Below are 144179 nucleotides of genomic sequence, written 5' to 3'. Positions count from 1 at the left end.
GGAAGATACACAGAGTATATTTGAGGAGTTGGAACCCTAGGAACTTTGCACATCTCAGCAGGAAAGAGCTGATATCTTTAAAGATGGGGCTTTTGAAGGGTTAATCTTTTGCAACTAAAACCCCATCTCGCTCTGATTAATGGTTTTTGTCTAGCAATTGTTGAGCTTCCAATTTTTCACACATCAGCTAGGGAAAAAAAGACATTTTTATGAACATATGAAATAAAAGCATTCTTTGCAGCTTAGACTATACTAGTTATAAGGTTTTGTATGTATATCTCTGCCCATCCCAAGTCTCTTTGAATTGGCACTATTATTTCCTTTCTACTTCCCTTGTTAATGAACTTTTAAACTTTTGACACACACCTAACTTTGATTTGTCTAAGAAATTTTACCTAACAGAATTTTATAAAGTTTAGAGTTGAAAATCAGAGGCAGAAGGAAATCTGAGAATCCTGGGGAAACTCAGCAACCTTAGCTGGGCACACTAAGGCATTTCTGCCCTCTCAGGAAGCAGACACAGACTTTGATTTCTGGAGTCCAGGTGGGCGGCAAGCTCCAAGGCTCTTCATGTTCCTCTGGCCTAATGTCCACCACTCCCACCTGGGACAATATTTACAAGGAAAAACTCACCCTGCCGTTTTTGTAAAAGGCCCATGAGCCTTTTTTCATATTTCCCTACCCCTCTCTTCACTTAGCCAACTTTTAAGCAGCTTTTAAAATTGAATTCAGACGTTCAAACTATCTAGGAGACTTCTCTGACCATCATCACCTTAGGAGGGTTTAAATACCCTCCCATGTGCTTCCACCGTTTATTATAATTCTGTGTTTATGCGTCTCCTTCCTGGGCTAAGCCAGTGGCCTTGGAGGGCAGAGACTGGACGCCGTTTATTTTTGAACCCTCAGCACTTCACACAGAGCCTGGTGCGAGGCAGGTGCTCAGTGTTTGCTGAAAAACGAATGAATGAAAGGAGTCAATGATCTTCGATCTCTTCCCATTCACTTGGAAATAGAAACAGGTGGAATGCAGGGCCCTCATTCCTGGGAGAAACCCTTTCTCACCTAGGCAAAGGATCCCTAGTGCTGGATGTAAGGGATACGTCGTGCAGGTAAAGGCAGTGCTGGACTGTCTTTTTCAAGATGTATCAATCAATACAGAGTTGCCCTGTAAACCCTAACCACCACTTCTAAAATGTTTAACAGGAAGGATGGGGGCACAGGTCAAAGCTACACTGTTTACTCCGTTTAATCAGAAATTGCCTTTGTTCCAATCACGTGCAGAGAAATTATTTGCTCAGGAACTATTAGTCCTTTCATGGATGTGTATTTAAACACCTCTTTAAATCTCCCAAGGCTTGCAGACTCCAAGGTTAGACATCAAAATACCAAACATCGATATAGAGGCCAAAGAAGGTGTTTGTGAGTCAATGCTTCCTTGACTATTTTGTGTTGTCCTCGTCCCACTGGAGTCTGCCAAGTAAGGTGACACCCTTTTCCAGGCAAAAGGAAAGCAAGCGGTAATGAACTTTGCAGTCAATTTTGCAGGGTGTCCTCAGTGAGAGAGGGCAGCTTGCCTCCTCCCTAGCTACAAACAAGGGTGCAGGTCGGGGAGTACAGTAGGCTGGCACACAGGGCTCGATATTCTGAACGTGTAAACAAGGGGTGCGCCTAACAGGCAAAGGAAGAAACAGGCCTGGGACTTGCGTGCAGTGCCCTGCAAGTGAAGTGCAGCTGGGAGATGCCACAGCTTAAGCAGCAAGGCAGAGAACACCTCTAACTCTTTCACTTGGGGTGGGGGGAGGCGTTTTAATCAGGTCTACTAGGAGTCCTAGTCTTTCGGTCGTCCTACATATATAGGTAAGGCATGCTCCTGTGTCCTAGCACTGCAGAGTGGGCACTAACGCTCTCCTCCGAGGGCCACTGATAGTCAAGCCTTTAACCCGGGCTCTCCCTCAACATCCTCGCCCAGCCCGGCCTCTGCGCCCCCGCCTGGCCAGCCTGCTTCCCCTCCACGCTAGGTGAGCCCAGGCTGCACCCTGGAGATCTAGGCCCGGGGCTGCCAGCGATGTGGGTTTGGGGTCGGTTTTACTTTACCCTCCTTACTTCCAAATAGGTCTGCTTTTCGCTTTGGGACCTCTGTTGGGGAAAGAAGGTTCTGGGCGCGCCACGGGCGGAGGAGGCCGAGCCGTGCGGCTGCGCAGCGCGCTCGGCCTTGATCGGCGCGCGGCCGCCGCTGCTGCTGCGCGTGCTGTAGAGGCGCGGGGCCACGCCCTCGGGGGGCGGCGCGCGCGGGAACTCCTTGAGCGAGCGGCTCAGCGGCTTGGCCTTGCCGTGCGCATGCGCCGCCGCCTCTAGCTTGTAGGCGCTGCTGCTGCCCGCCGGAGACGTCGCGCTCTTGGGCAGGGGCTGCAGCGGGTGCTCGGGCCGTTCGGCCTCCACGGCGAAGCTGACGGGCCGCAGGAAGCAGATGTCCAGGCTGGACTCGGAAGAGGCGGGCGAGCAGTTCTCGAAGAGGGCCGGCGCCTGGAAGGGCTCCTCGTCGTAGGGCGCGGGCAGCGCGAAGATCTCGCCGCCGTACTCGAACTCGTCGTAGGCCGCGGGCACGTAGCCGCGGGCGTCGGGCAGGAGTTCGGCCGGGGCGCGCAGGGAGCGCTCCACGTTGCCCAGCTGCTCGGCCGGAGAGGGCTCGAAGTCCATCTCCGGGATGGCCTGCAGGGGCCCAGCGAGCGCCTTCACGTCCTGCTCGGCGGCACAGAACTGCCCCGGCGCCAGGAGGCTCTCAGGCCTCTCGTGCTTTCTGCCCTCTATCTCCCAGTCACTAGGCTTTCCGGGCTGCATGCTCTCAAGCAAGCTTTGCTGTTGTTGGCTTTTCTTCACTGGGGGCATCAAATGTCTTTAAAGGGGAAAGAGAATACAAAACAAGTGTGCTTACGGTTTGTTAGTGCACGCCTCTCACCGAGCTGCGCAAGGCCGGGACCAACACACTGCCTGCCGGATACCGCTTAGGTGCACACTGCCGACTCCCTCCTCTCCGTCCCTCCCAGCCGCCTACGTGTGTTACCTACCAAGCGCCACAGGCTTCTCAGATTAAGGAGTCCCCACGAGCCCTGGTACCCCAAGTGGGAGAGTGAAAATGACCATCCGTGAAGGGGATGCCGGAAGTACCCGTCTGCGCCCAGAGGCACTGCGCAGAGATGGCTGGTAGGGCCAAGGATGCTCATCATTCCCCATGTGGAATCTCCGACCTTTCCCACCACTTGTCAAGGCCCCAAGGCACCTCTTTTCTCTCTTCTCTCCCTTTCTTGCCCTAGCAGAGTCATGTAAAATCATGGAAACAACTCGTGGATCTTAATGCTTAAGAATTAATTCCCAGATGAAGTAAGTGGAGTACAATCTTGATTACCGTTGAATCTGAATGTTGGTGTGGGGTTTAGTGTCCATTTTACTTTTCTGTATGTTTGAAATTTTCATAATAAACTAAAAATTCCTTGTGGCTATAAAGCATGCTATATAAGTCGTCTCAAACTTCCACCCAAAAAAACATTACTGAAATGAAAAGGCTGTCACTTTGAATATGCCCAATTTCATGGAGGGTTTTTTTGTTCAATCATGGATAAAGAATAACATTGGGTGCTTGGATAGACTACCCATCAGATTGGATGTGGTTTGCCAGTTCTGCTGGAATTAATTGCCAGACAGATGTGAGTGGACTACTACACACTGACCCAAACTGGTTGTGCTAGTTTATTCATACTTAGTTCTACCACAAAAATGCATAAAGAATGCAGTTGTAAATGCTAACACTGAGTATCTTTCTCTGGTGGTCTTAAGATGAAAATGAGGTCTCACATTGACAGAGGTGAAAAAAATAGTAAAATGAAATATTGACTTGAATTCTCTTTTAACTTGGAAGACTCTTGTTGGGTTTTTTCTGGTTATGTTTCTAGCACAGAGGTGCAACGGCAGCCATCTTCTTCAGTCTGGATATAATCTCTAGAGATTTCTTTTTTGGCTGTATTTGTCTCACTTCAAAGTAGAGAGTTCTGTCCACTGTTTAAGAGCTGAAGCGATCCACAAACTAAAATTCCACTTCCTGTCTCCCACTCCCCACTCAGGAAAGGTATTTTTTTCTGTAAGGAGTTCTCTCCTTATAGGACTTACAGGATTTTCTCTATAGTAAGAAAATCATCCTGGGCTCTATTTATAGAAAAGTGAATGTCTCATAGGTTTTCAGAATGATTATAAAATTTCTCCCTTCTGCCTCCACATTTGCACTTCCATCTCTCACCAACAAATGTTCTCAATTTTAAGAGATAAGGGCAGAAAGCAAACAGGATTTATTTTGTGTTATTGATCAGTTGCTCCTTCCAGTGACTGTAATTAGCATTCTAAAAACTGTAGGGATTAAACATTGAAGTAATCTCAACTGCCTACCTCTCACTTCATTGTAGTTTTAGAAAAGTAGCTTCTTGCATGATTTCTAAATTTTCCTTAAGATAATAAAACCCAAAGCAGAAATTATAGTCTAAGGAACTAGTTTCATGAGAATTGACTATATTTGGTAAATTGGAGGTTTGGAATTTTGAGTTTTGGTGTCCCTTATTCTTCCAGAAGTCCCAGTTTCAAAGGTGGCCAAGTTGACATCCTTCAGAGGTAAAATGAGTTCCAGATATGTAAATAGCCTAATCCTTACCCTATAGATCATCAAGAAGTTGGCTGAATGAGCACCCAGCTTAGTGTGCGAGAGGGTTGTGTGCAGCGACTTTAAAAGACTGTCAAATCCATCCACTGCCCAGAACAGCTTTCAGAGAAGCTGTCATAAGTGAAGAACAGAGATCATGAAGTCCCTTTCAGAAGAAGCTTCAAGGAGAATTGGGAAGGGCTAAACAACCTTCTTTCTGTATCACCTCTGACCTATTTCTCATCCTCAGAGCCCAGACTTTCCTCTGACCCCTGACTGGGAAACCTTTTCTCCACTACATCTTTTGTAGACATTAAGTGGGTTCCCACCTTTCTGAGGGGTTGTAAAATGCCTTCCTGTCATCTTACAGCACTCCTTTCCACTCTGTCATTGTCCAAACCCAGAGAGACTCATGCTGTAGGTGGAAGGGGGTTATGTGTGATAAAATTGTTGCGAGTAACCTCCAGCCTCTAGGCCTTCTCTTTAACATAAGTACCGTCCTCTGGGATCCAAGCTTTGGGTCAGCTGCTTGCCTGCCACATATGGGCCTGATGGGGCAAGAGGGAGGAAGGAGTCCTGTAAGTCATACTCCTAATACAGGCTGGCCTGCTATCCCCACACAGACCACCTGGGAGGCGAGGGCATTGTCATTAACTTTTCCACAGCAACAGGTGCTTACGTGACAGCAGGGCCAGAACTGGGAGCAGGAGAGTAGGGTTGCAGCATCTCTTCGGAGTGGATCCCACTGTCACGGACAGCCTCGGGGCCTGCAGTGGGAGAAGCATCTTGCCCGGCATTTGCACACTGGGAAGCCAGCCCTTTGTACAGCTTCGCCATGGATGACCTAATGGAATGGAGGTAATTATTCTCAGGGTCTACAATGGGAAATCAGCTCTCTGAATACACACATTATACCAAGAAAGGCAGACTATTTCTCAGATGAAGCTCAGCTGTGAAGTTCTTGGTCTCTCCAGGGCTCTCTACAAACCAGGTTGCTTACATAATAAGAGTGCAAGCTGGATGCTGGGTAGGAGTAGGGATGCTGATTAATTGGCTGAATTGAGTTGGGGGTAAGGGGAGTATAAGGAGAAGTCATCCATTAGAGGAGCCCTGGCTTGGGACATAGCATGTTTCACTGGTGTAAAGCACGCACAGAAATGATTCTGTTCTCCTCATTGGTTTGGGATGAGGTTGAAGGAATTCCAGGTTATTAGGAAGCTTTGTTATGAGTTGCTTCTGTTCCCTCATAAGCCCAGATTTTCCTTAATCAGTCCTTCCTGTTTCCTCTTAGTGTGAAATCCTTTCAACCACCACCCCCTCCCTTATTTGTTTTATTTTTATCCATAGCACTTAAACCATCTAACTTATTTATTAACTGGCTACCCAGATCTAGAAAGTAAGCTCCACGTGGCAAAGATTTTTGTCTGTTTTGTTCTTTGCAGTATATTCAGTTTGCCGAACAGTGCCTGATATTCAATACGTGCTCAGTAAATATTTCTTGAATTAATGAAAGAAATCACATTCTGGCCTTTAAACTGCAACTTTAAACCTGGCAAGTTCAGTGAAACAGCTATTTTTGAGGTGGTTAGCAACATGAGATAATAGAAGGTCTGCAGAAGCATTAGAGTAAAAGTGCTCATTTTCTAAATTAATTTCCACCAGGTAGTAAGTACCTCCCTCCTGTAGCCAACCTGGTCACCTCTCTTCCCTCCCCTGCTCTCTCTTCTCTTCCGCCTCCATCACTGCATTTCAGCCGCTTTACATTCAGTGTGGTTACTTGTGACAGACACGCACATTGACCGTCTGTATCCCTGTTCTCAGAAACCTTTGATCAACCCTCTAGACTGCACCATCAGAACCTTACTTCTTGAGTTTTTTCCGTTTCTGAATAAGCAAATCCTCATTGCACTGAAACAGCAGGGTGTAGTGTGAGATAAATACTCGCAGGCGTTGAACACACACAAGAAGTAGGTAATAGTCAGGGTGTTCCTGCTCTGTGAACTTCAGGACGTTCTGGATGGAGGAAAAAAGGAAGCAGCATTGCATAGTTAGAATGAAAAGTTGTTTCGTCTCTTCTGTACCTTGCCTTGATCTGTCGTGAGAGTTTGGTAGCCATTTAATCAAAATGATGCAAATGGCCAATTTAATTACAAACTGAAAAGTCAAACTTGCTGTTCTCTTTGTCCATCACACCAAGGGAAAATAATAGTCACTATTGCTCCTGTTCGAGTTGAATTTGAACATAATTCCATCTGAAAAATTAGAAGGATCTACTAATTAGATCTCTGAAGTAATGGAGCCATTCTAACAATTACTGTCTATAGGCAATGCCTTGTAACCCAAAGGAGTCAGACCAATGGTGAGAAGGTCAGGCATCAAGGCTGGAAGTGAGGGGATGTTTATGATCAAGCCCGGCCTAGTGGCCCCTCCTGTTACATTGCCTGCTGTGCTATAGTGGAATGTGCATGCTGGTTGGATTTGGGAAAGCTAACAGTTATTGAGCGCTTCCTATTGCCAAGCACTAAGTCCTTTACATTATTTTCTCATTTAATTTTTACCATAACCCAGTTAGATATATGCCATTGTTACTCCAATTAACAAATAAGGAAATCAAGGCACAGTGAAGTTAAGTAATCTTCACTGGGTCACACATCTAGTGTGTAGCAGAGTCAGGATTTGAACTCAAGTCAGACAGCAGAATCTGGGCTCTTATTTACTTACTTACAACCTGCTTGCAAGACCTGGGTTTCAGGCCTATATTTTTTCACTGACCAGGTGTCTTAACTTGGGCAAGTTACTTCTTTGGGTCGCCATTTCCTTATCTTAAAAAATGTTAATAATGCTACCTATTTCATGGGATTGTTGAAAAGATTAAATTAGATAATTACTGTGAGAGAATGATTTTAAGATCTAAAGCCACATACAATTGAAAGTCTTTTTAATATTAATACTGGGCTACTTCTACCTGAGACAAATCCCAAGCATTTCTGAGATGCTTTCACTGAATTACTTAAGAAGATCAGTCAGCAATTAAACCAGAGCAGGTGGGTGGTGGGAAGAAGAGGGGCTGGTAGGGGTGTTGATGAGTCTCTTTCTCAATTCTACTGCCTCCAAGATTCTACAAACCCTGCGGGAAAATGGTGTGAAGAAGTCAGCTCATCAGCTTCTCCATGCTTCTCCTGTGACACAAGACATAAGCACAATGTATTGTAGACTCTTGGACGCAAGCCAAAAGGAAGTAGTAGTCAGGGGTGCATTTAGATGGCTGTAGAACCAAGGTGGAAGGGACTGAATAGGTATCCAGGGTCTGGCAGGAGCTGCCATAGAAAGATCCTGGATCAGCATAGGTGTGAATTGCCGGTCAATGAAGGTAGAACTTCATTTTTGGCGTCACGAGCCAAATATTTTTAGAGAATGAGATTTTAGCTCATACCACAAGGTGGAGATGGGGTGAGCATAACAATCTAAATCATTTAAACACTTCTTAGAAATATTAATGATTCCTTGACCCTTCACAGTGTCTTTCATTGGAAGCCAAAAACACCTGTTTAGCATGAAAATCAGTTTAGTGGCTTGGCCAGCCATACCTACCTGCAGATGGATCAGATACTCAGGGATGCGCTGAACTATGTGAAAAAACAGTGTATAGATGTCAGACTTAATCTCTTCATCACCCTGAATGAAAGAAAGTTGGAGTCAGTCTTCAGCGTCCCCCCAGCTCTGGCTGTCAAACCCCAGAGTCAGTTCCCCCAGAGTAAGAAGGGTTTACTCTCTTCTCTGAAGAGAATTTTCTTCATCTAGAGTGTCAGGCAGCATTGATCTATTGGGGGACATGCTCAAGGAGACACCTCGTCTCTAACAGGGAGCATGTCATATACTTGTTTAGAATCCACCCAAGTTTCCCAACGACTCCCTCCTCTTCCCCACCCTCCGACACCATCTTAGCACAGTGGGCATTCAGTAGATTATATATGAGTTGACTAAGTTCATTACGGTTCTTCAGCCAGTAATCTTTACAGTGGTTTACGAATAGGCACTAAGGGTGGATTGGAGCCTCATGAGAAAGGGGAAGGGAGTATGATTAGAAACTGGTCAGCTGGCCTGGCAGCAGGAAACATGCTGGACTTTTTCCATGTCCCTTCCCCGCCTTTCCCTTACTCAAATATTTGCTGAGTGCTAACACGTGGTTGGTATTGTACTGGGTTGGGAGCAGTAGGGGGTTGAAGTAGAAAGTTAATGGAGCCTCTCACCTCTTGTGAAACTTGATTAACTCCTAGCTTTAGAGCTCCTGATATGGTTCTTTTCTACTGACCTAAAATAACTAGAATTGTCTTATATTTACTTATTGAGCACCTAATATATCACTGCAGAAGCGATACTTAAAGCAACATGACTAAAGCCATTTTATAATCTTATAAACTGACAGATACAGGATAACATGAGTTTAATATTCAGTTCATATTGTCTGAGCCTGTAAAGCCCCAAACCCCTCAAGGCTGCAAAGCTGCAGTCTGAAGATCTCTGCTTAGAATAGCTGTTTACTTTGTCTGTATTTCCAATGGAATGGAACAGAGGGTCAGTAAGGAAGAGCAAAGACCAAAGCAATGGCACTGATCCTTGAGCGGGCTCCTTTAACCCCAGGGAGGAATGTCAGTGGCTCTGTTCAAGCCGTTCCCCAGCCTGGAGAACAAGCTCAGCGTGCACGTGCTGTAGTTTCTGGGTAGATGAGCAACATCATATAGTTACACATGTAACCAAAGGACAGTGCACACATACCTCCTTCAGAACAACCACGTGAACCAAAGAGATGCATTCTGGCAGGTCCCTCAGGTAAGCAACATAATAATCCAAAAAATTATTCTTGAAAACAAGCAGAAAAAGGCATGGTAAGAACCTGGAGACAGGAATGATAGCAACTAATATGTTTACAGAGTCATGCATATTAAATGGAGTACTTTGCAGAGATGATTTTAATCATTCATTTAATGTGTGTAGTAAATTTTTTTTAATTCACCTTAAAAATCTTTGGTTTTAAGGAAAATATTCCTGTGGATTTGGAAAACAAAACTCAGTATCCCTGCTTTAACGAGAAAGTGAAATGATAAACCAAACTGGAGGGAAGGGGCCATGTAAGTTGAAAAATATTTTTAAAAGCTGTTCAGTGATAAAAATGTATATTTTGTTTTTTAATTACTTTCATTAGTGATGAAATGCTTCAATCATCTACATCTAAATGAGGAACTTTGTCAAACTCACCTCATAGTTTCTAGACCAGGGATTCTCAACTTTTTCCACTAATTGCATATTCACCTATGGAATATCCCCTCAGGAAAACAGTTCTCACCTTTCAAAGTTATACTCCCATAGATATAACAATTTTCAGCTCAAGAAAGCATACTGAATACAAATGAGTAAAAGTGATATTAGAGGGATAGTATTACATCCACTCTATACAAGTAAATAATTTGTAAATTTTGTATTATTAATCACAGCTGAGAATCATCGATATGCAGAGGTTAACTGCAGGCAAAATCTGGCTTGCAGACCAGTTTTAATTAGCCCACACAATATTTTTAAAATAAGAAAATTTCGTACAAAATTCTGGATTTCCAGCTTCTCTTAAAATATCAGAAGTTCTGGTAACTCTAGTCCTTTTTTCCTGCATAACAACTGGATAAAGCTGAGTAGCTATTCTTTGTTGAAAGCATATGTGCTCCACTTACGCTCACTTCCCCACAGTCCACACTGTTTTACATTCAGCTCACTTCTCCTCACTAATGTCATTGTCTGGCCCTATAGGCATTTGAGTTTGCAACTTGTGGCCTAAATCATACTTTCTTTGAAGAACATTATAGAGATTTCAAACCTTTCTCCACGGAAGTGAAAACAAAAAACATTCCAGACAAATAGCTGCCCATCACATTTTAAAAAATCTCTAGGATATGAAATTGTGCGTGAAAGTATATACATATATACAGACTCTCATATATTTATGTTATATGTATGTATGGATATATATGTGCGTGTATATATACTTATACACAAATACACACACATACATACACATACACGTACATATTCAATGGGGGCAGTTATAGTACAGTGGAAAGTGATGATCTGGAAGTTAAAAGACTTGGGTTCTAGCCACAGATCTACAAATATCTAGATAGCTGGGTGATTTCAGCCAAGGCTTTTAATTTCTCTGAACTTTATTTCATTATCTGTAGAATGAGGGTTAGACTAGATCTCAGGAGTTCCTCTAACTCTGAAATTCACTGGTTCTAGATTCTCTATTAAGAGAAACAGACAGGGGCTTCCCTGGTGGCGCAGTGGTTGAGAGTCCGCCTGCTGATGCAGGGGACACGGGTTCGTGCCCCGGTCCAGGAAGATCCCACATGCCGCGGAGCGGCTGGGCCCGTGAGCCATGGCCGCTGAGCCTGCGCGTCCGGAGCCGCAAAAAAAAAAAAAAAAAAAAAAAAAAAAAAAAAAAAAAAAAAGAGAGAAACAGACAAGGGAGACACAGACACATATAATTCAAGTTTATAAAGGATTAAGAAAAAAACTTACCTCATCATTTGTTAACTTAAGGAATAAATCTCCAAGGACCCCTTGGCGTGGCCACTTCAAGACCCTTTCCTGCAGAGCGTGAAGCAAATCCAGGTGCTGCTGGACAAGGTACCGTAAAGAGCCAGGGAAGAGGCTTGGAACAGAATAGACACACAAACCAGGTGTAGAGAAGAAAAGGCTCTACAAGAATACATGGAGCAGGTCCCATTTTCCCAGCCATTCAAAATATGTTGAGTCACAGGTCTGCCTTTAGTATTCAAAAAAAAGTCTGTCATCGTCAACCTCACAGCAGATATCCTCAGACTATAGAAAGACCCTTTTACTGATGGCTCCTATACGAATGTATTGAACTAGTAAAGGGCACATCACTTGAATGGCCTTTTTAAAGCTTAACTGGTACACTCTTATTTATGTGACAGTGGAAATTTTAAGGGAAATCTTTTTCAACGTTTTAAGGTTATTCCCACTTGATGTGCAAATTGTCTCTTCTAATTAATGTTGCAGATGGGGACACTAAGGTGGCACTGGGTCATTCTTAGCTACTGGTTAGGAGACTGTACTTAGGTAAGGAGGAATTTTGTTTAAAGCTGGCAACTGAAAGCTCAGAGGATGAGGGCATAAAAGTGTTCCTTTTCCCCTTTCCTTCAGTTTCTAAGAAGAATCTGGGCAAGGATGGAGTCTTGCCGGGGGAGGCTACAAACTAGGCCTGGCCTGCTACTCCCAGGAGTTTTGCTGAGCCCCCTTCCTTCTCTCACATCCCCCCAGCCATCTCAGGGTGCCTCATTTTTTTTCAGAGGAAATGAAGGAAAGAAGAGAGAAGTTAGAGGAGGATGGGGGGAGAGGAAAGACAAAGAGAATCATAGGAGGAAGAAGAAGGGGGATTGGATGGAGAAGGGAGGGAGCAGAGGCCTGTAGGAGCGAGGAAGGAAGAAACAGAAAGAGTGAAGTCTTACTGGGCTACAGCAAGGATTTCAGCTCCAGCTTGGTAACTTAGGGAGATTGAAAATAGGTTACCCGGTGCTTTTAAGACCACAGGGTTTTGGGGAGGGTTTGTTTGGTTGGTTGGTTTTTTGTTTGTTTTTTCTTTAGGTAAGAAGTAGATTTATTAATATCCTTTGTAAAGAGGTTGCAGGAAAATTGGGGTGCAAGAGAATGGTCATGTCCCAGGTCTCGGGCGGGTCCCTGGGACAGGCTGCCAAGTAAGCATCCTTAGCTTCGCGCAGCAAAGAATTCAAGGGCTAGCCGTAGTAAAGTGAAAACAGAGATACACATTCCATAGGCAGAATGCAGTCCGTCTCAAAAGGGGAGAGCGGCCAAGACCACAAGTTTAACAAAGAAGAAAGTGATGGCCTGCTTGTTGCTGAGAACCAAACTTATTTGGATATTTCCCCAGAGTCTACTGAGAGTAAATTAGTGGACAGTTGGGGGTGCTTTGCCAACAGCAAACAAGCAGACCTTTGCTGAGAACAGAAGGAAGGATGCCAGTTTTGAAAGGAGGTGTTTTCAACCCATCTCCAGGCAAAGGAGACTCCCCGTGATCGTAGCTCAGAGAAGACACACAAATGCTGGAATGGGATACCCAGCCTCCTGTGAAAAGATACAAGGATTCCTTCCACCCCCATCTGACCAGCCCCTGTGCCTCCACACACGCAGAGCCAGCTGATCCATAAGTGTGGGAGGAGAGGCCTGTGCTAGGCTGGTGCAGTGGGCTCAGAAGATCTAAGTAATCCCTGTCCAGACCAAAGGAAATTTGTAGGAGTGGCTGGGAGACAGTCTTGACTGGGAGAAGACCGTAAATCTGATGAGGAAAGCACAACTGATCAAACTGAAAGAGTGAAAACACTGCACCAGCAAAAGATCTAGATGTGAAAGATTTCTCCCCACCCAGAGGCTGACAGTGACTTTGGGTAATATTCCTGGTGTGACACTGAGAGATGTTAGGGCACCGTGGTGAGATAGTGACTTTGTGATGGGTTTGTCACTGTAGGTTATATAATCGTCTTGGGTTATCTCTTTTCTTTTTCTCTCCTTCCTTCCTTTCCTGTCCTGTCCTGTCCTTTCTTTTTCTTTCCTTTCTAGAAAGCTGCCTTCTGCTACACTGTGACCAGTGTACTTGCAGAGTTGACAGCTGGTAACTTGGTTGGAATCCAGATGTCTCCTGGACTGTCCACTGGGCTAACAGAGTAAGGTTTCAGGATGAGGGTCAGAAAAGGCTAAGGCTCCCATCAAGCATCATGGAAGCATGTAAGTTACATGAAGAGCAATGGTTTACAGTGGGTTCTGTACCAAATATTGAAAACAGGCTTTAAATTTTTTTTTAATTTAATAAGGTTAATATTTGAAATCAGGGAAGAGTGTGGACGAGGTAAGCCAGGAAGTGGAGAGCAGAGGGAGAAAGAAGCAAGAAGCATAGACACACTTAATCTATTTCACTATTTTGCCTGGAGCCAGACCTGACTCCCAGAAGCAAGTTTTTCATTAAGACAAAAGTATTACGTGCTCAACTTATTTTCTCTTCCTTACCAGGGGTGAGATTATGGCAACATGAGTAGTTTATTCTTTCTAAAGCCTTCAAAGTAATTTCGGCTCCCGCAATACAGTACTCAAGCAATGAGAAGAATAAACTAAAAGCAATCAATGAAAATCCAGTTATAGTTTCAAATTAATAACTTAGCTCTTAAGTCAAAACAGCTCCTGAGCTTCAGCTGCAAGGTGAGGCATCGATAATTAAAATATGTGCCACCTGGTGGTGATCTGAAGCACACAGCTCGCTGAGCTCTTGGTAGATGTGGCCCTGGAGTTTAGCTTCTAAGGCTAACTGGCAATCCTGTGGGGCTGACTTTGTCCCTCCTGATAAGGGGTCAGACAGGACTGTTTGAGCCTGAGGTTGTGGCTCTGTGTGCGTGAATCATACCGGAAAAAAGCCAAGAGCTCCAACTTCTGTGATCCTCCTACAAATGGACAGCAGCCTGCACATCCCCCTCAGGCTTCAGCAGGCAGCCTTTGCCCCTGTAGCGTCAGGCCCTTTTAGCCAGGGGCAGGGCTGGCTTGAAACAGCCTGAGGAGACTCCTGAGTGCTTCACGTTTTTTCTGCGGAAAACCTGAAGTTTTATTTATAGGCTTGAGAAGACGTGGCAACCTCAGGTTTGAGTGTCAGGTATGTAGTTGTAGTGGGTGTTGTTTTCCACCCCCAGGTGACTTTTCAGTGAGGGTAGAAGATGCAGAAGGTCTTGCATGTTGTGATGGGAAAAATAGTAAATGTTAATAACTTAATTTTCATCTTGCATGGGAGGAACAATGCCAGTAGGGAAGAGGAACAATCTCATTCTGTTTTGTATTTCATTCAGCTGGTCTATTTAAATAAAGTACAGCTGGAGGCTTCAGAAAGCTTAAAAAAAAAGAAACATAGTGAGTTAAAGGAGGAGGATGAAGATCTAACCCCAGGTAGGAGAAGGGCAACATCGCAACCTCAGAACCGGAGATTAGCACTAAGAATCCTAAATTGAAGCTTTTCTCTTCTTGGGCTATGAAAACAAAAAAGAGGTTGCTTAGCCGATAACTAACATGAATAGCATTATCATGGATACGAGAAATAGCCATTTTCTTACTTTCATTGAGGATGCATGTTAATTTTTTTAATCTCAGGATTTTGGGGAAAGGCCCACTTCTTCCTCAGTAATGGGTCATGAGAAGTAGAAGTGAGGGCAAATAGAAAAGAGCTTCTGTGAGCTAAGAATATATCCCTACCTGACAAGTCAGCTGAGATCTGAAGTAAGAACTTATGGGCGGTTAGAGAGAAGCATAAGTTGTGAAATAGGAAGAGACAAGGTCGGCTTCTGGCTGAGGCACTTGGCATATTGCTGTTAGTCAAGGTGGTATCTTTGCAATCACATGGTCCTGAGGGAAGCAGTGTGGTGTCGGAAGAGCAGGAGACACAGGGTCAGACGGGCCTGGGCTTCAGTTCTGGCACCTGTTGGTTTTGTGGCTTTAAACCCTAGACCTGAGTTTCTTCATCTATAAGGTAGGATTCACAGGGTTCTTGTGAAGATTTCATGAAGTTAATATAAATGAAGTGCCAAGCATGGGGCCTGGTTACTGTATTCCAGAGCAAACAATCCTCTCTCTCTCCTTGCTCCATCCCCACATTTTCAGAGACTGGAAAGAGATGCTGCTGGCTTAGAATCTTAGATGTGGAGGCAAAGCCCATCAAAAGGTATACTGGGTTTTACATTGGTTTTAATGTAAACTGAGCAAGTCTTTGGCAACAGCAAGGTAGCTAGAGGCCGGAGAGACTTCTCGGAGGGCTGAAGGGGCAATCTGGGAGGGTAGGACAAGCTCGATTGGGGTGAAGGAGGGGGAATCAAGTGGCCGGAAGGGAAAGGAAGGACCAGCAAGAATCTAGGTGGCCGCTGAGAGAAAGTAAAACCCAATCCAGAGCCTCTCTTGTTCACAGCTTTAAGTGTCACATTACCCTTTCTGCTCCTTGCTGCTTTCTGTTTTGTTTACTCATAATTCTTTATTTTAACAATGAATATTCCTTTTTTTAAAGAAATTTGTTCCTTTTTATTTATTTTTTATATTTTGGCCACACCGTGCAGCATGTGGGGAACCTTAGTTCCCCAACTAGGGATCGAATCCGCGCCCCCTGCATTGGAAGCACGGAGTCTTAACCACTGGACCGCCAGGGAAGTCCCAGTGAAACAATTCTTGAAAATTGTTAAGCCACTGGTGGATTTGTCAGGGAATATTTTCTTACCTCAATCACCCAGATAGGGGGAGCATTGCGTTTTGGTGACTGGGTGTACTGCTGGCAGCTGCAAAGCCAAGTAAGATTGGGGGGTAGGGGGAGGTGATAAGAATCAGGAAAACATAGTTAGGGCATCCCACAGTTTATGGCCACCAGTGTATAATACCCGACAGAATGCTTAAAGTCGCGATGCTGTATTTGTCTCCAGTGGTCTATCACCCAGACTTTTCATTTATTTAGATTGGCCTTTTCCTCAGCTGATCTGGATTATTACATCTTTATTACATTAGTCCTTTCCCACCAAATCATAGTTTCTCTTTCCTGCTTTCTCTCAACAGAGAGGCAAGCAGAGCAAATCTGAAGTTTGGAAACAGATATAGATGGAGGAGTGTTGTACCCTTGGGGCTAGCAAGCTGTTGTAACCCATCACAGGCCCTCTGGAAGCACTGCGCCACAACACAGGTGCACACACACAAGACTCACACATCATCCAGAATCACGTGAACAAATAATGAGAAAGGTCCAAGTTCATAGCTATATCAGCCCTGTATCGTTTATCTAATGGCCACTTCAAACCTCCATTGCATCCATTCCCTGTACTTTCATAAGTGATTCCAGGGGGCCTTCCAGGATCCCAGTGGAACATGCAGATGGCAACAGACAGGAATGCCTCCCTCACTGTAGCATTTATTCCTCTTTTAGGTTCTTAAACAGACAGGCCAGGGACACCGAAAGCCCCAGAGACTACACTCATTTTCGTATCTGCTCAGAATCTAAATTTGAGACTTGCCAAGGGTTACCTGCTGTCACTGATATTCTCTTTTCAAAGACTATTTCTGGAACTCTTTACAGGTCCCAGAATTCCCAAAGTGGAAACAATAAACAACTTACCTTAAATTTTAATCTGAAAAGCAAAGGCAATGAATACAGGGATACCTTCTCTCTTTGGAATTCCTCTTTCCATCTGACCCCTGGAATGTTGCCTTGATCTTCAGGATCAGAGAGATGTTAATGACATATTTTCTTTCTGATTCAAGCAGTTCCAAAGCCACAGTCTGTCTTTTAGCTTTAAAAACAAACCAAGGAGGGAATTTTAGTTAACCACTCTTCCCTGAAACATCATTAAATGTTAGAAAGCAATCGAGAGATATTGAAAGCAATATAAAGAGAAACCAACAAGTTTTTGGAAGATGTAAAACAGAATGGATGCATGTTTATTAATTCAGCAGAGTAAAGGGCACAAAAGCCTTTACTTTGGTGTTTTCATCTGAGGATGGGAAATCGGCTGAGAAGCAGAAAGGCTCAAGGATTGGAGGCACCAAGGCACCACAGAACGTACAAATAAGGGGCAGTGCTGTAAACAGAAATAGTCCACATAAAGTGCAATTGGTCCTCCAGCTCCCCATCTCCATGCCAGATGGCTTCCTCATTTCCACCCGATGGGAAATGAGAACAATTAAACTAGAGAAGCCTGAGTCTCTGGTATCTGAGCTAACATTAGACATAGTAGAGGGCAGAGTTGAGATGCTTAAATGAAAACAAAGGGACTCAGAGAAGGCTTGCATAGGGAACAGTCAGACTCCTCTCAGCCTCTTGCGTTGCAGGTCCCAGAATGCCAGCAGCCAGACTTACACTGTCCAGGCAGGAGAGGGGAGAACCTTCCACTGGAGAAACTGAACTGCCCAAGTGAAAAAGATCTACAAACACTGACATAAAGAGGTCACCTATCAAAAAGGTAATTTGCCACCTGTTTAGCAGATAATGAAGCCCACTTATTGATAAGCTTAACCAACACAGAATTTTCAGGTTTTTTTAAATTTAGGGCCTTTTTCTTGGATATAAATAATTAGCTAAGAATCCTCAGACATTTAATCAATCTTACATCATAAAAGAAAGAGAAGGAAAAAGTATATACACATATTTTTAAAAGGAGGAGGGGGACTTCCCTGGTGGTCCAACGGTTAAGACTCTGTGCTCCCAATTCCTGGGGCCCGGGTTTGATCCCTGGTCAGGGAACTAGCTCCCGCATGCCACAACTAAGAGCCCACGTGCCGCAACTAAAGATCACGCATGCCACAACTAAAAAATCTCGCCAGCCACAACAAAGATCCCATGTGCTGCAACTAAGAGCTGGAACAGCCAAATAACAACAAAAAAAATTTTTTAAAGGGACTTCCCTGGTGGTGCAGTGGTTAAGAATCTGCCTGCCAGTGCAGGGGACACGTGTCCAATCCCTGGTCTGGGAAGATCCCACGTGCTATGGAGCAACTAAGTCTGTGCACTGCAACTACTGAACCTGCGTTCTAGAGCCCTTGAGCCACAACTACTGAGCCCACGTGCCACAACTACTGCAGCCCTCGCACCTAGAGCTGGTGCTCCACAACAAGAGAAGCCACCGCAATGAGAAGCCTGTGCACCGCAAAGAAGAGTAGCCCCCGCTCACCACAACCAGAGAAAGCCCATGTGCAGCAACGAAGACCCAATGCAACTAAGAATAAATAATAAATAAATAAATGTGTGCTTTAAAAAAAAAAAAGGAGGAACCGTGAATAAACAGAGACAATGCAGGAAACAAAAGAAACCTTTTTAAAAAAAAATCTTATGGTTAATATCCTCAAAGAGTTACCAAAAAAGTTCTAGCCATTTAATAATGACATTACCCTATTTTTTAGAAAAGAACAATCCAAAAAAAGAAGAAACTTTTTGGCATTTTTTAAAAACAGATAAAAGAGTAGAAGATAAATTCAAGGAAATCTGTCCACCCACCTCTGCTCTCCTCCCACCCAAGAAAGAGACATACTGAAAAAGATGGTAACAGAGAAAATCAATCTAGGAGATCCAGCATCAAATTAGTAGAAGTTTCAGAGGAAAGAAAGAAAATGAATGAGAAGATATTATCAAATTAAGAATAGAAAGAAAAAAAAAATACCAGGACATGTATTTCCAGAAGAAAGGGCCCATTGCACTCAGTATAATTAATGAAAAAGACTCATATCATTGTAAGGTGTACCACATCACTGTGAAACTTTAGCACACCAAAGATAAAGAGAAGATCCTAAAAGTTACCAGAGAGAAAAATCAGGTAACGTGCAAAGGACTGGGGATTAGAATGGTATTCAACTTTTCATTAGCAACATTAGAAGTTAGAAGACAATGGAACAATTGCTTCAAAATGGTAATGGAAGATGATTTTATATTCAGCTAAATAAACTATCAACGAATTACATGGACGCTACCAGACTTTGTGTTCCATCAAAAAAGGAGTAAACCAAGGAACCAAGAAGGATATGCAAAAAACTCCACAAAACCCCAAATAGGAATCTAACATAGGAGAAATTTGAAGGAAATTCCCAGGAAGACTGAGAAGTCACAGGAGCGCAGCAGTGCAATGAGCCAGCGTGGAGTAGGATGACAGAGGTCTCTAGGGCAAACGTTTTTGTAAAAAAATGTAAATGATAGATTTCCTGTTACACTGCTAAGAAAAATTAAAGAAGACCTGTATAAAAGGAGATATATACCACGTTCCTCAACTGGAACATAAGTACTGCCAAGAGGTCAATTCTCTACTAATCGGAATAAAAAGAATATAGAGTCTAGAATTAGACCCACCCGTATATGATCACTTGACTTTCCCTATTCAGTTCAATGTGGAAAGGAAGGTATTTTCAATAAATGGAGCTGAAGCAGCTGAATAGCCATATGGGAAAAAAATGAACCTACACTCGCACCACACGTCAAAATTTATTCAAGATAAGTCACAGACCTAAATGTGAAAGCTAAACTGTAAAGAGTTTATAAGAAAACATACTAGAATATCTTTGTAACCTTAGAATAGGCAAAAAATTTCTTGGAAAGACGCATAAGTCACAAGCTATTTTAAAAGTTTAATATTGATAAATTGAACGTCATTAAAATTAAAAACATCTGTTATCGAAAGACTTGAGAAAGGGAAAAGGTAAGCCAGAGAATGGTCTCAACATGTCTGTCTGACAGAGAACTCATATTCAAAATATATTAAGAAATCCTACTAATAGGGAATAAAAAGATAACCCAGTTTAAAAGTTGGATAAAGGACTTAAATAGTACTTCATAAAAGAAATTATACAAATAGCCAATAAGCATATGAAAAGATGCTCAACATCATTAGTCCCCAGGTAAGTGCAAGTTAAAATTACAATATGGGGACTTCCCTGGTGGCGCAGTGGTTAAGAATCCACCTGCTAATACAGGGGACGTGGTTTCGAGCCCTGGTCTGGGAAGATCCCACATGCCACGGAGCAACTAAGCTCATGTGCCACAACTACTAAGCCTGCGCTCTAGAGCCCACGAGCCACAACTACTGAGCCCGCATGCTTCAACTACTGAAGCCTGCGCACCTAGAGCCCGTGCTTGGCAACAAGAGAAGCCACCGCAATGAGAAGCCTGCGCACCGCAACGAAGAGTAGCCCCCGCTCACCACAACCAGAGAAAGCCCATGTGCAGCAATTAAGAGTCAGTGCAGCCAAAAGAAACTACAATATGATACCAGGACACGTCCACAAGCATGGTTCAAATTTAAAGGCTGGTCATAGTGAATATTGAGAAGGATGTGAAGCAACTGGAACTTTCATTCATTGCTGCTAAGAGTATAAAATGTTCCAACCATTTTGGTAAACTGCTTGACAATTCCTTTTAAACTTAAACATAATCCTATTCTATAATCTAGATATTCTACTCCTGTGTATACATCCAAGAGAAATGAGGGCATACACTAAAAAAAAAAAAACCTGTACAGGAATATTCATGGCAGCTTGCTTTATAATAGCCCTAAACTGGAAACAATCCATATGTCCAGTATCAGGAGAATGGAAAAATTATGGTAAATTTATTCAATATGATTAATAAAGAGGAATAAACTATTGAATGAATTACACACAACACATTATGTTGAGAGAAAGAGGCCAGACACAAGGCTATATATTGTAATATTCCATTTATATGGAGTCAAGAACAGACACAACTAATTTATGGTGACAGAAGTCAGAGTAGTTGTTCTGTGGGTGGATATTGCCTGGAAAGGTGCATGTGAGAACATTCTGGTGGTAATATTTCTATTATTAGAAATATTAATATATTTATTATACAGGTCTGTATATCATGACCTGGGTAGTGATCACAAGGGGGACAGTGAGCTTAAGCTTAAGCTTTGTGAATTTTACTCTATGTAAATTAACCACCGATAAAGTACTGATAGAAAAATAGAAGCATGAACTCTTTTTAAAACATGGAAGCAAGCATCAGAAAAAACTGTCAAAAGAATTTAAAGTGGTTGTTATTGGTCTTCATAATAAACCTTTTAGTATTATTTAATTTTTCATGTATTTTATAATAACAAAAAATTTTTAATTACCTCCCACAAAACAGAGGGATATGCCATTGTCTGACATATATCAATAGTAAGTGCTCAGTGATGATTTATGATTTGAAGGAAAGGAAAGAGGGAAAAAAGGAGGAAGGGAGAACAGACCTTATTGCAGTGTTTGGTGTTTTGGTGGTGGACTCCTGATACAAGATTTGTATATTGAACATTCCCTATCACTGAATAAATAGATCACAAAATTCTGCCCTCTTCTCCACTAACCTTATGCCATTTTTACAAAGCACTACATTACTAAATGTCATGGATACCCAGAATCAAGGTGGTGGTCCCAGTTGGCCAAGTGACCTCAGGTGAGTCCCTTCACCTCCAAAGACTTTAGTTTGTTCATCTCAAAAGTAAACCAGAGGCTGGCTGGTCTCATAGGTCCACCGCATCTAAATTGCCCCTTGGGGGCTTCCCTGGTGGCGCAGTGGTTGAGAGTCCACCTGCCGATGCAGGGGACGTGGGTTCGTGCCCCAGTCAGGGAAGATCCCACATGCCGCGGAGCGGCTAGGCCCGTGAGCCATGGCCACTGGGCCTGCGTGTCCCAAGCCTGTGCTCCGCAACGGGAGAGGCCACAACAGTGAGAGACCCGCGTACCGCAAAAAAATATATATAATAAAAAATAAATTGCCCCTTGGGACTTACCAGCTAAAGAGGTTTCACATAAAATGTTTTCCAAGGAGCTGTGTCTGCCCTGGCCAGCTTCCTTGAGTTTATCTGGGTGGTCTTTCGTGACATATTCTTCACCCCATTCTTTACTATCCTTTGGCTGCCTCCACACACCAGGTGGAAGATGGCCCTTGTGTTGGATATCAGCCGAGAGGCAAGTCTTAAGGTTTTCTTCTGCTTCTGGAGTTGTTGGGTTCATTCCTGAAAAATGACATCTGCCATCAAGTTCTGATCGTTTAAAGATTATATTTGTTACGAACTCTTAAATATTATGCCTCTGCTTGGGTACAAGTATCCCTTGAGGATTAAATATATCAATTAAGGATTAAAAGCCTCCACAGTTGCAAAGCATCACCTTTCTCTGTTTGTGGTCTATGTTCTCACTCTTTGTACACAGTCTCTACTGAATAAGGACTTTTAAAAAATAAATTTATAAAATAATGTAACTAACTTATAATAGTATGTATTGACTCCTCATACCTGCTGCCTCTCAGGTGAGCACACCAGGGAAGAAAATACAGAAAGAGGAGGAAGAAGGGTGCCAAACACAATGCCTTATTTTGGAATTTGTCTTTCTTGGCCCTAACGATGGTAAGTTTCCCAAAGGCAGGAGGAAGGGAGGGAGGGAAGATGAAATAATTTATAAAATTCTGGTGAATTATCACTTAAATAAACAACTTTTAAATTACATAAACTATAAGGTATGTGGTCCACAGAACACTTATGTCATGCTACCTACACCTGTGAGTTCTCAGCAAGTGTAAATTCATTGGTAACTAAAATGAGCCCGAAGGAACCAAGAATACTGGTTTTGTCTTAAACTTCTCTGCCCCTTCTCTCTCTTTGGGTTTCACTGAGTCACCAACCTAGTCCAGCACACGTCTTGGAATCTTAGTAACCATAGTGCTTTACCTCGCTTGGGTTCTTTCATGCCTGGTTTGGGACTTAGGGAGTAGAAACAGGGAAGGTAGAAGAAGGGAAAGGGGGGAATTGCTAGAAGAAAAGAGAACTCAGAGAAGAGCCACTCACCAGGACCTATCATGCCCTTCACATTGCTATCTCCTACATGCATGGATCTGGCCTCTTGAGCTGCAGAAGAAGGAAAGCTTTCAGTCAGTATTCATTTCACTATCGTAGACTGGCACCTGCTATGAGCTAGGGACTGGGATAGACTCACAGAGCTTACCTTTGACTGGGGGAGCCAGAGCAGTTAAAAAAGAAAAAAGAGAATTACAATATAGTATGACAAGTACTATTTTCCCATTTGTAAAAAGATATAATAAGTGATACTTAACTCATAGATAACCCTAAGAATTAAATCAGATAACATTTCTAAACTGTACACAGCAAGAGTTAATTATTGTGTAACTACGATGATGAGGATGGTGATGCTGAGCAGAGCCAGAACGATGCTTTTAAAATGTAAGGCAGACCCTGTCAAGCCTCTGCCTAGCCCTCCAACAGCTTCCCATTTCAGTGTGAAGGCCAACGATCTTAGATTGATCTTAAGGCCCTGGAATACCTGCCCCCCTCCCCTGCCTGATATTTTTCTTTCTTTTTAAAAAAAACAAACCCACATCTCCTATTGTCTCCCTGTTCATTCTGCTTTAGCCCCACTGGTCTTCTTGCTATTGCTTGGGCACATCAGTTATGTTCCTACCAGGACCTTGGGGCTGTTCCCTTCCCTCTACCCAATATCCATAAACTAACTTTCTCACTTCCTTCAGGTCTTTACCTGGCACCCTCTGTAAAATTACACCTCTGTTTCCTTATTTGTCATCACATCTAACATGCTACGTATTTTATTTGTCTTTTTCATTGTCTGCTTCCTTCAGAACAAGAACTCCAAGAGGGAAGGACTTTTTGTTGTTTTGTTCATTATGAAGTCCCACCACCTAAATCAGCGCCTGGGGTGGATGGATGGATAGAAGGAAGGGTAGTGGGACAGCTACACCTTGACTGCAACCTCATGAGAGACCTTGAGCCAGAGGCACCCAGCTAAGCTGTGCACAGATTCCTAACTCAGAAAAACTGACATAATGAATGTTTGCTATTTTAAGTTACTGAATTTGGAGTCAGTAGATAACAATGGCACCATTTTGTAATTAACAGTGGGTAAGCCAACCCTTTCTAAAAGTTTGGTCCTTTGACCCTGAGTTTTAACATAACCTACCACCAATCGTATCCAGAATGTCTTACTACAGCACATTATCCCCAAATTTCTGTAGTAACTCAGTAGAATAAACTATATTATATAAGCCATACCCATATAACAAGTAAGAAAGGAGAATTTGCCACCAAACAGCGAGTTTAAATCCACCTGGGCACTTTGCAAATATAACTTTTAATCTTTTATCTTGTGAACGTGGTCAGCTGCCCCAGGCTTGACATTGATCTGACCTCTACCTTCCAAGTCCATTCTATATTCTTCCCTAACAAGATCATCCTTTTATGTCATGCTGTCTATGACACGGAGCAAAGAAAGTAGGACGACCTGTGATGAACCCACTCCCCAGATGGATCAAATGAGTTTTCCCAGGCTGTACCTATTGAGTCTCTAAAATAAACTACTCAAATGGGTAAAAACTAAAAATAAAAAAGCAAATCTGTACTTTGAAGTTAATACCTATTAAAAGCCCCTTGATTAGGAGTTTGAAATTCAGTTATCCAAAGCACATTTATTGTCTTTGAATATATGCACCACATTGTTTCTTAAGCCATAAGGGTAGGAAACCACCTGTGCTGCCCTTGAGGAGCTTACAATTGATCTAGAAGTCACTGAGCCTCTTTTGGAGACTTTCAACATGAGACCAGAATAAGAGGAAAATTCATCCAATGTTAATATCTACATTCATGCTCCTTCGTATAAGGTGCTTGCTAGACATTGTTGAGGATACAAAGATGTAGCAAACATGTAATCGAACATGGTTAACAACATCGCTTGGAAAGCCAGTCTCTTCAGTACTGCCACATGCAATTATTTTCTAACATCTGTCCCATCATCCCAGATCAGGGATGTGCCTGTGGCTGTTTCAGCCCACAAACAACACCAGATCAGTTTTCCAGACAAAGGGGAGTACAGAGTTAGATTGTTGCTGACATCACTGCCTGCCAGTTAGAGCAGATATGAATTTCTCATATCCGTGAAAACTTGGCTGAAAAAAAAAAGGAGAACACACAATTTTATGTCTATGCAGAGAGACAAGGATTGAAAATAATGTAGAAAAGAAAACAATTTATTAGAGTGAATAATTTAAAAAATTTTTTCTCCTATGGCTGGTATAGTATTATTGTGCAGTAAGTTATTTCCAATCCATTTGAAACTTAGAATACCCAGATTAGTATTTTCCCCCAAGAGAAAATCTTTTAAAATTGGGCAGACTCTCCCCATCTCTTAGATCCCCTGGATTCTTCTACATTCCAGTTACAAAAGGAAAAATTCTGAGCAATACACCATTTTCCTCTAATAAGGATGGATGATGTAAGCCTATTCTCAACGTTACTTAAGCCCTAGGAGCCAAGGAAGAACTACTTGGCTAATTCAGTATGATGTGTGAACTGTACCTTTTTCATAGGCCTGAGAAGGCAAAAGGTTTGTAAAGTCTTCACTTGGAAGAACAGGTTCAGGGATGTTGATGGAACGGAAAGGACTTCCTTGTGCTTGAGCAGGTCCGGCCTGTGAGCCATGTTCTTCTTTTTGAGTTTTCCTAAGGAAGGAAAACAAAGGCTCTTAATACATGATGGGGGAAGAAGAGAGCAAGTTCAGAATAGGTCAAGAAAACTTCTGAACCCTATAAAATTGCTGTTTTTATAAATTAAAAACAGTTAAATACTAGCAGTTCGCATGACTCATTACCAAAGCTGGAGAAAAAAAAATCAAACATCTACAAATCACCTTCTAATTGTCATATCCATATTCATATTTTTCTGTTACTGGCTTCCCTGTGGTCAAGCTCTTCACAGAGTTTACAGTGGTGTCAGTTTGCTTGGGATGATGTACATTCTCTTCACAAACCAACACAAAGGTAGCAGGAAGGAGCAGGTCCTCAACTGAAAACAATGAACCGTTCTCCAGGGTCACACAAATATTATTTCTATTTTAAATCTGATAATATTAAAACATATAACAATGAAGATTATGTCTATTTATTGGTGAAGCTTTACTTGGTTCAACCTGGTTGAGATATTGTTTAACATAAATTTATTTTCAATGGTCAAAGTCAAATAATAGTATTAGAGAAATTTCAGAAAACTAATAAAGAAAGAAAATCACTGGTGACCCCACTATCTTAACACAGTCGTCATTTAAATATATCTTTCTAGTTGTTATTTTACATGTTTTTACGGTTGACATTAAATTCTACATGGCACTTTACATCCTTTTCATTTAACTTCCTATTGTATTAAGTGCGTTTTCTATTACCATTCATTTGTAGTATTAACCAACTTTTATGCTGCCTAGCCTCCATCACATGCTGGCCCATGGAGCCCAGTGGCCAGCTGTACACCAAGAGTGGGGAAGGTGTTCCTGGTGCCTTTGTACAAGCCGCTGCTTACGGGTTTGCCTTTGGTCAATTTTTTGGTCAGACACTCACTTGGCTTTAACTTTTCGAGATTCTCTTCGCTTCTCCTGTTGAAGCTGTTCAATTTTCTGTTGCATTTCTTCTTGTTTGGAAGTGATGGCCTGGATCATTGACATGGCATTGCTCAGCTCTTCCTAAAAAATAAGAATTGATATGTATTTAACCTGGAATATGAAGTATATCTAGTACACAGTAAGCTTTTAATACATACTTGTTGAGTCAATGAATGAGAGATAACAATTTTACTTCTATTGTAGCTTCTAATTTTAACACAGAGATCCAAGAAAGTAAAAACATGATATAGATATTTTTCCATGAAAATTAGTGAATGGGTCAGAGGAATACTCTTGTATTTGGTTGCTAGGCAAAAAGGCAAGTTTTCTACTTCTGTTACTAAGACCAGGGATCTCTCTTGAGCAGGGAAATAGAAGAGGGGCCCACCTTAAAATAGTTCAATGAATTCTTCATCTCAGTAACTTTTTCTTCCATGGAACATCTGCAGCTCTTAACCTTCTCTTCCAAAGCATATTCTCCATGTTGAATTCTTGACAGTTCTTGCATTGCTTCTGTGAAGCCAGTTTTGAGTTCAGAGGCTAGAGCCTGCAACTAAATAATACACAAAGAGTGAATTCAGTTTGCTATAAATGGTATCACTGACACCTCGGACGTTTCTCTTGTCTGAGAAATCAGGCTCTTGAACATGTGCAGAACTCATTTACTAGAAGACTAAAGTTTGGACAACTTAAGGAAACCTTGGCCCCATTCATCTAGGAAAAAGAGGATCTTCTCTATATCACACGTGCTGAAGTTTGATAGTGACAAGAAAGCAAGCAATTTTAATTCAGTTGACAAGTGCTTCTGCAAGCTGCTATTTATTCTCACACTTTTGATTAAAAAGAGATTTACTTGAAAAGCAACATATGCGTGTGAAAGACAGTGTTGATCTGTAACTCTTCAAATTCCATGAAAGAAGGGATGTTGAAGAAATTCAGATATTTTTTCCTTAAAAAATGAAATGATAAAAAGAGTAATAATTAAGCATATCTGAATATTTCTTTGAAAGGGAATAAGTTGTTTTTTTTTTTTTTTAAATATTCTTCGATGATATCATGGAAAAGGAGATAATGGTATTTCCAGTGGCAGGAAATAGCTACAACAGTAGAAGTTCAGCACATTGATAGTGATGTGAATCGTCTTCAGCCATCAAGCCCAGTTGTGTAGGAATGCACACTGGATTTTTATTGTCAACTTCCAACCATGAAAAGGGTGTCAATTTTGGAGTCAGATAGGGTATAAATCCTAGCATTCTCCTACAAGTACTAAAACCTCAGCCAAGTTGGTCAACCTCTTTGTAGCAGTTTCCTCATTCATAAAATAGCTGTGATAACATTTCACTAGGCTGTCTTGAGAATTAAATGAGTAAATGTAGGTAAGGTACCTGCCACAGCATATGCTTGATACATAAAATGTGTTCAAGAAATTTTAATTCTTTTCCCCCTTTAAGTAGCAAATCAGAAAGTTAAGCACAAACAGAAATGTAGAGAAACTGGAGCACTTCTAAAGTTCAGTTTTATTTATTTATTTTTGCGGTACGCGGGCCTCTCACTGTTGTGGCCTCTCCCGTTGCGGAACACAGGCTCCGGACGCGCAGGCTCAGCGGCCATGGCTCACAGGGCCCAGCTGATCCGCGGCATGTGGGATCTTCCCAGACCGGGGCGTGAACCCGTGTCCCCTGCATCGGCAGGCAGACTCTCAACCACTGCGCCACCAGGGAAGCCCCAGTTTTATTTATTGAATAAATGAAAAAAGCATTTTCAACAGACAGAAAGTTAAGATAATAATAACAATAAGATAATAATAACATTACTTTCATGATATTTATGATCTTACACTCTGCTAAGCAGAGGAATGCTTAGCTCCAGATTGCTTTTTACAACAGAACTTTTTAGAAGGTTTATTCTACAATTAAAAGTATCCACCAAGTATGCTTATTTTAAAGGGATGGAAATTAAAGTCCAGGTACCTTAACAAAATTTCTTCAAATGTGTATATCTAAACACTTTTAGAACCTGATTATCCAAATGGTTCCAACTTGCAGTGGCATCTCCAATTATAAAAAGACTTACTCTCCTACACCGTATTTTCAAAATATAGGGTCTTGTGGCTCACTGTGCTTCACAAAGTTTTCTTTCGAGGGCTAGGAGGAGGGGGAAATATGAGGAACCAAAGAGGTCATTCTGAGGGAAAAAGCACGCCCTGTCAAGTGTTTGGAGCTGAAAGATTGGGAAACAACGTGAGCAATCTGTTTTTCATTCCAGTCATTTTTAATTTTAATTAATCTCTGTGATGGATTTCGGCATATGTCCTAATTCAGTTGTCATGATGGATTAAGTCACCAGTTCAACTACATCTGATCTGGTCATTTTCATTATATAAATTCATCTTCTGTGAGCAAAATGAAATCGATGGCCATATAAAATCAAAGCAAAACCTAGGCAAGTTTTAAAATTGAAGGAAGGAAGCCTGACATTCATTCACATTTCCTGCTTGAAAAAAAAAAAAGGGAACCACTTTCCAACAGAAATAGGTTTCATTTTCACTGCTCCCTTAGGTGGATGTGTAGAGTTTTCCCCAGGAGGCAAAAGGAAGCAGCAGGGCCCTGGGGAAAGGATTTTCCTCACCTGTAGAACCCCAGTTCTCAAAAAATTAAGAATTATCCATACATTTCACTAACAGCCAGGTTGTATAGTATAGGGACTTTGGGAATTCTGAAACCACTTAGAGCTATGAGCCCATTTCCTTTCCATGTATTACTTTGAGCTCCCTAGATACCTGCCACTGAAGTAACACTACTGCTTTATAAACAGCTTCACAACCACTGATCAGCCAGGGAGCGGATGCCGTAGGGAATACAATCACACACCTGAGACAACAGGTCATTTTTAAGGTGCTTGGGACTCTTAAAATCTTTAGCTGCTACAGACTGGTTTTCTGGTACCAACTTGCCATTCATTTGTGAATAAAAAAATACTCTGAAGACATGGACTTGTCTTTTTTCTGCTCTCTCTGCAGCTTTCTTATTTGACAGCCCGCAGCCCACCCCCAGGATTAGAAATGGGTGTCTACCTTGTTCTCCAGCGAGTTGAACACGTTCCTCATCTCGTTGATTTTTTCATGAAGCTGCTCTAGAGAGGTTATGATCCCTCCATCCTGCCGCTGGAGGCGGGCTCCCACTGGAGGCAGGTGCAGGGAAGACTTGTACTTCGAAGCCTACGGTCCACAGAGGGCATCTTAGGCTCAAATAAATAGGGGAGGGGAGTCCGAATTCTTCCTATTTCATGCTCTTAATTTCTGTCTCTCAATTTCTTTTACTTTCTTGGCTTCTTAACTCTTCTCAAGATGAATTTTAGTCAATGTCTTCCCATTTTTTTTTCCACCAAAGATCCCTCAAACTAAATTTTCATAAATTATGTAAGTTGTTCCAACTTGTTTTTTACACAGACTTCTCTCTCCTTCCTTTCTGTCCCATTATTAAGGTCAGAAGGCTGCTATGAAGCAAATTCAGGGACTGGGCCTGTGCCTTGAGAACTCTGCAAAGTCATAAATGTCAAGATTTGAGAAATCTCCACAAGATATGCCAAATTCCTGCAACACCTGTCTAAAGGCTCTACAGGAGCAAAAGCCCAGGTATTTTGAAGTAGCACATGATGGCAAGGATGGCAAGGTAACTGCTTTGGCTTCCCCCTAAACTGCGGCTGCTACAGAAGGAAGAGGTTCTTTCTGCCAGCTGCCACTTCCTAATTGTAGGCCTCTGTTAATCCAATGCAACAAACTAATCCATTGCAATTAACTTGCAACAAATTAATCCATTGCAGTGATTTAAAACACAAAGTAGGTGAGTCATTTGATCAGTCAAGAGTAAATTTCCCAAATCTACTCGTCGACACTCCCTGCAGAGGTTGATCCTTAAAGTCATTCTCACAGGGCACTATTGAGGCGGCTGTGAAGCCCATTGGGCTGGAAATTTATCTTATCCATCCTTGGATGCACCACAGGTCTAGCGGAGTTAACCTCTCTGGAGTTAGGAGGACATTCCTCAATGCTAAAAAGAGACTGAGGCTCAAACAGGGCTTACAAATCCTAGAAAATGTTCAGTGGCAGTTTTGATGATGAAACCTATTACTGCAGGACTGGTTCCCATAGTTTTTCAGTTAGAGTTTCTTTGGGTATATAACTCATTTTCTTAAATTATTTTCATTACAGAGAAAAATAAAGAAGAAAAAAGAGAGTCACCCCAAATCTCATTAATATAACCATTAACATTTTGGCATATTTCCTTGTAATTTGTGCTGTGAATATAAATGGAGATATTTATATTGTTGAAATCACACTAAAGATATATTTTGATTCTGCCCTCCCCTTTTTTTTCTTTTGGCTAACATTCTTATAAGCCCTTTCCCTTAGCCTTCAAAGTTTTATCTAAGTAGGTGTTTTTAATGGCTATATAATATTCCATCCTACAGATGCGCCAGAGTTTACCTACCCATTCACCCTTGTTGGAAATTTTTGTTGTTTGTAATTTTTTTTTTTTTTTTGCGGTACGTGGTCCTCTCACTGTTGTGGCCTCTCCCGTTGCGGAGCACAGGCTCCGGTTGCGCAGGCTTAGCGGCCATGGCTCACAGGCCCAGCCGCTCCGCGGCATGTGGGGTCTTCCCAGACCGGGGCACGAACCCATGCCCCCTGCATCGGCAGGCGGACTCTCAACCACTGCGCCACCAGGGAAGCCCTGTTTGTAATTTTTCAATATAAAATAATGCATTGGAATAGAATGCTTTTTATTTTTTTAATTATTTTTTTAATTTTTAACTTATTTATTTTTTTTGCGGTACGTGGGCCTCTCACTGTTGTGGCCTCTCCTGTTGCGGAGCACAGGCTCCGGACGCACAGGCTCAGCAGCCATGGCTCATGGGCCCAGCCACTCCGCGGCATGTGGGATCTTCCCAGACCGGGGCACGAACCCATGTCCCTTGCATCGGCAGGCGGACTCTCAACCACTGAGCCACCAGGGAAGCCCCTAGAATGCTTTTTATTTAAAGATTTGTATGTATTTCAGGTTATTTCCTTAGGATAAATTCCTAAATATGAAATTACTGTGAGTCAAAGGATGTTAGGTTGTATTGACCCAAAGGGCAATCTACTGTATTAGAAGGAGACAACATATTTAATTAATTAATAATTATACAAAATCTATTTGACCAGAGGGTTTGAAAAGTTATAACAATATGGTTGTATATTCTTAGAAACATGCTGTATGATGTGCAATGTCCTAAATTAGCGTATTCGGAGAAACATGTCTCAGACAAGATGTATGAAACATAGGTAGTATAATTGGTGGAAGCTGAAGAGTCTACACTGCTAAGGCTACAAGCGAGGCAAAAACACAGCTGGAGTTCAAATCATTAGTGTGAGGGTTGAGCTAGAAGAAAATAGTGCAGTTGCCACATCTGTTGCCTTAATTGGGGACACCCGACGCCCACTTCTTATGTTAATGGAATCATAATTTTAGAATACATATTCAAAATGAAGTAATCAAGGCTGAAGCAAGACAGTGTGACTCTGGAGAAGATATTGGGGTGGACTTTGAGAGGGCCATGTGCAGTGGACCAAGGACAGGAAGGAAAGGGGACAGACTTGCATTCAAATAAAAGGAAGTATACTAAGCTAAGGAGCAGTCAGCGTGTCCCCACTGATTCACCTGGTCCACAGTAATTCTACCTGGAATGAACTGGGAGATGGTAGTACTCATTCTCCTGTTCCCTTCTGTGACCCGATTTAGGTCATGGTACCTTACTGTCACCAAGGAGGTCACGTCCATTGAACGAACAGGGAACCAATTTGGGGTACAAACATTTTAACACTTTTTCTGCATTTTAACTATTAATTTTCATAAAAGGTTCCACCAATTTACACACACACTCATCAGATATAAATACTATTAATTACTGTATTTTTTAATTTGCTAATTAGGTAGTCAAAAACTAATACTCCTTGTTTTAATCATTGTTTCTTTGAGCTTCAACCTTTTCTTCCATGTATTAGCCATCTGTAATCTTACTTTGGGAAATTACGTTCTTTGCCCGTATTCTACCGGGGTTTCAGAAGTTTCCTTTTTATTAATTCTATAAACTATTTATACATCATTAAACCTCTGTAATATTTTGGTAGGAATTTTTCCAATTTTGTTATTTGTCTCTGAATTTGTTGAAAATATTTTTACATTGGGAACATTTTTAATTGTGATGTGATGAACGCTCTAACCTTTCCCTTGTGATTTCGTCCAGTGCTTTTTTACTTAAAAAGACATTTCACATCCAGAGACAAAATAAATATTCACTAATTCTAAACTTTTATGGTTTTTAAAAATATTTAATCCTTTCATCCACTTTTGAGTTTATTTTGATTAGAGTATGAATTGAGAATCACTTCTTTCTTTTGCAAAGAACCAGACAATTTTCCAAATACCATTTGGCACCAGCCTACAGGACTGCATCAGACCTCTTGGCTCAAAGCGATATATACATCTCACGATATTCATTCATTCATTCAACTAATATTTATTGAATATGTGTTGTGTTCCAGGCACTATATTTTATTCTGAGAGTTCCACAGAGAGCAAAATGTACTAATCCCTGCCCTTGGAGCTTACATTCTAGAGAAGGAGACAGACAGTTAAAAAATAAATAAGCAAGTTAATATTTACTATAATGTCAGGTAGGGGTGGGGGAGTCTATTGAGAAAATAAAATAAGGAGATAGAAAATGACTGAAACGTCGTATGTTGCTTCAACTTTCGATGTCACAGGTTTTTTTTTTTTTTAATATTTATTTATTTTGGCTGCGCCGGGTCTTAGTTGCGGCATGCTAACTTCTTCGTTGCAGCATGCATGTGGGATCTAGTTCCCTGATCAGGGATCGAACCCAGGCCTCCCACATTGGGAGCGCAGTCTTACCCACTGGGCCACCAGGAATTCCCGACACTTCAACTTTCATATTTTGCTCTCCCTTTTTAGTATAGATTGTATCTATTATAGTTAATTTCTCCCTGCATCCCTCCTTCCTCTTCCTCTTCTTCTTTCTTTACTTCTCCACCTTCATCTTCTTTTGGTTAAATGTTGCTTGGAGTAAACAGACTGGGGCTTAGGAGACATTCTTTTAAAACAAGGATGGGGTTGTAATCACAGCATCACAGAGGTCATATAGGCCAACTTCACTTCTACTGCTTCACTTGTTCCTCTGTGAACAGATGTACTTGGATTTGTGATGCAATAAGAGAATGAGGCCACCCCCACTGCAGCTATATTTAGCCAACATTCAGGGAGTGACCTACATTAAATCTATAATAGACTTTAAATCATACCTGAGTTTAAAGAGATAGTCACACTCATTCAAATGCCATACAAAGGTCAGATGTTAACAGAGGGGAGGTGGGCGGGGAAGGCTTTTGGAGGTCTTGGACAAGTAAAGCATCAAATCAGCACTGAGTGAAGACTCACTCTGGTTTCCAGACCTTTGTTCAGGCTAGTCCCTCTGCCTGAAATACCCTCCCACATATCCACTTACCAATGATCAACTCGTCCTTAAATGCCTGCTCCAAATCCTTCAGTCAATATTAATTCATCCCTTGTCCATATTCCATAGAATTTTATCAATACCTCTGTTATAATTCTTCCAACAGCCTACCTTGTATGAGCTATTTATTGTATGGACACTTAAAAATCAATGAGAATGTCTGTTTCATCTCCCGTTAAGCCAAGCAGAAGACTTTGCACATAGTAACTGCTCAATAAATATGCATTAAATTGAAATGAAGCTGTTTCCTTTGCCCCTTCTCATTGCTGGTCTGGTTCTAGGAGCAACATGTTAAAATGTTTTCATAATCTTGTGCTGGCTTGCCCTAGTTGGGTCCACAGCAATGATCTCTTGCATGATATTTTTGGGAACTAGTTGTTAGTTTCACTTTACTGTTACTTAAACTCAACAAATCTAAATTACATTTCCCCCAAGCTACCTGCTCCTCTGGATTCCTGTATCTCTATTTGGGAGACCACTCTTTTTCCTAGTTACCAGGGCTTAAAACCTTAGAGCCAACTTTGAAATCACCTTTTCTCCCAACCCCCATCAAGCCCTGTCAATTCTTTCTTCCTTCTCATGTATTCCAGATAACAATGTCTTAAGTCTAGAGAGGAGCATGGGTTTCCCTAACCCAAGCTACTTTTACATTACAAATTATGTCAGAATAATCTCTATGATTTTTAAGGACAGAAATTTACTTTAAATCACATGCGGAAGATAGAAGCCAAAGAAATGCTATGTAGAGAGCCAACAGCCCAATGTGACCCTTGTTGCAAACATATTACATAAAATTTTGCAGAACATTTATCTCCCTTGTAAATCAAATTATTCCCATTGTTTAAAAAGAGATTAAAATTTTTTCTATTATCGTATTTGAACACTTGCAATATTAACCCCCTTTTATTTTCAGTTCTCCCTGCTAAAATAAGAAACTAAGAAAAATAGATCTCTCACTCCTGACTGAAATGTTATCACACAGTGTAATGGCCAGGTTGATGGAGGCAACAGGAAGAAAAGCAGCATTGATGTGGGAGTGGTGGTGCTGTAATTTATAAACTGGATAGGTTGTCCTTCAGTCATCAGTTTTCTCAAAAGTACAATGTGAATGGTACTCTCGTCCCTGCCTATCCCACAACCTTAAGTGAACAAATACAATGATATATGTAGAAGCTTTTATGAGTGCTAAAAAAATTTATACGTAAAGGACAGTCATCACTGTGACACATAGGAGAGCTCAAAACAATCTGTGTCTTTACCTGGTAAATCTGTGTGGAAGGATTATTCATCGGCTTATGTTCATTCTCTCCTGTAGGGAGAAAGAGCTTTGTTTAATCAACACAATTCATTCTGTCCCTATTCTCTTCAGACACATGCAGGGAATAAGGGGACTTATAGGATCCTAAATCCGTGCCTGCATGACAGGAAGCCAATGATTCAACCAGAACAGAAGATAAATTGGTGTAGGTGATTTTATATTACATCCTAATGACCAAACCATATCTACCTGATGTAACTCTTATAGTAGAAAACCATGCTCTACCGTGGTGGGGAAGTTTCTCAATCAAACTGAATGACGAGTAATCATTAAATAGTCAGGAGGGAATGCCCATGAAGGGTCTTTCTCTTATTTTGGGGGCTGACTGAGGTTTACTTGAGGGGAAGTCAGGAAAGCATCTATTCAGTCCACAGTCAGGAAGGCATCTATTCAGTTGTCACTTTATTGTTCTCAGGAGGCCTCTATAAAATATCCCTTACTTCTCCTGCCTCTGATCCTTGCTAAACTTCTGAACTTTGCCCTTCTGTCACTGCCCAGATCAGCTAAGGGAACCTTGCCATCCTCCTGGACAAGAGGGTTGATAGAAGGGAATTGTCAATGCAAAGGATCTGGGAATGATGCAGGCAGAAAGAAGACAATACTGTCAATACCAGAGACTGTGAAACACAGGTCAAACACAAAGGAAGTAGTAGGTTATAAATACCATTTATACCTAGGGAGGAAAAAAGGTTGGCCTAGAATGTACCTTTTGGAATCACATTGGTTGGCTCTGAAGATGAGGCAATCCGTGTAAAACATGCAGCCCACATGAAGCCCTTTACTCATCCACTTAGCTACATCTCCTTTGTATGAATTGTATGAATCGAATCACATTGTATGAATCAAGCAGTTTATAGATGAAACCCCTGGTTGCAAATATTTGGTTGTATGAATGTGTATATTGTTCTCCTAAGACATGCGGGTATAGGGAACCCTTCCTTAGAGGAACCAGCCTTGGTATGTTAAGTTCATAAATAATACGTAACCTCAGCCCAGAATTTATACACACTGAGGTCTGTCCCTATAAAATCCAGATGGTTTGAGATTACCAAAATTCCCCACACAAGCTTGAGTAAAGATTACTTAGCCCATTTTATGCTATGTCCCAACAGCCTGGTATAATGTCAAGAACCAGAACTTGGGAACAGAGACCAGGCTCCCAAATCAAACGTTGATAGGTTGTGGTTTGTAGCCTGACTTCTCTATGACTGTTTCTTCACCTGTCTATTGGAGATGATAATAGAACCTACTTTTATATGGTTGATTCTATATGGTAAAGATTAAAAGAGAAAGCCCTATGTTTCTAGGCCAGCCTAGGAGGTGTTGGATGTCTGTTAGTTGAATATGTATCTCGGCCTTATTCAGCAGGTCGTTCTGAGGCAGTCCTAAAGTTATTGCTAAGAAAAGTAACATAACTACTCAAATTGTATGTATACATGTCGCATTTCCTGTTTCCCCAGCACCAAGTCTATGCTCTTCGTGGTCATTCTACTATGATAAGGAAATGAGAATAGTCAGGTTAACATATTATCATGTTTTGAGACAAGGGCAAGACAAGCCCACAACCTACATTTCTTAAATCCTGAACCTTAAAGCAAGACATAGGAGAAATCTAACCTTGCTTTGTTTTGGTTTTTTCCATGGTGCCTGTTACTTCTCTCCTCCAGCTTATTCTTCAACATTGCATCTTCATTGTCCCTGGATCAGGCCATCCCCTCTTCCCCGGACCTGTCAGTTGAAATCAAGAGTAAGGGAACAGGTGAAGTGACTGGATTTACTTTATGTGTTAACTTTAAAAAACTGAAATGAACACAGCTATTAGAAGCAACGGGCGTTGTGCGCAGTTTCAGAAGAGTGAAAATATTGTTGAGTAAATATTTAGCTTAAAACCCAAAGGTAGGGCTTCCCTGGTGGTGCAGTGGTTAAGAATCCACCTGCCCATGCAGGGGACATGGGCTCGAGCCGTGGTCTGGGAAGATCCCACATACCGCAGAGCAACTAAGCCCATGCGCCACAACTACTAAGCCTGTGCTCTAGAGCCCACGAGCCACAACACCCACGTGCCACAACTACTAGAGCCTATGCTCCGCAACAAGAGAAGCCCCCACAATGAGAAGCCTGAGCGTAGCAGCGAAGACCCAACGCAGCCAAAAATAAACAAACAAAGCAAATAAATAAATAAATTTATATTTAAAAAACTCAAGGGTAAATATCTTGTCGACAAGTATGAAATTCATTACTTAAAATTATGGTAGTTTTTAAGATACTATTTTGGGGATCAAATAAATTAATTTAAACCCATTGATTTTATTAGCAGGGTATAGTTTAAGGAAATTAACTTGAGCAGGCATAAAGGCTAATATATCTGTTTCTATTTAATTAAATAGTAAGTTCCTTGATGGCCTTATCCCCACTTTCTGCATCTGGTAGACTTTTTTACACCAGGAGATGCTTGTCAAATGTAGCCTGGCTGCTGTGACCATTAGACATGAAACGGCCGGTTCAGAATGAAATCTAACAAGCAAAAATAGTGTTGTGGACATTGTCCCTCTTTTTATCCATCTAGAATTTCCAATGATTGGGGAATTCCCCAACCTTATGAGGCTTGATCGGAGGCCTCCCATTATATAGAGGCTGAAAGTGCCAGGTTCTCCTAGCCTCCCTTGCAGCTAAGGTATGATGGGCACATGGTACCACTTTGATACACCCACCCCAACTGGCCGTTGCAGAAGAATTTCCTAAGGCAGATATACTTGATATACTTTCTACTTTCTTAGAAATAGAAAGAATTCTTAAGACAGCAGCAGCAGCAGCAGCAGCAAGGAGGGTGGTGGTGACCATGATCTGGTACAGACAGCTTAGGTAACTCAAGCTGCTGCTGTTCTTGGTCCTTTCCTCACCAGAACAGCTGTACTACATGATTTGGGGCACTGCTGTTGGCCGCATATCCCAAACTTGGTTCTCCAGTCTCCTAGCGATTCTATGAGCTGCCCATATCCTTTCAACAAATTCCTTTGCTGCATAAATTAGCCAGAGCTATTTTTTACTGCTTTGCGACTAAGAAAACTAATTGAAACAATAAAAATATATTAACACTATCCAAGATTGAGAAGACACAAGTTAAGACTTTGCTCATTGCTCTAGAAAAGACAAATCTAATCCACAGTGATAAAATGCAGATCAGTAGTTGCCTAGAGCAAGAGGTGGGAGTTTAACTGGGAAAAGGCACAGTGAACTTTTTAGAGTGATAAAAATATTCTGTTGCTTAATTGTGGTAGTGGTTATACAGATGCATAAATTTGTCAAAACTCATCAAAATGTATATTTTGACTGGGTGCATTTTATCCTGTATAATTTATACCTCAAAGTAGAATTGGTGTTTCATTCATATATTGAGGTCTGTGAAGCAAAATGATAAATTGACAGTCTGGAAGGTTCACATGGATGAAAACCTGGTCAATAGCTACACAGTTATAAATGAGGGATCTAAAGGAAGGCCCAAAGTGAAGGCCATATGCCATTTGGAATCTTGTACATTTTTCATGTGAGCATGGAAGTTATGTCAAGGTAAGGCATCTTCCCTAGCTATCTGAATCTCTTTCATAGCTTATATAAACATTACTAAGATGAAATGTTTCTGCTCCTTAGCAATTGATTTGATATTTAATGAATTCCATGATGAATATAATTAAATCACAGAATGTTAGAGCCAAAAAGGCACTGAGAAAACTATTTGATCCATCTTCTTCATTTATAGGAGAAGCAACTGAGGCCTGGAGAGGAGAAGAGAAGTGACCTGCTCAAAGCCACACAGCTTTGAAAATAATTGTTAGAAGTGATTTCTGTTACTATTTGGGGGAAAAAATCTTGAAATATGTGAAGCCATATTTTAATGGGATTTTATGGATAATTAATTCCAGCAGATTTATTGATCTAATCTACAACTAATTAAAAACAAACCCCAAAACCTCCATCTATCTGAGATAAAATGTAAATTTTTGCATTTTCAGAGGTAAGACATCATCAAGCTCACAAATGTACAAATAGTTGCTGATTTCAAGAAGTAATCAAAGGTATGTGGTTACTAGAAAATAAATTTTATTTTATTTATTTAATTACGAAAGCAACCAAACCACATTGTAAAAAAATTTTAAAATAAAGAGGGACAAAACCAACTATAATGCCTCTACTTAATGACCACAGTCATTTGATTGTATTGCCAGTCAATCATTTTGCTCTTGAATGTTTTACCTGATTGTTAATGGAGCCTACCTATAATTTTTTATCTACTTTTCCACCTACAGTATAACATAAGCATGTTACTTTCTTTTACAAATTGGACCATTATTATTCATGTTGTTTTTATTGTGGTCATTTGGGTAGAGGGCACGAGTGTTCCTCCTTAGTCCCAGTCAGTGTTAACAATCTGCTGGAATTCTTCCATCCCTTTCTCCATCCTCATAGAACCACATTCAAACATATATACAGAATATACATATATGGGGTGGAGCTGTCATTGTAGTTCATACTGTACCTCTCTGCATCATCTCTCTCACTTAATACATCGTAGCAATCTTTCCAAGTTAGTTGGTATAGATCTAAAAATCACTTTTAATGGCTGCATAATATCCATGGTAGGAATGACCTGTGTTAATCATTCCTGTATGGATGGGCATTCCCCTTATTTCCATTATTTTGTCACTGAAACAATGCTGCGACAAACATCTTGGTACATAGAGGCATACATATTGGTGCTTTTATGTATGTAGGGGTTTAATAGATATGACTAGGTTGCTTTCCAAAAAGACTATCTTCTCATTTCCTCCAAGAATACTGCATGAGTACCTTTTCTCCTGCATCCCAGCCAATAGTGGATGTTAATGCTTTTTAGTTCTTGCTAGTCAGATGGATGACAAGTGATACTTCATCTTACTTTTACTAATTTCTAGTGCTATTAAGCATATCTACATATACTTACTGGACATTTAGATTTACTCTTTTGTGATTATCTATTCCTTTGCTTTGCATATTTTTCTATAGGGTCATCTGCCTTTTCCTTATCAATTAATGAGGGCTTTTATATAATATAGATTAAATATTTATTTGTCACGTGAGTTATGAATATCCCATCTATCTTTTTGTCTTTTGACTCTGTGGACACTTTTGCTATTGACACATTTTTTAAATTTATGAAGTCAAATAAATTTTTTCCTTAATTGCTTCTTGGTTTCTTGAGTTGGTTTTAAAAGCTCTCCTCAGCCCCAGAGTTTTATATATACATTTTTCCTAAATTTTCTTCTAAGGTTTTTATTATTGTTAAGTATTTAATTCATCTGGAATTTGTTTTTATATACGGGGTGAGAGAGTGTTCACTTTCCTTATTTTCCAGATAGCTAGCCACTTGTAGCTACATCAGTTATTACATAAATCATCATTTTCCTCCATGGAATTGAAATACCATTTCTCATATACACTGAGATCTATTATTTTTCTATGGACTCTCTATTCCATCCTGATCTATCTAACTATTCCTATTCCAAAATCACAAATTATATGGCTCTTCAGTATTTTAAAAATATTTGATGAGGCAAGTCATCTATTATTCTTTTTATAATTTGCTTTCCCTGACATTTATTTTTCCATATGAATAAATGTACTACATGATGATTTTACCCATTACAAAAAAATGTTGAAATTTTCATTGGAATTGCATAGGTTTATATATTAATGTGGGAGAATTGGCATTTTTCTTACATCAAATCTTGTCATCCAAGAGCAATATAGTTCTCATTTGTCTGAATCTTGTTTTACGTTTTTCAATCAGATTTTTGTTTTCTCTTAAAGTTCTTGTACTTTTATTGTTAAATTTATTCTTAAATAATTTATAATTTTTATTGCTACTGTGAATGGCATTTTTTCCATTTCCAATTCTCTGTTGCTGGTTTTCGTATTCTCTCTCTCTCTCTTTTTTTTTTTTTTTTTTTTTTTTTTTTTGCGGTATGTGGGCCTCTCACTGTTGTGGCCTCTCCCGTTGCGGAGCACAGGCTCCGGATGTGCAGGCTCTGGACGCGCAGGCTCAGGGGCCATGACTCATGGGCTCAGCCGCTCTGCGGCATGTGGGATCTTCCCGGACTGGGGCACGAACCCGTGTCCCCTGCATCGGCAGGCGGACTCTCAACCACTGCGCCACCAGGGAAGCCCTCTCTCTCTTTTTTTAAAATATTTACTTTATACGTAGCCACATTACTAAATTGTTTTATTAATTATGGAAGATTTTTAAAATAAGTATTTCTAGGTGACTTTTATCCTTATTTTCAAATTTTATACTGGTTATTTCATTGTTGTATTTTATTATATTTGCTAGAGCTTCTAGAATAATGTTTACTAATAATAGTGACAGTGGATATCATTATCCATCTTCTTATTTTAATGTAAATGGCTTTAAAGTCACTTAGAATTATATTTATTTTCTACCTTTGGTAAATATATCATATTTAAGTAATTTCTCTTTAGTCTTATTTTACTAAAATTCCTTATTAGGAATTTATCAGTCCTTTTAGCAGCTATTGATAGAATTGCCTTTTTCTCCTTTAATTTATTATTATAATGAATTATACCGATTCCCTGATGTTGAATCATCCTTACATTCCTGGGATATTTGCTTGGTCATAGGATATAGTTTTGTTGATACTCCGCTGGATTCTATTTGTTAATATTTAGACATTTTTGCATCTATATTCATGAGTGATTTTGATCTGTGGAGGATTTATTGCTTTTTTGTTTTTTATTCTATGGGGGGGGCAGAATTAATGTTATCCTAACTTCTTAAAGTGAATCAAAGAGTTTTTAAATCTTTTTCTATAATCTAGAAATTCTAAAATTAAATTGCAATTATCTGTTCATTGAAAGAGAGTAGAGCGTAGCTATGAAAACATTTTGTCTTAGTGCCTTTTTAAAAAAATATATCCTCTAGAGACTGTCATACAGAGTGAAGTAAGTCAGAAAGAGAAAAACAAATATCGTATATTAAAGCATATATGTGGAACCTAGAAAAATGGTACAGATGAACCAGTTTGCAGGGCAGAAATTGAGACACAGAGGTAGAGAACAAACATACGGACAGCAAGGGGGGAAAGTGGTGGGGGTTGGGGGTGGGGGGTGGGATGAATTGGGCAATTGGGATTGACATGTATACACTGATGTGTATAAAATGGATGACTAATAAGAACCTGCTGTATAAAAAATAAGTAAAATAAAATTCAAAAAAAGTAGATCCTTAAACCCTATTCAATTTCTTCAAAAGTAATTGGTCTTTTCGACTTTTTAACTTAATTTTATAATTTATATTTCCCTAGGACATAATTTCCTTAAGTTTGTCAACAAATCTGTTGATAGAGAATAAGCGTCTAACTTTTATTGAACAGCTGCTATGTGCCAAGCACTATGCTTCATGTTTTATTTATATTGTCACCTCTAACTGAATCCTCATATTGGTCCTGTTTAGTTTGGATCATTATCTTCATTTTTTTTTTTTTTTGTGGTACACCGGCCTCTCACTGTTGTGGCCTCTCCCATTGCGGAGCACAGGCTCTGGACGCGCAGGCTCAGCGGCCATGGCTCACGGGCCCAGCCTCTCCGCGGTATGTGGGATCTTCCCGGACCAGGGCTCGAACCCGTGTCCCCTGCATCGGCAGGCGGACTCTCAACCACTGTGCCACCAGGGAAGCCCTACCTTCATTTTTTAGATGAGCATATTGAGGCTTGGGAAAATGAGGTAATGACGTACCCAGGATCACAGATAAGAAATGGCAGAGGGAGACAAAATTGGAACTCAGGTCTCTGTGATTTCAAAACTGGTGGATTCAACTCCAAATTTCTCCAAATAGTTTCACAATCATTATATTTAATTACTGAAAAATACTCGTTTGAGAAATTATATCATTGTTTTCTTTCCCTCTCCCCATTATTGAATATTAGGCTCATTCTCTATTTTTCATTATAATTAATGAATATAAAAAAGAATATAGCTTTTTTTCCCCTTATTTAAGACCTTTTTTAGGCTAAGTTTACAGAAGAGAATTACTAGTTTGAAGAGGCTGATCATATTATTGAGTAATATATTTTGAAAAGAACACCTTAAAAGGGAAAATAACAGGATTACATGAACAAGTACTATGACTTTTTCTGGAAAGAGCTATACTACATTATGCAATTCCCTTTGAGATCTTACTTGTAGTCTGCTTTATTGCCTATGGGCATCCCTCACTCTCTGGGCCCAGTAATTCTTTACTCTGCCCTTCATAGTCCTTGAATCACTGCCTGCCTTTGAATAAATCAAATACTGCCACGTTCTTCTCACCAAGTTATCACGCTTCTACTCCTCCCCAGCCTTCCTCCTTTCTTTCCATCTCTATAGTAGCAATTCTAGCCTCTAATAACATCCATTTGGGCCTTGGCAGACTCTTGAAAAAATACTGGTAAGTTTTTAGAAAAAGCCTGTTTGTCTCTAAACCATGTCTGATCATTATATAGAGCAATGATTTTTAGTCTGTTCTTTGAAGCCTTCAGGTTTTTTTTGAGCCTGCCTTGGGAGAGAGAGAAAGCCACCAAGCTGGTGGAGTCTTGGGCACCCCTTCCCATCCCCTTCAACCAGAGTCTCTCTGTTCTCATCTAATTCACATACTATAGCTTTGGGGAAGAATTTTCTTTTAAAATGGGTTCCTGATGTTTTAAAAAGGCTCTAAAATGATCACAATAGAGAAATAAGAATGTTGAAACATTAACCTAAAAAGTTATAGCCAGATTTTTATGAAATTCAAGTAATAAAATTAGTAATATTAATAAAGTTAATAGAAGCCTAAGAATACTGAAAAATCTCCTGAACCTCCCCCAGACTGACCTAGAATGTATACTCCACACACAAAAGCAGGCATAAGACCACAAAAACTTAGGATTGTCTATTACTTTCCAATTACTGCTGTGACAGAAAAGGAAAGTTTGGCACTTTGGGGAATTGAAATTAATTGAAAACAGACTTGAGTTAATTTCCATTCCAGTGTCCTTTATTGAATGGGTCTTTAGTGCACATTTCTAATTTAGTAGAATGAGAACTTTCTGTGTTAGGGGGAGGGTGATGAGGAAATATTTTCCCCTGAACTAAAATAATTTATCAGGACAAATCTTGCAAATGGTTTCAAAGAGGAAAGTCTACATGATCTTTGTGATATAGAAAAGTACTTTGAAAAAATTTATGAAAGGGGTTGTTTGTTTTTTCCATACAGCCTAAAAGCAACATATGTTTCATGAAATGATATATTTCATGACCTTGCTTGTACCTACATCATAGTTTCCAAAGCACCCTCCCATACATTATCTCACCTGGTGATTGTAGCAATGCTGTGCAGTGGGCAGCACACTTTACCATCCATTTTATACAAAGGGAAACAGTAGCTCTGAACAATTAAGGAAGTAGCTCCAAGTAGAACCATTATTCTATTAGCTTCTATCTTTAAATAAACCTCTTCATGTCACAGGATTCCAAAGCACTAATATCAAAAGCCACTTTTACTGTCATTATAAACATATCAGTTCCTATGTGTGGTCTGATAGCTATTTGAAAAAACAGATTGAATAAATTGTAAAATGAGGAAAGTTTTGACAAGTCTAATGACATATAAGGAGATTGAGAGAAAGAAAGAATACGAAGTAGAACAAAAAAATAGGATGTAACCACTGATTCAGAGGCTATGAAATATTGTTATTAAAATTCTATGTGCATTTTATTGCCAATAACTTTTAAAGTGAAATGAAATGGACAATTGTTTAGGAAAACATAGGCTGTTGAAGTTTGTTTTAAAAACTATAAAGTCAATTACAACTCTCTATAGAAGATATTGAAAGGGGGAGGTCAAATATCTACCACCAAATAAGAAATAACCCAGGATAATATAACAGGAGATTTCTATAAATAACAGTGACTGTGTTATTTAATCCATACCCCAAAATAAGATATATATGTCACTAAATCCATTCTATGAGGTTCTGATACCAAATCTACTCTAGGATAGCCTAAATAAATATACAAATATTCTAAACAAAAATACAACACTATGATCAGTGGTTTGTTCTAGGTTATAAAAAGGTCTTGATGCTTAGAAATCTATTAATATAATTCATTAATCAATATAATGCAAAAAACAAAACAAAAACAAAAGCAAAGAGCACAGTGTGACCCTGAGAAGCAAAATGATGAGATAAGACAAATTTCACAATACGTAAGTATATATGCAGGTGTTTAAAATGAGGATGCCTCAGTGATAATGTAACTTTTTATACCCACTTCCCCCAAATATATATAATAAAATCATCCTTGAATACATAGCAATTTATGATGGCAAAGGCAATAAATTAAAGAATTAAAATAGGGATCTCACCAGATGACTCAAACAATAAATAGTCTAATTTTGAAAATACTTCTTGGTCCTCAAGTCAGCCTCTTACTTGACCTTTTCTCAAATATAAGTGTTGCTAGAAACAGGATGGCCCCTGCCACTGAATCAGGTCACAAGGCCATTGTCACATCCTTGGTTAACTGCCTGAATGCTAGTTCCCTTACCAGACTGTAAGCAGAGGGTGTGTTGTATTCATCTTTGTATCCCCTGCTCCTTGCCCCATTCTGAGCTTGTGCTCAACAAATGTTTATGGAAGTGAGTTGAATTCTCATCTAATAGCCTACAGAGAAACGTGATTTTACCATGCATGCTTCACATAAGCAAAAAATAATCAGTGGTAAATACAGAAAGAGTTTAGCCTAGAGGTGATTTTTGTTAGAAAAAAAATTGTTTTATTTTATCAAGCAAAGTTTCACTAGCAGAAATATATCCCCCGTGCCTGCCATTGGGCTTGACAAACCAAGAGAGAATAAATAGGATTTCCTAACAAATGGTCCAGCACCAAAACTGTAACTGATACTCCATGGTTGCCAGCAACCTCAAAGTGCCCAGAGCCAATGAGAAGAGGGGCAAAACACAGAGAGTGGGCGATTCTGTAGTTCATAAAGCACATAGAGGTTCTTTACATCTGAATATGGAATAGCAAAGGTCCTCTCACGTCCACTCCACAGGCACGTCAATTTTTTTGTTTTGTCTACCAAATATCAGTCAAGATATTTGCTTGAGTTGCTATGTGTCAACTCAATCAGAAAAAAAAAAAAAGAAAAAGGAATGCCAGCATGCTATTACACATACAAAAAAATCCAATGGCCAGAGATAATTATTTTAAGTTTAAGAATGCCTCATTTAAAACATCAAAACTTATCAAAAGTTTCAGACCGTATTACTTCCAGAAGCTCTTCTGACTCATTAAGTGGCACACATAAAGGTGTTAGAACTTGATTTTGCAAGCTGGATACTTCAGGGGCTATGGGTCTGGTGAGGAAGATGTGCACTATCTCTTTCCTTATCCTGGTTTGACTCACTTTAATTTCAATCTTTTAAACAGGTTCTCTCCCTGGATTATCTGAGTAGAAGTTAAGAGCCTCCCGGCACTCTGTTCAAGAGGCAGAGGGCACAGTGTTACCTGAATACAAGGTAAATACCTACTTCAAAAGAAAATTGACTGTTGCTGTATTTTCACTAGGTCAGTCCTGCTTGGAAGAGAGGGAAGACAATGAAGCACAAGAGAGGCTCTTGGGAGAATTTTGCAGGGAAGGAGCCCTGAGTCCCAGAGAAAGCTCCCTCCAGCCCTAGGGGAGACCCTAATTTTCAGAGGGTAAACCCTTAACTAGTCCTCAGGAAGTATTCTTACGGCTGAAGCACAGGCAGTGGCAGGACTCACAAGATCTGAATCACATAGCTGAGTTAGTAGTACTTTGTGAAATAGAGCATCAGTTACCACTAACAGCCTATTTTAGGTGAGAGGGGAAACAAGGTTACTGCTGACACTCCTGGGAGCATAATTTTCATAGTTCAGATGAAATGACATCCAGTTTGGATCTGCCTTTAGCACTTTTAGAACTGCTAAAAAGGAAACTAGAGTAAAATACAATCTTCATTAATGGCTAATTTCTCACCACCTCCCAGTGAACTCCAGGGCTTGGAAATCATAGACAAATCCTGCAAATCTATGACCTCAGTTAGAATAGCCCACAGCCCGTGCATCGTTTACAAGGGTCAGCAATGTTCTCTTGAAACTACAGCATTCTCCCTGCAGAACTAGTCCCCCCACAGGCCTTACGTATTCCTCCCTGAGGATCTCCCTGAGGAGTCCCCACAGTTCCCCTGCCTAAAACCCTCTGCCCTCTGCCAACCCAAGTCCTGCTCACCCTTCAAAGGGCAGATCATGACTCATACCCTTCATAAGCCTTGACTTGGCCATTCTCCTCAACTGTCATCTGTCTTCACTAGGGCAAGGATCATCTAATAACCCATTATTATTAGAGTCAAACAGCGTAGTAACCTAAATATAAGAAATATTCAACATTTTTACTGATTGATAACAAATGTAAATTCATCAATTGTTTGATAATTTCTTTTTTAATTTATCCCATTTCATACATGTCCTCCTTAGAGCTAAGCTATACTGAATCCAATCAATGGGTAATTTCGTACCACATCTGGTAAGTTTGGCACAAGGATAAAAGGCCTAGGGAATTCCCTGGCAGGCCAGTGGTTAGGACTCTGTGCTCTCACTGCTGAGGGTGCGGGTTCAATCCCTGGTCAGGGAACTAAGATTCTGCAAGCCGCTCAGCAGCACGGGCGAAAAAGAAAAGAAAAGGCCTAAAAACATTCCATAAAAAGACCAGAACACATTGGGCACACTGGGTCTGGTTTTGCTAAGAAGCTATATTCTGATTCCTAAATCTCATATTGCACTATTTCAATTTCCTTTTTGGAAAAAGTTTGGACAGGAATAAGGAAATAAAATATAGAAAGAAGTACTCCATCCTTCTGCCTCCAAACTGAATTACGTACTTCTCCCATCCCAGATAGTTGGATGGCAATCCTGTTCTTCAGAACCTTTAAAAATATGTATGGAAAGACACTGAACAACCTCACTTGAAATCTATCTAGGGCTACTTAAATGTACTATAGCAAATCATTCCCTGTGTAGATCATGCCCATTTCAACTTGTTCAGATATCATTTGAAAACGGCTCCCTTAACTGAAGGCAAGCTGGTCTAACAGGGCACACACATGCTGCCCCACATCATTTCTTGCCTTTGTTGCTATGTACTTAGTGCTCTTGTTAGGCCATCCATTTTGCTTTCTGATGATGCAATCTGTGAACATTTTCCTCAGGCTTCCTACCATAGAACTATGTAAAAATGTTCCCTAAAGAGTCAGGAAGGTAGTGCACCTCATGACTAGCAGTATTGGGGAAAGGAAGGAATACTGGACTGAGATCCAACCCTGACTTCTCACTCACTGTGGGGCTGTGGGAAAGCCAGGCACCCTCTCCAGGCTTCCATTTCCTCATATCTAGTATGCGGAGTCTCTCAAAGTCCTTGCAGCTCTGAAATGCTGAGGCTAAAACCCTAGCAGGGCATCTCCAAATATTACTCGGCAATATGGTGATATGGCAACCAATGGCTTTCCTTCCCAGCCCTCAGTCCAGAGCCTTCTATAACTGTCCCTTTGTTCAATTTAAAAAACAAAAACCAGGAACTTCCCTGGTGGTCCAGTGGCTAAGACTCTGAGCTCCCAATGCGGGGGGCCTGGGTTCGATCCCTGGTCAGGGAACTAGATCCCACATGCCGCAACTAAGAGTTCTCATGCCTCAACTAAAGATCCCGCATGTCACAACTAAGACCTGGCACAGCCAAAATAAATAAATAAATGTTAAAAAAAATAAAAGACCCACTGCACCCCAAACCAAAATTATGCTAAACAGTTCACAATTTCCTAATCCCTATTTCTTCTGCTATGTCATTTTAGCTATCTTATTAGTATTTAGGTCTTTATTTTGAGAGAAGGAAACAAAACTGTCTGTTCTTCTGATCTTTTTCTTCTGCTAAATGAATATCCCTTGTTGGACTTATATTTCTTTCCAATGAAGATTTTCTGTTTTTTTAAACATCTTTATTTTAGTATAATTGCTTTACAATGGTATGTTAGTTTCTGCTTTATAACAAAGTGAATCAGCTATACATATACATATATCCCCTTATCTCCTCCCTCTTGCGCCTCCCTCCCACCCTCCCTATCCCACCCCTCTAGGTGGTCACAGAGCACTGAGCTGATCTCACTGTGCTATGTGGCTGCTTCCCACTAGCTATCGATTTTACATTTGGTAGTGTATATATGTCCATGCCACTCTCTCACTCCAATGAAGATTTTCACTTGGCTGTTCCATGGTCACCTCAAATTCAACCTGTTTAAATCACATCGGTCACCTTCACCCTATCCAGGTACCCCCTTCAGATTTCATTTCCCAGGCTCTGTCACTAACACCACTATTGACCCAGACTTAAGACCTTGGAATGATTTTCCTCTCATCCTATGAGCCACCATTAGTGAAATCCTGAGTCTTCCTTTATATGGTTTCTTACATTTTCTCCTTCCTTTTTTTTTTAAAATTTATTTATTAAAAAAAATTCTTTTTGGTTGCATTGGGTCTTCATTGCTGCTCACAGGCTTTCTCTAGTTGCATCTAGCGGGGGCTACTCTTCGTTGTGGTGCACAGGCTTCTCGTTGTGGTGGCTTCTTTTGTTGCGGAGCACAGGCTCTAGAGCGCAGGCTCAGTAGGTGTGGCGCACGGGCTTAGTTGCTCTGCAGCATGTGGGATCTTCCTGGACCAGGGATCAAACCCGTGTCCCCTACATTGGCAGGCGGATTCTTAACCACTGCGCCACCAGGGAAGTCCCTCTCCTTCCTTTTCATTGTCACTTCTTTGGTTCAACCTGACTGCTTTGTTCCTAAACATCTATAGGAACATTCTAATTAGTTTATCAACACTCTATGCTGCTACAGAACTAGATTATTTTCCTTTAAATATCACTTTTATCATCTTTTGCCCTTGTTCATGCTCTTGAATAGCTCTCTCCTTATTAAAATATACAACAAACCTCAAGGTCCTCCACAATGTCCCTGACCTTCCTCTCCAACCTTGTTTGTGATATTTAGGAGGTATTCCAGCCCCCTAACTCTTATTCACCACTTGCGTTCCTACCTTATCTCTCCCCTTCCCTGCAGCCTAGTCTGCCCTCCTCATCCTACTCCAATTGTCAAATCCTTACTCACTCCCCAAAGTCTAACTCAGGTTCCATCCCTCTCTGGGACTTTTACCTTCAGTCCAATAGGAAATTATCCCTGTCGTGGAATATCTGTAGAAGTCAATTGGAACCAAAACCATGATCTTCTGCTGTATGTATCTTATGTTATAGTCTGATTTTCTAAATAGACTTCTTGAGAAAAGAGGCTATTTTTTCCAACTCCTCGTATTCTTGGTGCCTGTTTTATATTCTTACATAGAATAGAAGCTCAATAAAAATGTGTTGACTGAGATGATAAACCTGCTAAACATTGTCAATAATAACTATGTAGCACATAATCCTCCCCTAATTAATTAGGTGTTAATTCCTTACTAATAATTACTTGTTAAGTGTTCTCTTACCTAACAATCTGGCAATCAACAGTTGTGGACGCAGAGACAAAGGGAGAAAGAATTTGGCTGTAGGCAATCCAGGCCGGGAGAGTAGAACATAGGGGTTTAATGCTCTATTTCAGTCCTAAAGGGCATTTTCAGAGTGACAAGGTCTAAAATAAGATGATCTGCGATGGCTTACCCTTTGTTATATATATTAGATTCTAATGTTTTGGATTTAGAGACAAAGTCAATCCTTTTCTTCTCCACCTATTTTGTAACGCACCTTAGAAACCTCACTGCCTGGGGTTTGCCCACTTCTTTTCTCTTAACGCTCAGGGACCTGCCTTTGGCCTGTAACATCTACCACTCATCTTCTTGGGGATCCATGCTCCTAGTCTCCAAAACAAATATGAGAGAGGCAGTAAATGAGCCTGTAGACGCAAGATCTAGGAATCCAGGAAAAACAAAAACGTAACCACACCCACACCTTTGAAAGCAGTATTTTCAGCCTGCTCCTTGAATCTTTAACTCCTTCCCACACATTCCTAAACTTGGGTCCTTCCTCTAGCCTGTGGCTTGTGAAGCTGAGGAGAGAAATACTCTAAATCTGGATGCAGAGTTTACATGCAAATCAAAACCCTGCTTCTTAAAATCCTGTAAATTCAGTTTTCATAGCCTTTTGAATTTACTGTTAATAGCCATAATCCCCATTGGCAAAAATTATATAAATAAGTAGATTCTGTACATTTGAAAAGTCATTAAAATGTTAATATAGAATATTTAGAATCACAGAAGCAAGAAAAGCTCATTTATGAAAATCCTGGGACCCACAGGATGTGAGGGGAAAAAGCGAGGTTGAAACTCAAACTCTTACGCACCTTCACCAGGGCCCATTTTGCTCCTATCTCTTAACAACTTTAAAGTTTTGTCAAATTTACAATATCCCACAATCATACATTAAGGACAAAAAAAGTTCTAAGGCTCCTGGTCTCTTTAAATGTCACCTCATTAAAAGGGCCTTCCCTGACCACACACGTAAGAGCAGGACTCAGCTTTCACTGCCTGTCTCCTTTCCATTGCTTCAGTTTTCCCTACAGCATTTTCTACCAAATGACAATGGTCTGTTTATCTGTTTATTGATCATCTTGGCCCATCATCTCCACTTCATGAGGGCTTGGATGTTTTTATTCACTCTGCATTCCCCGAGGTCTGAAAGAGGGTCTCACACACAGAATAGACCCCAAATAAATAGGTATGAAGTAAATGAATGAAACAATATCAGTATCATGGTTTAGAAAGACCAAACCAAACCACACCTAACCAGAACAACTTGCAATATAAACTAAGGATTCTGCATATGTGGTAAAAAGGATCAGAGCTGAAAGATGACACAGAGATCAGCCAGCCAGACCCTGTCACTTCAAAATAAAGAAAATGAGGTCCATGGTTAAGTGACTTGACATAAAGTCATAAGCTCTTGTTTTGACAGAAATAATAAAATGGTTCACTACAGAGTTCCAATTTCTTGTACAAATATGGTAATTATGGAATTTGATAATACTATTTTAATCTCAGTGAGGTGGGCCTCATAAATAAGTGGAATAAAAAGGCTGTCAGGTCAGGCCCTTTGCCCAAATAAACCAACCTCACTGTCACCAACACTATGACTTTATTCCTTTGGATCTTGAGAGGTTTTTTTAAAACAGACTTTACTTACTCTGTTGTCAGCTAACACTTTAACTAGTTGAGAGCCACACGGAGAGCCAAGCTAGGTAGGGGGTGGGAATGGGGAATCTGAGCTTTGAAGTATGGAGCGTCTAGACTCCAGTCCTAGCTGTATTATTTAAATAGTTGATTGACCCTGGGAAAGTTACTTAATCTCTCTGAGAGTCTGATTAGCTCAGTCTGTGGTATGATTATATGTCTCTGGTAGTGATTATTACTATCCTTTGCAGTTTTGCCTAGCACAAAGCTGGAAGCTCTAGCCTAAGATCGATAGAGGTGACAGAAAAAGCAAACTTTGGATCCTCCCGAGGAGTCTAGATTCAACGGTCTTTAAAGGTAGGAACCACGTGTTAAGCTTTGTCTGTGGTCTCGAGCACTTAGCTCACAGGTAAGCACTGTGCAGGTGCTGGTTACCACTTCAGGAGCCAGAATCCAGAGCTTGCATCCAAGGCAGCAGCCTCAGCCCAGCTGTGGAGAGGGAGGGAGCCCCCCCCCCCACCCCCAGCAATCAATTGCTTGGCAATCTCGGGCCTGAAAATGGGGCTAGAGATAGATTAAGGAGCTGTGCATGCACCTATCTTTCAGAGGTGCTGAAAGGGCCTGGAAATGTGAGAGGGAGAAAACCATACTTATCAGGAATTCTCTCAAGGAAAGTATCTTGTGTGATCGAAAGGAATGCTTCGATAAGCATCTTGAGGGTGTGTATGTATGTGTGTGTGTTTGGGGTGGGTGATGGGACACCCTAGATGCAGGCTTGAATAGCAACAAATGGTTGCCAGAAAGCCTTCTTAGAAGCGTGAGTCTGGTTTCCTTGTAGGATTTTTCTTTTGCCGAGTGGTGCAGCCAGTGTGAGGCCAGAGTTGAGCCGCTCTTGATCCTGCACAGGAGACTGAGTACTGCCCTTGGGAGTCCTCCTTTTCCGCTCTACCTCCGTGGAGGAATCAGCCTCTTTTCTACTCAAATGTTGAATAATGAAAGAAAATCTGTTTGAATGAGTGTCAGATTTTAAGCCTGCCTCATGTCTCTTGATCAAGCTCTGACTATGGGACCTTAATTTTATGCCTGAGTGTGGCTCCCGATATATCCCTGTAGCCACTTAGACATTAGTTGATATGATTTTGCTACTTGTAACAGCTAATGACTGGACTGGCTGAACTTACTTGATTTGTTTCTCTGTTTCATAGTATTTCAAATAAAACTTCATAGCAGTTAGTATATATGATACAGACGTGTAGATAGATAATCACAGTTCATGCATTTCATCAAATCCTTGCCTGTGTACCTTTGTTCCTTCCATCCTCTATGCCTCAAATATCTTTCCCTACCTAATGACTATTTCTTATCTGTCAAGGCTCAATTTAAGCCCCTCCTTCTCTATGAAGCCTGCCCTGGTCCTCCAAGTCATCATTAGTTGATCCCTCTTCTACTACATTCTCATACCATATTATTAGTGTCTCTCTCTGTTGGGATTTATAGGCAACAGGCCCTGTCTGTGTCCCGCACGACACTGTAAGCTGCACCAGGACAGGGACTATTCATATTCATATCCATTGCACCTGGTGAGCATCTGGTTCTTATCGAACTAGACTGCTAGACTTTAAGCCTCAGGATAAACATAGATTATCTCTTTATAATAGCAATTTTACTCAATGGTAAGCAATTTTAAAAAGTATTATATATTTTATCTTATTTTATTTTTTAAATTAATTTATTTTATTTATTTTTGGCTGTGTTGGGTCTTCGTTGCTGCACACGGGCTTTCTCTAGTTACGGCAAGTGGGGGCTACTCTTTGTTGCGGTCCACAGGCTTCTCATCGCGGTGGCTTCTCTTGTTGCGGAGCACGGGCTCTAGGCATGCGGGCTTCAGTAGTTGTGGCTCACAGGCTCTAGAGCGCAGGCTCAGTAGTTGTGGCGCATGGGCTTAGTTGCTCCGCGGCATGTGGGATCTTCCCGGACTAGGGCTCGAACCCGTGTCCCCTGCATTGGCAGGTGGATTCCTAACCAGTGCGCCACCAGGGAAGCCCAGTATTATATATTTTAAATATTCAGATAGTTCATAGAGAGGCATGCAAAATTAGCTTGAGTTTTAAAGGTAAATACATTTATATCATTTGTTCACATTCCTCTGATATGAAAAGTTTGAGAACTTTTTGTGGTGGGCACTCAACATAAATTTGAGTTGAATTTATTTAAATTCCAGAGGATGTTTATAGTTAATGATTTCTTTCCCTAAAGAAAACAATACGGAGAGGCTGGTAAAAGGGTACAAACTCTCAGTTATAAGAAGAATAAGGTCTGAGGATCTAATGTATAGCATGGTGATTATAGTTGTTAAGATTGAATTGTAAATATAATTGAAATTTGCTAAAAGAGTAGAACTTAAATGTCCCCACCAAAAAAGGGGGGGGGGGCGAATCCTTTCACAATGAATACATATATCAAATCATCACATTGCACACTTTAAATATCTTATAACTTTATTTGTCGATTATACCTCAATAAATCTGGGGAAAAAAGAAAACAACATGGAATCTTATTTATTTTTATTAATAGCAAGGAGATGCATTTTTTAAAAAATAATGAGCTAGAAAGGCAAGCTGGAAAAATCAATGCTGTATCACCTAAACTGTAAATTTTTTGTTAACAAAAGTTCACTATCTATACATGTAGACTGAGAAATCTTTCAGAGCACTACCCTTCGGCAAAGACCAAATGCTTCTTGTATTTTAAAAAGTTCTTATGATACATCATACACACAAAATAGCATATATAATATATGTACAAGTTTAGTCTTCACAGCCTTTGTAGCATCTGATAAGTAAAATTTTTATTGAACAATAAATATTTGTCAAGGGAAATATCTTTGAGACTTTATAGTCTTACCTCATTTATGAAGTCACTGCCAAGAAGTAGGAGGTGAGACTAATATTGCATTTTTAGGTAGGTATATCAGGTGAAGTACAGACAAATAGCAATGAACTAGCTATGACATTATTTGTAAGCCTGGCTTTATACCACATTACTTTAAAACAAAATTAGAAAAATAACTATAAAAGCAATACATGCTCAGTGTAAACAACTTGATAACGTTACCCGTTTTACCCTTTCTCTTTTCCTACTCTTTGCAAAGTCAATAGGAAACCAAATGGTCCATCAGTAGTTACTGTAGGACAGTGGAAGGCAAGATGGTGTGGCAGACCAGGAGTGATACAGACACCCCAAGGGACTGACACTAGCATGACTGTGCCTGGGACTCACTGCAGTGAGGGGGCAGATGTACTGCCCAAATTTTGAGTTTTATCTTACAAATACAGTCTCAGAGCTTCAGTCTCCCAATCTCCTTTGTGAAAGCAGTGACCTTCCACTCAATTCCATTTGATTTTAGCAACGTATCTTTTTAATAGCATATTATTTCATCAATGATCCCCCAACAAATCTGAATCAAATGGTCTTATCTCCTTTTTGTATCTTATTCTATCATCCACATTAGTATTCCCATGATCATTTATTTAGTCATGCATTAATTGTAGACTTCTTACCTACCAATGAAAATCTTGATCAAAATCCTTCAGTGACTCCTAAAGTTCAAACATCCTAACACAATGGACAAAACCCTTCATGATCTGGCCTCTACCTAGCTCTGCAAACTCTTTAGTCACTTTCATATACATACTGGGCTCCTAACACAAAGACAGTCTTGTGGGTCCCTGCCCTTTCTAGCCTCTAGGATTTATAAATGTTGTTTCCTCAGTGGACATCCTTCCCCTACCCTGGGCTAGCTGTCAAACTCCTTGTGTTCTTCAAGATTTCTGTGCAAGTATCACTCTTCCCTTTCTTGACATATCTCAGTAAAGTCCTTGCTTTTCTGTGCTGCCATAGCATCTTGTCCACACGTCTATTATAGCATTTATGTTAAATTACTAATTTAAAAATCTTACTTCTACAAGATCAGGGGTCCGTATACTCTCAGAGTATCCATGAATCCCCTGAATTATAGCCAGAATTTTATACAGATTTATTTTCTTCTGGGGAGAAGGTTCAGAGCTCACATCAGAGTCTCAAAAGAGTCCATATTTACTCTCTCAAAACCAAATTAAGAACCACTGCACTAGATTATGAGTCCCTAGGAAAGGAAGAGTGAATTCTGTTCTTTGAGTCTCGATAGTTAGATGCCTAATGTTAGCTGAATGAGCTTTTCAGTTATTATTTAAAGATAGATATTTATACTAGTACAGATATATGGTAAATCCAACCTCCTCTATTCATTGATGTTTTTAAGTAGGCAGGACGTGTGACGTAATGAAAAGCATATTGGACAAAAGGAAAGATATGGAAGGGTTTATACCAAACTACTAACAGTGGTTATGCTTGAAAAGAGGGATGGGGTAGGGGAGGGATGGGCTTAAACATTTTACTTACACTCTTCTGTCTTGAACAAGTGTTTGTTTTATAATGTGTACTTTTTAGATTTGAAATTTAAAAATATTGCTTTGAACTATGGGACTTTTCTCTTAAGTGCATTAAACATCTAGCTTCAAATTCCAGCTCTGTGACTTATTTAGTTTTGTGAGCCTGGAACCTTACTTAATCTTCATAAACCTACTTCAACTGTAAAACGAGGTTAAGACTTACCAATCACACATAGTTATTACGTCGCAAAGCCTAGTATAAGTAGGAACTCAGTAAATATTAGTTGAATGTAAAGTAAATGTTTTCATTCTTAAGGTTTTTTTGCAACCCCCAAAGACATCTAAAATAGAACTCAAAACATGGTCATTATTGTCTCAATACTGTGAGTAAACATAAATGCGGTAAAAGTTTGATGTAACATGGCTGGTTTATTAGGTGGCTATTAGCTCTGACTACTAACTAATGAAGGAATCCCACAGTATGTCCATTTGCTTTTGTTTTTAAACAAAGAAGGGTTACAAAATTCTTCAAAACAATTTGTAATATTTGTACTTGAAGAATGAAGTACAGTTATAAAGCAGAAACGAACACACCATTGTAAAGCAATTATACTCCAATAAAGATGTTAAAAAAAAAAGAATCAAGTACAAGTACTGGTTTAAACTAAGTAAAGTACAAGTACATTGTTTTAAAGTAGGCTCTCAGTTTATGTATTCTTACTAGTAATAAGTTCTTTGCAATTTTCACTCACCTCATGGCCTGTTTCCACCTGTAGACATCACACCATGTTTTGTGAAGCTTTCCTGATTTCTTTAGAGGTTCTATAAAAAATAAAATGCCATTGATAATGACAGGTACTTTGTAATGTATACCATCCTTTTTTTCCTATAATTTCATAACTAAAAGTTTTTATTATATATGCAATTGATTGTTTAAAATTTCTAATAGTTAAAATACATAATGTAAAATGTAAAAGTTCTTGTTTCTCTTAGTCTTTTAGTTTTTAAGTCACTTGGTGCTGAGTAGGCACAATGATTTGTATCTTTGGGGTGACTAATAAAAATAAATTCTTATGTATTTAGAAGCATAGCTGGAATACTCTAACGTGGCTTAGGGGGCTTTGCTGAATCAGAAGAATTCAAAGCAGTTCATCTGACCTGAAAATAATGAAAGCCAAAAATCTAGAGGTTTTCCTAAGTATCCCACATTAAATGAAATCACCTACATCAAGTGACAAGTGAAGTAGGTTTATAAGAGGTTTTTCTGTAGGGGCTAATTGAGATGATTCACAATCAAAAGTAAGTACAAATCCTTTTGGAGAACACTCTATGAATTATATGGTTTTGTGAGCAGTACAGCGGTTTCCAAGCCAGCTGTGTGTTTTATTTATTTTTTCATTATCTGAAGCCTCTTGGGCAGTTTGGCCAAGTCTCTGAATCTCTGGGCTTTCAGTTTCTTGATCTGTACAATAGGCACAGTAGTAATAATAGGCACCTCACAGTGCAGAAGTGAGGATTAAGGGAGATGCAAGCTGAGGGTCAGGGGCCAGGATGCAGGAGTGGACAGTGGGGGGACCAACGGCTTGCTCAGTCACCTTTGTCATTTTGTCACGTCCCTGTCCTTTATCCTAAGTGAATCTGTGTTTATTCCCAGCTTGGCTTGCTCTTTTTTTCCCCTTAACTTTACAGAAAATGTGTCTTAAAACATTCTTTTTTGTGCAAATGCTGTTCTTTGTCCTAAAGGAATATGAGAATCAATGGATGGCCTTACTGGCTCTGTCAGTCACTGCCAGTTACCACCCAATATCCATTTTCCCTGTTCCTTATAGTAACCCAGTTAAAAAACTATATTCCCCCTTCTCCTTCACAGGTAGGTGTAACCATGGAGATAGATTCTACCCACGAGTTACAAGTAGAAATAGTGTGAGTGACTTTTGGGAAGTTGCCTTAAAAGAGGAAACACATCTTTTTCTTCCCTTTCCTCCTTCCTGCTGGCTGAACACCAGTGAGATATGTGGAGTCCTAGCAACCTTCTTAGACCAAGAGGTGAGACAGCAAGGATGGCAGAAGAGCAAGGTAGAAGGAACCTTGGTCTCTCACACCAAGGAACTGCTTGAATAGCTCTAGATTGCCTATGGACTTTTTTTTTTTTTTTAATGTAAGAGAGAAATAACCTTCTAGCTTATGTAAGCCACTATTATTTTGGTTTTTCCAACATATACAAATGAGCCCAACCTTAATGATATGCTGGTCCTCTAGGAAGTTGTCTCGAACCAAGAACCATTTTTAATTCTTAGAAGTGTTCTTACACTTCCTTTGATCCTATGTGTGCTTTCTACATATCAACAGTAGATTTTCTACTCTTCAAAAGCCTCTAGTGTAGCCCTCCAGTCTTTGTTTTTACCTTTTCTCTCTTGCATCACCCATATTTTAGATATTATACACTCATTTGAGCTCCTCAGATAGGAACTTGGAAAATGGGGCCACTTTATTGGGGAAGAAAGAGGGTATTTTGGCTAAAATTAAGTTTTTAGTTTTTTTGTGGATTATAGGAAAAGCAGAGTTCATTTGAACTCAGCACATTTATTAAGCACATACTATGTAAAAGGCATTGTGCCGGGTCCTGGGAGGAAATATAAAGATGACGTTGTTCTGGCTTCTAGGAGCTTACGGTCTAGAGTAGGAAAGATGAGACACACAAATAACTACAGCATATGATGGATTGAGAAAAAATGCAATAAGAAAAGTATAAAGTGCCTAAAACTTTCAGAGGAGAAAAGATGAGTTCCACTTGTGGGGATTAGAGAAAATGTCATGAAGAAGATAGGATTTGAGCTGGGCTTTGAACAGTATGTAGAAATGGTAAAAAACAAAAACAAAAAACAAAGGTGGGGTGGGGAGCTCAGCAAAGGATCAGAGGTAGACAGTTACAATGCATCAGTGGATTTAGGGATCCCAGGCAGCATCAAGGATAGAGTAGAAGGTAAAGCTAGACAGGTGGATTAGAGACAGATAAAGGGTGGTGAATATCTTCTTGGGAGCCTGCTCTGAAGTGGAGAGAATAAGGAGTCACTGAAAGATTTTAAGCAAGGGAATAACCAGACCACATGTCTTCAGTCAGAAGATGACTCTTGTGACTGTAGAGGAAAGACCAGCTGCAGAGAGGCTGGGAGTGGGCACCTTTAATAATCCATGTAAAATGTAATGATGGCCTGAATTAGGGAAGCGACCGTTAGAAAGGAAAGGAGGGCACAGATAGAAGCAATATTTCAAAGGTTACTACATGAGCTAAATGTATGCTTTGCCCAGGAAAAAGAGTCAGACTGTAATTCCCTGATCCGGAAGTAGAAAATCTATCCATAAAAGAATTTTTAAAATTACTCTACAGTTACATAAACTGGAAAACTAAAAGGAGGCTGAATATGCTGTAATAATGGATTTATTTGTTCTACAATTTTAGCAGAGCCTTAACATTTATTTTCCCGAGACATCAATTGGGGGTACACTGACTGACTCTGCTAGGAGATGGGGAAAGAATATTGAAAAGCATCTCAGGAAAGAAAGGCAACCATCACTTCTATCCCATTGTTCATCCTTTGCTCAGGTGTTATGGTAAATAGCAGGTGGCAGGGTATTTTACAAGGTAACGTTCTTTCTCTTCTCCTTAGTTATCCCTTTACCCACCCTTATGCACCATCTCTACTCACCCTTCCCCCTCACACACACTCCATAAGGAATCCAGTGAAAATTTAAGAGAAGGAGGTGGCTTTCTAAAGAGCATAAGAAGTTTCTAATATTTGCCTCTTCATCGCTCACTAAAACCATGCCAGCATAGCCCCCTGCAAAATGGAAAGGGCTGGCATAGACTCATATAAGGGCATTGTGTTCTCAAATAGCTTTCAGATAAATAACACCCCCTCCCCCAAATCCTAAATAGCTACTTCCTCATTCTCAGGGGATACATTCTAGAGATTTCCCCCAATGGACAAATTTGAGCATCTAATCAGCTGCCACTTTGTCTTTTTATTTTTCTGATTACTGAGGAAGATTTAAATAGGTGTTAATACCTAATAATCTCTCTTTTCTCAATAAGGGCAGGAGCTGACAACAAAATAATCATGAACCTACGAATCAGAATAGTGTCTTGTGTAATATTTTGCAAGTTATGGTTTAGTTCATGTTATGTGGGGCACTGAGAGCAATACATGAAATAAAATAATGAGGATTTTTTTCTTCCGTGATTCCCAAGGTGATTCCTGGCACTCTTGAAAGCAGAAGTGATTAATCAAGTCACTGGAGACAAACAGCAGAAATGTGATTGTCAAAACTATGGATATCGGTTAAGCTGTGTTTCACTCATGTAAGTTGCGTGTGTGTGTGTGTGTGTGTGTGTGTGTGTGTGTGTGTGTGTGTTGGGAGCTGGTCAGTGGGAGAATCAGCATCTTCGACATTGTCTCTGAGAGAAGATTAGCAGGAATTATTAATTTTAAAAAGTCTTACATTTAATAAAAACTCAAAAGCTAAGAAAAATATTGAGCAACTTATACTCCAGTCCTAAAATTCAAAATCAAATTCCTTAACCTGGGGTCCACAGTCAGGCCATCTGTAAATCTCCTGAAATGATATGCAAAATTTGGTGTGATTTTACATTTTTTTGCAGAGAGGGTGGGCTGGTTTCTAAAAATTCTTAGAGTGACCCTTGACCCTCAAAAAGGTGAGCTCCAGTCATTAAAGAAAAGCAGAGGGAGGAAGAGGGAGAGAGAGAAAGAGAGGAAAGAGGGGAATAAAGAGAATCCAGGAGTCTCATCAACTCTGTCGCCAATCAAATCAATCAAATGTATGTGAAATTTGTACGAGGCACTTATCTATTAACCTTTATATTTATATTAAAAATTAACAACAGTATGATCGTCTTCCTTTCAAAAGCCTCTGAGGTTTCAAGCTGGTTTAGATTGCATTTCAGAGCCCATGATATTAGCAAAAACATAGATATTAATTAAATTCATGGAAACTAGAAGAAACGTGTGTCAAAAAAGTTATTTCTTTAGTATGAACTTCTGATTGTTTATGCTAAATCCTTCAGAAGTGCCTTTAGTTAAATGGCTATACCATTTGCAACAAATATAATTTTATATTAAAAGGAGCTATAAAAAGGACAAAAGGGTTATACAAAGGCAACTTTCTATATTTTTCAGAATACTATTGTTTCAGCATATAAAATACTAATTATAGTGGATTCCTATTCTCAAGAATAGAAAGCTTTCAAGTGAAACCTAATTCTTCTCATCATGCTCCCAAAACCCCTGCAAAGGATTTAGATTTCTCACTAATGTTCCTATGTAACTAATTAGCACATATTTTTCTGTACAGAATCCTCTATCCCTTTTCTGTGTTACAAAAGTCATAAATTAACCTCCCTCCATTCCTAATCTTTTCCATTCTTTATTCTTAATCCCGAAGAGACATACACATATTGGGTTTATCTGCCATGTAAAACAAGCATTCAGTCATCCTTTCTTTAAGATTACTCTCAAATTTTAATTCAGATTCAACTAAATATGTAAATAGGCAAAACTCTTCAGGCTAAATGTTTCATTAGTTAACAACCTTTAAAGACAGATTATGACATCATACAAAAATTAAGCAAGAAAATGAGTGAATATTTAACAAATTGTTTTAACTTTGAATAAAAAGTAATTTCTTTAAATGACTTCCTTAAATAAAAGTTAGCATATTTTGAATCTAAGTTAGTAAGGATTTATGGGATTTCTTCTCTTATGAAAATATTTGCCCTCTCAATGCCTCTCAAAGTACATAAGAGCACATACTTACCCCATGTTGCTTGCTGTGGTTATATCATCCTCAGATCAAGGCTTATCTGGATTCTGAATTAACTTAAATGTTATAAAAAGAAGCAGTAGAGGTTTGACTTCCCCGGAAACGAGACTGTCATATGCTAACTAGGCTTTTAAATGAGGAAAACTAGTGTCTCTTCTAATTATATAAGCTCCAGGTCAAATTCTAGCATCAACTAATCAAATAACTGAACTGCATTTAGTTTCAAGGAGTAAAAGAAAGAAAACTGTTTAAGAGGAATGACTTTAGTATCTTAGAAAACTGGAGACTTGAGCATTGAAAAGTTACTTATATATCAATAAAAGTTAAATAGTTTAAAAGCAAAGTATATATCTTGCTACCTTAAAAAATTTGAAGAAAAATATTGGGGAAAATTTAGTTTTCAGTAAAGCAGATATTTCTATATTTTCCAGAAGTTTTGAATTTGCATTATATGTCCTGGTCTCTGAAAACATCCTCTCACCTTACCTTAACTTGCCCAGTATTTATCTCCTTATAAATTCCAGTACAATAAAAGTATTTAATTCTAAAGCCATACCAGTTAATGCTAAGCAACATATCCAAAATGTCTAATTGTTAAAATGTATCTTTGAACACTTATAAATAGGGTCTTTTGAAATTAAATACAAAGTTATTATCATGAGAAGCTATAAAAAATACCATTTTAATTTCAACATTTTAAAAGACATCTCAACCCAAATTTATAGTAGTACAACAAAAAATAAAAAAGGATTTAGCAATGATATATTGAGAAATACAAATTTTCACAAGATTTTGAGGGAAGAAATATTATATAATATGGAAGTTATCTATTACATGCACCATCTTGCAGGGGGTCAGTTTTGGAGAAATAGTTTCAGTAAAAACACTAAGGTCTTTATTGTAATTTTAATATGTAGCTGTCATGTACTGCTTTGGTAATTTCAAAATTATGTTATCTAAAAGGTAAAGAAGGTTTTTAGGCATAGAATATATGAGCGCACACTGATCTACTTTTTAAAAATTGAGGTATAACTCACCTATGTCAGAGAGAAATTTTCCTCTACCCTTCTAGATTCTTCTGGCTGGTCTAAGAATTACAATGAATTTGACATGAGACAGATTAACAGGAGAAAATCAAACAAAAGTTTAATAATGTGGGAGGGAATCAGGAAAACTGAACAGCTCACTAAAATGGCCAAAGCCCTCTCTTAAAAACCATATCAGCTAAAGACAAAAGAGGATGTTGAGGGTAGTGGTTTGGGACTTCAAAGGAGGGCAGTTCAAGTGGAGATGGAAACGCAAATGCAAACGCTTGGTAAACAACTGTTTGTTGGGCCCTGCAGAGGCAATGCTACAGAGTGGACTCTGATCTCTAGGCCCTGCTCAGCTTCCCCCGCCACACCTAGCCTAAATTGTTTGCAGATACCTCTATTCTGGGAAGAGGTCCTTTATCAAAACTCTTTAGGCAGCTCAGGGCAGAGGTAAAAAGAAAGACTTCAGGAGTCTTCTGTTTCTTAAAAATAATCTCCCTAAATTAATCCTCATGCCAGAGAGACACATTTTGGGGTGGCAAATTTTGCTCCCCTACTCATAACATACATAAAATTTGCCCTTTTAATATGAACAATGCAGTGGTTTTTCATGTTCACAAGTTGTGCAACCACTAATTCTAGAACGTTTGCATCACCCCAAAGAGAAGCCCCATGCCTCTGAACTCCTCCTCCCTGGCAACCACTAATCTACTTCCTGCCTCTATGGATTTGCCTATTCTGGACATTTCACATAAAATGCCGTATAATATGTAGCCTTTTGTGACTGGCTTCTTTCACTTAGTACAATGTTTTCAAGGTTGATTTATGTTAGAGCATGTGTCAATACTTCATTCCTTTTTATGGCTGAATAACATTCCATTGTACAGATATATCACATTTTATTTATCCATTCATCAGTCGATGGACATCTGGGTTTTCAGTATTGGGCTGGTATGAATAGTGCTGTTCTAAACATTTGTATACAAGTCAATTTTCTTGGGTGCATACTTAGGAATTGCTGGGACATATGGTAATTATATGTCAATTTTTTTTCTTTAAAGATTTATTTATTCATTTTATATTTTATTATTGCTGCGTTGGGTCTTTGTTGCTGCACACGGGCTTTCTCTGGTTGCGGTGAGCAGGGGCTACTCTTCATTGCAGCGTGTGGGCTTCACATCGTGGTGGCTTCTCTTGTTGCAGAGCATGGGCTCTCGGCACGCAGGCTTCAGTAGTTGTGGCACGCAGGCTTCAGTAGTTGTGGCTCACGGGCTGTAGAGCGCAGGCTCAGTAGTTGTGGTGCCCGGGCTTTGTTGCTCCGCGGCATGTGGGATCTTCCCGGACCAGGGCTTGAACCTGTGTCCGCTGCATTGGCAGGCGGATTCTTAACCACTGCGCCACCAGGGAAGTCCTATGTCAACTTTTTGAGAAACTGTTTTCCTCAGCGGCTGTACCATTTTTCATTCCCACCAGAAATATTTGGGGTTTCCAATTTCTCCACATCCTTGCCAATCTCTGTTATTATGTCTTTTTAAATATAGCCATCCTAGAGATTGGGAAGTGGTATTTTTTTTTAATATTTATTTATTTGGTTGTGCCAGGTCTTAGTTGTGGCAGGCAGGCTCCTTAGTTGTGGCACATGGGCTCCTTAGTTGTGGGAGGCAGGCTCCTTTGTTGTGCCATGTGAACTCTTAGTTGCAGCATGCACATGGGATCTAGTTCTCTGACCAGGGATCGAACCCAAGCCCCCTGCATTTGGAGCACGGAGTCTTAACCACTACGCCACCAGGGAAGTCCTGGGAAGTGGTATCTTATTGTGGGTTTAATTCGTATTTCCCTAAAGAGTAATAATGTTGAACATCTTTCGTTTGCTTATCAGACATTTGTATATCTTCTCTGAAGAAATGTCTATGCAAATCCTTTGTCCATATTTAAACTGGGTTGTCTTTTTATTTATATATATTTATATATGAGTTCTGTATACTGAAAACTAAACCTTTACCAGATATATGATTTGCAAATGTTTTCTCCTATTCTGTGGATTGTTCTTTCATTTTCTTGATAGTTTCCTTTAACACACAGATATACTCTTTTTTTTTTTTTTTTTTTTTTTCAGTATGCGGGCCTCTCACTGTGTGGCCTCTCCCGTTGAGGAGCACAGGCTCCGGATGAGCAGGCTCAGCGGCCGTGGTTCACGGGCCTAGCCACTCCACGGCATGTGGGATCTTCCCGGACCGGGGCACGAACCCGTGTCCCCTGCATCGGCAGGCGGACTCTCAACCACTGCGCCACCAGGGAAGCCCTACTTTTTATATATATATATACATTTATTTTATTTTTGGCTGTGTTGGGTCTTCATTGCTGCGCGTGGGCTTTCTCTAGTTGCAGCAAGCGGGGGCTACTCTTCGTTGCGGTGCGCGGGCTTCTCATCGCAGTGGCTTCTCTTGCTGCGGAGCACGGGCTCTAGGCGCGCGGGCTTCAGTAGTTGTGGCTCACGGGCTCTAGAGCGCAGGCTCAGTAGTTGGGGTGCACGAGCTTAGCTGCTCCGCGGCATGTGGGATTTTCCCAGACCAGGGCTCAAACCCTTGTTCCTTGCGTTGGCAGGTGGATTCTTAACCACGGCACCACTAGGGAAGCCCAGATACACTTTTTAAAGATGACAAAACTCAGGCACAGGATTGGAAATTGACTTTGTCAAGATCTGCATAGTTTTTCTTAAAATGAGCAAACTCTCTATTGAATCACATTAATTTCTTTTCTTTCTTTTTTTTTCCCCCCCTTTTTTGGCCACACCGTGTGGCATTCAGGATCTTAGTTCCCGGACCAGGTATTGAACCTGTGCCCCCTGCAGTGGAAGCACGGAGTCTTAACCACTGGACCACCAGGGCAGTCCCTACATAATTTATTTTAAACTAATTATAAGATGATCAAAAGAAAGTTCAAAAAAGCATAAAGGAGTGATGGTTTTATTGGCAAAATTACAATATATAGGTAGTGTATGAAGTTACTGCAGATGACATTTAGTTGTTTTCCTTACAACTAAAAGCTGCAATTACCACATTAAAACTTCAATGCAGAATATCTACATGTGGAGCTTTAGCCTCAGGCCTGGAGCAGCTGTGAAATGAAAGTTACCACACCATTCTAGTCCGTGGATATCAGTATATTGTCCTTCACCTTCCACCCTGTAATAGTAAAAAATAAGTGTGTTCATTAACCAAGACCCAAAATTTACAGTCCAGATATGATTGTCCAGTATATTATATACTATGTCTGAAGAATTATATCTTTCCATTATCAAGTTTTGTTCTAAAACCTGACATCCTGCTTTCACATCCTACAAACAAAAAAAGAAATTACTATTCCAAACAAAAATTGTCATTATACAAATTTTGGTGTCTAAGATTTTAGGATTACATATGCTTAGTTTAGACCAAAACAGTCAAAAAAGTTTATATTGGTTATCTGGCTTAATTAGTTCATTCATTTATTCAACCAATGTTTATTGACCTTCAACTATGTTTGAGGTGCTATGCTCTATGCTGGTGTTTTCTGGACTCTTCAGAGTGGTGAAAATGCACTTCACATAACCAAACAGACCTTTATCCCATGGGTTAGAGTTTTCTCCCTTTATTAACATCAGTGGGAAAAGTTTACATGTTGTCATCACAGACTTGGCATCAGAATAGGTGAACACTTTCTACCCTCCTCAATATGTATCAACCACTTCATGGCAATTAGGTTGCATTTTCAATTCTGGAAATAATAAAGGGGTAGTTATAAATGAACCATGAACTTCTAGATGACACGGCATGGTATTTGGTGTGAGGATTAAGCTTGGGAAGATACATGGTGGAGGGTAGGGGTAGGGATTTGGAGGAAGGTGGTCAAAAGGTACAAACTTCCAGTTACAAGATAAATAAAGTACTAGGGATGTGATGTACAACATGATAAATATATTAACACTGCTGTATGTTATATGTAAAAGTTGTTAAGAGAGAAAATCCTTAGTTCTCATCACAAGGAAAAATATTTTTTTCTTTTATTTTGTGTCATTGTGAGATGATGAATGTTCACTAAATTTACTGTGGTAATCACTTCATGATGTATGTAAGTCGAATCATTATGCTGTATACCTTGAATTTATACAGCAGTGTATGCCAATTATATCTCAAACTGGAAGAAAAAATAAAATTTAAAACTAAAAACAAAAGTTTATCAAGATATTTCAAGTGAAAATAATTTTTGGCCTAAATATTGTCAATAATTGCAACAAGCTTTCCATTTCCAATATGACTGCAAAAAGTTCTATAGGAACAGAAGTCAAGAGGAAATAAATGAAAAGTCTAATAGATTATCACCAAGAATGATATTTTCTTTTGGAGGCTCATGATGGCCTTAGCCTCTCTTATAACATTTTTTTCCCCAACATAGAACCCAAATTTTCCAAAATATATTATAAATATATTTTAACTAAATACATTACAAAAGAAATTTAGCATCAACTAAGTTTTTAAGCGAATGTGCCTGAAAAGACTCTTTTAGAACTACAATGACATTTTATTTTAAACTTACCTATTTTCATTGAAATTTCCAGTGTACTTTGCCCCAGTTGGGAATGTATAAGTCCCCAGTCCATGAAACATATTGTCCTTAAAGTTTCCTTCATATACTGCTCCTGAAAAATGCTCAAGTCTTCCAAAACCATTCATCTGTTTGTAACAAAGGAAATTACCTCAGTAACTAATCTTCAGTTCCCTAGAACATTTCAAAAATGTACACATGTCTATCATCTACTTTGTTATTATTTAATCTATCATTGTATCATCCTTTATTTTCACAAAAATAAGATAACATTTTATCACAGTCCTTTGTATGTATCTTTCTGTGAAGCTCACCAAGTCAATGTTTCTGATCTGGGGCACTTGAACATTTTGGGGGTCCATGATGATAATAACAGGAGTCCTCAAGATACCTTGACTATATCAAAAAGCTTAAAGGACAATCAGTTTAGTTAGCCCAGAAATGGCACAAAGAAGTTGTTAAGAACAAAAATTTGTATTCAGGCAGACCTGAGAACACATTTTTGTTTCATCACTTACTAGCTGGGCAAGAAATCTGAGCCTGATTTCCCTCAATTGTAAAATAGGAACATTAATGGTATCTGACTCATGAGGCTGCTATGAGGATTCAATGAGAAAACTATGTAATGAGTTCACTTTGCTCAATGAATAGGAAATAAGAAAGATGATAATGATGATAATTAGCTCTCTGCATGAGTTTAATACTATTCTTATGTTCATATATGTTAAATATAATCATTTTTTATTTTTATTGCATGGTCTACTCATATGTGTTTTTTGATTAATGGTGAAATGCCTGGAATCATTTAACCAATAGAGTTACTTATCCACTATCAATGCTCAAAACAACAATAATACCTTGTCATCTTTCCAGCTTCCTGTGTAGACAATCCCATTAGGAGTGGTATGAATACCTATGCCATTTCTCTCAAATATTCCAGAAGATGTTCTTGTACAATCCCCATCTAAACAAGAGAGAAATACTGAGGATTATAAAAGGGAACCCTGTTTGACTAGATAATAAAATATTTATGCTCAGGCTTAATCAGAACTGCATCCCCTATGGGTCTCTTTGGCTTCCTAGCACTGAAACTGATGAGACCAGAGATGAGGAGCTCTGTGGACCGAGGTCTTGTAATCATTGACGCTCAAGGGCCCAGAAGATTGACATATGGCTATGGCCCTCCCATAGCTTTCCAAGGCACACTGTCTATACTTAACATTGGAGTTTAGATTTAAAATCTGTTCCTCCATTAGTACTTCTATGTTATTTTATTTAATGGAGTTAATATCTCAGTAGTAGTTTTATAAAGTGTAACAGTCTCAGTTTTGTACCCTTAATCTACTTAATTTTAGTCTGTATAGAAAAAAGTAATTGAAATGTATGCTTACCATACTTGTCTCCATTCGGAAATATAAAGTTTATCTTAAATACTTCTGGAGCTGTTTTAAAAGATTTCAGAAAAGTCACATAAGCTTAAATATTTTTACATCATAAGACCTATAACATATTTGCTTTAAGAGCTAACCAAATAGACTCACGTCATATGATCACAAGCATATCATGATTACTTGGCATTTCCATAGTCTAGTGTAGGGTCCTGGGGAAATAAATGATTTTGTCTAGATGATCAGTTTTTACTTGTTTATTATAACAGCTTTATTAATATATAATTCACATACCACCAAAGTTACCCTTTAAAAGTATACAAAATTCATTTTTTAGCATACTCAGAGTTGTGTAACTGTCACCACAATCTAATTTTTCAATATTTTAATCACCCCCAAAAGAAATCCTGTACATATTAGCAGTTACTCTCCATTACCCTAAAACTCACCCAACCCCTGGTATCCACTAATCTACTCTCTGTCTCTATGTACTGGTGTATTCTAGATAGTTCATAGAAATGGAATCATACAATATGTGGTCCTTTGTGATTAGCTTCTTTTACTTAGCTTCAAGGTTCATCCATGCTGTAGCATGTATCAGTATTTCACCACTTTTCATTGCCGAATAGTCCATGCTACAAAAATAACACATTTTGTTTATCTATTCATCAGTTGATGGCCAGTTGGGTTGTTTCCAGTTTTGGCTGTTATGAATAATGCTATGAACATTCATGTATAATTTTTTGTGTGGACATATATTTTTATTTCTCTTGGGTATATGATCTATTGATTGTCCCACAGAGGTAAGGTAGTGAGCACTCTCTGCTTTGGCAGTGGAAGGAAATAGAAAATAAAGAAAGATAGTAAGTGAGAAGGGATGGGGGAGGGAGTGGGGTCCAAACAGAATGATATTGGAATGGAGACCAGGTGAAAAAGGGACAAAGACAACCGCAGGCCTAGGGGGTGGAGGAGGGGTGGAATTGATGCCTCAGGGCCCTGGGACATTTAGTGGACTAAAACGTTAGAAACTAATTTTTGCCAATACTGAAGAAAACGTATGTGAAGATAAGTAAACTATAACTTCTAGGACAATAGTCTACTAGAATGGTACTCAAAGTGTGGCCATCCATTAGAATCATCTGGGATGCTTTACAAGTTCCTACGCCCTTCCACACTGCTGAATCAGAATCTCTGTGGATGGGACAAGAGAACTGATCTTTTTAATTGAAAAATTAATGAGTGCCAGTTGAGAAAGGCTGGAAGCTCATCCCCTCTGAGGAAACAGAGTTAATAACACAATAGGCAGAAGACTTAAACATCATCAGAGAGAAAGGGAGGGTATAGCAGCCTTGAGACAGGAGCAGCTGCTTATGAAAAAATAATTAGCAATCTAGGAAATGAATAATGTAATTGTTGAAATAAACCTCTTTAGAAGGGCTGAATAGCAGAATGAATACCGTTGAAAAGTAAATTAGTGAACTGGAACACAAGGTTGAAAATTTTTCCCAGAAAGAGGCGTAAAGGAAAACAGATATCACCTGACAAGGCCTTTCATATCTCCCCTCACCCCCAGACTCCTCCAGGAGCCCCCAGGAGGTCTACCCCTAATGTAGTACTTAGGGCCCTATTAAAATAACGCTTTTGTGCCAGAATCCCTTCTCACACTCCACTTCTCTGGGTCAGGATCACAGATTAGTTAAATCTCTTTTCCCACCCTCGTGTCCAGCTCAGTGCTTAGCACTTACTGGTAGGAACTGAAAGTTTAGTGAATGAGTGGCACTTGGGAAGCAATCGTTAAAGGCTTACTAAGCAGAGCACTAAACGTGATCACACAAGAAACCGAAGTATTTCAATTGCCCTTAAATGGTTCCACGTCCGAAACTTTGGAGCTAGAGGGAGGGAACCTAAGAGATCGAGACTGACAACAGAGAGGAAACTGAAACCAGAGACGTTGGCACTTCCCTAAGGTGTCACAACAGCGAATCGATGGCCGAATGAGAGCTAGAATCCAGGTCTCCAGATTCCCACAGCACGGGTTCTCCGCGCCCCCATCCCACCACGCTCAGGAAATATGTCACACCTGTACGGGAGTTGCCAGGGGCCGAGCTCCGGCTCAGTGCGAGCTCTACTTAAAGGGGCGTTGGGAGGATGGGACACTCACTTGACACAGGGGTGCTGGGGAGATTTTCTGGACTCTGCGATTCCCCCTTGGCCGCCAGCTCTGTGGCCTGGAGGGAAGGAAACAGTAGCTCAGCGCAGACTGCGACTTGGTTGCTAGGGCGACCAGGCACCTCTCACCCGGAAGCGAATAGGCAAAGGCCCGAGGTTGAGCGAATCAGAAGGCGCCAGGGCTGGGCCGCTGCAGCTGGGCCGCTGCGGAGCTGCTCCAGGTGAGATCCCGGTGGGCGCCGCGTCCTAACAGACGCCACGGGAAGCAGCGCTGCGAGCCCGGGGCGGCCTCCCTTGCCGCGTATGAGGGATGTATTTCCGTGTGCGTGGTCTGCGCGTCGCCCCAGTAGTCAGTGTGCGGACCCTTCTACCAACTCCCTCTCCCGGAGTGGTCAGGGTCTGAGGCGCCTCCCGGCCCGGTGGGATACAGCCTTTCTGGCAGGGGCCGGTGAGTCTGGGGCATTAGGATCCCAGGCCCTGAGACCGGGCCTGGCGGGGGTCGGCAGCTGAGGCTGTCCACGCTCAGGCTGGAGGCGGGGGGAGCTGAATTCAGGCTCGGAGCAGGATAAAGGGTGGGATTGGAGGGGCTCAGGTTTCGTTTCCTGTCTCTGTCTCCATCTCCACTGGGTGGCTATTTGGGGAGAGGATTTGCTGCGATGTATGCTGGAAGAAAGGTACCAGGTCTGGGTATCTGCAAGGAGCTGGATATATGGGATGAGTCAGAGATTTGCCTGGGAGGGGAATGGTTTGTGGTCAGTTTTCAGCGCCCAGCTTGGTGATTCTGTTCCTGGGAGCCAAACTTGGATGTTAAACAAAGGATACTCTTCCAGCCAAACTTAGGTTCCTGTGTCCACGGTGAACAAAGATTGTTGGAATCTTCCCAGATTTTGGCGTCTTGTGGGCCTACCTGGCCGGGAAGAAACTGCCATTCCCAGGGCTAGCTAATTAACAATTAACCTGTGAGCGCGCCTTTCATATGCAAAACAACCAGTCCTGCATCCACTTCCAACCACCTCCTTTGCCTAACCGCCAAGCTAGTAGTTCCCCTGCCCTAAATCAGTCTGGGGCCAGGTACCCTATGCCTCAGCGTCTGTGGGAATTGCTCAAACGAGCCAATCCTAAACTGATTACCCTGCCCTGCCTCGCCTTTCCCGTGGAAAACCCAAGAAAGGCTACAGCCTATGCCTTACTCTTGTTCCTTTCTGCCTCCTCCTGACACTGGTGCTTCCCCCTGTGGCCCACCGTGGCATGGCATGCCTCTCCTTTCTAGGGGAGTTGTAAGTAACATTAAACTTTTCTTTCAGTGATATTGATCTCTCTGTTGTCAGCACTCAGTCACCTTTACAAAATTAAGACCCAGGCATAAATCAAGGGGGGGGGGCTTGGCTTTGTTTTGTTTTTCATTTTATTTATTTTATTTAGCTGCGTCGGGTCTTAGTTTGTGGCACGCGGGATATTCATTGCAGTGCGCCGGGGTCAGTAGTTGTGGCACGTGGGCTTAGTTGCCCCGTGGCATGTGGGATCTTAGTTCCCTGATCAGGGATCGAACCCGCGTGCCCTGCACTGGAAGGTGGATTCTTAATCACTGGACCACCAGGGAAGTCCCAACACTAAGTTTTGAATTGAAGATACAAAGTACATGTTTGGGGGGTAAGAGGGAAATATGGGGGAAAGAATTTCATCTTTGGAGTTGAATGGATTGTTTCAAACCCTGGCTCCAGACTTTGCTTCTATAGTTGGTGACATTAGGCAAGTCATGTAATTTATCTGTTCTCTAGTTTCCTCTGCTATAAAATATAGAAAATGATATTTAACTTATAGGAGTTTTAGAGAAGTAAATGAAAAATCTTACCTTTCCCCTCAATGCAGACTTGTATTTCCAACTATTAATACCTTCTACATATCTCCATTTGAATATCTAGAAGACATCTCAAATGTAACATTCATTCTGAACTTGTGACACTCCCCATATCTTTTCCTCCCCACTATTCCCATTTTGATCACATGGCTGAGCACAGGACCCCTATTCACCTAGTTAATCTAGGCCCTAAAATCTTAAAGTAATTCTAGACACTTCTTTCTCATTCCTTGCATATAATTGATCTACTGTTAAAATACATTGAGAATCTATGGCCACTTTTCAGCTCCACTTGCTCCCACCCTAGTCCATCTCACTGTGGTTTTTTTGTTTGTTTTGTTTTGTTTTTTATCTCCAGACCTGAACAACTGCAGTAGTTTCTAACTGGCCTCCTGGTTCTCCTCACCTCCCTAAAGACTTTTTATTCTTCACAAAACAGCTAGAGTAATTTTTTTTCTAGATAATTTTAATCTGAATGTTTAAAAAAATTTTATTTTTCTATTGGAGTATATTTGATTGACAAATATACTTGATGTTGTGTTAGTTTCAGGTGTACAGCAAAGTGATTCAGTTATATATATATATATATGCATGTATCTATTCTTTTTCAAATTCTTTTCCCATTTAGGTTATTATAGAATATTGAGCAAAGTTCTCTGTGCTATACAGTAAGTCCTTGTTGGTTTCCTATTTTATCTTATTTTATTTTTTAAAGATTTTATTGATACGGACCATTTTTAAAGTCTTTATTGAATTTGTTACAATATCGCTTCTGTTTTATGTTTTGGTTTTTTGGCTGCAAGGCATGTGAGATCTTAGCTCCCCAACCAGGGATTGAACCCACACCCCCTGCATTGGAAGGTGAAGTCTCAACCACTGGACCGCCGGGGAAGTCCCTGGTTATCTATTTTAAATAGAGCAGTGTGTATATGTCAATCCCAAGCTCCCAGTCTATCCCTCCCCCGCACCCTTCCCTCCTGGTAACCGTAAGTTTGTTCTCTAAGTCTGCGATGTTCTCTAAGTCTGTGAGTCTGTTTCTGTTTTGTAAATAAGTTCATTTGTATCTTTTTCTTTTAAGATTCCGCATATAAGCCATATCATATATTTGTCTTTCTCTGTCTGACTTACTTCACTTAGTATGATAATCTCCAGGTCCATCCATGTTGCTGCAAATGGCATTATTTCATTCTTTCTTTCTTTATTTTTAAATATTTATTTATTTATTTATTTTGCTGCGCCGGGTCTTAGTTGTAGCACATGGGATCTTCGTTGCAGCATGTGGGATCTTTAGTTGCGGCACGTGGGATCTTTAGCTGTGACATGTGGGCTCTTAGTTGCAGAATGCAGGATGTAGTTCCCTGACCAGGGATCGAACTCGGGCCTCCTGTGTTAGGAGCACGGAGTCTTAACCACTGGACCACCAGGGGAGTCCCCTACATTATTTCATTCTTTTTAATGGCTGAGTAATATTCCATTATATATGTGTACCACATCTTCTTTATCCATTCATCTGTCGATAGACATTTAGGTTGCTTTCATGTCTTGGCTATTGTAAACAGTGCTGCAGTGAACATTGGGGTGCGTGTATCCTTTCTAACCATGTTTTTCTATGGATATATGCCCAGGAGTGGGATTGTGGGATCATATGGTAGCTCTATTTTTAGTTTTTTAAGGAACCTCCATGCTGTTCTCCATGGTGGCTCTACCAATTTACATTCCCACCAACAGTGTAGGAGGGTTCCCTTTTTAGAGTAATTGTTTTAAAACCTAAGTCAGTCGTACCAAGCTTTTGCTTCTGCTCTCTAGTGACTTTCTGTTATATTTAGAATAAAATTCAAAGTTCTTCCCAGGACCTACATGGCCGTCTACTTTCTGACCTCATCTCGTTTGCTCACTATATTGCAGACCCACCAGACTCCTTACTCTTCATCCGGCCCAGTGCACTGAAGATGTTCTGGACTTGGCCCCTTTTCACCTACTATTGCTTCTGCTTATAATGTACTTTTCACAAATATTTCATGACTCATTTTCTGAATGATCAAGTGTCTGCTCAATATGACCTCAGAAAGATGACCACTCTAACTCAACTGCTCTATCTAAAATAGCACTCTCAGAGTTTTGTATTTTCTTCATAGCACTTAACTGATATTATGTATTTAGTTATCGTCTGTCTTACTCTGTAGAAGATAAGCTTCATGAGGCAGGAATTTTTGTTGTCTTTGCTGTTATATCCCTAGGACTTGGCACGTAATAAGTGCTTAATAAATATTTGTGGAATGAATAAATAAATGAATGAATCTCCATTCTCACATCAGTCGTTTATTCAACCTTCAGCCATTCTTCAAATACATATTGAATTTCTTCTATATGTCAGACATTGTGTTAGAGGTACATTGGTAATCAAAATAGACATAATCCTTGCCCTCAGAGAGCTTTTGGGGAGGGAAGATAAACATAAAAGAAACAATAAATATGAATAATTATGAAGGATTTTGAAGAAAGGACTATCAAGAGACCTAGTTTAATTTCTACATGTTTGTGAAGTTTCCAGATATTTCCCTGCTTTTGATTTCAGATTTCATTCCACTATGGTTGCAAAACATACTTTGTATCATTTCTGTCTTTTAAAATTTATTGAGGTTTTTTTTTTAGAGCCTAACATATAGTCTGTCCTGGAAAAGTTTCCTTATACACATAAGGAAAATGTATATTTTTGTTGGGTAGAGTGTTCTATAGATGTCTCTTAGGTCTAGTTGGTTTATACTGTGTTTCAAGTCTTCTATTTCTTTATTGATCTTCTGTCTACAGTAAGTCCCCTACATACGAACCTTCAAGTTGTGAAGTTTCAAAGATGTGAACATGTGTTTGCATGTCCGATCACATAAGTTAGCTCATGTGTCTGGCGAACATCGTCACGTGTGCATCCTCTACAAGTAGTTGTGCTTTTGTGTACTTTACAGTACAGTACTGTATAGAGTACAGTAGTACAGTATCTTTATTTCAAGCCCAGGATGTCCAGAAGCAAGCGTAAAAGCAGCAGTATATAGCGAATGGGGTTAGTTGGGTACCTAGGCTAACTTTGTTGGACTTAGGAACAAATTGGACTTACGAATGAGCTCTCAGAACAGAACTCGTTCGTATGTAGGGGACTTACAGTAGTTGTTCTTTACCATTGTTGAAAGTGGGTATTGAAGTTTCCTACTGTTATGCATTGTCTATTTCTCTGTCCATTTCTTTTTTTTATTTTTTGGCTGCACTGGGTCTTCGTTGCTGCATGCAGGCTTTCTCTAGTCGCAGTGAGCAGGGGTTACTCTTCATTGCAGTGCATGGGCTTCTCATTGCGGTGGCTTCCCTTGGGCTCTAGGTGCACGGGCTTCAGTACTTGCAGCATGCAGGCCCTAGAGCTTGCGGGCTTCAGTAGTTGCTGTGCATGGGCTCAGTAGTTGTGCCGCGTGGGCTCTAGGGCACACGGGCTTCAATAGTTGTGGCATGGAGGCTCAGTAGTTGTGGTGCACGGGCTTAGTTGCTCCATCGCCTGTGGGATCTTCCTAGGCCAGGGCTCAAACCTGTGTCCCCTGCATTGGCAGGTGGATTCTTACCCACTGCACCACCATGGAAGTCCTCTCTGTTTATTTCTGTCAATTGTTGCTTTATGTATTCTGGTGCTGTGTTATTAGGTGCAATGTATTTGTAATTGTTAATATCTTCCTCATGGATTAACTCTCTTATCATTATGAAATGTTCTTTATCTCTAAGAACTTTTTTTTTTTTTTTTTTTTTTTTGCGGTACGCGGGCCTCTCACTGTTGTGGCCTCTCTCGTTGCGGAGCACAGGCTCTGGACGCGCAGGCTCAACGGCCATGGCTCACAGGCCCAGCCGCTCCATGGCATGTGGGATCTTCCCGGACCGGGGCACGAACCCGTGTCCCCTGCATTGGCAGGCGGACTCTCAACCACTGCGCCACCAGGGAAGCCCTCTAACAACATTTTTTGCTTTAAAGTCTATTTCGTCTGATATTAGTATAGTCACTCCAACTTTCTTGTGGTTGCTGTTTGCATGATTTGTCTTTTTCCATCCTTTTACTTTTCATTTATTTGTATCTTTGAATTTAAAGTGATAGCATATAGTTGATTCTTGTTTTTATACAGTCTGATAATTTATCTTTTGATTGAATTGTTCAATCCATTCACGTTTAATGTTATTGGTATAGTGGAATTTACATTTACCCTTCTACTTTTTGTTGTCTATATGTCTCTTGTCTATTTTGTTTCTCTGTTCCTACTTTACTGCTTTCTTTTGTATTATCATTAAATGAACATTTTATAATTAAGTATTTTAATTTCTTTAATGATTTTTTTCACGATATTTTTTTGAGTTTTTGTTTTGTTTTTTAGTGACTGCCCAAAGGTTTATCTTGTACATCTTGACATATCAGAATCAGCTTCACATTTATACTAGCTCAATTTTAGTAGTGTATTGAAATGTTACTCTCATACAGCTGTATTCCTTTCCCCTCCTTTTTGCAGTATTATTGTTATACATATTACATCTATTAATATTACAAATGCAACTGTACATTCTTTTTTTTTTTAATTGAAATGTAGTTGATTTAAAATGTTGTGTTAGTTTCAGGTGTACAGCAAAGTGATTTAGTTATACGTGTGTGTGTGTGTGTATTTATATTCTTTTTTAGATTCTTTTCCATTATAGGTTATTATAAGATACTGAGTATTGTTCCCTGTGCTATACAATAGGTCCTTATTGCTTATCTATTTTATATATAGTAGTGTGTATATTTTAATCCAACACTCCTAATTTACCCCTCCCCCTTTCCCTCTTTGGTAACCATAAGTTTATTTTTTATTTATTTTTTTTTTGCGGTATGCGGGCCTCTCACTGTTGTGGCCTCTCCCGTTGCGGAGCACAAGCTCCGGACGCGCAGGCTCAGCGGCCATGGCTCATGGGTCCAGCCGCTCCACGGCATGTGGGATCTTCCCGGACCGGGACACGAACCCATGTCCCTTGCATCGGCAGGTGGACTCTCAACCACTGTGCCACCAGGGAAGCCCCATAAGTTTATTTTTTATGTCTGTGAGTCCATTTCTGTTTTGTAAATAAGTTCATTTGTATCATTTTTTTTTTAGATTCCTTATAAAGCAATATCGTATGATACTTGTCTTTCTCTGTCTGACTTACTTCACTTAGTATGATAATCTCTAGGTCCATCCATGTTGTTGCTAATGGCATTATTTCATTCTTTTTTATGGCTGAGTAATATTCCATTGTGTATATATTACCACGTCTTCTTTATCCAATCATCTGTCAGTGGACACTTAGGTTGCTTCCCCAGCTGTACATTGTTACAGTTATTACTTTACCATCTGTAATCATTTTCTTAACCCAATACAACTATGCTCCCACTGATCTGCTTTGTTCATTATTGGCAAATATATTACATTTCTGTACATCACAGGTCCGATATTACATTATGTACATATTATTTTATACAATTGCTTTTTAAATTGGTTATGTGAAGAAAGGAGAAAAATATACATTTACACTGTTTTGTTGGTTTTGAGGGGAGGGGGTTTCTGTGTTTTGGGTTTTTTTTGTAATTACACAATTACCTTTATTGGTGCTCCTTTTTTTGTGTGTGGATTCAAATTATCTAGGGTCACTTGCTTTAGCTTGAAGAACTTCCTTTAGTATATTTTTGTAACTCAGGTCTGCTGTCGACAAATTCTCTGCTTTTATCTGAGAAACTTTTAATTTCACCTTCATTCTTGAAAGATAGCTTTTCTGGATATAGGATTATTGGTTGACAGTTCTTTTCTTTAAGTCCTTTGAATGTATTATGTCACTGCCTTCTGGCCTCCATCGTTTCTGCCAGAAAGTCAACTGTTAATCTTACTGGGTTTATATCTGGAAGTGTCAAGTTGTTTTTCTCTAAATGCTTTCAGGATTTCTCCTTGTCTTTAACTTTCAGCATTTTTACATACTGTGTCTGTTTAGGGATCTATGGGTGTATCCTACTTGGACTCCTTAGAGCTTCCTGGCTGTGTAGGTTATTGTCTTTCAATAAATTTGAGAAGTCTTCTGCTGTTATTTCTTTTAATATTTTTTCTGCTCTTTTCTCTTTCTCTCTCCCCCCTATCCTTCTGGTGCTCCTATTATGCATAATACTAACTTTGGACTTAGTTTGGGTATAGTTAGTTTGGCTTAGTTTGGGCTTAGTTTGTTCTTTTTTCTGGTTCCTTGAGGTGTAAATTTAGATTGTTTATTTGAGATCTTTTCTTTTCCGTAATGTAGGCATTTATTGCTCTAAACTGTCCCTCTTAGAACTCCTTTTGCTGCATCCCATAAGTTTGGTATGTTGTGTTTTCCACTTCAATTGTTAAAGATATTTTAAAATTTCCCTCTTGATTTGTCTTTGACCCATTGGTTATTCAGGATCATGTTATTAATGTCCACATATTTATGAGTTTTCAGTTTTCCTTCTGTTATTGATTTCTAGTTTCATACCATTGTGGTTAGAAAAGATGCTTGATCTGATTTCAGTCTTCTTAAGTTTGTCAAGACTTATTTTTATAGCCTAAGATATGATCGTCCTGGAGAATATTCCATGTGCATTTGAGAAGAAAATGTAGTCTCCTGCTTTGAATGGAATGTTCTGTGTATGTCTGTTAGATCCATTTGGCTTAAATTATAGTTCAAGTCCAATATTTCTTTACTGATTTTTCTTTCTGGATGATCTGACCATTGTTGAAAGTGTGGTATTAAAGTCCCTTATTATTTTTGTGTTGCTGTCTATTTCTCTCTTCAATTATGTTAATATTTGCTTTATATACTTAGGTGCGCTGATGTTGGGAGCATAAATACTTACAATTGTTAGATTCCCTTGATGAATTGACCCCTTTATCTTTATATGATGATCTTCTTTGTCTCTTGTTACAGTATTTGACTTAAAGGCTATTTTGTCTAAGTATAGCTACACCTCTTGTCTTTTTTTTTTTTTTTGCGGTACGCAGGCCTCTCACTGCTGTGGTCCCTCCTGCTGCGGAGCACAGGCTCCGGACGTGCAGGCTCAGTGGCCATGGCTCACGGGCCCAGCTGCTCCACGGCACGTGGGATCCTCCCGGACCAGGGCACGAACCCGCGTCCCCTGCATCGGCAGGCAGACGCTCAACCACTGCACCACCAGGGAAGCCCCCCTGCTGTCTTTTGGTTTCCATGTGCATTTACTGTCTTTTACATACCTTCAGTTTCAGTCTATGTGTGTCTTTAAAGCTGAAGTGATTCTGTTGTAGGCAGCATGTAGTTGAGTCTTTTTTTTTTTAACTTTTTAATATTTATTTTTGGCTGCATTGGGTCTTTGTTGCTGCATGCAGGCTTTCTCAAGTTGCGGTGAGCGGGGTCTACTCTTCGTTGTGGTGTGTTGGCTTCTCATAGCAGTGGCTTCTCTTGTCGCGTAGCACAGGCTCTAGACACAAGGTCTTCAGTAGTTGTAGTATACGGGCTCAGTAGTTGTAGCTTGCGGGCTCTAGAGCACAGACTCAGTAGTTGTGGCACATGGGCTTAGTTGTTCCGCAGCACATGGAATCTTCCCAGACCAGGGCTCGAACCTGTGTCCCCTGCATCGGCAGGTGGATTCTTAACCACTGCGCCACCAGGGAAGTCCCGAGTGTTGTTTTTTTATCTATTCGGCTGCTCTGTGTATTTTGATAGGAGAATTTAGTCCATTTACATTTGAAGTAATTATTGATAGGTAAGGGCTTACTATTGCCATTTTGATTGTTGTTTCCTGGGTGTTTTATAGATCCTTTGTTTCTTTCTTTCTCTCTTGCTGTCTTCCTTTGTGATTTGATGATTTTCTGTAGTGGTATGCTTTGATTCCTTCCTCATTATCATTTATGTATCTACTATAGATTTTTGCTGCGTAATTTGTTTTGTTTTGTTTTGTATTTTTGCTTTTTACCATGAGACTGACATAAAACATCTTTTAGTTGTAACATTCTATTTTAAGCTGATAACGTCTTAACTTTGATCGCATACAAAACTCTACAGTTTTACTTCCCCCAGGCAAAGTCTCTGAGCTAGGACTGTGTTTCTGCAAGTGTATATGTAAATATACATTTTACTTATCAAATTATGTATTAAATACATGAAAATATCTCTTCTCAACTAGAGTTTTTTAAACCCTATGCAAGACCTAACCAGATCAGAATGTAGCATTGGACCCTACACACCCTATGTATGATTTGAAACTTCTCCATGTGTTTCTGATGCACATCCTGGTTAAGAAATCTGTGTCAGAGAAGCTCACTAAATATTAATCCTGAGGGGGATATGCTTGTAAATCTTTTGTGAAGCAGTTTATCCATGCTTGTCCTAAACTGGCCCTTTTAAAGTATGCGTTTTCCTTTTTTTCTTTAAAATAGGCTCTTTCCATAACTTGACAAACAAAGGATTATTATACTTGTCTGATTTTTATAATGTCTGCATTACTTTTTTCTCTTGCAGGTGAAAATGAGTTCTTCAGTAAGAAGAAAAGGCAAGCCAGGGAAAGGAGGTGGAAAGGGGTCTTCCAGAGGAGGAAGAGGAGGCAGAAGTCATGCTAGTAAATCTCATGGGGGTGGCAGCGGTGGCGGTGGCATTGGTGGCAATAGAAAGGCCTCAAGTAGAATTTGGGATGATGGCGATGACTTTTGTATCTTCAGTGAATCAAGGCGTTCATCCAGGTCATTATACTCTTTGAATATTCAAATGTGAAAACAGTATCAATTCCTGATCTAACAGATGACTAAGACAAAGGGGGAAAATGTCAAGTAATTCTGGCCAAGTTATCTTCCTCTTGTTTTAAAGCCCCTTCTTTGTAACCTTTTCTAAAGGCATGATGGCAAATAACACCTTTTGTTAGGCCGGGGATGGGGGTGGTGCTTTGAAATCTGAAGTTAACTTTAACTTCCACATGACACTGTGAATTGAGTATAATATTGTTATTGTAATCAGTATTACTAGGAAAGTAAATATTGGAAATGGTGAAGGTGATGAAAATTATTTTAAGTATTTCTTAGGCATTGTAGTTTGAAGGTCTCCAAATGAGATCTGGCTATACTTCATCTGTCTAGTTGATGAATTATCTATTTTCCAACCAGATCAACCAAATAGGCAGTTAGATTCGAGAGACTATACTGTATAGGATGTTATAGGCCATTATAAGGATTTTGTTTGTTTTTGTTAAAAGTCATGTTCATTGAAGTGTAATTTACGTTCAGTAAAACTCAACCTAAAATTTGACAAATGCAATCATTGCCATAAACAGCTCTTCAAAACTCCCACATGCCCTTTGCAACACACTCCTCCCTGATCCTTAGGAATCCATTGATCTGTTTTCTGTCAAAGGGGTCGATATAATCATTAAAATTATTTATTATAGAAAAAATCGTAAGCACATAAAACCAAGTTTTTAAAAGGATACTTTGGAATATATAATCTTTGGAATAGTTTAAAGAATGGGATTTTAAAATAACCTTTGAAAATTAAAGCACAGTTGAGAAAGTTGTCTTAGGATAGTTGTAGAATAGCTAGTCTAGTTATTGTGTCAAGCTTCAGGCTGGGGCCGGTCAGTAGAAAAACTATTTTAAATAATGGAATTGAATTCTACAGACATTCTCAATGGGGCAGACATACGTTCTCACAGGTATTTGGCACCTCAAAAGTTCACCCCTGCTACCACCAGGAAAGGTCAAGGAAAGCAAAAACATCTGTTCTGTATATATCAGTCATCACATGTTCAAATACACCTTATCTACCTGAAGTGCTTCTTTCAAGCGCCACAATTCTGTCTTTCAAGCACCAGCTGTGAGGTTTGTCAGCATCTTGAACTGGACTGAGCCAAGTCACGTGCCATGGCCAAAAAGGCCATTATAAGGACTTTGGCTTTGCTTTGAGTAAAATGGGAAGCCATTGAAGGGTTTGAGGCAAGTGTGTGACATCAATCACTCTAGCCAGAGTTACTGCTATTCAGTATATCCCTTCATGTGAATTAGAAAATGGTGCCCCTTTCTTTGGGCAGTTATAGCTCCAGGATGGATGTCTTGGCAAGCAGAGCATAGAGACTAGATTTTAGCTTTTGCTGTCCCCTCCTTCCCTACTTTAGGACACTTTGCATAGTGTGTAGTCTGTGCACCCATATTCAGTGGCCCTGCCTCAGTGTGCTCTGTGGAGAAGAGACTACAGGGGGACATGGGTTGGAAGCAGGAAGACCAGTTAGAAGGTACACTCCAAGTGGCAATTTCATAGGCAATTTAATATATAAGTCTGGAGTTCAAGAATAAGATCTAGGCTAGAGAAGTAAATGTATGAGTCCTCTAGGAATAAATGTGCTTTAAGGCTATGGGACTGGATGAGATAGGATATAGAGAAGAGGTCTGAACTTTGAGCCCTGGGGCACTCTAGGCTTTAGAACTGAGAGAGATTAGGAAAATGTGACAAAGTAGATTGAGGAGTTGCCAGTGAAGTAGGAGGAAAACTAAGCTTATTTCTGGAAGTCAAGGAATGAAGGTGTTTTCAAGGGAAGTATCCAATCAGCTTGGATAGGATACTTAAAGGGAATACGCACGTTGTATAAAAAATGCTTCTAATAGGTCAAGAAAAATGTGTTCCGGGAGTTCCCTGGTGGTCCAGTGATTAGGACTTTCACTGCTGTGGCCCCAGGTTCAATCCCTGGTCGGGAACTAAGATGCCACAAGCTGCGTGACACAGCCAATATAAAGAAAAAAGAAAAATGTGTTCTGACAATTATCCCCTGGATTTGGCAATGTGGATAGCATGGGTAACCTTGATGAGAGCTGTTTGGTTTAGTATACTTAGTGTGGAGAAAACCCTATTGGAGTGTGTTTCAGAGAGAAGAGGAAAGAAAGTGGTGACAAAGACAATGATTTAGATAACCCTTTGAGGGAGTTTTTCTCTAAAGGGCAGGGGAGGGAGGAGAGATAGGATAATAGCTTGAGAGGGATATGCAGTCAAAGGGAAGATTTTTTTTTTAAGATGGTAGATGTTATATAGCATGTCTGTAAGCTGATGGAAATGATCCAAAGGAGAATGAAGAACTGATGATCTGATGATGCAGAAGGGGGGATAAGTGCTGGAATGATTTCCTTGAGGAGGTTAAGGAGATTGTGTATACAGTATACAGAGGGACTGACTTTAGGATCGAGGATGGTTCATCCTTAGGAACTGGAAGGAAGGCAAAGTATAGGGGTTTACAAATAAGAGGTAGATGAGATAGGAGCATATGGAAGTTCTCCCCCTACCCACCCACCCACCCCCCTTTTTTTTTCTTTTTCTTTTTCTAATCATGAGGAAACAATCAGACAAGTCCAAATAGTGAGAATTCTACAAGACAGCTAGCCTAAGTGCTTCAAAAAAGTCACTGCCAGGAAATAGGTGGGGGAACTATTCTAAATTAAAGGAGTTTGAAAAACAGCTAACTAAATGTCATTTTAAACTAGATACTCATTAAGAAAATCTGTAGAAGACATGATTGAAGCAGTTAGGAACTTTGAATATGGATTATATATTAGATGATATCAATATAAGATATCTTGTGAGTGATTGTATTGTGGTTATATAAAAGTATGTGGTTATATAAGTATTGTGGTTATATAAAAGTATTGTGGTTATATAAAAGTATGTCTCTGTTCTTAGGAAATAACATGCTGAAGTATTTAAGAGTGGATGTGATGCCTGCAACTTACATTCAGATGGTTCAGCAGAGCTGCATGTACATATATGAGGGAGCATATATATATATATGCATCTGTGTGTGTGTAGAGAGAGAAATAAGAGAAGGGCATAAATGTGTGTGTGCATTTAAGTATGGCAATTGTTAACAATTGGTGAATCTTGGTAAATGGTGTTAATTTCTGTAGATTAAAAATTTTTTGAAACCAAAAGGGGTAATGATGAATTTGGGCTAACGTTTCTTTTCAGAGGTTGCAACTAAGTGGTTAAAAACCAGTCTATTCTATTTTCTCCTTTGGTACCCAGTTTTGCGAGTGTAAGTGTGTGGTTCTTTTCAAAGTCTCAATAATATGTTGGATTTTCAATGCAGAGAAAGTTTCTGCCATTTCCCTAGATTTGTGAAAATTTATAATGAAACATGCCAAGTGAAAAAAAGAAATTTAGTGAGTAAAGTTAAACTTTAGAGCTGATTATTGTTTTAAATATTAAAAAGTATCCTTAAAAAAAAATCTAAATTCCCAAAATGAAAGATTGGTGAAATAAATTCTATATGTATGTGTAACCATTTAAAAGTTAAGTTGTAGGAAAATATTTAATTTGGGGGAAATGACAGTTTTATTTTGATAAGGAAATAAAGCAAATTATAAAAGATTATATGTGCTGTACAATTTTATAAAAAATGTATGTGAAAAAGAATGATGTGATTTAAGATGACTTCTGTTTTCTTCTTGGTTCTCTACTTTTCTACAGTGAACATGTATTATTATGATTTTTGTAATCAGGAAATAATAATTTAGGTAAATATTTCAAAAATAGGGCTAGGGCTTCCCTGGTGGCGCAGTGGTTGAGAGTCCGCCTGCCGATGCAGGGGACATGGGTTCATGCCCCAGTCCGGGAGGATCCCACATGCCGCGGAGCGGCTAGGCCCGTGAGCCATGGCCGCTGAGCCTGCGCGTCCGGAGCCTGTGCTCCTCAACGGGAGAGGCCACAGCAGTGAGAGGCCCGCGTACCGCAAAAAAAAAAAAAAAAAAATAGTGCCTAATATTCACAAGATAGGACTCTCAGTTGTTTTCAGATCAAGTACCTCAAATAGAATGAAATATGTACTCTTTGTATGTAGCACATTTCTTTTGAACATCCACTAGTGCAGAAGGAGTCACCATAACATTACTTTCTCCAGAGGACTCTTGAGTTAGTGAAGCCAGATTTAATGATGAAGCATCGAATCAGGTTTTTCTCCAGCAGTTTCAATATAATGAAATCTGGTAAATACTGTAGAAAATAGAGAATCTCTTCACATTCATTGTCATCTTTTGTAGGGTATTTGACAGTCCAGTCATGTTATATATATTTGGGGACCCTGAGGAGAGTGTAAAAGTTCTGCTCACGGATAAATGTGTAATTTTGTTCTTGTGTCCTTTGCAGACCTAGTAACAGTAGCGTGAGAAAAGGGGACGCACACCCCAAATGGAAGCCTGAAGCCAAAGCGCCCCTTCAGACTCTACATATGACTTCTGAGAATCAAGAGAAAGTGAAAGCTCTTCTCCGAGACCTGCAAGAACAGGATGCAGATGCTGGATCTGAGTAAATTATTTTATTTCAGTCAATTACTATATTGAGGAAGATGCATTGGCAGTGTGAGGGTCCTGTGTGTCTTTGGAATACTGTATCAGTACTGATCCTGTAGTGGCTGTATAACTAGTTGAAAGTGAGCCAAGAGAAATACAAGAATAATTATTCAGCAACAGTTTCTGAGTGAGTTTGTTTTGCAATATCTGTGAGCAATGGTACAGATCGCCTTTTCGTCTTTACTTTTTCTAGGACAGTGCTAATATGGATTCAGTAGTTGCTTTATTGATAGCCTTTCAAATAAAACCTTGTAGTGAACAAGTAGAAGCATTGTTCTAGGAGCAAATATTGAGTTGATCAGATGAAGTCTTATGATTACACTTCTCATGACCATCTGCCGAAGAGAAAGATTGTTTTAGACTTTTGGCTGTTTTGCTTTGTGACTTCAGTTGGAGAGGTTAATCCTTCCATTTGCCAGAATTAATGAACGGTCAGTCATGAACGGCTCAATTTCCATCCTATCTTCAAATTGCATATCTGTCTGAAATTTAGGAAAGGTGGTTATGCAGCAAAGCAAAAAAAAATAGCGATGGTTTTTATAAACGAGAAGAGAGAGAGGATAGCCAAGGCTTCTGTAGTTAAGAACACAGACTCTGGGTCAGACTACCTTGGTTAAAATCTCTAGTTGCTCTTTACTTTATAACCGTTGGCAGTTACTAATCTTCTCTTAAATTTTAGTTGATCATCTGAAAAACAAAATAGAGATTCCAATCTGGCTGGGTTATTGGGAAGATTTTCAAAGAGATAGTACATATAAAACATTTAACATAGTACCTGGCAGGTAATAAATTCTGTTACTTGCCGAGATATAAATTAATAGGTCAATAAAAAATTAAATCAGTGACTGAATAGTGGTCAGGATTCTCTGTCCTTTGGTTCCTTGAATTAAATTCTTAGACTCTTAGTAAATTTTTCTTTGAGGTAAGTAGAAGTTAATATATGAAAATGTTACTTTTGCCAGAAGAGGTGTTTCTGGGGAGGAAGAAGACGATGAGTCTGATTATGATGATGAGCAGTACTGGTCAGCTGGACGAGAAGCTTCCCTTGTTCCCGACTCAGATCCTTTGGAATGTGCTGGTTCAGGCCTGGTGGAGCCTCATCCGGAATTTACAGTCTCAGCGTTTGCAGTGCAAAAACTTTCCAGGTTTGCTTTCATCATTTATGGGAAAATTGAAGGAAACTGAAAGTGTATTATAAACGCACCTACCACTCCTCAAATACTTTCGTGTTGTGTGCGTTCCAGTGGTACCTGATACGCCCAGTATCCTCTCTTTTAGGATAGGGAGATGAAGGAGGAGTTAGTATTATCAGGTACACTTTTTCAAGATACAAACCCTGCCTATGTATAGTTATGCCTTCCCATATATGTATTGAAATGAATTTCTCTTTTGAGGTTTGATATTACTCAGTCGTTTTTGTCATGCTTCTCACTTGGCAGGTATGGTTTCAACACCGAGCACTGTCAGGTAGCCCTGAGAATTTGCAATGGAGACTTGGGGGCATCACTGGAACATCTGCTCACCCAGTGTTTTTCAGAGACATTTGGAGAGAGGATGAAGATCTCTGAGGCCGTTGCGCGTATAAGCTTGGATGAGTGTGTGGAGCAGCGACAGGAAGAGGCCTTTGCTCTCAAGTCAATCTGTGGAGAAAAATTTATAGAAAGAATTCAGAACAGAGTCTGGACCATTGGATTAGAACTGGGGTATTTGACAAGTAAATTCTGCAAATCCAAGCAAAAGGAAAGTACCAAAAATATACAGGAGACGTCACTTGAAATCTGTAAATTTTACCTCAAAGGAAGTTGCAAATTTGGATCAAAGTGCAAATTCAAGCATGAAGTGTCCCCAAATCAAATTGTTGGAAGAGCAGAAAGAAGTGTAGATGATTCCCATCTAAATGCTGACGAAGATGCATCTTTTTTATACGAACTTGAAATTCGATTTTCTAAAGACCACAAATACCCCTACCAAGCTCCCCTTGTGGCATTTTATTCCACCAATGAGAATCTACCTCTGGCTTGTCGTTTACATATTTCTGAGTTCCTTTATGGCAAGGCCTTGACATTTGCAGAAACTTCAGAACCTGTTGTATATTCTTTGATAACCCTTTTAGAGGAAGAATCAGAAATAACCAAGTTACTAACATATACCCATCACAAGTACAGTGTCCCTCCTGTGAACTTTCTGCCAGTATCCTCTGGGACCAGAATAAATAATCCTGTCTGTCGTAAACCAGTGATTCCAAGTAATTCGTTTCTTTCAAATCAAATTCCAGAAGGTATGTAAGTCATTGATGAGGTGTTGTGGAGGCGGGATTTGGAATGATGGATTATAGCAATCAGAGGCTCTGAGGGCTGATGTAGGATCTCCCCTGAGCTATGACCTGACTTTACTTGTAAGGCCTAATTCTGTCACTGTGTTCTGGCTCCCTGAATTGAAAGTTTGTAGTGATGTATAAGTTTATTCTAGCAGTCGAGGGCTGGAAGAACCTTAAAGCATCCTTCCAGAAAAGTCTGTTTCGTGTAATCCATTTGGTTTCCTGTGATTACTTCTGTTATTGTATATAGGATTACTTTAAAATGAGTTTTTAGAGATACTTCTCTTTCTATACCACCATCCATACCCTCCTGCTTTTAGTATGCTAGACCCCCAAAAGTCATTAGGGGATGTCTCTCTTTATGGGTCCCTAAATCCTCAAATAGAGAAATGTTTGTACGAGCCTCTGGCTTCCTCCAGATCTGAGTGTGCCATACAGAGTCTTACATCACAAGTAACCCCCCTTTCAAAGTTTACCATAGGATCGCTCTTATTTTTTGCCACCTTTCTTTCAGAGCAGCAAGTTTTATTATTTCCCAGGAGTTCCTAGGTAAATGTCAACAGGTAGAGAACAGTGAAACTGCACCGAGATGCGGATGCCAGACAGCTGGCTAGGTTCCCTCACTGGCCCCTTGACTCGCTCCCAACCTGCAGCGAGTTCTAGCACTCAGATGTATTCCTCAAGAAATGACAAACTGTGTGTCGTGAACTTGTTTTTTAAGATAACAGCTTTATTAAGATATAATTTACACACCATAAAATTTACTCTTTTGAAGTGTACAATTCAGTGGTTTTTAGTATATTAACAGAGTTGTGCAACCATGACCACTGTCTAACTCTGGAACGTTTTCATCACCCCAGAAAGAAACTCTGTACCTGTTAGCAAGTCACTCCTCATTTCTCCCTTCCCCCAACCCCTAACAACCATGAGTCTATATTCTGTCTCTATGGATTTGCCTATTCTGGACATTTCATGGAAATGGAATCATATAGTAAATATGTGGCTTTTTGTGATTGGCTTCTTTCACTTAGCATAATGTTTTCAAGGTTCATCCATGTTGTAGCATGTATCAGTACTTCATTCCTTTTTATTACTGAATACTATTCCATTATATGGACATACCACATTTCATTTATTGATTCATCATATGATAGACATTTGGGTTATTTTGTGTCATGGAATTGTAGGTACACTTGCAAATATTTGAAACTTTCAGTTAATTTCTGAATGTACAGAGTCTACTGGATTAACAAGGCAGGGCATGATTTTCTTTTTTGTTTCGTTTTGTTTTTTGTGGTACGCGGGCCTCTCACTGTAGTGGCCTCTCCCGTTGCGGAGCACAGGCTCCGGACGCGCAAGCTCAGCGGCCATGGCTCACGGGCCCAGCCGCCCTGCGGCATGTGGGATCTTCCTGGACCAGGGCACGAACCTGTGTCCCCTGCATTGGCAGGCGGACTCTCAACCACTGCGCCACCAGGGAAGCCCTTTTCTTTGTTTTTAATTTGATTTAACCAGAGCCACTTACACTTGATTAAAGTTTATTTGGAGATGCGTTTTAAGTTCTTCAGCAGTAGAAGTAGTAGTGTGGAAATGAATGAACTTGTTTTATTCAAGCTTTAACTTTTTCTCCATTTTATGATTTTTTTGTTGTTGTTACTTTGTTAGATAGTGACTTTTCCCTGCTAAAGAAAGGGCTCCATATCAAAAATGTTTCCTTTTATCCCCTTCAAGTTGAAAAGGAATCAGAGCCTGAGGAGGAGACAGATGAGGATGAAGGTCCTACACCAGTTATGGTGGAGAATGAAAGCTATGTCAACCTTAAGAAAAAGATTTCCAAAAGATATGACTGGCAGGCAAAATCAGTACATGCTGAGAATGTCAAAATCTGCAAGCAGTTCCGAATAAAACAGGTAGGGTATTCTGAGAGAATGGCTAGCATTGCCACCCTAATGTATGGATGAAGGGATTGGGAATTAGGGAGCTTTGGCTACTCTCCATGGTATACTTTCAGCTCTCTTTTACTCTGATTGGGCAAAGTTTCTGCATGCCATAGCAAACTTGGATGCATGTTCTAGATAGTTTTGGAAAATCCAATGGCTGATGAAAATGAAACACATATATACCAGATATTCTGAGAATCATGTGGCTTTGTTACTATGATAGAAATCTGATAAGTGAAAGGAAAAGTAGTACTGTGATTTACATTAGAAACAACAGTATAGAAAAGGAGAAAGAGAAGAGACTCTTACCCCATTTCAAAGGCTCACAGGATAAATAATTTGCCCAAGGTCACATAGCTGGTAAGTGGCAACACAGGGTTTCAAGCTAATTCTCTCTGTTTTCAAAGTCCATGTTGTTTTACCCCATTCAGGGGTAAAAATAAGATGATTTTAAAAGAACTCATAAGTGATGTATTAGGACAGAGTTGGATGGAGGATAAAGACGCGTTGCTTAACCAGTTTGGGGATTAGATTAGATGCTATCTAAGGCCCTTCCGATTCTAAAGTTCTGTGATTCTGATTTTTGACAGAGTATATATAACACTAGTACATATATACCGCAACACCCATAGAATGTCAAATTGACTAGAAAATCACACCATAAATAATAAGACGGTGGAAATAAAAAATTACACATTCAGTTTGAACAGTGTGTTTAGAGATGATAAAATTACATGCAGAAAATGTGTATGTTAATATAAGTGTTAGTATAAATTTCTTACATTAGTCAAAAATACATCCACAGTTTTAACCTACAGTACAATGTTTATAGCATTGGCCATTAGAAGTCAAACTGAGTTACATAGATGTGGTGATTGGCCAAAAAGAACCCTTTAAATGAGGGAGTATTCAGAAACAAAACAAAAAAGATGAGGGCATGTCAGAAGGACTCAGGAATCAACCTGGAAAAGCTCCCAATGGCCAAAATGAAATAATGAGAGCAACAAAATAAATCGGATTATATCGTAGGTATTGGATGTACAGTATTGGATTATAACCCAGGAATTTAAAAAAAAGAAATCTATAAATCCATACCAGTTTATTTTTATTTATTTATTCTCGACAGATAAAAATTGTATATATTTAAGATGTAAAAAAAGAAAAAGAACCATTTAGTGAGTTCCGTTACTGTTAGTGATTTTGGTAAAAATCTGATGCTGTGTAGAACTATGCTGTCTTGTATGGTAGCCCCTAGCCACGTGTAGCTATTTAAAGTTAAATTTATTAAAATTAAATAAAATAAAAAATTCAGGTCCTCGACAGCACTGATCACAGTTCAAGTGCTCAACAATCACATGTAGCCAGAGGTTGCTATGTTGGACCGCGCAAACAGAACATTTCCATCAGCACGGAAAGTTCTGTTGAACAGTGCTAGTATAGAGACTTACAGAAAGAGCTGGATAGGTGCTAAGCAAGAGGGGTTATTTCTCTTGTAAGATCCTTCAGTTCATTCAGATGTAGGAAAGCCACTCAGATCCCACAGCTTATTCCGGCTGATTCTCGGAACAGCCTTCTGACTAAAGTCACCAGCATCCAACCGCCAACAAATCTGCACTTTCTGTCTCTAAACAAATTGGTGAAGAAAGAGCAGAAAGGGGAGGTCTGACTATGGGATTCCACATTCAGAGCTTTGTGAAAGGTGATTGAAAGTAACCAAACTGATGTCTTATCTTTTATTTTATTAGGCCTCCAGACAGTTCCAGTCAATTCTGCAAGAAAGACAATTACTCCCTGCTTGGGAAGAAAGAGAAAACATTCTTAAACTGTTGAGCAAGCACCAAGTGCTTGTTATAAGTGGTATGACTGGGTAAGAATGTGATTTATTTCTAATGCAGCTTTCATCTATAGATACGGTGTGTGCCCTGGTTACCACCACCAGTTCTACTTTAAAAAAAAAACAGTTGCTGGTGTTATTTGTGCTTTTTCCTGTTAAATATTGAATAATATTTCACAGAGGCAAATAATGTGGCAACTGTAGCCTATAGAGCCAAATTACAAAAAGAACAAACAAAACTCAGAAATTTAGGATTTTTAAAAAAATTTTATTTATTTATTTTATATTTATTTTTGGCAGTGTTGGGTCTTCGTTTCTGTGCGAGGGTTTTCTCCAGCTGCAGCGAGCGGGGGCCACTCTTCATCGCGGTGCACGGGCCTCTCACTGTCGTGGCCTCTCCCGTTGCGGAGCACAGGCTCCAGACGCGCAGGCTGAGTAGTTTGTGGCTCACGGGCCTAGCCGCTCTGCGGCATGTGGGATCTTCCCGGACCGGGGCATGAACCCATGTCCCCTGCATTGGCAGCCGGATTCTTAACCACTGCGCCACCAGGGAAGCCCAGAAATTTGGGAATTTATAGATATTGTATACCTCTGCCTTAAGACAATTTTAAGGCAAAAGGCCTAGCTGAAGGCTTTTAACAAGGCCCATTTTAAAATGTAAAGGACAGTTCCAGAACATTTAGCTTGAAACTTCAGAAATGAATTTTCTAAATTTATTCTGATTTCCTTAAAGCTTTTGTTTAAGAACAACTTAGGGTATATTATTTTTCCTGTTCCACACTCTCCATATGTTATCCAAACCTATTTGGCAGGGGCAAGTTGCAGGCTTAATTTAGTTCTGTATTCAAGGGTCTTCAATTTAATAATTACATTTGTGCCCAGACTCACAGATATAGTAGTAACTTTGTATCTTCCAGTTTCTTATCTTTTTAACCTCAGTCAGTACTTTGGTATAGCCAAAGCAATACCACACCAATGGGAAAAATATAAAGTATTTTAATAATCATAATATTCCTGTTTCTTTAGGATTCACATGTAGAGTTCACATTCCTGAAGGCATTTATAGACCTTAACCTAATGTTTATTCAATAGTCCCAGTTTTACAAATAACAGTGAACTATTATTTGATTGCCCTGTTAACCTAAGTGCAAATTCCTAGGAGTTATCAGCTATAGGTAATAAGTCAGTAGGTAGGTTTAAAAGATAGATGAAGCTGAACAACTTTTATTCTAATTAGCTTCTTACTTTCCTCATTGGATATGATTGCTTCTTTAGTTAACTAGAGCACTTGAAAACTCTTATTTTAGGACTTACTTGTTTTGACATACAGATGTGGGAAAACCACACAGATTCCACAGTTTATTCTGGATGATTCTCTGAACGGACCACCTGAGAAGGTGGCCAACATCATCTGTACCCAACCCCGACGAATCTCTGCGATCTCTGTCGCCGAACACGTTGCTAAAGAAAGAGCAGAGAGAGTGGGTCTGACTGTGGGATACCAGATCCGGTTAGAAAGTGTCAAGGTTTGTATGCTTTTCTTATTTCCTGATGACAGAAATTTACAATTTTCAAGTATAAAGAGCCCTTGGGGTCTGGAGATTCTGGGCAAGTTGGAATATATACTGCAATAGGGCTGAAGTCCTTTTAGAAATATTTTGGTTTAAACTCTTTTTGGGGTGTACTTAATTTCCTCTGTAAAGACCTTCTATTCTTTATTGGCAGAAGTGATGTAGTAGGTGCTGCTTTGTTCCTAAACTGGGACTTAATCCATTTAGCCAAATATGGAATGAACAAATTCAGAATTGATTTCATCACTCACTGTTATTTTTATGTTTTATAATAATTTTTGAATGCTTTCTATGAGTCTTAAAATTTTGATGTAAAGTAGAAAAGCTTTTGTTGTTGCCAGCAAGAAACTATGCATTTAGTTTCTTGGTTTATATTAAAATAGAACTGCTGGTGTTTTCAGTATTCTTTATCCCTATCCATTAAAAATGGCTTTGCCAGGAAAGTGTTTCCTTTTTTCAGAAAGTTCATTAAAGCTTTCTATGCCCTTTTACGTGTAAGTCCTCAGCCACCAGACTGTTATACTGCACCACAGGAGTGCTGCTAAGAAGGCTAGAGGGGGACACAGCCCTACAAGGAATCACCCATATCATTGTTGATGAAGTCCATGAGAGGACAGAAGAAAGGTAAGGCAAAGATTTTCCAAATGAATACCCACACATGTCAAATGAAGACATGGCTGAAAGAATTTTATTCTGCTTCCAGTTAAGTTCCTTAGAGCTAGTAATGGTAATTGCCGTAGGGAAGGCTTAAGTTAGAGAAGAGGAACTGCCTTCCTGGTCTCCAGGGTCTGTGACACGAAAAATGCTAGGAGAGCACATGTTCATCACTGGAAGAGATCCTATTAGATGGACATTGTCTAATAAGAGGCACCATGCTGCGCTGGGTGCTGTACTTAGCAGGAATATCAGATGTAGTGCATGCTATAGCTGATGGATTTGTCAATATGTGCTTCCTTCTTTGTGCATTTGGTCAGTCATTCAGCCCTGACATTCATTCATGTATTTATTGAGCCTGCATTAAGTGCCAAGTGGCCTTTTAATTGCTGGGGATACTGTAGTGAACAAACATATATGTTTCCCCTTTATGTCTTATGGTCTGGTAGGAAAAACAAATAATGAACAGGTAAATAAACAAGTAAGTAAATAACTACAAATTGGAATAAGTACCATAAAGGAATAAACAGGATGCTGTGTTTGGGGGGAGAGAGCTATGAGATAATCAGAGATTATATCTCTGAAGAGATTACATTTAAATTAAAAACAGAAGTATGAAAAGGAGTCTCATGAGATATATGAGGGCAAGGTCAGCATTTGCAAGGACTCTGCAGTGGTAAAGGGCTTCATGAGTCCAAAAACTGGAGGAAGGCCAGCGTGCAGCTGATATGTAGTGAATGAGGGGAAAAGTGACAGCTAAAAAAAGCAGGAGACTATGCACCATTAATAATAAAGCATTTGGATTTTACTTTAATGGAATTAGAAGTCATTAAAGGGTCAAGGTATAAAATCAAAATTCTCAATATTTTAAAATGAAGGGCCAGGTAAATAGATGGCATTGATCATAGTTTGTCATGTAGATCATGCTCTAAAGTAGTAAAAAAGTAATGGGAAAAAGAGAGATGATCCTGTGCAAATCATGAGGCTTTCCCAAAAAGGACTATATTATTATTAATATCTTGAGAAGAAGAAAGTCTAAGTAAAGTTGATGGGCTGACAGAGAAGCAGAAAATAGATCATAGCAAAACTAAAAAAAAAGAAACAAACATGAAAAGAGGTCCCAGCTATTGTTGATAAAAAGTTTTTAAAAAATGAACGGGGAAGACATGTAAACAGAAAACTATTTGTTAGAAGAAATAAATACACTAATATAGTAGTAATTAAGAAATATAAAGAAATTTGAAACTAAAGAAAAAGATTTTTTTTTTTTTTAAGAAAAAGATTTTTATATAAAAAGAATATATCAGGGAATTCCATGGTGGTCCAGTGGTTAATACTCAGCGCTTTCACTGCCGGGGCCCCGGACTTGATCCCTGGTCAGGGAACTTAGATCCTGCAAGCAAGAGGCGTGAGGTGGCAAAAGATTTTAAAAAGAATAAAAAGAATAGATCAAAATAAAAGGAAATATTTCCTAGAACAAGACAATAATAAATTTTAAATAGCTATGTAGAAAACACTGAAAATCTTTGAGGGGCAAATAATCTTTTATGTAGAGACTCCAGAAAACATTGGGGAAAAAAATAAATGGTAAATAATGTCACTTTACACCTAAATGTTGAAATGATCATTTGAAATAATTTATTTTAACAGAATCACTGAACAACCTAGAAGAGGGAATCAAATAAAACATTCAGCCAAACTAATATTATTTAAATGATTGTATTATAAAAATAAAATTTTAATTTTAGGTGAAATTATATCCAATGTAATTTTGAACATAAAGAGTAGCTTTGGAAACTAACACACCATTGTAAAGCAATTATACCCCAATAAAGATGTTAAAAAAAAAAAAAAAAAAAAAAGAGTAGCTTTGGGTTTCATAACATTTATACTTCCACAAAGTCAGTGAAACTGGAAGATAGCACTGGATCTGGTTCCTGGCTGCAATGATGTTCTCAAAAAGAGATTTTTATAAAACCTAATGACCTATAGAATATCAACAGTTAAAAACAGAGTATTTTCACATCCGAATAAAGATAAATTACACACTGGAGAAGGGAGATTTGAGCATTTACAAATACCAGTCTTTGGGAATGGAGTACACAAATTATAAGAAAAAGTAGGGGAATATTTGCTAGCTCTGACTGAAAAAGGCAGAAAATGGGGTGGTGGTATGATGAATTGGGAGATTGGGATTGACATATATACACTAATATGTATAAGATGGATAACTAATAAGAACCTGCTGTATAAAAGATAAATAAAATTTTAAAATTAAAAAAAAAGTAAAATCTAGGAACCAAGATCAGTTAAAAAATAAATAAGATAAAAGGTTGAATATAGAAAATTTATAGTTATATTTGTTTAAAATTTTTAATACATTTTCTGATCATAGAGATAATGACATTATTCTAACACATTTAGGCAATATTAAATGTCAAGAAGAAGAATTTCTGTCCCTTATAGAATTGCTAATTACATGTTAACAATTTGTTCTGTTTTCTTCTGGGAGTATATTGGGAGTTAGCAGAGATGTATCTCCACAAACACTATTGGGATTATATACTGTTGTGTGCTGCATGTGATCTAATATTTAATATGAGAGCATGAACTATCTTTGAAATTATTGCTAATAATTGCACGAGGAAATTCTAACGTGTGGATGTACCATAGGTTACTTAACCATTTACCTATTGTTATATTATTTTCCTTTTCCCTAAAAAAGAAAAAGAATAGTCATAAATGTAATTAAATTAGCTCATTAAAGAAAACTAAGTAGTTCAAGAATATACTCATTAAAAATTCAAACAAGGCTTCCCTGGTGGCGCAGTGGTTGAGAGTCCGCCTGCCGATGCAGGGGACACGGGTTCGTGCCCCTGTCCGGGAAGATCCCACAGGCCGCGGAGCGGCTGGGCCAGTGAGCCATGGCTGCTGAGCCTGTGCATCCGGAGGCTGTGCTCCGCAACAGGAGATGCCACAACAGTGACAGGCCCGTGTACCGCCAAAAAAAAAAAAAAAAAATTCAAACAACACAGATAAAGTGAAAGTCCCCTGTAACACTCCCAAACCATTCCCAGTCCCTGCCCCAGAGATAACTACGGTGATCAGATTGGTGATATGTCCTACTGTACATTGACATATATACTTGCTTTGTCAGAAATAGGTACTTTTATTTCCAGAACTTTTTTTCTTATACAAATTATGTATTCATTTAGCAAATCAACAAACATTTATTGAGCACCTACTATATCCCAGGCAGTGCTCCAGGTACTGAGTAGTATCTTGTAGAACAAAATAACCAAAATCCCCATCCTCATAGAGCTTATATTCTAGTGAGAGAGCCCAACAATAAGCAAGATAAAGAAGTAAAATATAAAGTATGTTTGTTAAGTGCTAAGAAGAGAAAGGGTAATATGAAATGCAAGGGAGGGGAACATTTGAAATTTTAAACATGGTGGCCAGGGAAGGCCTAGCTGAAAAGGTACATTTTGAGTAAAGACTCAAAGAAAGTGAGTGAGTGAGCTACCTCTTGAATGTCTGGGAGAAGCCCTTTCTAGGCACATTAATAACATGTGCAAGGGACCTAGGGTCCATGTCTCAAAGACAGCAAGGAGGACAGTGTGGCTGCAGCCAAGTGATGAAGAGGGAGAGCGACAGGAAATGAGTAGTGAGGGTACAGATCATGTCACATAGGACCTCGTTAGTGAGGACTTTGATAAGAAGTCGTTGAAGGATTTTGAGCAGAAGAGTGGCACAATCAGATTTACATTGGCACAGAATTATTGGTCTACCATACTGAGAATAGATTTTAGGGGGGCAAGGGCTGAAACAGGGAGGCCAGTTAGGACATTGCTGTTCTGTGGTACATATTGTTCTACAACTTGGGTTTTTTTCACTAACAATATCTCTTAGAGATGTTTTCATGTCTGTATCTAGAGCTCTACTTTATTCTGCCTCATGTTATTCCTTAGAATAGATGATATTGTCATAATTAACCGTTTCTTGGTTGATAGACATTTTGGTAGTTTCCACTGATTTACAAACAATGCTATAATGAAAATCGTTGTATATACCTCTTTATGTACATGTAGATATCAAGAAGTGGAATTATCAAATGCAATGATGAATGCTGTTGGTATTTTGATTGGTACTACACTGAATTTAGTTTATTTGGTGGGAAATTGATATCTTTACAACATTAAGTCTTCACATCTAGGAACATGACACATCTTTCTATGAGTTATAAATTTTTTTCACATAAGTCTTACACTTACTTGAAATATGTCAAAGGTTATTAATTTTCATGTATTAAATTTGTTTGATCCTCAGATGTTTCTTTTATTTCCTCTAGTGACTTCTTACTGCTAGTTTTGAAAGACATTGTGTTGCAGAGACCAACTCTTCAAGTTATTCTGATGAGTGCAACTTTAAACGCTGAGCTCTTTTCAGAATATTTTAATTCCTGCCCAGTTATCACTATACCAGGTGATTAAAATCCATCATTAAATACATATTGTCCTAATAAGCAAATATAATTATTTTAAAGTTCATTTGAGATATAAATGAATGAGTATTTATATGTTTCTAGAGAAGAATTGATTAGTTTATAACAAATAAAATCATAACCATATAATGAAATTATTGAAGAGGTAATGTTATATTTATTTGCTGGGAGATTTCAATTTATATGTGCTTTTAAAAAAAAAGTCTAGGTTATTAGGATTTCTAGCATTCTGTTGTGTTTAACATCAAAATGTGAGTTTATAATGGTAATCTGTCATAAAGGGAAAAGTTGTATCTGTGTATAGCATATTTATTCATTGCTGGATTCTGCTAAACTTCTGGATATTGGTCCACTCTGGGAGCAAGTGAAATTGGGTAGTCTGTGTCTTCTCTTGGTGCTTTCACAGTCTCATTGTGGGATTAATTTATCACCTTGGGCTTTGGCTTATCATTCTGCAGTTGATTGGTAAAGAACAATTTGGAAACACTCAGTGGTGAATAATTCGTTCTAGTTATAGAGGATATCGACAGTAGATTTAAAGATGAAATTATATGCTTGATCTAGAATACAATTGTTGACTGTTTAAAGGTCCCCTGCAGGGAAGCAGAGGGGGATAAAAAGGTTTAACAGATTTTTTTTAAAAAGAGGTTAAAAAAAGTCTTATTAGCAAATGATCATCTCTCCAACTATGCACTTCTGTTTTATTTACTAACTAGAATCTACTCCTTCCATTTTTATCATGAAAAGCTTTTTCTGAATACTTGTAAGACCACAGAGTAAATAGTACCTTACTGTGCCAAGCTTCGTTTTTAGACAATTTTACATATACAAACAGTTTCAAGATAGTTGAACGGGTATTCTGAGACTTTCCTGTTTTATTTTCTTGTTTTCCTAGGTCGTACATTTCCTGTTGATCAATTTTTTCTGGAAGATGCAATTGCCGTGACAAGGTAAGGAAGATATTAATTAAAGTTTGGGGAAAGTCCTTGAAAACAGAATTACTATTTTACCTCTGTGTGCCTGGATACTAATAAACGGGTTAACTTTTCTTCTAATTTTTCTATTTGAGCATTTTGTTTTCCCCTTTCAGCGAATATTTATTATACAAATTATTTGAATTCAAAGGCAATATTATATATTAAGAGTACTGACTCAGGAATCCCTAATGTAGACTAAGGACCTTGGGTGATAATGATGTGTGGATGTCAGTTCCTCAGTTTTAACAAATGTACCACTCGGGTTGGGGATATTGCTAATGGGGGAGGCTATGCGTAGGGCAGGGAGCAGGGGGTGTATGGGGAATCTCTGTACCTTCTGCTCAGTATTGCTGTGAACCTAAAACTGCTTTAAAAAGTAAAGTCTGTTTTAAAAATGATGGGGAATTCGCTGGCGGTCCAGTGGTTAGGACTCGGCGATTTTTCTGTGGTATCCTGGGTTCAATCCCTGGTCGGGGAAACTAAGATCCCACAATTTTTGTGGCATGGCCAAAAAAATAAAATAAAATAAAAATAAATAAAAAATAAAAAATGATGGACCAAATCTATGGAGAATTTAACATGGGAAAAAAAGTACTAATTCTGCAGACAGACTACTAGTATTTAAATCCCTCTACTTACCAACTGTAACATTGGTAAGTAGCTTAATCTCTCTGTGACTTAGTTTCATCATATGTAAAGTGTGCGTATTAAAAGTAGCCTCTTCAAGAGTTATGAGGATTAATTAATATTTGGAGTTAATACTTGCAAAGGGCTTAGAACTGTGCCTGGCATATATCAAATGCTTTATATATGTTAGCTATTATTATCATTATTATTCTGCCTTCAAGGAGTTTGCACTACATATGAGTGTATAAGTTCTGTACCGGATAGAAGGTGGTAATGTCTGTTGGATATCAACAGATTTCTCCCCTCTGAAAGCTCTGCTTCCTCTTCCTACTCTTTGACCTTGAAGATTCCCCAGGGTTTTATCCTTGCACTGTTTCTTCTCACTGTTAAATTCTTGCTTGGCTCTCTAAGACTCATGTGATTTCAGCTGTCACCGCTGTGCTGAGAACTCCCAGATTGGTATCTTCATTCCTGACCTCTGAGCTCCAGAATGGAAACAACTTGGATGTCTGACACCTTAAACTCAACCCAGAATTTTTTCTTTCTCTTTGTTCCTTCCATTCCTAATAAGCCCCCTCCTAATTCTACGTTATTTAATGATACAGTATTCTCAAGCTAAAAACCCCGAAACAGTGGCTCTCAAACTTCAGTGTGCAGTAAGCATACTTGGAGAGCTTATTAAAATTGTTGTTTTGTGGGCCCGATCCCACTTCCACTGAATGTGAATCTCTGGGGAAATCATCTTTCAGCTAGTTTCCCTGTCTTTTTTCTCTCACTTTTCCAAATTCACTGCCTCCAGAATTATCTTAAAACAGAGCCAAAAGCATTCCAGTGTGCTCCCCCCCAGCAACAGGGCACGGCAGACAGAATCCGGGACTGGTGGAAGAATAGCACTTGGATTGGGCAGAAGCAGAGCAACGTCCTGTTGAATGAGCACGGGAAACAGGTGAATAGTGTCGCTCCTCACCAGCAGACCCGCACCCACACCCACACATTTCTTTGTCTTCTTTCCCCAGGTATGTGTTGCAGGATGGGAGCCCATATGCGCGCTCCATGAAACAGATGTCAAAGGAGAAGCTCAAGGCAAGGCGCAGCAGAACCGCGTTTGAGGAGGTGGAGGAGGACCTGCGCCTCTCCCTGCACCTCCACGATCTGGATTCCACCAAAGATGCTGTGGCAGATCAACAGTTAGATTTTAAGCAGCTCCTGGCCCGCTATAAAGGTAATGTGCTTCCTGGGGGGAATATTACAATTATGCCAAAGATAACTAGTTTTTCTCACGCCATGATCCAGAAGAAGAAAAACGTGGCTCTTGTTTCATAGTTACCTTGTCTTCAGTTCATCAGAACAACCTTAAACTTAGAAAAATAACAGTTCTAATACATATTAGATTAAAATTGTTATTATATTTACCAGTGGGTTTTTTCCTGATTGTAAATGTGTTCATTATAGAAAAATTGGGAGGTAGTAAAATATAAATTATATTCTTGAGTGTTTTGTAACTTTGCATTTTGATATGATTTCGAATTCAGAATTAAAAATTTGCAAGACTACAGTGAACTCTCATATATCCTTTACCCTGATTCACCAATTATTAATATTTTGCTTCATTTGCTTTATTACTTGCTCTGGGTGCATATATATATTTTTTTCCTGGATGTTTTGAGCGTAAATTGCAGATACGATGCTCCTTAACCCATAATATTTCAGTATGTATTTCCTCAGAACAAGGACATCCTCTTACATAACAATAGGATATGGGAATTCCCTGGCGGTCCAGGGGTTAGGACTCTGCCGCTTTCACTGCCGGGGCCCGGGTTCAATTTCTGGTCGGGGAACTAAGACCCCATGAGCTGCACGGCATGGCCCCAAACAAAAACAAACAACAGGACATGATCAAAATGAAAACATTGAACACTAATACAGTACTACTGTTTAATCCACAGTCCATATTCTAATTTTGTCAATTATTTCAGTAATGTACTTTATTGCTATTTTTTAGGTGGTACAGGACCCAACCGAAGATTACATATTGCATTCAGTCAGCATGTGTCTTTAGTTTCTTTCTATCTGGAGAAATTTGCCAGCCTTTATTTTTCTTCTATGATTTACATTTTTAAGGAGTTTGGGCCAATTATTTTGTAGAATGTCCCTCTGTTTGGGTTTCTCTAACGTTGCCCCATGATTAATTTTAGGTAATGCATTTTTGGTTAGAAAACCACAGAGACAATGTTGAGTCCTTCTCAGCACATCGTATCAGGAGGCACGTGACGTTGGTTCGTCCCATTATTAGCAGTATTAACTTTGATCATCTGGTTAAGGTGATGCCTACGTTTCTCCTCTGTAGTTACTATTTATTCCCTTTGTAGTTAATTAAGTTAGTTGTGGAGAGAGATTTGAAACTATTTATCCTATAACATCCTCAAAATTTCACCCACTAGTTTTAGCATTTTTCAGTAGGCCTCAAAAATGACATCTCTTTTCAGGGCCCACCCTGTGCTGAGCATTTTTATATATGTTAGGTGCTCCCTCCTCCCATGCCGGACTCCACGCAGCTTTGTTCCTAGATAGTCTTCCATACGTTCAGCTGGGCTGAACCCATAGAAACCCTAAGGTTACTACTTTTGCTTTCTTCCTAAAGCCTAGACAGGTCTCAGCTGCCTTTCCTGCTCTCTTTTCCGTGGACTGCCACCCCAACTCCTCTTGGTCCTTCCAAAAAAAAAAAAAAAAAAAGGGTGTTTACCTTTTAAGGAGTAAGAGCCTCCAACCCCTGTTACTGTGCTTCTATAGCAGAAAAGGCAAGTGAGTTTTCCTTTTTCTCCTTCCACCAAAGATGCAGTCCTGCATGGGAAATGGTAATCATAAAGGAATTAGGGCATTAGCCATTTGTTCTGCTGTTTAGGAAGATATACGTGGCTCCCAAACATTTCACTTAATCTTCCCAACATCCTGAGAAGTAAGGTTAAGAGCATAGACATGTATCTTACAGACCTGGATTCGACTCCCCAGGCTCTCATAAAACCAGTTATATGCAAGTTCCTCATCCTCTCTATTCCTCAGTTTCCTTACCTATAAAATGCCGTTATTTAGGAGATTAAATAAGAATACAAATCCACAGCATAGTGCCCAGAGCTAGTAAGTGCAGATTTGTGATTCTCGTGAAAATGTCTGACTCAAATGTGTTCTTTCTGTACATCATACCAGCTGACAATTCCCATTTCCTTATTCTATGAAATTAGTTAACAGGAAAATCTCTTTGGTTTCTCTTTTGAAATTCCAGAGTTTTCTTTAAGAATTATGACTGAATCTAAGCCACGGTCTTTCTGATGTCAAGCACAGAGATATCAAAGTTCAGAAAGCACCTCTGAGAACTCTTTTCTAAGGATTTGAGGTTGGGAAACCTGGCTCTACCACTAGCTTCTGTATGATGCTGGGCTGATTGATCACTTAGCTTCTCCGAGCCTCCTCTTTCCTATGAAACAAAGACTTTATCTAGTTGATCTCAGTGCTCTCTTTCAGAAAATTAAACAATGTTCCCTAGCTCGATTTTTAAAACTTTTTCTAGTTAAAAAATAATAATAAAAATCAGTCTTTTAAAATATATAAATGATTAGTAAAACCTGCCAAAGTATAAAAAAAAATTTTTTTAATGATTTTCATTTCCCTTTTATTCAGTAAGCTGATTCCTTCTCCTTTTTGAAAAGTCTGGCTATTTGGAATGTTGGCCAATAAAAATGATTCCTACTCTGCCATCCACACCCAACCACACTTTTGCTTGTGTAGCTTATTTCTTCCTTTCTTTCATTTTTTACCAACATAGGGTTCATTCTTCAGAACAACATTGTTTAGCAACTGCTTTTGCCTCTCTTCAAGCTTTTCAGCAAAGCGTAAAAAGCTTCCCTTCCTTCATACCAACTACAGTTATTTTGCTCCAGTTAGGCTCTATTTCAGGTGATGGGCCATTAGAAAGAACTAAAAAGAAAAGGCAGCCATCTTCAGAGAATTTGTCTCCCCAGGCATATGCTGTTTGTTTTTAAAAGAGCTGAGGCTTCTAGTACAACACAAGGAAGTATATCTTTTACTAGGCTTCCGATGAATTAGAAGGAGATTGTAGACCCTGAACCTGAGGGTCGATGGGTAGACTTCAGGGGTATTGGTGAAGCCATTAAAATCACATGTATTTTTCAGGGAAGATTCATAACTTTTATGATTTTCCCAAGGAACTTAAAAGTCACTGTTATAAAGTTGCTGCTGTAAAGTCACTGTTGTAAAGTAAAGCTGTGGCCTCTGTGCACTGATTTTCACAGTTACTGTTGCCTGGACTTTTGGCTGATCTGACTCACAAGTTGATTGAATCTGGAAAGGTTTTCTGAAATATATTTGATATATTTATATATCACATGTATTTGATATATATATAGAGAGAATATACTGATATAATATATAAATATATTTAATATATATCTGAAATATATATAAAACATATTTTATATGATAGATAAAAGGGGAAGGAAAGAGAAAAGTTAAAAGTTGCTTCTCTCGGCCTTTCCAGCAGGGGCAGGAGCCTGCTCTTTGGGTCATTGTTCAAGCAAAAAGTGCTTCTAGTGAGCCTGTATTTTCTGAGAGACTGAAGGAAAAAAAATTCATTTCAGTACATTAAATGTGGACATCTGTGTTATTAAACCAAATCAAGACACCCACTTAGTTCCCAGGCATATTTTCTTCAATAAGGTATAACTATCCTGATTTTTACCTTTCTTTCAGGGGTTAGCAAATCAGTCATCAAAACAATGTCCATTATGGATTTTGAAAAGGTTAATCTTGAATTAATTGAAGCCTTGTTAGAGTGGATTGTGGATGGAAAGCACTCCTACCCTCCAGGTAACTGCTTCCTGTCTTAAGTGTGAGACGGCAAAGGGCAGGGAGTCTACTTCCAGAGATGGTGGGGATTGTGGGGACAGCCTCTCTTCCTGGAGCCCTCGCCCTGGTTCCTCACCTTTTCACCCCCAGTTGTGTGTACAGTTGCTTATTAGGTTTTTCAGGAGGAAATTTTACCGTTTACCTTTTGAGGAAGTTTTACCTTTTACCCACTGAGCAAAAAGATGTTAACAAGACAAAGTCCAAAATGAAGAAGGCTGAAAAGAAAGCCTGGGTGTCCACATGTCAACACTGGTGGTCAGTCCCTGGCTAAATGGGAGCCTAATAATGAGTGTTTGAATCATGTGAAGACTATACCTGGAGGCCACAGGGCAGTGGGGTTAAGAGAACAGGCTTTGGAAAGTCTGATAAAATTCCCTGCTACTCCGAGCTCTGTTACCTTGGATAATAAAGAAGTCCTTATCTTTTCTATGCCTCAGGCTCCTTGTTTATAAAATGAAGACAATAATAAATCCTCTATGTTGAGGATTAAAAGAAACCATATACAAAGCGCTTAGCACAGTGCCTGACATATATTTAATGCCCAGTAGGTACTACCCCTAACAAAATTATAGTTATGCTAGTATATTTATCATTGTAATTATTATCACTGTTCTACTACTACTCCTACTGTTATAACACAGAGCAATCCCTCCCTTCCCCTTGCTCAGTGTCTTCCCAGTGACCTCTTTACCTCATTTGTAGTCCGTTATCTCCAGAAGAATGTCCCAGATCTTCTCATAACTGAATCCTGCACATCATTCAGGTTTCCAACAAATGTCTTCTCTTCAGAGGAGTCTTCTCTGACCACCCTATCTGTTGTCTGTCCCCTCAGTCTATCACAATATCCAAAAATGGTTTTCATTTTCAATATAGCACTCAACACTATCCAAAACTATAGTTCTGCTTACTGATGGTCTCCTTCAGTAGAATGTCAGCTCTTGAAGAATAAGAATTTCTTGTGTACCACTGTATTCCTCAGACCCTAGAACAGAACCTGGAATCTTTAGGTGTGGAGTAAATATTTGTTGCATGAACAGATGCAGCCATTGTTGAGTGAAAATTAAGTGGAATCATAGATCAGAAAACGACATTATATGCTCACTACACAGTGCTTAATGACTGCCCTCTTCTGATTAGATCTTAATCATTATGTGGTATTTTCTAAGGAAACATGTGAGCCACATAAAATTATTGAAGTGCCTTGTTTCTCATTCCTTGGCAAAAAGCCATTGTTGGCTAATGCATTATCACTGGATTGAATATCATATTTCATCCCAAAGGAAAAGACTATTACTGAAAAAAATCAAGTATAGCAGCCAAAAAGAAATGTTAGAAAATTATCTGAATTCAAAGCAAAGTTGATGTAGTGATTAGGCAGTTGGTGATATATTTGTGAATATTAAAGATATCCTTGATACAGATGGCCAAGCCATGAGGGCAGAGCAGATCAGAAGGCACATAAAAATACAGACAAATTTTTTTTCCATCCATATAGATTATTTTACCACTCTTAAATTTTGTGCTACTATGGTAGAGAGAAGCATGGGGTATGTAATGGAAAAAGCATGGATCTGGTACCAGAAACCCTATATTTGTTTTCATACTCCCCTCTTATTAAGTTCTGTGACCTGACCATGTTACTGAGTCACCTTAAGGGTACTGTTAATCTTCTTAACAGGTGGTTATGAGGATCAAGTGAGATAATATATGTGAACATTCTTTGTAAACTATGAAGTACAGTATTAAAACCAACCTTGAAAGATAATCTTTTGTCCTTCTTCGGAGTTCAATTTTTGTAATAACTTAGTTTCCTTATTTACTTAGTGGGGAGAATAACTCTGATAAATTATTAGTCATGAGTCCCTTGTGGGCAGATCTTTGTTTTCTTTTCCATTGTACCTAGCACAGAGCTGACAAAGACACCCAATAAATATTTGTGGGATTAAAGGCAGGGTTAGTGAAGACAGTGTCAATTTCCTCTGTGAATAAAGCACAAAAGGAGGCGACTATTGCTGAGTGACTGCTCTTGGCACAGAAATACACTATAATCAGTTATCACTGCTTATTTTCTTTAATGTAAAATTTTAAAGCCCATAAACCATTATGGCATGGTAAGTTAATATACTGCCTCTTCAACACATATCTAAATTTAGATTACCAGATTGGCTGGCCAATTATAGTTTCTTTTTCTCATTTCCAATAAAATGTTTATGGATTTTATTTACTAATGGGGAGAAGAGTCTTCCTGTCATATAAGATTAGAAGGATAACTCTTTCTATAGAAACAGAATGTCAGTGGCCAGTGCACTGAAGAAGTATGTTTAAAGAGCTTTGCTAATGATTCTTGTATAACGTAAGGCATTATATTTTTCTACACATCATTTCTTTTTTTCGAAAGATATAGTACCTCATTCATTCTGTAGTTATTAAGTCAGAAAATATATTCTAAAAGTTTGTTTTCCATTTAGTTCCCTGGGGACTTTACAAAGAAAAGAAAATTGTGAAAAATCTCAGATTATTACATTTTTCGTTTAAAATTAAATCTGTATTAGTTTTTTCTTTTTCACATCTATCAGATTGATTCTTTTTATATACCCAGGTGCTATACTTGTATTTTTACCGGGACTAGCAGAAATCAAAATGCTTTATGAACAGCTACAGTCTAATTCTCTATTCAACAACAGACGTAGTAATCGGTAAGTTAATTGCTTCCTATATTCTTAATCATCTATTCCAGTTATGTGTGAAAATGAATAACCAGAAAGATCTCTTTGACTGTCATCACCCTCTTTCAACCCTGGTGTCACTGCTCAAAAATACCTTTGTTTATGCCAGCTGGGAATAGACAAAACAGTTTGTTCCAGGGAGTCAGTCATTTCCATTCCATTATATAAAAATGTTTCTCTTCACTTAGCGTAGTGACTCAGCAAAGTTGCATGTGCAGTTAACCCTAGAACAACACGGGTTTGAACTGCATGGGTCCACTTATACATGGATTTTTTTCAATGGTAAATACTGTAGTACTACATGATACATGGTTAGTTAAATCCATGGATGCAGAACCACAGATACAGAGGAACCACATATACAAAGGGCCAGCTATAAATTATACATGGATTTTTGACTGCACAGAGGATTGGCCTTCCCTAATCCGCGTATTTTTTGAGGGTCAACTGTAATTTCAGTTGCCAGATACTGGGGATTGGAGAAGCCAGAGTTAATAACAACAAAGAAATGCTACCATTTTGAGAAAAAATAATTTTCAGTGGTTCCTACTCCAGTAGTAAGACAGACTGGGTACGTCTTCATATCTAAGGGGACACTACTTGACAGATGAACACCCCCTAGAAATATAAGACTCAAGTTTCTTAGCATACATGACTGTCTCTGTCTCTCTTTCTCTGAATTTAAAGGTAGGGAAAAAAATGATTCTTTGTTGGTTAGTGTGCTCCAGGCTTGTTACTTGTAGAATGTCAACTATTTAGTCCTCTTGATTATTTACTAGTGAATTACACTCCAGTTTTCCCCAAGTTGATGCAAGGTTTTTAGTTCATAGAACTGAGTAAATATTTTTTAAGGGTCAGAAAGAACTTTCCCATGTAGAAGACCTGGGCCTTGAGGACAGGTTGTGGAGAAGCAGCTGATTTTTGGAGTCACATTGTTAGTTTTAATAGAAATTCACCCATTATAACCCACTTTCAGTGTTTTGTACTAGAACACTAAATCCTTTTTTTTTCTTTTTTAGATGTGTTGTTCACCCACTTCATTCATCTTTATCCAGTGAAGAGCAGCAAGCTGTGTTTGTAAAGCCTCCTGTCGGTGTAACTAAGATTATAATTTCCACAAACATCGCTGAGACATCCATAACCATCGATGATGTTGTCTATGTCATCGATTCTGGGAAAATGAAAGAAAAGAGGTATCCTCTTTTGGTGATGTAAGAGAGGGGCTAACGATGCCTCATTTGGAGCAACACAGCTGTTAAAGGCTAATGCTATTAAGCTACATGGATTACGTTTGAAAAAATACTTTATGAAAACTCTGTAGATATGAGTGATTCTGTAGCTAGGATCATGAATCTTATATTCAAACAGAGGTAGAAATTTTAAGTTTTTACCTTAGAAATAATTATTTTTCCTCTTTTTCTTATATGCTTTACATGTGCTTGAATGAAAAAGAATTGGTATGGGAGGTGATGGAAATGTTAATTACCAAAAGGTTGGTAATCATTTCACAATGTATACATATATCAAAACATCACATTGTACACCTTAAATATCTGTAATTTTTATTTGTCGAAAATAAAATGAAAAAAAAATTTTTTTAATTGAATAAAGAAACTGTATGTAGTATATAGTACAGAAACCATCTAAATTAGCACAAAGCGCTCCCACCACGGACTCAACTACCCCAGAACATGCGGGACACTGTCCTTCTACAGAAGTAGGATGGTTCATCTGTTCTGTCCATGCTAAGTAAAATTTTGGCCACATTTTTATAAAGTAACTGCTTTTTACCTTTTCTTTTACTTTATAGATATGATGCCAGCAAAGGGATGGAAAGTTTAGAGGATACTTTTGTCTCTCAAGCCAATGCCCTGCAAAGAAAAGGTCGAGCAGGTCGTGTTGCATCTGGGGTCTGCTTCCATTTATTCACCAGCCATCACTTCAGTCACCAGCTTCTAAAGCAGCAGCTACCAGAAATACAAAGAGTGCCATTGGAACAGCTCTGTCTAAGGTACATCTTGATCCTTGTGTTCTGCTTCCGAAAGGTCCCAACGTTTCTCACCCTAAGTTCCATGTTTTCTTTTTCTTAGTAGAAGATGTTTTGCTAGGCGTGGACTTGGATGAACTCATTCATTTGCAAAGAGCGAGCTCTTCAGTGTTGCCTTTACCTTTTAACTTTCTACACATAAAGATCTCTTGCATTGCAGAGGATGGCCCTAAAATAGAGCTTAAGAATACATTTATAAGTCAGGAAAGTAATCTAACTTATCAAGAAATTTCTGCTAGGGCAACACCAATATTAAATCATCGCAGGGGGGAATCTACACCCTCATTATCAGTTAGAACAAAGTGAACAAAAGCAATTTGAAAACACCATTATTTACCTGATGAACAAACAAGAACAAATATCATAAAATAGGATTTAATGAATGAATGATTAAACTCAGTGTCATTGAAGCTGGAGAACCTTTGGTTCAACCTTGCTGAAACTTTGCGTAGCGTATATAAGAACTCTAAAACTAGGGGCTTCCCTGGTGGTGCAGTGGTTGAGAGTCCGCCTGCCGATGCAGGGGACACGGGTTCGTGCCCCGGTCCGGGAAGATCCCACATGCCGCGGAGCAGCTGGGCCCGTGAGCCATGGCCGCTGAGCCTGCGTGTCCGGAGCCTGTGCTCCGTCCGCAACAGGAGAGGCCACAACAGTGAGAGGCCCGCGTACCACAAAATAAATAAATAAATAAATAAAATAAAACTATCCATGCTCTTTGACTGAGTCATTATTTTGAGGGAGTGTGCCCATAAAATGTTTACCCAAAGGGAAAAAAGTTACTTGTACAAAGATGTTACAGCTCTTCTTTTATCCAATAGGTGTATTTTGAGAGGCTTCCATCACATTAGTAAAAATATAAAGGAATTATAAGTGAAATAAATAAACTTTATATATGTTAGATTTTTCTCTTTCGAAAATTGCCTAAATTCATAATTTAAAACAGCTTCTCAAGAGCTGTTACAAGGCAGGACACAATGCAGGTTAATTTTATAAACAATTATTATGCAATTTCAGATGTGGGAAAGAGAGTAGGTGGATCATTTGAATTTTATTTCATGATTTGAACCCACTGTTGTAGAAAAAAGCATTTTGGAAGTTTATAGAGAGAAATTTATTCTGAATCTCAGTAAATTTCAGAATCTGAAAGTGTTTCTGTAACTTATTGCTAGGAGAAGTAAAAGACATAAGAGATTTTTTAAAAATTTATTTAAACTGGCATGGTTTGGTTTATGAAAGCATATATTTGGGAAATTATAAATTATTTTCATTCACAGAAGCAGCTTACCTCTTTGTGTCATCCCACCAGAAATAAAAATGACAAATTGTTTTGTTTTCTTTTTTCAGAATTAAAATTTTAGAGATGTTTAGCACTCATAATCTCCAGTCTGTGTTCTCTCGGCTCATTGAACCCCCGCACGCTGATTCTCTCCGTGCCTCAAAAATACGGTTACGAGACCTGGGAGCATTAACTCCAGATGAAAAACTGACCCCTCTAGGGTATCACTTGGCTTCTCTGCCTGTAGATGTGAGAATCGGAAAACTAATGCTGTTTGGGTCTATCTTCCGCTGTTTGGATCCTGCTCTCACCATTGCTGCGAGTTTAGCTTTTAAGTCTCCTTTTGTAAGTAAACTGGAGTCCGTAAGTCTCTAAGGGGACCATGGGGGCTTCAGGGTTATGTGAGCCCCTAATACTCTTCCTGTGAGTATATTATGTGTGAATCTTTCAGGCACAATGTCTCTTAACTTTTATTGGATCCTCAAAGAAATCCATGCCCCAAATAAAGATTAAGAACTAGAGAGCCAGCTTATTTAAGTCATCTAAATGTGCTTTTTATGTATCTGCTTTACTTGCTCATTATAGGAAAACCAGAAAAGCAAGCAAGCAAAAAGTGCCCCTTCCTGATTTTAAAAAACAATAAATACATTGGAGTACTTTTTTCAGCAGCTTTATTGAAATATAATTCACCCATGTAAAGTGTACAGTAGTTTTTAGTATTGTGCAGTCATCACCCTAGTCAGTTTTAGAACGTTTTTAATCACTTCATTAAAAAAAACCTCTTAGGGGCAGGACAGGAATAAAGATGCAGACGTAGGGAATGGACTTGAGGACACGGGGAGGGGGAGGGGTAAGCTTGGACGAAGTGAGAGAGTGGCATGGACATATACACACTACCAAATGTAAAATAGCTAGTGGGAAGCAGCCGCATAGCACAGGGAGATCAGCTCGGTGCTCTGTGACCACCTAGAGGGGTGGGATAGGGAGGGTGGGAGGGAGACGCAAGGAGGGAGGAGATATGGGAATATATGTATATGTATAGCTGATTCACTTGGTTATACAGCAGAAACCAACACACCATTGTAAAGCAATTATACCCCAGTAAAGACGTGAAAAAAACAAAAAACCACCTCTTAGCTGTCACTCTCCTGTTTCCCTCCAACCCCCCATCCACTCCATTCATAGATAACCACCAATCTCCTTGCTATGTTCATAGATTTGCCTCTTCTGGACATTTCGTATTAATGAAACAATATAATATATAGTGTTTTGTGATCGGCTTCTTCACTTAGCATAATGCTTTTAAGAGTCATCTATGTTATAGTATGTATCAGTGCTTCATTCCTTTTATGGCCAAATAATATTCCTTTGTACGGGTATACCACATTTCGTTTATCCATTCAGCACTTGAAGGACATTTGGGATTGTTTCCACCTTTGGCTATAAACATTCATGTACAAGTTTTTATGTGAACATATGTTTTCATTTGTCTTGGGTGTATACCTAGGAGTGAAATTATTGGGTCAAATGCTATTTAACTTTTTGAGGAACTTCCAGACTCTTCCAGAGTAGTGGCATTTTACATTCTACCAGCATTTTATCAGGATTATAACTTTTCCACATCCTTACTAACACTTGTTATTATCTGACTTTTTTATAACTGTTCTAGGTGGTGTGAATTTGTGGTTTTTGATATGTATTTCTCTAATGGCTAATGATATTAAACATCTTTTCAGTTTCTTATTGTCCATTTGTATATCTGTCAAGAAATGTCTATTCAGATAGTTTGCCCATTTTTTAACTGGGTTATTTGTCCTTTTATTATTGAGTTATAAGAGTTCTTTATATATTCTGGATATAAGTTCCTTAACAGATACATGATTTGCAGATATTTTCTCCTATACTATGGGTTGCCTTTTTCACTTTCTTGATCTGTTCTTTGAAATACAAAAGTTTTTATTTTTAGGAATTCCAATTTATCTAGTTTTTTGTTGCTCGAGCTTTTGTTGTTGTCATGGTTAAGAATCCATTGCCAAATCCAAAGTCTTGAAAATTTATCCTTATGTTTTTTCCTATAAGTTTTATAGTTTTAGCTCTTACATTATGGTCTTTGGTCCATTTTGAGTTAGTTTTTGAATATAATGTGAAGTAAGAATCCAGCTTCATTCTTTTGCGTGTGACTGTCCTGTTGTCCCATCACCATTTGTTGAAAAGACTGTTCTTTCCCCACTGAATGGTGTTAGCATTCTTGTCAGTAATCAACTGACCATAAATACATGGGTTTATTCCTGGATTCTCAATTCTGTTCTATTGAGTTATATGTCTATCCTTAGTCCAGTTCCATGCTGTCTTGATTCAAAATACAAAACTCTAGTTTTGTAGTAAGTTTTGAAATCGGGAAGTGTGAGTCCTCCAACTTTGTTCTTTTTATTAGTGTCTTGAGGATTTTACATTCATAAGAGTTATTGGTCTGTAGTATTCTTTTCTTGTGATGTCTTTATCTGGCTTTGGTATCAGAGTAATACTGGCCACATAATGATTTGGGAAGTGTTCCCTCCTCCTTTATTTTTCTGAAGATTTTGTGAGAATTAATGTCAAGTCTTCTTTAAATGCTTGGTAGAAATCAGCAGTGAAGCCACTTGGTCTTTTCTTTGTGGGTAGTTTTTTTTTATAATTAATTCAACCTCTCCACTTCTTATAGGTCTATTTGGATTATCTGTTTCTTTTTGAGTCAGTTTTGATCATTTGCTTTTTCTAGGAATTTGTCCATTTCATCTAAATTACCTAATTTATTAATATATAAACATAGTATTTTATAGTCCTTTTTATTTCTGAGAGCTTGTTAATAATATCCCCTTTCATTTCTGATTCTAATAATTTGAGCCTTCTCTCTCTTTTTCTTGATCAATTTAGCTAAAGGTTTGTCAGTTTTGTTGATCTTTTCAGAGAACTGGCTTTTGGTTTCGTTGGTTTTCCCTACTGTTTTTCTGTTCTCTATTTTATTAATTTCTGCTCTTTGTTTCTTTCCTTCTGTTTGTTTCAGTTTTAGTTTGTTCTTCATTTTCCAGTGTCTTAAGGTGGAAGTTTATTGATTTGAGATCTTTCTTCTTTTTTAGTATAGACATATACAGCTATAAATTTTCTTCTACGGACTGCTTTAGCTGCATCCTATAAGTTTTGGTATGTTTTGTCTTCATTTTCATTCATTTCAAGTATTTTCTTTTTTTTTTTTGGTGCATTGGGTTTTCATTGCTACATGCAGGCTTTTTCTAGCTGCGGCGAGCGGGGGCTACTCTTCACTGCGGTGCGTGGGCTTCTCACTGCAGTGGCCTCTCTTGCTGTGGAGCACGGGCTCTAGGCATGTAGTCTTCAGTAGTTTTGGTGCATTTCGAGTATTTTCTGATTTCCCTCTCTAGTTCTTCTATGACTCATTGGTTATTTAGGCATGTGTTGTTTAATGTCCACATATCTATGAGTTTCCCAGTTTTTTCCTTTTATTGACTTCTAATTTCATTCTGTTGTGGTCAAAGAACATACTTTGTATTATTTTAGTCCTTTAAAACGTACTAAGCTTTGTTTTATGGCTAAGTATATGCTCAGTCCTGGAAAGTATTCCATGTAAACTTGAAAATGAATATTCAGCTGTCATTGGGTAGAGTGTCACTCTTCCTTTATTTTCACCATGGCTTATCTCAGATAGGTAGGGGAATAGATGTAATAATTTTCTTCAGTTTTAATGTTATACTTCATGGAGTTGTAAACTCACAGATCTGCAAAAAGATCTTAGTTCAGCCCCCTCATTTAACAACAGATGACAAAACCAAGGGCCAGGCTAGGTGATGTAGCTTGCTCAGAGACATACAGTCAGTATTATTGTGAACAAGACCTCCATTGCCTACTTCTCAAATCATCTAAATAACCTCTGTCTGTTTTCTTTTATTGGAATGCAGAAATTGTTCATTAGAAATATTGATGTCATCCTTAGCCAAAACTGAACACCTGTCCTTTACTGGGTTCTGTAAACATAGTTAATTCCCAAATGTAATCCTTTTCCCACTAGTCTTCCTAAAAAGGAAGAAAATTTATTTTCAAATAGAAAATAAAATTTTATTATTGTTGTGTTAGCTATAAAGGTGTCCAAATATATGAAAATTAGAGAGAAGCACCGTAGTTGGTTTAGAATGATTTTCAGTGTGATACAGCTTGGGCCTCGGTGTAACTTGCTCTTGCTGGTGTCTTTAGTACATGTGTATGTTGCAGCAAGAGAAAGCAGTGAAAATTAAGTTCTCAGCTGATTTTACTAATTTGTAGGGAAAAGGAGGACCTGTAAACATTATTTTTAAAAGGAAAAAAACATGAATTATGGGTATAGAAATAGGGGAGACTTAAGTATAGAAGATGAATAAGAATCTGTAAAATAAAGATACCACAGAGTTAACAGAATCTTAGATTTTAGATGTAGCTTTTAGAGTGAGTGGCTCTTTGATGACATCTTGCCACTAGGAAGTAAAAGACCCAGTAGAGGTTATTTCGGGTGGGCAGATGGACTCACAAGGACAAGTAGGACTGTTAGCTTGGCACTTAACCACCATAATTACTTTTAACCAGCCACCCACTGTGTACTCTGTTCCACACAAAATACTTCCCGAGGCACCTGGCTTCAGCAGTAGGAAAGTGCCATTTGAAACCTTGGGTAAAATGTGTCCTTCAAACCTGGTTTTCCTCATTAGGTATCTCCCTGGGATAAAAAAGAGGAAGCTAACCAGAAAAAGCTAGAATTTGCATTTGCAAACAGTGATTATCTGGCCCTTCTACGAGCATATAAGGTAAGCATACAACCTAATAGCTGAGGTTTATTACCAGAGTTGGCACTAAAGACAGTAACATTTTGATTTTCTCCAAAATTTAGGGATGGCAGCTAAGTACGAAAGAAGGTATGCGTGCAAGTTATAATTACTGCAGACAAAACTTCTTGTCAGGAAGAGTTCTTCAGGTGAGTTGTTTCTGTGGAAATTTGTTTTCATTCATTTTCTATTGTAGTAGTGCACCAGAGGGTGTTGCAACTTTATCTTGCTTGTCCTGCCTTGACATTGAAAATGTTATTTTTGGAATATGCTTGGCTTTACCACCTGGGTAAAACAGACTCCTGAACTATGACATCAGGCCTTTTGTGCTGAACCTTTCAACTGATCTGTTCTTCCTCTTTGCAGTGAATCTGTGTTTAACTTCTGTGGAGGCTAGGGGAATATAGGCACTCTGAAGATTACTGCTTACTGGAAGTCAGTTTTTTCCACAGTTATACCAAACATTCTTAACCCGGATCCATAAGCCCCTGAAATTGTATGCAAAGTCATACCCTTATACATAACGTGCATTATTCTGGAGAAAGGGATCATAGCTTCATCAGATCCTCAAAGCGGTCTATGACCATCGCCAAACCCCTTACCCTCTCCCTAAAACCAAAGACTGAGTACTGAACCAGATTTTCTTTGTTAATTCTCCTGTCCATCAGAGGCTACTATGTCAATAACAAGTACACAAGAAAGAGAAAGAAAGGTTTATTATCTTCTGTGTAATAACAGGCAGGGCTCTGTCTTCTGTTGTAACAGTATTTTAGGCCGCCTTCCAAAGTGGCATGAAAAGCCAGAATAGGGCTTCCCTGGTGGCGCAGTGGTTGAGAGTCCGCCTGCCGATGCAGGGGACACGGGTTCGTGCCCCGGTCCGGGAAGATCCCACATGCCGCAGAGTGTCTGGGCCCATGAGCCATGGCTGCTGAGCCTGCGCGTCCAGAGCCTGTGCTCCGCAGCAGTAGAGGCCACAACAGTGAAAGGCCCGCATACTGCAAAAAAAAAAAGCGCCAGAATAATAATGGTGCATTATCTTTACAAAGCATCTATTTCACTCAAAGATTTTGAGGCTCGGGAGGGGGAAGGACTTTATTTCTATATTAGAAGATGTCTTGGAATAGAACACAAAATTAATGTTTGTAGTACTTACCACTACCTGACAGCTAGTTATCTCTCTACCCCATAAGCTCCATCAGAGAGGAGATTTTTTTTCTTTTTCTTTTTTTTTTTTTTTTTTTGCGGTACGCGGGCCTCTCACTGTTGTGGCCTCTCCCGTTGTGGAGCACAGGCTCCGGACGCGCAGGCTCAGTGGCCATGGCTCACGGGCCCAGCCGCTCCGCGGCATGTGGGATCTTCCTAGACCAGGGCACGAACCCGTGTCCCCTGCATCGGTAGGTGGACTCTCAACCACTGCACCACCAGGGAAGCCCCAGAGCCGAGATTTTATGTTTTGTTCAATACTGTATCCCCAGTGCCTAGAACAGTACTTAGCACATAGTTGATGCTCAGTAAAATTCATTGAATGCATGAATGAATGGTTATTTAAAATGAAGTAAGAGACCTCAGAACCATCCCAGTATTTGCCTTTATTCTTCTCTGCCTTTAGGTGTACTGCAGTGAGGCGTTTTGAGAAGACAAAGGCTCTAGCTTTATTCTAAGTACAACAAACGCAATGATTTTCAATCCTGGCTACACATTAGATTCACCCGAGGGAGCTTAAAAAAAAAAAAAAGTAAAAATACCCAAATTCCACTCCAGGCCAATTACATCTGGATCTCCAGGGGTGGAGCCTGAGCATGTTTATTTTCCTTGTTGTTGAGTTCACCAAGTGGTTCTGATATGCTGCCAGGGTTGAGAAGCACTGGTCTAAAGGGTATTTTACATGTAAGGTGCAGTAATATTTTCTTGAGTCATTAAGAGTTTTAAGTATAAAATAATATTTCTTTTAAATTACATTTTTTACTAAATTTATTCTTTTTCTTTAGGATGTGTGTAGATTTTGCTGTGATCTATGAGGGCCATCAAACAGCTACCTCTGGACTTCACTAAAGTCCAGCTTAGATTGTATTGTAGAATGTTTTGTGTTTCTTTTTTTAATCGACTTTTTTTTATATAATTTATTTATTTTGGCTGCATTGGGTCTTCATTGCTGCATGCAGGCTTTTCTCTAGTTGCGGTGAGCGGGGGCTACTCTTCATTGCAGTGCACAGGCTTCTCATTGTGGCGGCTTCTCTTGTTGCGGAGCATGGGCTCTAGGCGCCCGGGCTCAATAGTCGTGGCTCGTGGGCTCTAGAGCGCAGGCTCAGTAGTTGTGGCGCACGGGCTTAATTGCTCCACAGCATGTGTATCTTCCCAGACCAGGGCTCGAACCTGTGTCCCCTGCATTGGCAGGCATATTCTTAACCACTGCACCGCCAGGGAAGTCCTAGAATTAGTTTTATTAAGATATTAAAACCTTGTCGTGAAATAGAACTCTGGTATATTTAACTCCTAGTTATATTTTGCCATGTTATACATCTGTGATTGACAGTCCAAGAAAATACTTAAATTGTCATCAGATACAGGGTAGCATTGCTTAGCTTTCCATTCCTTTGATTGTCATTATCTGCTTTTCTATTGTCTGATATACAGCTCATATTTGAACAGATGCCAGAGGTTTGTGCTTTTCATTCTCACACTTGTGCTCAGATGCAGAAAGGGGTTTCCAAATCTAAACCACTTAATAGTATTCCTATTCGTAGGGAAAATGTGAGCCAGCCAAGTTCACAAAGTAAGAGAAAGAGGGAAGGTTCTGAGGTGGGTGTTCTGCATCTTTTAAGAGAGAACACTAACCACTCTAGGCTCGGGTAAGGCACTAAGAGGACCTGAGCAGAAAGGAAGTAGGAAAAACCAGACAGTGTCACAGCACCTTGAGCTAGAGTTCCACAAAGTAAACTACGTTTTTGGCTGTCCTAAGAATTGCGAGGAAAATCAGACCTACCCAAAATCCAATTAATGGTTTGTTTTTTTTTTAACGTAATCTAGAATTAAATGATCTTTGGGTTTTCTGAAATTTGTGAATTTCTGTGTAATGGTTTTACACTGCTGGTTTGTATGAGTGAAAACTGCCCTTTTGTGAATGAAGAGACAAGATAATCTTCATACCTGTTTGGTAAACCCATATGTCTCATTACTATACGCTGAACTAATTCGTTTTTGTAGTCATTCTTACCTTTGATAAGTTGATGCCCCTGCTTAAAGATTTTTTCCATTTCTTTCAGGAAATGGCCAGCCTCAAACGACAGTTCACGGAACTGTTATCGGATATAGGCTTTGTAAAAGAGGGACTCAGAGCAAGGGAAATTGAGAAAAGGGCCCAAGGAGGAGGAGATGGTATCTTGGATGCCACAGGAGAAGAGGTAAAGAATGTGTAGTTAGTTCTTACTTCTCTTTGATGATCACGCTCATAGTCTGTTACCTCAGGAACACTTGTAGGCCTTGTTCACTTAAGCCCTATGAGCAGTGGGTTAGTGGCATTCTTGATTTTCTTTCCACAAATGTCAGCTAACACTCAGAAAAACAAGAGTTTTTCTGTTGATTGTTGCTTGTTTTTTTTTAATTTCACATTGGTTCTTGGTAGGTCCATCAGAGGTAAAACGGACTTTCCAATAATGTCTTCTTAATCAGACCAGCCTTTTTCAAGCCCAGGATAGTTTTGTATGTAATAAGTATCAGAAGAGCAATTCAAGATGAAACCTGATGCCACTCTGTTCTAAGTACAGTTAGTACTTTCTGGAAATTGTGACCATCTCATGAACCAGAATCTTTCTCTCGACCGATCCTTAGGAACACTGGCTTTGTAACTGCTCTGCAGAGATCTAGAAAGTAATTGTGGACTTCTTGGAATGGGTACTGTGTGAATGTGGTCCAGTAGATTTTTTTTTTTTTTACTTAGAAATAATCTTTCTGGCAAAGTGATAGAAATGAGATGCTTTTTAGAAATCAAGAGAAATATAATAATTTCCAGGGATAGACAGAAATAGCCACATTACTTAAAAGATTAATGCTGTATTTCTCACAGGCTAACTCAAATGCTGAGAACCCCAAGTTGATATCAGCAATGCTGTGTGCTGCTCTGTATCCAAATGTAGTGCAGGTAAGGAAACATTTTTCCTGGGTCCTCCCACTTCCTGTTTGATTTTAGCCAAGGGATGTAAGACATGCGCATTAATCATTTTAAAGACACACACACAGCCTTTTGAGCATAGTATATATTTCCAATTCTTCAGGTCCCCAGATGTGTTGATACATCATTCAAGAACACATTTATTGTATAAAATAAGGTGCCTTTTTAATCCTTCTGACATTATGACATTCCAGGAATTAAAATGGACATAAATGTCACTGTCAGCCAGTCTGTGCATAACTAACCTATGTCAGGTAGAAATTTGATTCTACTACAATTTCCCTTATGCCCTCTACTCTGGACTAAAATAAGAACAAGTCAGTGCCTTGTCATGGGACCGCCTATGATCCCCCTCTCCTGGAAACCCTACCTGAATGTACTGTCGGACTTTGTCAGACTTAGAATGTGAATTTGTCAGAGTACTGAAGCAGAATGTGAATTTGTCAGAGTACTGAAGCATTTCTCAATTTTTTTTTTTTTTCTCACTTAACTTTTTGATAAATGTTCAGTTGATGTCTCCTGATTCATTTATGGCTTATTTTTGCTTAGTGCTTGCATGCTTTTCAAATCATTTGAAATTTACTTTAAAAAAAATCATTTGGAGAAAAGCTGTGGAAACACTTAAAAAATTAGGGGTGAGGGGGATGAATAAGCAGAGCACAGAAGATGTTTAGGGCAGTAAAAATACTCTGCATGGTACCATAATGATAGATAACATGTCATACTTGCCCAAACCCACGGAATGTACAACAACAAAAGTAAACCCTAATGTAAACTATGGACTTTGGGTGATGATGATGTGACAGTGAGGTGCTATATAGCCACTGAGAAGATATTTTAGGAAAATATTTATAGAAAATGATCCTATATTAGTTTTAATACATATATATTTATTTCTATATATAAATATAAATCTAACAGAAAACTAAAATGATATATGTCAAACATTAATGTTAGTTATTTCTTAATCATGGGATTACAGGAATTATAGGTTATTACAAGATATTGAATATTGTTCCCTGTGTTATATAGTAATAATGTTATTTTCTACAGTAAATATGGAGGTGTGTGTGTGTGCACATAAACTTTTCATTTTTTTGTGTGAAACAATCTGTTTTTCACTATTTTGAAAAATTCATTTGGAAATGTTGGCTTGGTATTGGAATTGTCAGCAGATTCCTGGTCCAGTGTTGCCAGCTGAATCTCTTTCCCTGATAATCAGGGCAGACCTGAAACATCAACGTGGTTTCTCCCCCATGTGGCTGGTGTGTGGTATAGTCACCCAGAACTACATTTACATCCACACCTCCTCATGGTTAAAAAAGGAAAAAGGAAGCATGCTTACACTGCTTCCAAAAGGAAACAGAGAGAGGGAAGCAGCAACAAGGGCATTCAAACAAGACTTTTGTCAAGGGATAGATCCTACAATGGAAATACGTATTTTTTATATATATATATATATATATATATATATATATATATATATATATATATTTTTTTTTTTTTTTTTTAACAAATACCTGTTGTTTAGGTGAAAAGCCCAGAAGGGAAATTTCAGAAGACCAGTACCGGAGCTGTCAGAATGCAACCGAAATCAGAGGAATTGAAGTTTGTCACCAAGAACGATGGATATGTACACATTCACCCTTCATCAGTGAACTACCAGGTCAGGATGGCTGGGTATACTTACAGTCAGGTTCCACATCCACAGATTCAACCAGTGCGAATTGTGTAGTACTGTAGTATTTAGTATTGAAAAAATCTGAGTGCAAGTGGACCATGCAGTGCAAAGCCTTGCTGTTGGGGTGAGAAACAGTCCCTTCACTTCAGCCAAACCTTGTTCTATCACTCACTGTCTTTAGCCGCATCACTGACTTGGGGAAAGATGAATAAGCACAGATGTACTGGAACTGAGCTGTTAAGCCTGCTTTCAGATATAAAATTGTTTCTTTGTGGTGGTGATTTAAGAGGTCATGATGTAATTCTCTCACTCCATCTGTGCCTTAAGAGGCCATGACCTGTGCTTGTCGATCCAACTTCCTCAGCTCTCCTCCTTCCTTCAGCCAATTGCTGGGAGGCTTCTGCTCCCACCCCTCCACTAAATTCATCAGAAGTCATGAATAACCTCCTAGTTGTCAAATATAGGGAACAAATTCCCTGGCTCTCATCATTCTTGACTCATGAAGTTTTTGACATTGCTGACTTCCCTACCTCTTGACACTATCTTTGATGTTTTTTGCTTCTGAAATACCACTTTCTTCTCTCGCACTGGTCCTCCCCCCGAGCCCCTCTACCAGATTCTCTTCCTGACTCTGAAATCGTGGTTCTGGCCTTGCTCTATTACAGTGCACAGAATCTTCCTGAACCACCAGGGCACAACATCGTGGTTCTAACTGCCACCTACATGCTGACACAGACCCCAAATCTCTCTCTCTCTCGTCCTGGGCTTTTCTTTCTGAGCTGTCTTGCTGGAAATCACCACCTGGATGCCTTCTAGTCACCTCAAACTCAAAAGCTGAAAAATCAAACTCATTATCTCTGAATTCACTCCTCTGTGTTCCCTGTCTTGGTGAAATGGGACCATCCAAATCAGAACCCTGGAGTCACACGGACCCTGCTTCTTTTCTCCTGATGCCAGTCTAATTGGTCACCAGGTCCCAACACTTCCACCTTTTGACATGTCTCAGATTTGCCTACTTCTTTTGTCCCTGCTGCCATTTCCTCAGTTCAAACCCCAAATATCTGTCTCTTGCCTGAAGTACTAATCTTACTTCTGGTGCTTTCTCTCTCCAACCTTTTATACTACTGCTGCCAGAATCATCTTTACAAAACACACATTTGATCATGTCATACCCTTGCTTGAAACTCTTCATAGATGGAGTCTACTGTAAACTCTCCTACGACCCTTCACATCTAGCCCCTTCTTAGCCCATGTCCCCTGCCCACTCCTATCATTCTTTATGCTCCAGCAATACCAGACTACCAACAGTGTCCCCCGGTGCCATGACACAGGACACACTGTCCTCTATGCCTGGGATGGCATTCTGATTCCCCAGCAGGCTCCTACTTATTCTCCACGCTCCCATCATATATCCCTTTCCCAGTGTCCCTCTCCAAGTTGCTCCTTACTTCTGTTCCGTCACTGTATAGTGTGCATTTTTCCACTGTTGTACTTATCACATTATTTTATAGCTTATGGTATGTCTCATTCATGGACTTGTAAAATTCCTGAAGACAGGAATTGAATTTTATTCATCTCTGCCTTCTTGATGTCTAGCACGGTGCCTAGCCAGCATAGCTGAAAGCAGATGCTCAATAAAGCTTCATCTCGATAAAGAGATGAAGGAGGAAAAGAGAAAAGGAGACTGCAGGAAGAGAGTTTGAAGTGTTAGGGCTGGTCAACCTGTGAAACTACTGGGTAAAGTGTCAGCAAAGCATGAAAAGAAGTGTTAAGCTCAGGAGAGTCTGAGGACCAGGAAGTCATCTGCCCTCTTGGCTGCATGTGTACTTGGGAACCGGGGGCCCAAGTTACCTCCACTCGTCCTCTCCTGCGTTTACCATGACATTTCTTCAGTGAATCCAAGTCATTCATGCATCCACTCAGTATCTGCTAGCACCTTCTCTGTGCCAGGCATTGTTGCAGGCCATGGAGGACAGCGGATGAGCTAGGGAGACAAGGTCTCTGCCCTCAGGGAACTTACATTCTAATGGGGAAGACAGGCAAGGAATAAGTAAACAAATAATCTCAGGTTAATGACAAATGTTATGAAGGAAAATAAAACTGTAAGAGATCGAGAGTGACACAAGAGGGGCTTTTTTTTTTTAAACTATAGTTGATTTACAGTATTGTGTTAGTCTCAGGTATATAGCATCAGATTCGTTTCTACTATAGGTTATTACAAGATATTGCATATAGTTCCCTGTGCTATACAGTAATCCTTGTTATTTATCTTTTATATACCGTGGTGAATATCAGTATTAATCCCGTACTCCTAATTTATCCCTCTACCTCCCAAGAGGGGCTACTTTACATAGAGTGACCAGGGAAGAACTCTCAGGAGAAAACAATTGAGCAGATCCTAAATGAAGTGAAGGGCAAGTCATGCAGGTATCTAAAGAGAGGACATTCCAAGCTGAGGAAATAAGTGCAAAGACCATGAGATGGGAGCATATTTGGTGTGTCCCAGGAAATGCAAGAAGGCAGCCAGTGCAAATGGAGGGGATGGTTAGGGGTGGAAGTGGTAGATGAGTTGGGACAAGTGGGCAGGGATCAGGTCGTGTAGGATCCACAGAAGGATCTGAGATTTTATCCTTGGGAAACCTCTGGAGGGTTCTGAGCCCTAACTGGTTTTTCAAAGATCACTGTGGCCTCTGTATGGAAAAGAAACTGTGAAGGTGCAAAAGGGCAGGTACATAGGAAGCCATTGCAGTGGTCTGTATGAGATGACAGTTTGCATGAGGTGGTAGCTGTAGAAGTGGTGAGAATCTGTCAGTTCATCATGTATTTTGAAAACAGCTGACAGGACTTAGTGATGATATAGATGGAGTGAGGGAGAGAGAGCAATCAAGGATGGCTCCCAAATTGGGAGCTTGGGCAACTGGGTGCAGACTGGGTGAATGGGAGTATCATTTAATGAGACAGTGAACACCACAAGGAGGGGGAAATTGAGAATTCCTTTTGAACACAAGTCTGAGATGCTTGTTAGATGTCCGAGTACAGACATCAAGTAGGCAGTTGCACATACAAGGCTGGAGCTCAGGGGAACCTACAGGCTGAAGGTAATTTTGGGAGTCATTGGACAGGTGATGATTAAATCCCTGGGACTGGTGGAGTTCCCCTTATGTTGCCCGTGACATAACTATCCTATGTTTCAGGTCAGACACTTTGACAGCCCCTACCTGCTGTACCATGAGAAGATCAAAACTAGTCGGGTGTTCATCCGAGACTGCAGCATGGTGTCTGTGTACCCGCTGGTCTTGTTCGGAGGAGGACAAGTGAATGTGCAGCTCCAAAGGGGAGAGTTCACTGTCTCCTTGGATGACGGTTGGATCCGTTTTGCAGCAGCATCGCATCAGGTAAGGGAGAACGAGTCTGTCGCACGAGACTCAGGCCATGAGGGGCTCTGATAATAGGAAGTACAGAGCATTTCTTCAGGGAACAAGGACCACAGAGCTGAGTAAGAGTGAATGATGGGTCTGCAGGGGACACTAAGCAAGACTGAGGCTGAAGTGAGGCCAGTGGGGGAGCCTTAGTAAGAGTTCAGGAAGCACAGGAGGGGAAGCCCAGGACAGTCGGTGTGAAAGGCTTCGGACAGAAGCTATGAGGGAGGTGTTGGCACTTCCTAATTGTTATACAAATACAAGTTCAAAGAAAACCAAAATATAGATGAGCAGAACTAAGTAAAAATCACCCTGATTCCACAACCACCAATAAAAAAATGTCTCGATTATTTACTATATGGAGTCTCTAGAAAACGTTTAAGGGGGAGTATATTTAAGATATAAAAATTTTTAATATTTGCATCTCTTAGAAATCTTCTATTGCAGGAGGCAGAAACACCAACTCAAACATTACAGTTAATTCCCTTTAAAGTCTGAAGCAGCACAGTCCAGGAGAAATATATGTGCCACATACCTAATAACTTTTCTAGTAGACACATTAAAAAAAAAGTAAATAGGTGAAATTAGTTTTAATATTTTATATAACAGAAAACATCTAAAAAGTTTTAATTTCAACATGTAATCAATATAAACAATTGAGATTTTTATACTCTTTTTTCATACTAAGTCTTCAGAATCTGGTGTGTATTTTATACTCACAGCGCATCTCGATTCGGATCAGGCACATTTCATGTGGTCAGGAGATTAGCCACATGGGACAGTACAGGTCAAGAGGGCCAGGCAGTGTTGGTTTGATTCAGCTGCTTAACAACAAAAGCCTGTCTGGCCCTGTGGTAGCAGGATGACTGTAGCGGCTCCTGGGTCACGTCCGTGCAGCATATACTGTCCAAAAGGGAAGACAGAACGCTTCTTTCCTAAAAGTTCCAGCAAACCTCCTCTCCTAAACCAACTCCTGTGGCTGAAGAATGTCATGGCCTCTAAGGCCTGGACCACCTGAACCATTCACTCTGGCAGGGCACATGGCGTGAGCCTGCGTGATGCAGACAGAGTCCACCCCGCAGGGTTGCCAGAGAGCGGAGCAGCAGCCGAACAGATGCTGGCAAGACACGCACAGTGGCACTGCGTCAGCACAGGCAAACCGCCGTAAAACATGGAGGCTGTCTCCCAACCCTGTCCCCAACAAAAGCAGACAAATTCCAAAGTTAAAGAGATTTTTTTGGTTTAACATCTGCCATTTTTAATTCTCCATTTTCCTGCTTCTCCTCTCGGAGCAAACTGTAAAAGTCGACCAGGCTTTAATATGGAGCACACTATATAAAAGCCATATTTCCCGATTTAATCTTTTCTTTAAATGAGATGTGAGAGAGGAGGCTTTTTAAAATGGACCCCACTTAATATATTACAGAGCTGACATTGAGTGTATGTTCCTATAATTGCATCAAGAAATTTTAGAAGCAGTTTCAGAAAAAAATGTTTAGTTCCCCCACCATGGAATTAGAATAGCAGAAATCTAGAATAATGATAATCGTAACTGGAGAATTTCCTTTAATAACCTTTCCTCCCCTGTTGGTCCAAGCACTGCTTACATTGCAACTTTCATTTTAGGTGGCTGAATTAGTAAAGGAACTTCGCTGCGAACTTGACCAGCTTCTCCAGGATAAGATAAAAAACCCAAGCATAGATCTGTGTACCTGTCCTCGAGGGTCACGGATCATCAGCATGATTGTGAAACTTGTCACCACACAATAAAGACCAGGCTCGGGAGAGTGCTTGCTACTCACCTGCTTGCGCAGCTGGGAAGTGACGGCAGCACCTCTACCTCGAGCTGCAGCTCCGCGATGGGGCTGCCCTGGTGAAGGAGCCCAGGGCAGGCACTGCCAAGTCAGCTGAGGCGACGCACACCTTTAGGGAAATTTTCCACACTAAGTATTTCTAACCAAGCAGTGGGCATTCCCAGCACAATTTGGAGTGTCGATGTGAGTTCGAAAACCAACTTGCCTGTATTTTTCTCTCTGACTGCCCTGGAATGAATGAAATTCATCTGATTAACAGGAAAGTGAATATTTAATACAATTCTGTTTTAATCTATGTATTATTTTTCTCCTGCTTTTTACTGGGGTGAGATAAAGGGCATGAGGAGAAATATCAATTGTTTTTTTTTCTGTCATGAAGGCTCAACTGAAAGAAGTCAGAACAGAGAAGGAAAAAAAATCATGTGAGCAAGAAAAATTAAAATTTCATTTCGGCTATAGGCCATTACATAAACTTCATTCGTGAGGGATTTTTACTCATTAAAGTTCAGCTTAAAAAAAACCAAACTTAATGAGCACTTATTTGTTATCAGAATGTGAGCTGGTTTTATCCATAACACACTTTTTCTTTTTTTTTTTTAAATAAATTTATTTATTTATTTTTGGCTGAGTTGGGTCTTCATTGCTGTGCACAGGCTTTCTCTAGTTGCGGCGAGCAGTGGCTACTCTTCGTTGTGGTTCACAGGCTTCTCATTGCAGTGACTTCTTTTATTGCAGAGCATGGGCTCTAGGCACGTGGCCTTCAGTAGTTGCGGCACGTGGGCTTAGTCGTTGTGGCTCGCGGGCTCTAGAGCGCAGGATCAGTCGTTGTGGCACACGGGCTTAGTTGCTCCACAGCATGTGGGATCCTCCCGGACCAGGGCTCGAACCCGTGTCCCCTACATTGGCAGGTGTATTCTTATCCACTGCACCAGCAGGGAAACCCCACACTTATTCTTTTTTTTGTTTTTGTTTTTGTTTTTGCCGTACGCAGCCTTTTCACTGTTGTGGCCTCTCCCGTTGCGGAGCACAGGCTCCGGACGCACAGGCTCAGTGGCCATGGCTCATGGGCCCAGCCGCTCCGCGGCATGTGGGATCCTCCCGGACCGGGGCACGAACCCGCGTCCCCTGCATCCGCAGGCAGACTCTCAACCACTGCGCCACCAGGGAAGCCCCCCACACTTATTCTTAAAAGCAGAACAGTCTGGGTGTTTTCATTCTCTTGTAGGTTTTCTATTTAGGAATCTTATGAACTCTGTCTTATGAACTCACCTGGATCTAATGGCCACATTTCACATTACCCGAAGGAGAATTTTAATGGTATTCTCAGAACAGAGTTGGCATGGTTAAGGTAGAAAAGGTTGCCATACTAGTGTCAGGTTTACAGCCATAAAAATACCTTCCATGGGACTGTTATTTTCAACCACCACTTAGGGTAGTGGGGCACTAGCATTCTGAAAAAAAAAGTATATATATATTTATACTTTCCCTGGACATTTTTCAGTGTAACTAAGAAGAATCCCAAAAAGCTGGGTGGAAAAAGTATTCCTGTATTTCGGTAGTCCTCAGGTAGAAAGTCACTACAGGTTTCCCACTATACATGGAATTCACAATAACTCAACAAAACCACCTCACTGAAGGATGTTCACTTTTCAAGGTATTTAAGTTCTCAGGAAACCACTGAAACTGTCCAAAACAGTCATTTTGAAGTGTGTTTAAGCTTCGGTGCACTTAAAGAGCTTAGGCTCTAAGCAGTGTTTTTAAAAGGCATTTATTCGGGCTTCCCTGGTGGCGCAGTGGTTGGGAGTCCACCTGCCGATGCAGGGGACGCGGGTTTGTGCCCCGGTCTGGGAGGATCCCACGTGCCGCAGAGCCGCTGGGTCCGTAAGCCATGGCCGCTGGGACTGCGCGTCCGGGGCCTGTGCTCCGCAACGGGAGAGGCCACGGCAGTGAGAGGCCCGCGAACCACAAAAAAAAAAAAAAGGCATTAATTCATATCATCACTTTAAATAACATACATATGCAAAGCACCCACAGTATACAAGTTCTGACTTGCTCTTGAAACAAGGCTTACATTACGAAACCGATTAGGCTGGGACATTTAGGAGAAATGAAAGAGAAAACTGCACTAACCCTCTAAACAAGTTTTTTTCAAACCAGTTTTGACTGTTGGTGCTATAGCAGAGCTCATGCTGCCCTAACTAGAGCCATCTGCCCACGTGGACCTGCAGGTTTGAATGCAAGTTTGCAGCAGAGCACGCAGCTGCAAGGTAGTTAATAACAAAACTTTCCATTCAGAGTGCTGAGAAACTGCTCTCTCAGGGAAGCCGTGCTGGGCTGGTTACTTTCAGCCACACACAAATGCACAAATCCATAGCAGCACTATTTACAAGAGCCAAGGCACAGAAACAACCTAAATATCCATCAACAGATTGAATGGATAAAGGAGATGTGATGTATATAGACACAATGGAATATTGCTCAGCCATAAAAAAGAATGAAATAATGCCATTTGGAACAACATGGATGGACCTAGACATTATCATACCAAGTGAAGTAAGCCAGACAGAGAAAGACAAATATCATAGGATATTACTTATGTGTGTAATCTAAAAGAGTGATTCAAATGAACTTATTTACAAAACAAACAGACTCACAGACATGGAAAACAAACATAGTTATCAAGAGGATAGCCAGGTTGGGTGGGGTGGGCGTGGGGAGGAGGGATAAATTAGGAGTTTGGGATTAACATGTACACACTACTATATATAAAATAGGTTAACAACGACCTACTGTACAGCACAGGGAACTATATTCAATATCTTGTAATAACCTATAATGGAAAAGAATCTAAAAAAGTATATATATGTATAACTGAATCACTTTGCTGTACACTTGAAACTAACACAACATTGTAAACTAACTGTAATTCAACCAAAAATACAAAAAATGCACAAACCCTATCATCCTGTAGATGTGCCAGAATGTGAAAAAGGTTGGAAAGCCTTGACTGAAGGCATTCATAAGGAAATCCTCACCCCCAAACTAAATTTCTTTAAGCTCATCATTAAAATTATGAAATAAGAAATGAAATAGGATTGTTTCTTTTTGATTAAAGTCAGAATACAGTAGTATTTCAAGGTGGAACTGGATTTCTGAGCCCCAACAAGATGGTCAGAATTTAATGTTAATTTTATGGAGAACTCTGTAAATGTTTTCTTAAATATCTGTTTTACTGGAATCTAGTTAGGGAACAATATTAATGAAATACTCGCTACAAAATTAGTCTGCACTGCTGTTTTGTAGTACATGTAATTGGGAAGTTCTCAGGAAATGAGACTATCTCAACACTTACAGAGGGGGTGAGATTGATAAAACATTAGCTTTGTCTTCCTCAAGTTCCATATCTGAATGTTACCATTCAAACTCGCTGACAAGTAATGAACTTTGGCCTTTAAACTGCTCGGATAATAGAATGGGGAGGATAAAAGTATATCAAATCATGCAGCCTGTGGATCTATAGGCATGATCATTGTTTTTTCTTTCTAGGCAATGGTTTGAATATGTCCCTTAGAGGTTATCATAAAATAAGATCTTGTGAAAGTGAGATAGGCTGGGACCTGGGACCGTTTGCTGCAGTGCTTGCACCTGGACAAACATCTCCTCAAGCAACAAAATAAAACAACAACTATAAGGGACTAAAAATAACTGTGTTCATGAGCAGTTGGTGAAATTATGATCAAGATACAAGAAGACAAAAATCCCAACAAAAGCAGGGTGTCAGGAGCAAAAGCAGGGTAGTGCACATGCCCCCTGCACACGGCACCACCAAGGGGGTGAGCAGACCACCTAAGCCACCCCTCTGGCCCGCCCCCTGGACCCGCGCCCCTACCCTCAGCCCCACGTAAGGGACCAGCTTGCACCCCTCAGGGAGTGAGCAAGGGGAGCCCCAATAAAGCCTTGCTTGAATTTCTTGTCTGGCCTCTTGTCAATTTCTACTGATTAAGGAGGCCAAGAACCCTGGTCGGTAACATAGGGACAGAAAAGACTGAAAAAAGAGAGAGATTGCAGTTTCAACCCACTCCCTGTGGGTATCCAGGCACCAACCTGTAAACTTCCAGAAAGGGCCAGTGAAGGTGGCAGCACCCTGTCCACTGCCCACCAGGATGATCAAGCCTGGAAACCAGCCAGCTGTATGTTGTCTGTGGGACTCTGACCCACAGGTGGGACTCACCCACGCATACACCAGTATATAGAAATCTGCCTTTTCAGCCTGTTCCCAATGGGACTTCTCTTGGTGGCAGGAAAATAAAGGAGAAAATATTGGGACAATGGTACTTCCAGACCCTACATGATATGAGGTTTGAAATCTATTTCTCTCAGAAATCTCCCATCAGGGAGAGACTGCTGGACCGAGATCTGCAAAGTGTGAAAGGAGCCTCTCCCTGCTCTGCTTGTCATCTGCCAATGTGAGCTGTTACCTGCCAGAGGGAGCAGGTCTCACAAGCTGAGAGGAGTGATGCTGTAGCTGCCTGATGTCCACTCTCTCAGGAAAGAAGAGAGGACAGAGAGAGGAGAAGTAGAGAGATTTCAGGAGAGGGAAAGGGACAAAGGGGAGGGAAAAGTGGTGAGGGAAAAAGGACTAAGGGGAGGGGAAAGCGTTTCCTGAATGAGGGCACTGAGGCCCTCAGGGGCCAGGAAGGCAGACCTACCAAACGTGGTGACGCTGAAACAAGAGGTTCAGGCAGCTCTGTGAATTCAGCACCTGCGGAACATCCACATGGACAACGGGTGCTCTCGCAGCTGGGACAGGTCTGGCCTTAGCAGCTATGGGCTTTGTGGGCATGTACATGCAGGGGCTGGGCTGGGTCAGGGTCTCAGCTGCCTCCACAGCTCCCATAGCGGGCCCAGGTGCGTGGCAGTCCTAGGACCGGCTTCAGTGGATTTGTGCTGGTAGCCTTGTGAAAACAAAGCCTGAGAGGCACCAGGGCCAACCACCAGCATACGGTGGCCGTGGGGCCAAGGGCAATGCCAACAACAGTGTACTTTGTGAGCCCACACAACGGGTTGTGAAAGGTGACACAACAGAGCACAGCCACGGGTGAACAGCTCCAGCAGAGGAATACTCAGTGGCTCCTCTCCCAATGGGAGTGCTCCAATCCCACCTACCTTGCACCACAGATTAGAAACTCAGCTCAGAATGGACCTGGCAGCTTCTACTCCATCAACTAGGGAGCAGACCCTGCTCCTGACAGGGCAGTGACAACCACAGAGCAAGGAGGAAGGCCCGCTCAATATCCAGTGCAGGCTCTGGTCACCACGACATCACTCACACCTCCTATCAAGGGGATAACGGCCAGTATACAATGAAGAAAGAAGCGACAGCCACCCATACTAAAAACAGCCCTCGCACCACTAAATACTAAACCCACACAGGCTACACAGGAACATTCCCACATAAAAATAGCCCTCCAAGACCACGGTAGATAATTGTTCCCCCTAAACTCATAGAGCAAGAGAAATATAAGTAAAATGAAGAAGGAACAGGAACCACTCCCAATTAAAAGATCGAGAGATTTCCCCTGAAAGAATAAAACAGACCTCTTCAGTCTAACAGACGCCGAGCCCAAAAAGGAGATAATGAAAATACTGACAGAATTAAGAAAGGCTATCAACAGAAATGCAGATTACTGTAAAAGGGAACTAAAAACTATAAGGAGAAGCCAAGAAAAATTAGAGAATTCATTTAAAGAGAAGAAAGCTGAACTAAAGGCTATAAATAGCAGAATGAATAATGCAGAAGAATGAATATGTGATCTAGAAGATGAATAATGGAAATCATCCAATTAGAACAGCAGACAGCAACCAAAATTTTTTAAAAATGAAAGCAATCTAAGAGACCTATGGGATAATATAAAGCATGTCAATCTACACATAATAGGGATCCCCGAAAGACAAGAAAGAGAAAAAGGGGTTTAAAATGTATTTGAAGAAATTATGGCTGAAAACTTCCCAAACCTAAAGAAGGAAATAGATATCCAGATACAGGAAGCACAGAGGGTTCTGAACAAGATAAACCCAAACAGACCTACACCAAGATATATTATAATAAAAATGGCAGAAGTTAAAGATGAATAGAGGATTCTAAACACAGCAAGAGAAAAACAAAGAATTAATTACAAGGGAACCCCCATAAGGCTATCAGCTGATTTCTCTACAGAAATGTTGCAGGCTGGAAAGTAGTGGCAAGACATATTCAAAGTCCTGAAAGGGAAAAATCTGCAACCTGAGATACTCTACCCAGCAAGGTTATCATTTAGAATAGAAGAAGAGATAAAGAATTTCTCAGACAAGCAAAAACTAAAAGAATACAGCAATACTAAACCTATCCTAAAGGAAATACTGAAAGGTCTTCTCTAAATAGAAAAGCAAGAGCCTATAAGAAAGAGAAAATCACAATTAGAAAGTAAATCACTTTAAGCCAGTACACAGATTTTTTAAAACATCAAAAAATTTCTGTGAAAGCAATGATAATCACAATGAACAGCAAAAGGATGAACATGAAGATGCAAAAGAGGACATCAAAATCATAAAATGTGGGGGAGGAGAGTAAGAAAATGTAGATTTTTTTTTCTAGATTGTGTTTAAGTCTATATGACTACCAGTGTAAAGCAAGTAGATACAGGAAAGGGTTAACATACTTGAAAAACAGGGCAACCACAAATCAAAAACACAATAGATTCACAAAAACCAAAAAGAACAGAACATAAGCATAATACAAAATAAAATCATCAAACCACAAAAGGAAAAACAAGAAGAAAAAAAGGACAAAGAAGAAATATAAAATCAATGGGAAAACAAGGTTTAAAATGGAAATAAATACATATCAATCGATAATTATCTAGAGAGGACGAGGGGAAGATGGTGGAAGAGTAAGACGTGGAGATCACCTTCCTCCCCACAGATACAACAGAAATACATCTACATGTGGAACAACTCCTACAGAACACCTACTGAACGCTGGCAGAAGACCTCTGACCTCCCAAAAGGCAAGAAACTCCCCACGTACCTGGGTAGGGTAAAAGAAAAAGGAATAAACAGAGACAAAAGGATAGGGACGGGACCTGCACCAGTGGGAAGGAGCTGTGAAGGAGGAAAGGTTTCCACACACTAGGAGCCCCTTCGCGGGCGGAGACTGCGGGTGGCGGAGGGGGGAAGCTTCGGAGCCGCCACGGAGGAGAGCACAGCAACAGGGGTGCGGAGGGAAAAGCGGGGAGATTCCCGCACAGAGGATTGGTGCCGACTAGCACTCACCAGCCCGAGAGGCTTGTCTGCTCCCCCGCCAGGGTGGGCGGGGCTGGGAGTTGAGGCTCGGGCTTCGGTCGGAGCGCAGGGAGAGGACTGGGGTTGGCGGCGTGAACACAGCCTGCAGGGGGTTAGTGCGCCACGGCTAGCCGGGAGGGAGTCCGGGGAAAAGTCTGGACCTGCCGAAGAGGCAAGAGAGTTTTTCTTCCCTCTTTGTTTCCTGGTGTGCAAGGAGAGGGGATTAAGAGCGCTGCTTAAAGGAGCTCCAGGGACGGGCATGAGCCGCGGCTAAAATCACAGACCCCAGAGACGGGCAGGAGACGCTACGGCTGCTGCTGCCGCCACCAAGAAGCCTGTGTGCGAGCACAGGTCGCTATCCACACCCACTTCCGGGGAGCCTGTGCAGCCCGCCACTGCCAGGGTCCCGGGATCCAGGGACAACTTCCCCGGGAGAACACATGCCTCAGGCTGGTGCAACGTCACGCTGCCCTCTGCCACAGGGTCGCCCCGCATCCATACCCCTCCCTCCCCCCAGCCTGAGTGAGTCACAGCCCCCGAATCAGCGGCTCCTTTAACCCGGTCCTGTCTGAGCGAAGAACAGACGCCCTCCGGAGACCTACACGCAGAGGCGGGGCCCAATCCAAAGCTGAACCCCGGGAGCTGTGAGAACAAAGAAGAGAAAGGGAAATCTCTCCCAGCAGCCTCAGAAGCAGCGGATTAAATCTCCACAATCAACTTGATGTACCCTGCATCTGTGGAATACATGAATAGACAAGGAATCATCCCAAATTAAGGAGGTGGACTTTGAGAGCAAGGTTTATGATTTTTTCCCTTTTTCCTCTTTTTGTGAGTGTGTATGTGTATGCTTCTGTGCGAGATTTTGTCTGTATAGCTTTGCTTCCACCATTTGTCTTAGGGTTCTATCCGTCCGTTTTTCCTTTGTTGTTTTCTTAATGTTTTTCTTATTATTTTTTATTTTAATAACTTTATTATATTTTATCTTCTTTCTTTTTTTCTTCCTTCCCTCTTTCCTTCCTCCTTTCTTTCTACTTCTAATTCTTTCTTTCTACTTTTTCTCCCTTCTATTCTGAGCCGTGTGGATGAAAGGCTCTTGGTGCTGCAGCCAGGAGTCAGTGCTGTGCCTCTGAGGTGGGAGAGCCAACTTCAGGACACTGGTCCACAAGATACTTCCCAGCTCCACATAATATCAAATGGCGAAAATCTCCCAGAGATCTCCATCTCAACACCAGCACCCAGAGTCACTCAACGACCAGCAAGCTACAGTGCTGGACACCCTATGCCAAACAACAAGCAAGACAGGAACACAACCCCACCCATTAGCACACAGGCTGCCCAAAATCATAATAAGTCCACAGACACCCCAAAACACACCACCAGAGGTGGACCTGCCCACCAGAAAGACAAGATCCAGCCTCATCCACCAGAACACAGGCACTAGTCCCCTCCACCTGGAAGCCTACACAACCCACTGAACAAACCTTAGCCACTGGGGACAGACACCAAGAACAACGGGAACTATGAACCTGTAGCCTGCAAAAAGGAGACCCCAAACACTGTAAGATAAGCAAAATGAGAAGACAGAAAAACACACAGCAGATGAAGGAGCAACATAAAAACTCACCAGATGTAACAAATGAAGAGGAAATAGACAGTCTACCTGAAAAAGAATTCAGAATAATGATAGTAAAGATGATCCAAAAATCTTGGAAACAGAATAGAGAAAATGCAAGAAACATTTAACAAGGACCTAGAAGAACTAAAGATGAAACAGACAATGATGAACAATACAAAAAATTAAATGAAAAATACTCTAGATGGGATCAATAGCAGAATAACTGAGGCAGAAGAATGGATAAGTGACCTGGAAGATAAAATAGTGGAAATAACTACTGCAGAGCAGAATAAAGAAAAAAGTTGGAAAAGAACTGAGGACAGTCTGAGAGACCTCTGGGACAACATTAAACACACCAACATTCAAATTATAGGGGTTCCAGAAGAAGAGAAAAAGAAAGGAACTGAGAAAATATTTGAAGAGATTATAGTTGCAAACTTCCCTAATATGGGAAGGGAAATAGTTAATCAAGTCCAGGAAGCACAGAGAGTCCCATACAGGATAAATCCAAGGAGAAACATGCCAAGACACATATTAATCAAACTGTCAAAAATTAAGTACAAAGAAAACATATTAAAAGCAGCAAGGGAAAAACAACAAATAACACACAAGGGAATCCCCATAAGGTTAACAGCTGATCTTTCAGCAGAAACTCTGCAAGCCAGAAGGGACTGGCAGGACATATTTAAAGTGATGAAGGAGTAAAACCTGCAACCAAGATTACTCTACCCATCAAGGATCTCATTCAGATTTGATGGAGAAATTAAAACCTTTACAGACAAGCAAAGCTGAGAGAGTTCAGCACCACCAAACCAGCTTTACAACAAATGCTAAACAAACTTCTCTAGGCAAGAAACACAAGAGAAGAAAAAGACCTACAATAATGAACCCAAAATAATTAAGAAAATGGGAATAGGAACATACATATCGATAATTACCTTAAATGTAAATGGACGAAATGCTCCCACCAAAAGACACAGATTGGCTGAATGGATAGAAAAACAAGACCCGTATATATACTGTTTACAAGAGACCCACTTCAGACCTAGAGACACATACAGACTGAAAGTAAGGGGCTAGAAAAAGATATTCCATGCAAATGGAAACCTAAAGAAAGCTGGAGCAGCAATTCTCATATCAGACAAAATAGACTTTAAAATAAACACTATTAGAAGAGACAAAGAAGGACACTACATAATGATCAAGGGATTGATCCAAGAAGAAGATATAACAATTGTAAATATTTATGCACCCAACATAGGAGCACCTCAATACATAAGGCAAATAGTAACAGCCATAAAAGGGGAAATCGACAGTAACACATTCATAGTAGGGGACTTTAACACCCCACTTTCACCAATGGACAGATTATACAAAATGAAAATAAATAAGGAAACACAAGCTTTAAATGATTCATTAAACAAGATGCACTTAATTGATATTTATAGGACATTCGATCCAAAAACAACAGAATACATATTTTTCTCAAGTGCTCATGGAACATTCTCCAGGATAGATCATATCCTGGGTCACAAATCAAGCCTAATTGAAATTGTATCAAGTATCTTTTCCGACCACAGTGCTATGAGACTAGATACCAATTACAGGAAAAGATCTGTAAAAAATACAAACACATGGAGGCTAAACAATAAACTACTTAATAACAAGTGATCACTAAAGAAATCAAAGAGGAAATAAACAAATACCTAGAAACAAATGACAATGGAGACACGATGACCCAAAACCTATGGGATGCAGCAAAAACAGATCTAAGAGCGAAGTTTATAGCAATACAATCCTACCTCAAGAAACAGGAAACATCTCGAATAAACAATCTAACCTTGCACGTAAGCAATTACAGAAGAAAGGTTAAAAAAAAACCCAAAGTTAGCAGAAGGAAAGAAATCATAAAAATCAGATCAGAAATAAATGAAAAAAAAAATGAAGGAAATGATAGCAAAGATCAATAAAACTAAAAGCTGGTTCCTTGAGAAGATAAACAACATTGATAAACCAATAGCCAGACTCATCAAGAAAAAAAGGGAGAAGACTCAAATCAATAGAATTAGAAATGAAAAAGGAGAAGTAACAACTGACACTGCAGAAATACAAAAGATCATGAGAGATTACTACAAGCAACTCTATGCCAATAAAATGGACAACCTGGAAGAAATGGACAAATTCTTAGAAAAGCACAACCTGCCAAGACTGAATCAGGAAGAAATAGAAAATATGAACAGACCGATCACAAGCACTGAAATTGAAACTGTGATTAAAAATCTTCCAACAAACGAAAGCCCAGGACCAGATGGCTTCACAGGTGAATTCTATCAAACATTTAGAGAAGAGCTAACACCTATCCTTCTCAAATTCTTCCAAAATATAGCAGAGGAAGGAACACTCCCAAATTCATTCTACGAGGCCACCATCACCTTGATACCAAAACCAGACAAGGATGTCACAAAGAAAGAAAACTACAGGCCAATATCACTGATGAACATAGATGCAAAAATCCTCAACAAAATACTAGCAAACAGAATCCAACAGCATATTAAAAGGATCATACAGCATGATCAAGGTGGGGTTTATTCCAGGAATGCAAGGATTCTTCAATATACGCAAATCAATCAATGTGATAAACCATATTAACAGATTGAAGGAGAAAAACCATATGATCATCTCAATAGATGCAGAGAAAGCTTTTGACAAAACTCAACACCCATTGATGATAAAAACCCTGCAGAAAGTAGGCATAGAGGGAACCTTCCTCAACATAATGAAGGCCATATATGACAAACCCAGAGCCAACATCATCCTCAATGGTGAAAAACTGAAAGCATTTCCACTAAAATCAGAAAATAGACAAGGTTGCCCACTCCCACCACACTTATTCAACATAGTTTTGCAAGCTTTAGCCACAGTAATCAGAGAAGAAAAGGAAATAAAAGGAATCCAAATCGGAAAAGAAGAAGTAAAGCTGTCACTGTTTGCAGATGACATGATACTATACATAGAGAATCCTAAAGACGCTACCAGAAAACTACTAGAGCTAATCAATGAATTCGGTAAAGGTGCAGGATACAAAATTAATGCACAGAAATCTCTGGCATTCCTACACACTAAAGATGAAAAATCTGAAAGTGAAATCAAGAAAACACTCCCATTTACCATTGCAACAAAAAGAATAAAATATCTAGGAATAAACCTACCTAAGGAGACAAAAGACCTATATGCAGAAAATTATAAGACACTGAAAAAAGAAATTAAAGATGATACAAATAGATGGAGAGATATACCATGTACTTGGATTGGAAGAATCAACATTGTGAAAATCACTCTACTACCCAAAGCAATCTACAGATTCAATGCAACCCCTGTCAAACTACCATTGGCATTTTTCACAGAACTAGAACGAAAAATTTCACAATTTGTATAGAAACACAAAACACGGGCTTCCCTGGTGGCGCAGTGGTTGAGAGTCCGCCTGCCGATGCAGGGGACGCGGGTTCGTGCCCCGGTCAGGGAAGATCCCACATGCCGCGGAGCGGCTGGGCCCATGAGCCATGGCCGCTGAGCCTGCGCGTCCGGAGCCTGTGCTCCGCAACGGGAGAGGCCACAGCAGTGAGAGGCCCGCGTACCACAAAAAAAAAAAAAAAAAAAGAAACACAAAACACCCCAAATAGCCAAAGCAATCTGGAGAACGAAAAACAGAGCAGGAGGAGTCAGGCTCCCTAACTTCAGACTATACTACAAAGCTACAGTAATCAAGACAGTATGGTAGTGGCACAAAAACAGAAAGATAGATCAATGGAACAGGATAGAAAGCCCAGAGATAAACCCACGCACATATGGACACCTTATCTTTGATAAAGGTGACAGGAATGTACAGTGGAGAAAGGACAGCCTCTTCAATAAGTGGTGCTGGAAAACTGGACAGGTACATGTAAAAGTATGAGATTAGATCACTCCCTAACACCATACACAAAAAATAAGCTCAAAATGGATTAAAGACCTAAATGTAAGGCCAGAAACTATCAAACTCCTAGAGGAAAACATAGGCAGAACACTCTATGACATAAATCACAGCAAGATCCTTTTTGACCCACCTCCTAGAGAAATGGAAATAAAAACAAAAATAAATAAATGGGACCTAATGAAACTTCAAAGCTTTTGCACAGCAAAGGAAACCATACACAAGACCAAAAGACAACCCTCAGAATGGGAGAAAATATTTGCAAATGAAGCAACTGACAAAGGATTAATCTCCAAAATTTACAAGCAACTCATGCAGCTCAATAACAAAAAAACAAACAACCCAATCCAAAAATGGGCAGACCTAAATACACATTTCTCCAAAGAAGATATACAGACTGCCAACAGACACAAGAAAGAATGCTCAACATCATTAATCATTAGAGAAATGCAAATCAAAACTACAATGACATATCATCTCACACCAGTCAGAATGGCCATCATCAAAAAATCTAGAAACAATCAATGCTGGAGAGGCTGTGGAGAAAAGGGAACACTCTTGCACTGCTGGTGGGAATGTGAACTGGTTCAGCCACTATGGAGAACAGTATGGAGGTTCCTTAAAAAACTACAAATAGAACTACCATATGACCCAGCAATCCCACTACAGGGCATATACCCTGAGAAAACCAAAATTCAAAAAGAGTCATGTACCAAAATGTTCACTGCAGCTCTATTTACAATAGCCCGGAGATGGAAACAACCTAAGTGCCCATCATCAGATGAATGGATAAAGAAGATGTGGCACATATATATAATGGAATATTACTCAGCCATAAAAAGAAACGAAATTGAGCTATTTGTAATGAGGTGGATAGACCTAGAGGCTGTTATACAGAGTGAAGTAAGTCAGAAAGAAAAAGACAAATACCGTATGCTAACACATAAATGGAATTTAAGAAAAAAAAAACATCATAAAGAACCTAGGGGTAAGACAGGAATAAAGACGCAGACCTACTGGAGAATGGACTTGAGGATATGGGGAGAGGGAAGGGTGAGCTGTGACAGGGCGAGAGAGAGTCATGGACATATACACACTAACAAACGTAGTAAGGTAGATAGCTAGTGGGAAGCAGCCGCATGGCACAGGGATATTGGCTCGGTGCTTTGTGACTGCCTGGAGGGGTGGGATAGGGAGGGTGGGAGGGAGGGAGACGCAAGAGGGAAGACATATGGGAACATATGTATATGTATAACTGATTCACTTTGTTATAAAGCAGAAACTAACACAGCATTGTAAAGCAATTATACCCCAATAAAGATGTTAAAAAAAAATAGGGAAAAAAAATATCTAGGAGTAAACCTACCTAAGGACAAAGACCTGTATGCAGAAAGTTATAAGACACTGATGAAAGAAATTAAAGATGATACAAATAGATGGAGAGATATACCATGTACTTAGATTGGAAGAATCAACATTGTGAAAATCACTCTGCTACCCAAAGCAATCTACAGATTCAATGCAATACCTGTCAAACTACCACTGGCATTTTTCACAGAACTAGAACGAAAAATTTCACAATTTGTATGGAAACACAAAAGACCCCGAATAGCCAAAGCAATCTGGAGAACGAAAAACAGAGCAGGAGGAGTCAGGCTCCCTAACTTCAGATTATACTACAAAGCTACAGTAATCAAGACAGTATGGTACTGGCACAAAAACAGAAAGATAGATCAATGGAACAGGATAGAAAGCCCAGAGATAAACCCATGCACATATGGTCACCTTATCTTTGATAAAGGAGGCAGGAATGTACAGTGGAGAAAGGACAGCCTCTGCAATAAGTGGTGCTGGGAAAACTGGACAGGTACATGTAAAAGTATGAGATTAGATCACTCCCTAACACCATACACAAAAATAAGTTCAAAATGGATTAAAGACTTAAATGTAAGGCCAGAAATTATCAAACTCTTAGAGGAAAACATAGGCAGAACACTCTATGACATAAATCACAGCAAGATCCTTTTTGACCCACCTCCTAGAGAAATGGAAATAAAAACAAAAATAAACAAAAGGGACCTAATGAAACTTAAAAGGTTTTGCACAGCAAAGGAAACCATACACAAGACCAAAAGACAACCCTCAGAATGGGAGAAAATATTTGCAAATGAAGCAACTGACAAAGGATTGATCTCTAAAATTTACGTGCAGCTCAATAACAAAAAAACAAACAACCCAACCCAAAAATGGGCAGAAGACCTAAATAGACATTTCTCCAAAGAAGATATACAGACTGCCAACAAACACATGAAAGAATGCTCAACATCATTAATCATTAGAGAAATGCAAATCAAAACTACAATGAGGTAACATCTCACACCAGTGAGAATGGCCATCA

General features: G+C 39.7%; 3 protein-coding genes across 12 annotated transcripts in view; 1 reads left to right on the top strand and 2 right to left on the bottom strand.

The window, feature by feature from the left end:
- Window positions 1–37236, bottom strand: part of ARHGEF33 (Rho guanine nucleotide exchange factor 33) — a 46773-nt gene extending 9537 nt beyond the window's left edge. For both annotated transcript variants that reach the window (XM_032653044.1, XM_032653045.1), the window contains exons 1-14: window positions 37212–37236; window positions 35536–35585; window positions 27090–27254; window positions 26661–26782; window positions 25630–25772; window positions 23095–23154; window positions 22042–22266; window positions 16932–17061; window positions 11249–11381; window positions 9458–9541; window positions 8273–8356; window positions 6546–6694; window positions 5361–5525; window positions 2095–2893 (exon numbers count right to left, since the gene is read on the bottom strand). In XM_032653044.1, coding sequence (XP_032508935.1) covers window positions 2095–2893; window positions 5361–5525; window positions 6546–6694; window positions 8273–8356; window positions 9458–9541; window positions 11249–11381; window positions 16932–17061; window positions 22042–22266; window positions 23095–23154; window positions 25630–25772; window positions 26661–26782; window positions 27090–27254; window positions 35536–35585; window positions 37212–37236 — 2334 coding nt within the window. The remainder of the gene's footprint in view (window positions 1–2094; window positions 2894–5360; window positions 5526–6545; window positions 6695–8272; window positions 8357–9457; window positions 9542–11248; window positions 11382–16931; window positions 17062–22041; window positions 22267–23094; window positions 23155–25629; window positions 25773–26660; window positions 26783–27089; window positions 27255–35535; window positions 35586–37211) is intronic.
- A 29896-nt stretch (window positions 37237–67132) lies between these two features.
- Window positions 67133–72459, bottom strand: MORN2 (MORN repeat containing 2). Of its 4 annotated transcripts, none has more exons than XM_032652581.1 (6): window positions 72316–72398; window positions 70308–70366; window positions 70158–70208; window positions 69624–69730; window positions 68758–68894; window positions 67133–67367 (listed from the first exon to the last, which is right to left on the bottom strand). In XM_032652581.1, exons 5-6 carry the CDS (start codon window positions 68892–68894, stop codon window positions 67265–67267), a joined length of 240 nt encoding a protein of 79 aa, XP_032508472.1. In that variant the 5' UTR covers window positions 69624–69730; window positions 70158–70208; window positions 70308–70366; window positions 72316–72398; the 3' UTR covers window positions 67133–67264. The 4 variants fall into 4 exon arrangements, with proteins under 4 accessions (XP_032508472.1, XP_032508470.1, XP_032508473.1 ...); XM_032652579.1 differs by having other exon boundaries at window positions 70308–70789; window positions 72316–72366; XM_032652582.1 differs by lacking the exon at window positions 72316–72398 and adding an exon at window positions 70685–72287.
- DHX57 (DExH-box helicase 57) lies at window positions 72431–129497 on the top strand. 6 transcript variants are annotated; one of them, XM_032652574.1, is made up of 24 exons: window positions 72431–72544; window positions 82702–82919; window positions 87352–87510; window positions 88520–88699; window positions 88994–89832; window positions 91603–91781; window positions 93557–93678; window positions 94976–95171; window positions 95716–95840; window positions 100222–100355; window positions 101270–101324; window positions 102995–103200; window positions 106743–106859; window positions 109498–109594; window positions 110644–110817; window positions 111435–111635; window positions 113016–113292; window positions 117678–117773; window positions 117857–117940; window positions 121055–121192; window positions 121855–121929; window positions 123491–123625; window positions 126835–127035; window positions 128686–129497. In XM_032652574.1, the coding sequence occupies exons 2-24, from the start codon at window positions 82708–82710 to the stop codon at window positions 128827–128829; spliced, it is 4146 nt and encodes a 1381-aa protein (XP_032508465.1). In that variant the 5' UTR covers window positions 72431–72544; window positions 82702–82707; the 3' UTR covers window positions 128830–129497. The 6 variants fall into 6 exon arrangements, with proteins under 6 accessions (XP_032508465.1, XP_032508463.1, XP_032508469.1 ...); XM_032652572.1 differs by having other exon boundaries at window positions 88517–88699; XM_032652578.1 differs by having other exon boundaries at window positions 72474–72544; window positions 82702–82732; window positions 88517–88699.
- Window positions 129498–144179: the final 14682 nt, after the last annotated feature.

This window comes from Phocoena sinus, chromosome 13 (assembly GCF_008692025.1).
Source record: "Phocoena sinus isolate mPhoSin1 chromosome 13, mPhoSin1.pri, whole genome shotgun sequence".
Taxonomy (NCBI): domain Eukaryota; kingdom Metazoa; phylum Chordata; class Mammalia; order Artiodactyla; family Phocoenidae; genus Phocoena; species Phocoena sinus.
The sequence above is the reverse complement of the archived record's forward strand: the minus strand, read 5'-3'. Positions and strand labels throughout refer to the sequence as shown.

Bases quoted from the DNA above. Each gene is read 5' to 3' on its own strand.
- MORN2 (XM_032652580.1), bottom strand. From the start codon at position 68,894: ATGAATGGTTTTGGAAGACTTGAGCATTTTTCAGGAGCAGTATATGAA. The intron at 67,368-68,757 runs GTAAGTTTAAAA...TTACTATTACAG, and splicing joins GGAAATTTCAATGAAAATAG to GGTGGAAGGTGAAGGACAAT.
- DHX57 (XM_032652572.1), top strand. From the start codon at position 82,708: ATGAGTTCTTCAGTAAGAAGAAAAGGCAAGCCAGGGAAAGGAGGTGGA. The intron at 91,782-93,556 runs GTAGGGTATTCT...TTATTTTATTAG, and splicing joins AGCAGTTCCGAATAAAACAG to GCCTCCAGACAGTTCCAGTC. The intron at 101,325-102,994 runs GTAAGGAAGATA...TTCTTTCCCCAG, and splicing joins GATGCAATTGCCGTGACAAG to GTATGTGTTGCAGGATGGGA.